Source organism: Macaca mulatta, chromosome 19 (genome assembly GCF_049350105.2).
Source record: "Macaca mulatta isolate MMU2019108-1 chromosome 19, T2T-MMU8v2.0, whole genome shotgun sequence".
Classification (NCBI taxonomy): Eukaryota; Metazoa; Chordata; class Mammalia; order Primates; family Cercopithecidae; genus Macaca; species Macaca mulatta.
The window spans coordinates 70354842-70462932 of record NC_133424.1 but is presented as its reverse complement, the minus strand read 5'-3'; the positions used below and the strand labels follow the sequence as shown (position 1 = coordinate 70462932).

Sequence of the window (108091 nt, the reverse complement as noted above, 5' to 3'; positions counted from 1 at the left end):
GTATGGGCAGGTTGCTTGAGGTTCCAGACGTACCCACCTCTACCTTGACCACATAAACCTCATCACCAAGAGGAAGTTCAGGGAAGCTGCATTTTGTGGTCTTGTCCTCCCAGTCACAGGGTGGTAGTGCTAGGCTGTTCCCAGCCTCCCACAGCAGAGCTGGACGCTGTGGAAATGGCTGGATTCCTCTGTGTTCTTTCCCATTATCCCTGGGCTCTGAGTCCCCTTTGCACCATCTGACATCTGATGCCTTCCCAACCACTGCTGAGTTTCTGCCTGGAGCTGGGCCTCAAGGTCCTGGCACACAGAAGATGCGTATCAGTATTATCAACTAATAGTTGATAAATTGTGTTTCTCAACAAATTTGCTAGTGGTCTGGTTTACTGCCTTAGTAATATCTAGTTCCTAATATGCCTATGCATTTTAATGTCTGCACAGTCTGTGATGATGTCACTTCTCTCATGCCTGATGTGTCCTCTCTTTCTCTCTCTTGCTAGTGGTTTATCAATTTTTAAAACCTTTTCTTCTTTATTTGTTTTTGAGACAGAGTTTTGCTCTTGTTGCCCAGGCTGGAGTGCAACGGCGCGATTTTGGCTCACTGCAACCTCCACCTCCTGGGTTCAAGTGATTCTCGTGCCTCAGCCTCCTGAGTAGCTGGGCTTACAGGCACCCACGACCACACCCAGCTAATTTTTGTGTTTTTAGTAGAGATGGGGTTTCACCTTGCTGGTTTGCCAGGCTGGTCTCCAACTCCTGAGCTCAGGTGATCCACCCGCCTCAGCCTCCCAAAGTGCTGGGATACAGGTGTGAGCCACCACGCCCAGCCCCAGCTTAGTTTTTAAAAAGTTGATTTTGGGCCGGGCGCGGTGGCTCAAGCCTGTAATCCCAGCACTTTGGGAGGCCGAGATGGGCGGATCACGAGGTCAGGAGATCGAGACCATCCTGGCTGACACGGTGAAACCCCGTCTCTACTTTAAAAATACAAAAAACTAGCCGGGCAAGGTGGCGGGCGCCTGTAGTCCCAGCTACTCGGGAGGCTGAGGCCGGAGAATGGTGTGAACCCGGGAGGCGGAGCTTGCAGTGAGCTGAGATCCGGCCACTGCACTCCAGCCTGGGCGGCAGAGCGAGACTCTGTCTCAAAAAAAAAAAAAAAAAAAAAAAAAAAAGTTGATTTTAACTATTCTAATAGGTGTGTAGACATATCTAATAGTGGTTTTCCTTTCATTTCCTTAATGGCTGATGATGTTAAGCATTTTTTCCCCATGTGTTTAGTTGCCATCTATATAGCGTCTTTGATGAAATGTCTGTTTATGTATTTTGTGCACTTCACAAAATTGGGTTGTTTTCTTTTTTCTTTTCTTTTCTTTTTTTTGAGATGGAGTCCTGCTGTGTCGCCCAGGCTGGGGTGCAGTGGCATGATCTCAGCTCACTGGAGCTTCCACCGCCCAGGTCAAGCAATTCAACCCCTCAGCCTCCCAAGTAGCTGGGATTACAGGCATGTGCCACCACACCGGCTGGTTTTTGTATTTTTAGTGGAGAGGGGGTTTCACCATGTTGGCCAGACTGGTCGTCAACTTCTGACTTCAGGTGATCCACCTGCCTCGGCCTCCCAAAGTGTTGGGATTACAGGCATGAGCTACCGTGCCCGGCCTGTTTGTTTTCTTACTATTGAGTTTTGTTTGTTTGCTTTTGGTTTTGTTTTTTTTTCCTCCCAGACTCTCGCTCTGTTGCCCAGGCTGGAGTGCAGTGGCGTGATGTCGGCTCACTGCAACCTCTGCCTGACAGGTTCAAGCAATTCTCCTGCCTCAGCCTCTGGAGTAGCTGGCACCCACCAGCATGCCCGGATAATTTCTTTTTATTTTTAGTAGAGATGGGGTTTCATCATGCTGGCCAGTCTGGTCTCGAACTCCTGACCTTGTGATCCACCCACCTCAGCCTCCCAAAGTACTAGCATGAGCCACGGTGCCTGCTCATTTTTTGTATCTTTAGTAGAGATAGGATTTCGCCATGCTGGTCTCAGACTCCTGAGCTCAAGTGATCCGTCCACCTCAGCCTCCCAAAGTGCTAGGATTACAGGTGTGAGCCACCGCACCTGGCCTCCAGCCATATTTTTCTTTCTTTTTCTTTTTTTTTGAGTCGGAGTCTCGCTGTGTCTCCCAGGCTGGAGTGCAGTGGTGTGATCTTGGCTCACTGCAAGCTCTGCTTCCCGCGTTCATGCCATTCTCCCGCCTCAGCCCCCCAAGTAGCTGGGATTACAGGTGCCTGCCACCACGCCTGGCTAGTTTTTTTTTTGTATTTTTAGTAGAGATGGGGTTTCACTGGGTTAGCCAGGTGATCCGCGCACCTCAGCCTCCCAAAGTGCTAGGATTACAGGTGTGAGCAATCACGCCCAGCCGCCTCCATGTATATTTTAAAGATAAAATATTTGTGCAATCTCTATCATTTAATTCCCAAAGTTCCCGCTTTCCCTATGGCATCATTTCCCTTCTACCGAGAGTTTCCTTTGGCATTTCTTTTCAGGCAGGCCTGCTGGCAAGAAATATATGTCTTAGGTTTGCTTCATTTGAGGATGTTTGTATTTTGCCTTTGTTCTTTAAGTATGTTTGCACTGGATATAGAATTCTGGGTTGAGTGGTTTTTTTTTTTTTGTTTGTTTGTTTTTGAAATGGAGTTTTGCTCTTATTGCCCAGACTGGAGTGCAATGGTGTGATCTCGGCTCACTGAAACCTCTGCCTCTTAGGTTCAAGCAATTCTCCTGCCTCAGCCTCCTGAGTAGCTGGGATTACAGGCATGTGCCACCACGCCCAGCTAATGTTTTGTATTTTTAGTAGACATGGGGTTTCACCATGTTGGCCAGACACTTTGGGACCAGGAACTCAGGTGATCCATCCGCCTCGGCCTCCCAAAGTGCTGGGATTACAGGTGTGAGCCACTATGCCCAGCCTTTTTTTTTTTTTTTTTTTTTTGAGACGGAGTCTCGTTCTGTTGCTGAGGCTAGAGTGCAGTCACGCGATCTTGGCTCACTGCAACATCTGCCTCTGGGGTTGAAGCAATTCTCCTGCCTCAGCCTCCTCAGTAGCTGGGATTACAGGTACAGACCGCCACACCCAGCTAATTTTTTGTATTTTTAGTAGAGATGGGGTGTCACCACGCTGGTCAGGCTGGTCTTGAACTCCTGACCTCGTGATCCACCTGCCTTGGCCTCCCAAAGTGCTGGGATTACAGGCATGAGCCACCGTGCCCAGCCAAGTTTTTGTATTTTTAGTAGAGAAGGGGTTACACACCGTGTTAACCAGGATGATCTCAATCTCCTGACCTCGTGATCTGCCTGTCTTGGCCTTCCAAAGTGGTGGGATTACATGTGTGATCCACCGCGCCCGGCCCAGGCTGGCTAATTTTCATATTTTTTGTAGAGACGGTTTCACTATGTTGCACAGGCTTGCCTTGCACTCCAGAATGTAAGTGATTGGCCCATCTCACCCTCCCAAAGTGCTGGGATTACAGGTGTGAGCCACTGCACCTGTCTCCTTCAAATATTTTTTCTATCATCATAAAGAATGTGTTAGCCGGGCGCGGTGGCTCAAGCCTGTAATCCCAGCACTTTGGGAGGCTGAGACGGGCGGATCACGAGGTCAGGAGATCGAGACCATCCTGGCTAACATGGTGAAACCCCGTCTCTACTAAAAAATACAAAAAACTAGCCAGGCGAGGTGGCGGGCGCCTGTAGTCCCAGCTACTCGGGAGGCTGAGGCAGGAGAATGGCGTAAACCCGGGAGGCGGAGCTTGCAGTGAGCTGAGATCCGGCCACTGTACTCCAGCCTGGGCGACAGAGCGAGACTCCGTCTCAAAAAAAAAAAAAAAAGAATGTGTTAGCACTTCCAAGTACACTTAAGATTTTGTCAGTTTCTTACTGTGATTCTGTTCTACAAGGCTCATATTATGTGCCCGGTTTTGAACTATTACATCTTCCTAATAGATTGTTTCTTTTATAAAAATATAGTGACCAGCCAGGCGTGGTGGCTCACGCCTGTAATCCTAGCACTTTGGGAGGCCAAGGCGGGCGGATCATGAGGTCAGGAGATCGAGACCATCCTGGCTAACACAGTGAAACCCCGTCTCCACTAAAAATTAGCCAGGCGTGGCGGTGGATGCCTGTAGTCGCAGCTAGTCAGGAGGCTGAGGCAGGAGAATGGCGTGAACCCGGGAGGCGGAGGTTGCAGTGAGCCAAGATTGCACCACTGCACTCCAGCGTGGGTGACCAAGCGAGACTCCACCTCAAAAGAAAACCCAAAAAACATAGTGACCCTATGATTCTTAAAACACTTTTGTACGTTAATGTCTGTTTTGTGCGATTAATGCAGCTCCTTCAGCTTTCTTCAGTTTCATGCCTACTTTGTATATCCTTTTCTATCCCTTTGCCCTCAACTTCCCGTATCCTTGTTTTAGGTGTATCTTTTCTAAAGAACATATGGCTGGTCCAAAAAGAAATTCAATCTGTTAGAATTTGTCTTTACACTTGGTTTGTTGAGTTCAGTCATGTTTATTGAAATTGCTGACATATTTGGATGTGTTGTCAAATCCCAGTGCTTCCAGTTCCTGGCAGTGTGACTTTGGTTAATCAGTTACATTCTCTAAGCCACTTCCTCCTCTGTAAAACAGGGATGGTTGTGTGAGGATGGAGATGTATATAAATTATTTGGTAGACTGGGCAGCACACACAGGCTCTCAGTAGATTCCCTCTTTTCTCCCTCATCTCCTCCCCTTTTAGACAGACATGGACAGACACGTCTCACGACCAAATGGGTGAAGATGCTCAGAGCATCAAGGGGATAGAGATCCAGTTCTTGTGACAGAGACTGAGCAAGTAGGGGGCAAAGAGAGATGTTGATGACTGCTGCGAGTCAGAGCCGGTGTGCAGGGCCAGGCTTTGGGTCGGTCTCTATACAAGGTGGGTCCTGTTCCTGGTTTACAGATGAGGAGGTCCCAAGAGTAGCTGAAGGGACGAGTCGGCTCTGTAGCCTGAATTCAGGCCCATGCCTTTTCTGTTCCCTCCAGCCTGCTGGAAGCCTGTGCAATCATTTCACTGGGAACGTGCATCTCTGCTCTCTGAGGTTTCCCCTAAGCCTGTCACCCCTCAGTCTCTCAACCTCTGCTACAACCTCTGTGGCCATCTCTGCCTGTGTCTGGGACTCCCTCAGAGGTAATTCCCCAAGGTCTCTGTCTCCCTGAGTCTTACCTTCATGTTATGAGCCTTTCTCATCAGTCTTCGTGGCTCCATTTACTCTTGACATAGAGGGAATGGGCCCCAAATACAGGGAGATACATAGGGAGAGATGGTGACAGTGACTAGCGCACAACACGCCAGGTCAAATGGTTCCCATGAGATGAGACCATCAGAGAAACAGAGGCATGAAGAACGACACCCTAACGGTAATGAACAGAAGCTGCAACATCCAGTGATAGACATGGACCCTAAAAATGGGACAGGGACGCAGCATTGTGAGAGGAGACCAGAGAACACATGGACAGGCAGTGTTCATGCTGGCAAAGACTAAGTCCATGACACCAGGGGACCTGGGGCCCTGTAAAAAGACAATACAGTCACATTTTATTGAGGCCACTGCATGCCAGGCTTATCTGGGTGCTGGCCCCAGGAAAATCAGATTGTTCTTGCTCTCCAGGTTTCAAGCTGCTGGGGAGACATCCATGTAAACATACATAAGGACAATGTGGGGCAGAGAGAGCATGGTGACTGCCTCCTGGGGGCACCAGTCACATTCATGTAAGAGACATCAGTCAGGGCCTACTGAGTCTTGTTTGTTGTAGATACTGAGAGCAAGACATGGCCCCTGCTCTCAGGAGCTCATAGTATCATTGGAAAACACAGTACAAGCTCTGCAAGGAGCAAGTAAGTAAAACAATGTGGTAGGAGTTGTAAGGGAGGTATCTAGGAGGTGCTCTGGAAGCAGAGAGGGCAAGCTGAAGTCGGTTCCCGGAGAGCAGGGAGGCTTCTTTGGGGGACATTTGAAACATTTTAGATGACAAAGGAGAGGAGGGTTCCAGGCACAGGTACAAAGGCACATAGGTGGGAAAATGTATGACTCCTTCGGGAACCACAGTAGTTCTGTGTGGCTGGTGTATGGAAGGTGGAGTCATGGTATGAGATGAGGCCATTTTCACATCACTGCACGCACAGAAAAATGACAATATTCATACATGCATATGAGGATAACTGGAGAGGTTGCTCGGGGCCCAGAGCGGCCTGCATCTTGGCATACTTACACCCTGTTCAGGAAGCTGTGCTATAGAAGGAGATGGGTCGGAGAGCTTTCCACCTTGGAGTGACACAATCAGATTTGAGTAATAGCAAGAGTCCCATGGAGAGTGATACAGGGGCAGAGAATAAGGGCAGGAAGGGGTCAGGAAGGAGACCCTGGCTATAATCCAGGCAAGGGGCAATGAGGGCTCACATAAGGTAGCAGGAGTGGAAAAGGAGGTGCATTAGAGATAAGCTTCAGGTTAAACCAATAGTGCTGGTGACTGGTGGGATGTGGAAGGAAAAGGAAAGAGAGGAACATGTTGGAGAGGTGTCAAGCAGCACCACTGATTACGATAGGAAACCATGAGAGAGGCAGGGTGGAAAAGGCATCTCACAAGTCAGCCTTGGAGTTAGGCACAGAATAGGCTGGAGTGGAAATAGTAGGTGCCAAGGCACAGAGGTGGGCATGGCAGGTGTCCCTTCTGGGCTAAGCAGCAGAAAAGCAGGCAAGAAGAGCCACATGAGAATGAGCTACAGTCTGCCTGCCCAGAGCATCCCGGGATGCTGAGTTCTGAGAGACATGCACCTTCATTTGCCCTGGCCCTGAGAACCAATCCAAATCCTCAGCTCAGCTGCCTTCTCTCTGGGACAGCCCTGAGTGGGAAACAGAGGGTAGCAGTTCAGGGCCCTTCTGGAAGCTTCTCCAGCTGGCCTGAATCACCTTGGCTCATCAGGGTTCCTCAAATGCAGAGTTGTTTCTAGACAGCCCGAGTCTGCCCTCAGGCACCTATCATTTTGGCAGCTCATCAATCACCCACCCTGTTTGTGGCTCTTTAGGAACTCAGGGTTTCTCTTAGATGTTGAGCCTCCAAGAAGGCGCTGTGCTGTGCCCCGAGGGTCGATTTCCGGTCACTGCAGTACCGTGATGTGGATCCGCAAGTGAACCATCAGGGCTGAGCTGCGGCTGAAGGCCTTCCCACAGTCACTGCACTTATAAGGCTTCTCTCCTGTGTGGATCCTCTGGTGCTCGATGAGGGAGGAGCTCTGTGCAAAGGCCTTCGGACACACCTTACACTGATAGGGCTTCTCTCCAGAATGGATTCTCAGATGTCGGATCAGGGCCGAGCAGTCGCTGAAGGCCCTGCCGCACACGTCACACTTGTAGGGCTTCTCCCCGGTATGGACGCGCTGGTGCTGAGTCAGGTGCGTGCTCTGGCTGAAGGCCTTCCCGCACTCGTCACACTCGTAGGGCCGCTCCCCCGTGTGCACCCGCTGGTGCTGGGTGAGGTGAGTGCTGCGGCTGAAGGTTTTACCACATTCCCCACATTCGTAGGGTTTCTCTCCAGTATGAATCCTTTGGTGCTGAGTCAGGTGGGTGACTCGGCTGAAGGCCTTCCCACATTCCTTACACTCATGGGGCTTCACCCCCGTGTGGACAACCTGGTGCTGGGCGAGGTGAGTGCTCCGGCTGAAGGCTTTCCCACACTCGCTGCAGGCGTATGCTGTCTTCCGAGAATGGGTCTTCTGGTGTGCCTCGAGCGCCGAAGCACTCTGGAACATCTTCCTACACTCGCGACACTTGGAGGACCTCTTCCCTGAGTACGTGTATGGAGGCTCTGTCCCATAAGCATCCACCAGATCAACTTTGTCTTCTGAAGGAGCCTTCTCTTGGGAGGTGAGGTTTGGCCACGCATTAGAACTATTCCTCGAGGCACCAGATTCACGGCCACGCTGGTCTGTGGGGGCATCCTTGTAAGGCCCTGAAGTTTTCTTGAAATGGATCTGTTGGGCGATAGACTTTGTCCAGATCTCCCCTGATAGCCCAGACCTTCTCTCTGAGCTGCCCTCAGGTTCACAGGCCTTGTTAAAGGCGGGTCCAAGGGAAACACCTCCCATGAGGGTCTCAGTGACCACATTTGATGGCTCTGACTCTCCCGGGTCACTCTGCTTGCAGCTTGCGTCTGTGGGCTCAGCTCCTGGATCCCATCCTGAAACAATCCGAACCACAGCGTCACTCCTCCTACCACACCAAGCCTCCCTGACTCTGCCGAGGGCCCCGGTCACCCTTTGTAAGGGGAGATGTGGCTCGTTCCTAACATCTGGCCCCAGTTCCAAGGGGAAGTTTCTCATTTGGTGGCTTGGATGACAGAGGGTGCAGGGCTGTCCTCCCATACCATCCAACACTACATCATGGGTTCTCATTTCTCCTCCTCCCACCAAACTCTCTGTCTTTCAAGGCTCCCAAGTTTGGCTCAAGAGTCAGAGGAGAAACCCTGATGTGGAACTGATCTGAAAGACAGAGAGAGAGAGGGTCTGTCCTTGTCAGGACCCTGAGCACATGCACCGCTGCAGGCTCTGATCTCTGTGAGGTTGCAGTTCTGTCCCTCACACTCAACACCTTGCCTGTAGGCCTGGATGTGTCCAAAGGTGCTCAGTGAACTCTGGCTGAATGAGGGAATCAATCCAGATGCCCATGATGGTGAAAATTTCTGCAAGTAGAACCCCAGGGAGAATATGGCTGCTGGGGGTGAGTAGGTGAGGTACCCACCTGGCCTCTCAAGCCCTACGTTATAAAGTACTGTGAAGGCAGAGTGTGGCGGAGGTGCTCTTGGAGATCAGAGTGTGCATGAGGTAGAGGAATGCTCACACTGACCTGCCCTGGATGGGTGCAAAGGACACATAATCTGGCACATCTACTGGATGAATTCCAGGGAGGAGACAGAGACAGGTGGAATACCCACTGCTCAAGTCCACAGTGGGGTTCAGCAGTGCAGAAACTGGACTCAAACCCCAGCTCTACCACCTTAAGCAGTCCTGTCCTCATCTGGGACTCAGTCTCCCCATCTGTAAGCCATGGACGCTGTGCCGCTGGCCTCCCAGGGCCACTAACCATTATCAGGCTCTTGTCATGTGCTGGGCCCCAAGTCCAGTGGGTGACTTCTCTTGTCTCATTTCAGCTTTGACCTGCTCTCAGAAGGAGGTACTGCTGTGATTCTGTTGCAGATGGGGAAACTGAAATCCAGCTGAGGGAAGGTGTTGAGTAACTGGTACAGGATCACAGCTAGTGGCCCAGTTGGGATTTCAGCTCCAGAATCTTCTCCAGGTCCACAGGCAGCCTCTCCTGCTCCCCCAGCCATTTGCTTAGCCCTGCCTCCCACTTTCTTCCTCTACTCCAGAAACGTCACACCACCTGCTTTTACCAGAATGCATCAGTGCAAATCACACTGCCGGGCCTCTGACCCCACCATTCCCTCTGCATTTTGCCCTTTCTCTGAGCTTTGGCCAACCCTGTGGGAAGATGGGGCCACTCCCTCTTTCCTCTCCCTGTCTCTGTGACATCTGCTTGGGCATAGACCAACCTCTGTTCCAGAGAGGCCTGTTTCTCCCGGAGCTGAACAAATTATCCTAACAGTTGCAGTTACCATGTATTTAATCTGTGCCAGGCACCGTTTCAGGTCTGCATGGGTATTGCCTTGTATCTCTCAACACCACTAAGGTGGGCGTTTAATCCCCATTTACCCATGAGTAAACTGAGGCACAAGGGAGTCACATGGCGAGGAAGAGAAGCAGTGGTTGGATCTACTGAGCCTTGATGATTCAGCTGTATCCAGACCCCACATTCCTCCTGCGCACTGCACATTTCCTCCCAGTGTGTGGTACACCCACTTCCTATCTGCTGCCAATAGGCCAGGCCAACCCCATCTCAGACGAGCCACCCCTCCCTGCTCTGGACTGTCCCAAGGCTGGGTCTTCCCTGCATCCCACTGGACTTCCCTGGGTTGGGATGTTTGTGTGGGTCTCTCTGAGTAACAGTGTCCAGCTGAGCCTGGGGCAGGTTTGACTCACCCAAATCCTGGAGGCCAGCACAGGGTGGGCACAGAGAAGGTGCACAGGGACATCTGGTATTTCCGTCTCCCCCAACAGCCACCCCAGGCACCCGGCCCTTCGTCTGGTTTCCTCTGAGAAACAGCCAGTTGCTCACTGACAGGCCCTGGGATTTGGTTGGCCAAATACAAACATAAGATCCCAACCAGGCCAGTGGGAGCTCAGACCAGGAACCTCTTACTGTTATTACCCTGGGGTTTCTACATTGGTAAGATGTAAGCCTGGGGTTCCTGGCTATCTTTGTCCCCTTTGGAAAGAGAACCTAAAATAAGAAGGAAGCTAACACAGAAAAAACCAACCGAGAAACAGAACAAGAGAAGAAGAGAGTTCTGATGCTGTCAACAGATTTTCTGGATATAGCCGTATCTGCTGCCTTCTTACCCTTCTTTGCTTCAGCCCATTTCAGGTCGTTTTTGGTCACCTGCAACCAAAACACACCTGTCTACAACAGTGTGTGAGAGTTAGGGTAAAGTACAAATGTGAGAATGAGTGCATGAGTAACCCCAAACCAGAGCCCTGTGCTCCCATGTTCCTGTCCAGCGTGTACCCCCAGTGTGCCATGAATCTGCCCACAGCGCCCCTTTACCTCTCTTGTCCAGCACCTGAGTCAGATCCTCCACCAGCACAGCGGCTTCCTCTCCACTCTTGGGACTCTGGGCTCCCACCCAGGCTTGGATCTCTGGGGGCAGCGCACCCAGGAACTGCTCCAGCACCAGCAGCTCCAGTATCTGCTCCTTGGAGCGCGCCTCGGGCTGCAGCCACTGACAGCACAGCTCTCGGAGGTGGGCCAGGGCCTCGTGTGGACCAGATGCCTCCTCATAGCGGAAGTGCCGGAAGCGCAGGCGTGCAGCCTCAGGGTAAGCAATGTGGTCGTGGCTGGATTCTAGGCCCTGGGAGAGGCTGGCTTCCTCTCCCTCCTCCACCTTCACTTGAAGGAAGCTGTCCTCTTCCCATGGCACTGGGCTCAGGGAGTGCTTGGGGATGGCCATTGGGTAGCAGTGCTCAGCGAGACACAGGATGCTGGAGCCTTGGAACTGGGCCTGCAGGAACGACAGAGCTTCAGCATCACATGGAACCTGGGCCCTGCCTCATGCCTACAGATCAGGGAAAACACAGGCTTGGGGCCTGTGAGATGCGAAAGACTCTCACAAAGACATAGACAATCATAATTAGGGAGCTGAGCACCGTTCTAAGCTACTACGGCTTGCATGTAGATTCATTTAAAACTCACAACACGCTCAGCAGGTGAGACTTTCTAGCTATTTTATGGATGTAAAAACAGACACACAGGAGGAAAAGATTTGCCCAAAGTCCCTCAGCTAGTGAAGGGTTAACAGAGAGCTAAGCTACAAACCCAGGCAAACCTATAGCCAGCCTGTTTAAGGCGTGCTCCTCCCCCACAGAGCCAAGTCTTTCTCCCTCTGTCTCACATTCCCCAGGTAGCCACATGGTCATTCTCTCACTTTATTTGCTAATTATTTTGTAGTGTTTTAGATTGATACATAATTGACTTTCAGCCTTTCCTCTTTTCTAATGCACACATTTAAGGCTATACATTTCTCTCTAAACACAGCTTTAGCTATACACCACAAGTTTGATATATCTTCATTACCATTTAGTTAAAAATATTTTCTTTTTTTTTTTTTTTTTTTTTCTTTTGAGACGGAGTCTCGCTCTGCCGCCCGGGCTGGAGTGCAGTGGCCGGATCTCAGCTCACTGCAAGCTCCGCCTCCCGGGTTCCGGCCATTCTCCTGCCTCAGCCTCCCGAGTAGCTGGGACTACAGGCGCCGCCACCTCGCCCAGCTAGTTTTTTGTATTTTTTAATAGAGACGGGGTTTCACCGTGTTAGCCAGGATGGTCTCGATCTCCTGACCTCGTGATCCGCCCGTCTCGGCCTCCCAAAGTGCTGGGATTACAGGCTTGAGCCACCGCGCCCGGCCTAGTTAAAAATATTTTCTAATTTCTGTTCAATTTCTACCTTACCCATTAATTATTTATTTATTTTTTGAGATGGAGTCTTGCTCTGTTGCCCAGGCTGGAGTGCAGTGGCGTGATCTTGGCTCACAGAAAGCTCTGCCTCCTGTGTTTATGCCATTCTCCTGCCTCAGCCTCCCTAGTAGCTGGGACTACAGGTGCCTGCCACCGCACCCGGTTAATTTTTTGTATTTTTAGTAGAGATGGGGTTTCACTCTGGTCTCGATCTCCTGACCTCGTGATCCGCCTGCCTTGGCCTCCCTAAGTGCTGGGATGGGATTACAGGCGTGAGCCACTGCACCTGGCCCATTAATTATTTTTTAAAATTTATTTTATTGAGATGGAGTCTCCCTCTGTCGCCCAGGCTGGAGTGCAGTGGCACTATCTCGACTCACTGCAACTCTGCCTCCCGGGTTCAAGCAATCCTCCTGCCTCAGCCTCCCAAGTAGCTGGAACTACAGGTGTGAGCCACCACATGAGGCTAATTTTTGTATTTTTAGTGGAGATAGGGTTTCGCCATGTTGGCCAGGCTGTTCTTGAACTCCTCACCTCAAGTGATCTGCCTGCCTCAGCCCCCCAGAGTGCTGGGATTACAAGCGTGAGTCACCGCGCCCGGTCCCATTGGTCATTTAAAACTCTCCTGCTTCATTGCCAAACAACTGGGGGTTTTCTAGTTGTCTTTTTATTATTGATGTCTAGATTAAGTCTGCTGTGGTCAGAAAACATGCTACGATGGTTTCAATCATTTAAAATTTGCTGAAACTTGGTTTGGGACCCAGTGTATGGTTAATTTTGGTTAATGTTCCATGAATACTTGAAAATAATGCAAAGCCTTCTTAGCTATGACACCAAAAGCATAAGTAACAAAAGAAAAAATAAACTGGACTTCATCAAAATTAAAAGCTTTTGTGATTTGAAGGACCACATCAAGAAAGTGAAAAAGCAGCCCACAGAGTGGGAGAAAATATTTGCAAAACATGTATCTGATAAGCGACCTGTATCTAGAACAACTCCATAGTAAAAAGATGAATAATACTGGGCTGAGCGCGGTGGCTCAAGCCTGTAATCCCAGCACTTTGGGAGGCCGAGACGGGCGGATCACGAGGTCAGGAGATCGAGACCATCCTGGCTAACACGGTGAAACCCCGTCTCTACTAAAAAATACAAAAAACTAGCCGGGCGCGGTGGCGGGCGCCTGTAGTCCCAACTACTCGGGAGGCTGAGGCCGGAGAATGGCGTGAACCCGGGAGGCGGAGCTTGCAGTGAGCTGAGATCCGGCCACTGCACTCCAGCCTGGGCGGCAGAGCGAGACTCCGTCTCAAAAAAAAAAAAAAAAAAAAAAAAAGATGAATAATACCATTTAAAAATGAGCAGAGGATGTGATAGACATTTCTCCAAGGAAGATACACAAATGGGCAATAAATACATGAAAAGATGCTTAACATCACTAACAACCAGGGAATTGCAAATGAAAACCACAATGAGATAGCACTTCACACCTGCTGGGATGCCGAGAAGCAGATAACATGTGTAGGCAAGGATATGGAGAAACTGTAATCCTCATATGCTGCTGCCGGGAATGTAAGATGGGATAACCACTGTGGGAAACACAGTCTGGGAGTTCCTCAAAAGCTTAAACAGAGTTACCCCATGACCTAGCAATTCTACTCCTACGTGTATACTCAAGAGAAATGAGAACACGTCCTCACAAAACGTTATACGCAAATGTTCATAACAGCATTACTCATAACAGCAAAAAAGAAACAATCCAAATGTCCATCACCTGATGAATGGATAAAATGCTGCATATACATACAATGGAACATTATTCACCATAAATAGAAACGAAGTGCTGATTAATGATACACCATGGACGAACCTTGAAAACATGATGCTAAGTAAAAGAAGCCAGACACGGCAGGGTGCGGTTGCTCACACCTGTGATCCCAGCACTTTGGGAGGCCGAGGTGGGTGGATTGCCTGAGGTCAGGAGTTCAAGACCAGCCTGGCCAACACAGTGAAACCCCATCTCTACGAAAAAATACAAAAATCAGCTGGGTGTGGTGGCAGGCACCTATAATCCCAACTACTTGGGAGGCTGAGGCAGGAGAATCGCTTGAACCTGGGAGGCGGAAGTTGCAGTAAGCCGAGAGTGTGCCACTGCACTCCAGCCTGGGTGACAGAGCTAGACTCCGTCTCAAAAAAAAAAAAAAAAAAAAAAAAAGGAAAGCATATTAGTGTTTGCCAGAGGCTGAAAAGAGACACAGATGGGAGTGGTTGCTAATGGGTTCGGGGATTTCTTTTGGGGATGATAAAAATGTTCCAGAGGCCAGGCGCGGTGGCTCATGCCTGTAATCCCAGCACTTTGGGAGACTGAGGCGAGTGGATCATGAGGTCAGGAGTTCAAGACCATCCTGACCAACATGGAGAAACCCCACCTCTACTAAAAATACAAAATCAGCTGGGTGTGGTGGTACACGCCTGTAATCCCAGCTACTTGGGAAGCTGAGGCAGAAGAATCCCTTGAACCTGGGAGGCGGGGGTTGCAGTGAGCCGAGATTGTGCCATTGCACTCCAGCCTGGGCAACAAGAGTGCAACTCCATCTCAAAAAATAAAGCAAAAATAAAACTTAAAACAAAAAAATGTTGGCCAGGCACAGTGGCTCACGCCTGTAATCCCAGCACTTTGGGAGGCCAAGCCAGGCCGATCACGAGGTCAAGAGATCGAGACCATCCTGGCCAACATGGTGAAATCCCGTCTCTACTAAAAATACAAAACAATTAGCTGGGCATGGTGGCGCATGCCTATAGTCCCAGCTACTTGGGAGGCTGAGGCAGGTGGATCACAAGGTCAGAAATTCAAGACCAGCCTGGCCAGCATGACGAAACCCCATCTCTACTAAAAATACAAAAACTAGCCAGGTGTGGCGGCGGGCACCTGTAATCCCAGCTACTTAGGAGGCTGAGGCAGGACAATTGCTTGAACCCGGGAGGTGGAGGCTGTAGTGAGCAGAGATTGTGCCACTGCACTCCAGCCTGGCCGACAGAGTGAGACTCTGTCTCAAAAAAAAAAAAGTGCATTTGATAATTGTTGGGTGTTCTCTCCCTTATTTAAGTCAGGCTTCTACACAAGAGACACCTTATCAGTAAGTCTCTGTGCTTCCACACTGCTTTATTTGCTCTTCACCACCTGATGTATGATACACTTATGTGATTACTTGTTTATTATTTACTTGCCCCTGTTGGAGTGTCAGCACATCAAGGGCAGGGGTTTTCATTTAGGTCATTGCTTTATCCCCGGTGTCTACAGAATTGCTGGGGACATACATCAATAGTAAGTTTTGTTCAACACACCTCTATTAGGTGCCTACTCTGTGCCCAGCACTGTATTAGGAATGCAAATACGGGGAAGACACAGGTCCTGGGCTCAACGACCTCAATGGAAGGACAGTGACACACATGATACAATAATCATTATGATGGATATGGGCATAGTATGCTACAGGAATAAAAGAAAATGGGAACAGACAGACAATGGGAACCTATTGGCTATCAGGCCACACTAGCCTTTTATATCTGTTATCCTGTTCAAGCCTTAGCACTGCCCTGTACGTCAGTATTACCACTCCCACTTTCAAAGTTGGAGAAACTCAGCTGCTAGAGTCATCTGGTCAGTAGGCACAAAGCTAGGATTTGAGCTCAGGCAACTGTGAGCATTGAATGCTGGTCAGGGCCAGCAAAAAACTACTTTCTTGTTTTGTTTTTTTTTTTTTTTTGAGACGGAGTCTCGCTGTGTCGCCCAGGCTGGAGTGCAGTGGTGCGATATCTGCTCACTGCAAGCTCCACCTCCAGGGTTCACTCCATTCTCTTGCCTCAGTCTCCAGAGTAGCTGAGACTACAGGCACCCACCACCACGCCCGGCTAATTTTTGTATTTTTAGTAGAGACGGGGTTTCATCGTGTTACCCAGGATGGTCTCGATCTCCTGACCTCGTGATCTGCCCACCGTGGCCTCCCAAAGGGCTGGGAGTACAGGCGTGAGCCACTGCGCCTGGCCAAAAAACTACTTTCATGTACTATTGGTGAGGGCGATCAATTAGAATATCTTTGGCAAACAATTTGGCAGTATGTTGTAAGAGTTTTAAAATGGCCAGGCTCTCCGTCTCAATATTAATTCTACTTCTCAGAATCTAGCCCCATTTCTAGATGGGGGTGCTACCGACATTCAGAGGGGGATAATACTTTCTGTTTGAAATTTTTTAAATTTTATTATTATTATTATTATTTTTGTAGAGACAAGGCCTCACTATGTTGCCCAGGCTGGTCTCGAACTCCTGGGCTCCAGGGATCCTCAAGTGATCCTCACCTCAACCTCCCAAAGTGTTGGGATTACAGCGTGAGCCACCATGCCTTGCCAAAAAGTTCATGTTCTTAATGATATGAGAAAATGCTTATGCGATAGTGTTAAGTAAAAGAGTCAGAATGGGCCAGGCACAGTGGCTTATGCCTGTAATCCCAGCACTTTGGAAGGCTGAGGCAGGTGGATCACGAAGTCAGGAGTTCGAGACCAGCCTGGCTAACATGGAGAAACCCTGTTTCTACCAAAAATACCAAAATTGGCTGGGCATGGTGGCGGATGCCTATAATCTCAGCTACTCAGGAGGCTGAGACAGGAGAATCGCTTGAACCTGGGAGGTAGAGGTTGCAGTGAATCGAGATTGTGCCATTGTACTCCAGCCTGGGCGACAGAGCAAGACTTCATCTCAAAAAAAAAGAGTCAGAATGAAAAACTGCATAGAGAATTGAGACCTGTCTTTGCTATACCACTCCCACCTCCCCCAAAAAAGGCATTAAAAACACTGGAAAGTATTAAGTTGTCCTATATGTGGTAGGTTCCTCCCAGGTTGTGGGGCTATGAAGTCACCCTCATTTTTTTACTTTAAAAAAAAGTGTGTGTGTATGTGTGTGTATACATATATATATATATAAAATTATATAATTCACATACCATAAAATTTCCCCTTTTAGTGGTTTTAACATATTCACAAAGTTGTGCAGCTATCACCAAAATCTAATTCCAGACAATTTTCATCATCATGAAACTTATTAGAAGTCACTCCCCATTTCCCTTCCTCCCAGCCCCTGCCAACTACTAATATACTTCTGTGGTTATTGATTTGTCTATTCTTGGCATTTAATATCAATAGGATCATAAAATATATTATATTTTGTGTCTCGCTTCTTTCACTGAGTATGTATGTATTTTAGGTTCTTTTTTTGTTTTGAGACAGAGTTTCACTCTGTTGCCCAGGCTACAGTGCAGTGGCACAGTCTCGGCTCACTTTGAGCTCTGCCTCCCGGGTTCACACCATTCTCCTGCCTCAGCCTCTGGAGTAGCTGGGACTACAGGCGCCTGCCACCATGACCAGCTGTATTTTAGGTTCATTAAAAAACATTTTAATGGGCTAGGTGCGGTGGCTCACACCTATAATCTCAGCATTTTGGAAGACCAAGGGGGGCGGATTACTTGAAGCCAGGAGTTCAAGACCAGCCTGGCCAACACAGCAAAACCCCATTTCTACTAAAAATGCAAAAATAGTCGGGCATTGTGGCAGGTGCCTGTAGTCCCAGTTACTCGGGAGGCTAAGGCATGAGAATTGCTTGAACCTGGGAGGTGGAGGTTGCAGTGAGCTGAGATCATGCCACTTCACTCCAGTCTGGGTGACAGAGTAAGACTGTCTCAAAAAAAAAAAAAAAAAAAAAAAAAAGAAGAAGAAGAAGAAAAGAAAAAGAAAAAGAAAGTGTTAATGAACCTGAAAATGTTCATTAAAATTACTGTCATCCCCCCTCTGCCAATGATTCCCTACATTCATGGGTAACCATGCTCCGCCTTTCCTAGTCATTCCATTTGCTTAATGCCTGTGTATGGTGCACCTGCTATAGTGCAAGTCCTGTGTACTGTGGCTCCAGGACAGCCCAGCCTCTCTGAGGAAACAGTACAGAGCTAGCGAAGAGTTACCCAGGGTACTCTGGGAAGAGGACTTAGACTAGTACCAGGTATCTGGGATGACACCTGAAGAAAGTGGCAGCTAAGATGAGGCATGTTATCAGTACTTCATTCCTTTCCATAACTAAATAATATTTCATTGTATACGTATACTACATTTTGTTAATCCATTCATCAATTGATGGACATTTGGTTGTTTCTACTTTTTGGCTATTATGAAAATTGCTGCTATCAATAGTAGCGTACAAGTTTTTGTATTGGCAAATGTTTTCAATTCTCCTAGGTATACACCTAGGAGTGGAATTCCTGGATACAATAACTCTATGCTTAACTTTTTTTTTTGGTTTTTTGTTTGAGATGGAGTCTTGCTCTGTTGCCCAGGCTGCAGTGCAATAGTGTGATCTCGGCTCACTGCAAGCTCTGCCTCCCGGGTTCACGCCATTCTCCTGCCTCAGCCTCCCGAGTAGCTGGGACTACAGGCGGCTGCCACCATGCCCAACTATTTTTTTTTGTATTTTTAGTAGAGATGGGGTTTCACCGTGTTAGCCAGGATGGTCTCAATCTCCTGACCTCATGTACCGCCCGCCTCAGCCTCCCAAAGTGCTGGGATTACAGGCATGAGCCACTGCGCCTGGCCGAGTCCAGCCTATGCTTAACTTTTTAAGAAACTGCCAGGCTGTTTTGCAAATTGGCTGTACCATTTTGCATTCCCACCAGCTGTGGATGAAGGTTCCAATTTCTCTACATCCTTACCAAGGTATTATATACTATGGCAGTTCCCCTTATCTGCAGGGGATGTGTTCCAAGACCCTCCAGTGGATGCCTGAAACCATGGATAGTACTCTGGCTCCAGGACAGCCCAGCCTCTCTGAGGAAACAGTACAGAGCTAGCGAAGAGTTACCCAGGGCACTCTGGGAAGAGGACTTAGACTTATATTTTTTCTTATACATATATACCCATGATAAAGTTCATAAGTTAGCCATAGTAAGAAATTAACAATGACTCATAAAATAGAACAATTATAACAATATACTGTAATAAAAGCTATATGAATGTGGTCTTTCTCTCTCAAAATATTGTACTATACTCACCAAAACTGAACACAAGGGGTGACTACTGTATTACTTTTCTCGACATTCTCTACTTCCCACAGTGAACTTGTTTTCTCTTATAGTCAGGAAGAATACCCTAAATTAAGTGTAACCTCTCCTAGGAGACCTCAACACTTTGCTTTGGCCACACACTACTCCTTACTCAAAGACTTAGCCTCTCTGTCTCCCATCCACGACTCCCACAGTTTTAAGTATTTGCAGTTCTTCTGTTTCCTTTCCTTCAATGTCAGCCAGGACACTCAGTGTGCTTGGAGTCTCTGCTCAAGGAAGTCACCCTGGACAGAGATGCAGGAGGCCTGAGAAAGAGCAAAGGCCTTGGGCACAGGAAGAAGAGAACGTTACTGTAAAACAAGACCCCAATCCTTAAACCTTTTGGTGACAGCTGGTGACCTCTGGCAACCTCTGGCAAAGCTGTGTTTAAGCCCCTTCACTGCACTGTAAAGTTCTCTTGGGTCTCTCAGAGCCTTCCTAAACCCCTTGTTGCCCCTGCTGTTCTTGAGTTCTGAAATCCCTCTCTGACTGATTCCTCTGGGCTCTCTAGGCCTCATCTCAGCTGCCACTTTCTTCAGGTGTCATCCCAGATACCTGGTACTAGTCTAAGTCCTCTTCCCAGAGTGCCCTGGGTAACTCTTCGCTAGCTCTGTACTGTTTCCTCAGAGAGGCTGGACTGTCCTGGAGCCACAGTACACAGGACTTGCCCTATAGCAGGTTCACAATAAACAGGCATTAAGCAAATGGAATGACCAGGAAAGGCTAAGCATGGTCACCCACGAATGCAGGGAATCATCTGGGGAAGGGGAGGGGAAGGAGGAGCATGGGTGTCAGGGATGACAATACATGCAGCAACAGCTTCCAAATTCTCTTTTGCACCCCTGGAACACCTGTTCTGGAGAAATCCCTCATGACAGTCTCTGAAATACATGTATGTGAAACTTCCTCAGCCTCATCAGCCAACCTCAACTCCTATCAGGCTGAGGTTCCCCATCCACAGCTGCTTTACCAACCAAGGAGGGTGGTTCTTTTCATTTCTCACACATGGCTTATACCCAGCCTGATAATGGTACCTACCTCAGAGGGTTGCTATGAGATTATGTGAGGCGATTTATTACAAGTGTCCAGCACAGGCCTGGTGCACAGTAAACATGCAGTAGATGTATGGATTCCATAGGCCCCTGCTACACATAAGCACACACTGGGCGACATATCCGTAAGCCCAGCTGAATGACCAATAGTCGCCCAATTTCAGCTGCAGACATGGCAAAGCATAAATCCTCTCTCATATGCTTGGTAAACTGTTTGTGGATAGCCCAAGTTTTAGTCTCCCTGATAAAAATCTCAGTCAATCATATATTAACACATATTATCTCAGGTACGGTCTGTCAGCCATAGCCTTCAAAATACCCAGACACAGGAAATATCGCAATGTCACCTATAATCAGTCAAATAAACACAGGCCTGGCCAGGCATGGTGGCTCAGCCTGTAATCCCAGCGCTTTGGGAGGCCTAGGTGGGTGGATCACCTGAGGTCAGGAGTTCCAGAGCAGCCTGACCAAGATGGTGAAACCCCGTCTCTACCAAAAATACAAAAATTAGCCAAGTGTGGTGGCGGGCGCCTGTAATCCCAGCTACTCCGGAGGCTGAGGCAGGATAATCTCTTGAACCCGGGAGGCGGACGTTGCAGTGAGCCGAGATTGCACCGCTGCACTCCAGCCTGCGCGACAGAGCGAGACTCTGTCTCAAAAACAAACACAAACACAGGCCCTCGCAGCATTTCCATCACACAGTATTATTCTGATCACAGTCATTCATAATCTTAGTCCCTATCTCAAGGACACATAAAGAATATCAGTCACACTTGAAATCACACCGTCACACACTCACCCTCTCACTTACAGTATCTCACAACCCATCTACAAAGTCTCAAAGGGCAACCATCTCTGTCAGTCACACACTCCGTGGTTAGTGTTACACTCAACCTATCACACACTCCAACCCGTCAGATACACACACAGGAGGTGTCAGACACAGAACTGCCTATCAGACACAATAACGGGTCCGTCCCACACCCTCCCAGGCCACTGGTTCTACATTTTATCTGTTGCCTGTCCGCCTGCTCCACACTTCGCCCGCCCCACACCGGTCAATCAGTCCATCCGACACTCTCTCCGTCGGTCCGACACTCTCTCCGTCGGTACGTCCGGCACTCAGTGTGTCAGTCCGCACCACATCCAGTCCGTGAGTGCGTCTACACTGGGTCCGTCGGTCCGTGCACACCCGGTCCGTCCTCACCGGGTCCGTCAGTCCGTCACATCCTCTGCGCGTGTGTCCGGCACTCGCAGTCCGTCTATTCACGGCCCCTAGTCAGCCTCTCACTCTATCCGCTGGGAGGTACCCCGCATCTTGCTCTGGCCACCCCAGACGTTCGCGGCTTCTGGACCTGCTGTACTCCCCTTTGACCTGGACCAGGGCGGAGAACACCCCCGAAACCCACCTCACCAGCACAGCCGGCGGACCCTTCCGGAGGTGCCCGCAGAGACAAGCCAGCTTGCGCGCCCGCCACCCCGGACCACAGCTCCCAGCACGCCCCACGGGCCCACGCCCGCCAGGACTACAATTCCCGGCGTCCTCCGGAAGCTCAAGCGTACCCAGGCGCGGCGCCTGCTGGGAATTATAGTTGTCATTGGTCAGCACGCGGGCCACGGGATCCCAGCCCCGCCTTTGTGGGACTGAGGTGGCGCTGAGTGGGAGAGCAGCAGGGGATGCGCGAAAGGCGGGACGTGGAGGTGAGAGAAGTGTGAAGGCTGAGGGTGACAGTACCTGTGCGAGGCTGAGGGTGAGGGTGGCTGTGTGAGGGCTGAGTGTGAAGGTGCCTGTGTGAGGCTGAGGGTGGCTGTCTGAGGGTGAGGATGGCTGTATGAGGTCTGAAGGTGCCTGTGTGGGGCTGAGGGTGCCTGTGTGAGGGCTGAGGCTGAGGGTGCCTGTGTGAGGCTGAGAGTGCCTGTGTGGGGCTGAGGGTGCCTGTGTGAGGGCTGAGGCTGAGGGTGCCTGTGTGAGGCTGAGAGTGCCTGTGTGAGGGCTGAGGGTGGCTGTGTGAGGGCTGAGGGTGGCTGTGTGAGGGCTGAGGGTGAGGGTGCCTGTGTGAGGGCTGAGGGTGAGGGTGCCTGTGTCAGGGTGAGACTGAGGGTGGCTGTGTGAGGGCTGAGGGTGGTTGTGTGAGAGCTAAGGGTGAGGGTGCCTGTGTGAGGGTGAGGGTGAGGGCAGCTGTGTGAGGGCTGAGTGTGAAGGTGCCTGTGTGAGGCTGAGGGTGGCTGTCTGAGGGTGAGGATGGCTGTATGAGGTCTGAAGGTGCCTGTGCAAGGGCTGAGGGTGCCTGTGTGAGGCTGAGGGTGACTGCGTGAGGCTGAGAATGCCTGTGTGAGGGCTGAGGGTGGCTGTGTGAGGGCTGAGGGTGAGGGTGCCTGTGTGAGGCTGAGGGTGGCTGTGTGAGGGCTGAGGCTGAGGGTGCCTGTGTGAGGCTGAGAGTGCCTGTGTGAGGGCTGAGGGTGTCTGTGTGAGGGCTGAGGGTGTCTGTGTGAGGGCTGAGGGTGGTTGTGTGAGGATGAGGGTGCCTGTGTGAGGGCTGAGGGTGGTTGTGTGAGAGTGAGGGTGCCTGTGTGAGGGCTGAGGGTGGCTGTGTGAGGTTGAGGGTGCCTGTGTGAGGGCTGAGGGTGCCTATGTGAAGGCTGAGGGTGCCTGTGTGAGGGCTGAGGGTGAGGGTGACTGTGTGAAGGTTGAGGGTGAGGATGCCTTTGTGAGGGCTGAGGGTTAGGGTGGCTATGTGAGGGCTGAGGGTGAGGGTGCCTGTGTGAGTGTGAGGGAGCCATGCCACTTGCACACCCTCCTTCTGCTCCTGACTCCCAGGAAGGGCAAGGGGGTCACTGGCCTTGGGGTTCCACAGAAAGAGGATTCCTGATTTGATGCTTAAGACCTGTGCCTCAGACGCCTGCCTCTATAACAGAAAGCCGTCCACACAGACACCCCACCTCATCTGGGTACCTCCTCTGGACCTAGACTGGGTCTTCATAGGCAGCCACAGCCACCTGTGCTGCTGCCCCCACATTGCCTCTGGCTTTGGGCTTCTCAAGGACTTCCTGTGTGATGCTGAGTTCCTTAACATGGGGACGATGTGTTGGAATGTGGCAGTGTTCAGGCCCTGGTAGCCAAATAAGGGGACCCACTTCCACCAAATGACAGCAGCAGCTCCCCTTTCCTGAGCACCTCCTGCAGGTCAGGCCAGCCAGCAAACACCTTTGGTGGTACTCTCAACCAATCAAAGGGGAGGTATTATCATTACTGTCTTTTACAGGTTGGGAAACTGGGGCACAGAGAAGTTAAACCAAAGGTTGTTTGGTAAAGTGACTGGCAGGCGGAGATGTGAAACTTTGTGCTTTCAAAATTACATATACATGTTTTACAGAAGTACAAGTGCTCAGCTTAGTGAATTTGGTAAATGCACAGCCCTGTGTAACTAGCATTCAAATTAAACTCTAGAATGTTCTGTGAGGATGGAAAAGTTCTGGAGTTGTGCTGTCTAATATGGCACCATCAGCCCCATGTAGCTCCTGAGTACTAGAAACATAGCTAGTCTGACTGGGAAATGGAACTTGTAATTTTATTTGAATTTAATCATACCTACCATATTGGACGGTGCAGGGCTAGGACATTTCAGCACCTTAGACAGCTCCCCTGTAGTAAGTAGCCCTTCCGGAAAAGGTGTCCCAGCCTAATTTTTTTTTAATTTTAATTTTTTTTTTTTTTTTAATTTTGAGACGGAGTTTCCCTCTGTCGTCCAGGCTGGGGTGGAATGGTTCTATCTCGGCTTATTAGAGGCTCTGTCACCCGGATTCAAGCGCTTCTCCTGCCTCAGCCTCCAGAGTAGCTTGGGATTATAGGCACCTGCCACCATGCCGGGATAATTTTTGTGTTTTTAGTAAAGACACAGTTTCGCCATGTTGGCCAGGCTGGTCTCGAATTCCTGAGCTCAGGTGATCTACTCTCTTCGGCCCCCCAAAGTGCTAGGATTACAGGCATGAGCCACCATGCCCAGCCCAGCCTCTTCTTGAACTTCATGCAAAATTATGTGCCCTGTTATAGTCTGAGGCCTCAGCTCCATGCTATCAGGTTTCAAGGACAGCAGCCACAGGATACCTATATGAGGACTATGTGAGAACAAAGTGAGATGTCAAGTGGGTGAGTGCTCTAAAGAGAGAAAAATTGATCATTCCAGCTGTACTGAATTCAGGTCCTAACAGAGACTCCCAGGAAGGAAGGGCAGATGTGGGGTCTTTTGTTCCTTCCCACAGAGGCAAGAGTACTGAACAGACTCTTTGGGCCCTGATTTGCCCAGTACCTACACCTTCCTCCCCATCTTATTCCTAAGCTGAGAATGGCAAGTATGATGGTAGTCAGATCTAGGATCAAATCTTCACCACTCTCTGCTGTGATTCTGTACTGCTCACATCCCTTGGGGTCTGTTTCCTATGTATAAAATGAAAAGCTTGTGAAAAGCTTTTTGCTCATTGATTAATTTAAGGAATGAATTACACTTAATGAAGTTTTGGATTTTATTAATAAAATGTATGGACATGTGTTTTTCTCTTGTTAGATAGGTACCTTTGTAACATCTTTGGTTTTCCTTCTGAGCCTACAAAGCTGACAACATTTGCTGCTTGGTTTTTTGTTTGGTTTTTGAGAGAGTTTCGCTCTTGTTGCCCAGGCTGGCGTGCAATGGTGCAATCTCGGCTCACCACAGTATCTACCTCCTGGGATCAAGTGATTCACCTGCCTCAGCCTCCTGAGTAGCTGGGATTACAGGCATGCACCACCACGCCCAGCTAGTTTTGTGTTTTTAGTAGAGACAGGGTTTCACCATGTTGGCCAGGCTGGTCTCATACTCCTGACCTCAGGTGATCCACCTGCCTTGGCCTCCCAAAGTGCTGGGATTACAGGCATGAGCCACTGCACCCAGCCTGCTGCTTGTGTTTTACAGAAGAGTTTGCCAACCATACTCTGATGGCCTGGGCAGTGATGGAGGGTTTAAAGTGAGGGGTGGCCTCACCAGTCAGGGGTAAAAGACCCTCTCTACCCAATGCTGAGTGGAGAGTGATGAAGGGGGCAATGGGAAGCAGGAGAACTGTGAGGAGGTAGTGGCTTAGAGCAGGCTGAGGAAGGCAGGGCAGTGGAATGAAGGAAGCAGAAGCAGGGTGTGTTTTAGAGGGATATCTGGTTTCTGAAAATATCTAGCCCTATACCTGCCCCCTATACCACTGTGACTGCCACCCCACCATCTACCTCACCTGGCACCTCAGGCTCCACCTCACCCACTGCTCTGTCTCCACATTGCTTGGCCTCAGCAGCTACAGGGTAGGGGGCACCTGAGGTCTCAGTCCTGGGCAGAGGTCCCAGGTTGCTAGTGACTCTTGCAGAGACAGGTTTGTTTCCAGGGCCACTGCCACCTTCTCTTTGATCCTACACACCAGTGCAGCTCTAGGCTCCTGGCTTTGACTTCAGGGGCCCAGGCCTGGGATTCTGGAAATGAAGCACGGCTAATGAGCACAGGCAGCAAGGAGAGGGTGTGGTCATGGCCATACACACAGGCGCTCCTGGGACAGAGAGATACACCCAGGCCAGGCTCTTCACAAGCCTAGGTCCCACCCATGGCATCCCCTTCCCAAATTAAAAATATACATCCACACAAACACCTGTACATGAATGTTCACAGCAGTAGCATTTATAGTATCAGAAGAGTTGGCAACAACCCCAACGTCTAGAATGAGTAAACAAACTGTGGTATATCCGTACAATGGAGTATTTTTTTTTTTTTGAGACGGAGTCTTGCTCTGTCACCCAGGCTGGAGTGCAGTGGCACAATCTCAGCTCACTGCAACCTCTGCCTCCTGGGTTCACGCCATTCTCCTGCCTCAGCCTCCTGAGTAGCTGGGACTGTAGGCACTCGCCACTACGCCCGGCTAATTTTTTGTATTCTTTTTTTTTTTTTTTGAGACGGAGTCTCGCTCTGTCGCCCAGGCTGGAGTGCAGTGGCGCGATCTCGGCTCACTGCAAGCTCCGCCTCCCGGGTTCACGCCATTCTCCTGCCTCAGCCTCCCGAGTAGCTGGGACTACAGGCACCCACAACCGCGCCCGGCTAATTTTTTTTTGTATTTTTAGTAGAGACGGGGTTTCACCGTGGTCTCGATCTCCTGACCTTGTGATCCGCCCGCCTCGGCCTCCCAAAGTGCTGGGATTACAGGCGTGAGCCACCGCGCCTGGCCTATTTTTTTGTATTCTTTAGTAGAGACAGGGTTTCACTGTGTTAGGCAGGATGGTCTCGATCTCCTGACCTCATAATCCGCCCACCTCGGCCTCCTAAGGTGCTGGGATTACAGGCGTGAGCCACCGCGCCCGGCCTACAATGGAGTATTATTCAGCCATAAAGAAGAATGAAAAACTGATACATGCTACAACATGGATGAACTCTGAAAACATGTTCAGTGGTAAAATGCCAGACACAGGAAACCACATATTGTATAACTTCATTTATATGAAGTATCCAGAAGAGGCAAATCTAGACACATAACGTGGATTAGTGGTTGCCAGAGGCTGGAGGAAGAGCAAATAGGCAGTGATGATAACAAGTATAAGGGATACTCACAAACCTGAGGTCATACCTGCACAGACAGGTGGCATCAACACATGCAGGACTGTCACGGTTGCTTCTGGACTGAACGAAGGATGAATGCAGAAATGAGACAAAGACAAAAGGATCTGTTTGAAAGAAGGGGTCAGGGGGCTCCTTGATTCTAGGGAACAAGGGCCCTGAGCTTTTACAGCCCTTCATATTTATTAGGTAGAGTGAATAGGGAGGAAGGGGTAACTGTCAGTCAGCTATTTAACACAGGCCCACATGATTGCTTTCTTTGTTCAACAGGTTCTAGATGTTCCTGTAGATAACCTCAAGGAGCATGGGACCTGGGACATGACTGCCCCCAGCATTCCTTCTGGTGGCAGACACAGTTTGTCAGTTTGCCAGCATCTTGCTTTCATGAGAACAGTTTGCTGTGTGCTCATAGAGCCTCCAGTAGTATATTGAGTTGGTCACGACCCTCATTCCTTCGGCCTCCAACATCTCCCCCTTTTTGTTTTTGCATTAATTGAATAAAGGTAATTTCAGGCTGTGCAGCTTTCAATTGCTGGTTGGTGGTTCACCTGATCCTATAGACTATAAGCAAAAAAACAGAGACATAACAACATTATTCTTCTAAAAGAGACATTGAGGTTGTGTTTAAGTAGGTCCAGGGGTTGAGGCTATCTAAGTCCTGCTGGAATTCTGTTTAAGCTTCTAAAAGAGGGCTGTTATTTTTAAGTTTGCTTATTCAAGTTAAGAATTTTACTCTGTAAGTTACTGATATCAAAAGTAATATTGGATGTAAAAGCTCCCTGCAAATGAGCTTTTACAAGGTTCCATGGATATTTACTTTGGTTCTATTCCAAATTGATCACACAAATATGAATATGATTGAAATGACAGTGCAATTGCTTCTGCAATTGCAAACTTTGTACCTGCTTTCCCAGCCACAGAACAGTAGTCTTTAACACTGCTACCTTTGTTTGTAATTCGGTATTAATTTTATTTTGAAGCATCCATGCCTGGTTGGCTGTACGTGTCCAATTTTCTACATATTGGGCTGTTTGAATAGAACTATGTAGTGCTACTGAGGACACCACAACCGAGGTTATTAGTGTGACTGAGATTACACTAAAAATTACTATGTTTAAGGCTTTATGTGCACAATGAGTGAGCTGAGTAAGGAGTTTTACAAAATGTAAAGCAGGGGTGGCAGCCCAAGGTTTGGACAAATTGACAGGGATCCATAACCCAGGGATACGACCCAGAATTATTAGAGTGGGGATGTTGTGTGTTTGTATTGTGCTATGATTGAGGCAGTGATACAGTTGACAAGAGTCACAAGTCAATTGGGTGATGTTTACTTGGAGTTGCTCCTTCTTAGATGCTAGAAAAACATAGGAATTAAAAATACAAACCAGCCAGGCGTGGTGGCTCACGCCTGTAATCCCAGCACTTTGGGAGGCCAAGGCAGGTGGATCACCAGGTCAGGAGTTCAAGAGCAGCCTGGCCAAGATGGTGAAATTCCATTTCTACTAAAAATACAAAAAACAAAAAATAGCCTGGTGTGGTGGGCGCCTATAATCCCAGCTACTCGGGAGGCTGAGGCAGAGAACTGCTTGAACCCGGGAGGCAGAGGTTGCAGTGACCTGAGATCGCACCACTGCACTCCAGCCTGGGTGACACAGCAAGACTCCATCTCAAATAACCACAACAACAACAAAAAAACCCCACAAACCATAAATTGGTAATATTTTTTACAAAGGTGATATTAAAACTGTGTTGAGTAATATTACTATTATTGGATAATGTTCTAACCCAGATGCTGTTATTCATAAATGGGAGTGTTGCCTTCCATATTGATTCCTGAATTGGGCCTCTTTTTCCTAGATGACGCCACTAAGGTAAGGCTGGGCTAAAGCCTGTCCTGTGCCAAGCAAGTTGTGCAGTCAACTGGGGGATTGAATCCCAGTGTGATGTGGCGAAGAGGTGTTGAAGGTCCGCCACCAGTGCCAGTGAAGTTTGTGCCAAGAGATCTGATTTTCATCTTTCCCATCTAAATGGCCAAGGGAACCCCAGTCAATGTTTCCCATTCACACAGAGTTGTCTGGCCAAGGGGCCAAGACACTGGGTCCAAGGAGGGGGGTGAGAAATATCAAAGGGAGCCCATTACGTATAATCAATACAATTTGAGTGATGGGGCCAGAAGTGATTGGTGAACACACCAGTAACATTAATGGAGCTGAGGCCTAATGAATACATAATTTTTCCGTGGTGATTTAACCATGCCTAAGATTGGACTGCAAGACAGCTGCAGTTGAGTGACATATCCGTGGTGATACATAAAGGGAGTCCTTCCAATGGGGTGGTGTAATTGATGCTATTGTTCTGTGTCAGGGGGAGTTAGGGGTCCTGGTGCCCATGCTCCCTGATCATGATATATTTCAGGAGGAGTTTCACTCCAGAGTACCAATCGCACTGCTGGTGGGTTAGGAACATATGCCCAATATGTTTTTGCCTCTACACAGGGGAAACATACCGCACAGGACACTACAGCTAGCATGGCCAAGAACATGGAGTCAGGGGTTTTTGCCTGACCCTGGCGCTCCAGCAGTTTCTCAGCTTCCTGTGTGGTTTTCTTGATCTGTCCCCATGTTATGGGGTTGGCTGTCATTGTGACTCCGGTCGGCCCTCGTTCTGTCTTCGCATTCAGATTCCGCTGGCTCATGGCTCGTACTGGAGGGAACAGGCCCATGGTTGAATACCATGGATCCCTCTGGTCTCCCATTCCATGGTCACACACACCTGGAGGGCACCCACACGGTTTGTCCATCTCCTGTAAAACACAAGCATACCCTCGTCCCCACGTCAGCAAATCCACCGGACCTTTCCATTGTCCCTCTTCCAGGGATTTCCATAACACTTTTGGATAAACTTGCCTCTTTTCCTCTAGCACTTGCCAGTGTCGTTCTGCTGGAGTCTTGCCCTCCATACCAGGAGTCAAACAATTTAAAGTAAACAAGGCAGCCGGGCGCGGTGGCTCATGCCTGTAATCCCAGCACTTTGGGAGGCCAAGGCGGGTGGATCACAAGGTCAGGAGATCAAGACCACGGTGAAACCCTGCTGCTACTAAAAATACAAAAATTAGCCGGGCGCGGTGGCGGGTACCTGTAGTCCCAGCTACTCCGGAGGCTGAGGCAGGAGAATGCCGTAAACCCGGGAGGAGGAGCTTGCAGTGAGCTGAGATCCGGCCACTGCACTCCAGCCTGGGCAACAGAGCAAGACTCCGTCTCAAAAAAAAAAAAAAAAAAACCAAAAAAAAACAATAGTAGTAAACAAGGCTAAATGTAATTTTGTTTGAGGTGGTAATTGGTCTCCTATTCTCCCTTTTTGTTTTTTCAGCATACGTTGTAGTGTTTGGTGTGCCCGCTCAATAATGCCTTGCCCTCAGGAATTGTATGGAATTCCTGTTTTATGATTGATTGCCCACAATTGTAAAAAATTTGGAAAGCATGACTAACATAAGCAGGTCCACTGTCAGTTTTAAATTGTTTAGGGACCTGTATATGGGCGAATGATGACAGACAATATCGTCAGACATGACCAGCTGTTTCCCCAGTTTGGCATGTGGCATGTAATATATGGGAGTAAGCGTCTATAGTTACATGAACATAGCGGAGTTTGCCAAAGGCTGCTCTCTCTCTATATGTAGCATTCATCTGCCAGATTTCATCTGGAGCCAAGCCTCATGGGTTGCATCCTTCCACGGGTGCAACACCAGGGATATGCTGGCAAGTGGGGCAGGCTTGTACAACAGCTCGAACCTGGCTGCGAGGCAGATGACACATAACGAGTAAGGGCAGAGGTGTTTTGATGCAGTAAAGCATGGGAAGCTTGGGCTTATTGAAATACAGAACTGATGAATTTATCTGCTCTATCATTACCTAGAGATAGTGGCCCAGGAAATTGCGCGTGAGATCAGATACAAGAAATATGAAAAGGGGCAGCATGAGAGCAAACAGCTTTTTGGAGTCTCAGAAATAGGTTAAGCAGTTCTGGTTTTAAGGTGCTCTTGATAGTGGCAGTTTTAATGCAACTAGCTACATTTACAACATAGGCTGAATTACAGACAATAGGAAATAAAGGTTGAGCTTTAAAACTTGAATAACTGCCATTAATTTGGAGTGCTGAACTGAAACTCTAGGGGTCTTTATTATTTGAGTATGTTTAAGTCCATAAATGGCTGTGCAGGTTTTGGAAGAGCCATCGGTAAAATAGGTCTGTCCACCTGAAATGGGTTTGTGATGAGTAATCACAGGGGGAATAAAAGGGTGAATTTTATAAAATTGCAAAATTTTGTCTGATGGATAATGGTTATCTATTATTTCTACAAAATCAGGGAAAGTGATCTGCCACGCAGTCGATACCTCCAGGCCTCAGCCTATTGTTGGGAATCCAAGGTAACAATAATTTTATCAGGATCATATCCTGTAAGCATTTTTGATCTATGCCTGCCTATTGTTATAAATTGTGTGACTAAAGAAAGATAAACTTGCAAAGATTTTACTGTTTGGATTAAAAAAACCATTCTATTACCATTATAATTTTGTCTATGAATTGACCTAAAAGTCCTGCTGGAGAATGGGGGGTAGCAAGAAAAAACAAAAGCAAAGTCTTTTGTGGTTGTAGCCGGGAGGCATGTCGTTGCTGAAACATCTGTTCTACAAGCTGTAATTCAGCTTCTGCCTCCTTAGTAGTTGCTGAGGGGAATCTAATGAAGAATCTCCTTGGAGGGTTTGATAAAGATGAGTGAGTTGATAAGGAGCAATACCTAGCATTGGGCACAGCCAATTAATATCCCCTAATAACTGTTGAAAGTTATTCAGAGTTTGTAATTTGTTCTTACAAAGAGCTACTTTCTAAGGCTAAATACTTTTTTCAGTAACAATAGTACCTAAGTACTGGTATGGGGAGGTTGTTTGCACCTTTTCAGGAGCTATTTTGAGATTCCATTGAGTTAAAGCCCATTTTATTTCTCTGAATAACTGGTATAATACTTGATCTGTAGGAGCGACCAAAAAAACATTATCCATATAATGAATGACGTAGGTGGTGGGAAACATATTCTGAGGCTCCTTCAATGCTTTTCCTACAAAATGCTGACATAACATAGGACTGTTGAGCATGCCCTGGGGTAATAAAACTTTTCATTGATCATGAGAGACAGGCTCTCTCTGATTAACAGAAGGCACAGAGAAGGCGAATTGAGGCTTGTCCTTCTTGTGTAATGGTATAGTAAAAAAACAGTCTTTAAGATCTATTACTACAAGAGACTAATCTTTTGGAATGGCTGCTGGGGATGGCAGACCTTGCCGTAATGCACCCACTGGTTTAATTTGTGCATTAACTCTCAAATTATGCAGCAGTTGCCATTTTCCTGACTTTTTTGGGGTCACAAATACTGGTAAATTCCAAGCACTAACTGATTCTTTTGTACAGCCTGCATCCAACTGCTTTCTTACCAGCTGATGGAGTTGAGTCAGTTTCTCCTGTGATAGGGGCCATTGATCCACCCACACAGGTTTATCAGTCAGCCACTCTAGCGGCAAGGCAGTGGGTGGAAGAGAAGTATCAATGACCCCTATCAGAAATTCTGATGCCCTAGCCCTGTCCTATCCGTTTGCCCAGTTACCGATATTGGATTGGGGTTTCCCTGTAGGAACTTTCCCAAGCCTTTCCCACTCTGATATCACATTTCCTTCAATATTTTAAATCCTACATTATCAAACTTTTCATTTGTGAGTCTCATATCCCATGCTGTAAGTAAATCTCAGCCCCAGAGATTTGCAACATAAGGTTGAAAAGTACATGGCTGTCCATCTGGACCTAGACAAAGTAAAATTTCAGCACTCTGTTGAACACTTTGAGCTGTTCCTACTCCCACTAAGGATGTAGAGGTTAATTGCAGGGGCCAAGATGGGGGTCAACTGTTTTTGGATATTACTGAAACATCTGCTCCCGTGTCCACACGTCCATAGCACTTCTTTCCTTTAATTTGCACTGCACAGGTGGGTCAATTAGAAGCTATGGGTTGGGATAGGTAAATTTCATGTGTAGTTGTACTCCCAAATTCTTGATTTCCTGTTTTCTCCTTTTGTGAAGAAGGGTGTAATTTGCAGAGAATAATAATAATAAGCCATAGATAGCTGAGCAATATATTCCCCAGGTTTAAAAACCCAAAGATGGGCCGGGCGCGGTGGCTCAAGCCTGTAATCCCAGCACTTTGGGAGGCTGAGATGGGCGGATCACGAGGTCAGGAGATCGAGACCATCCTGGCTAACACGGTGAAACCCCGTCTCTACTAAAAAAAAATACAAAAAACTAGCCAGGTGACGTGGCGGGCGCCTGTAGTCCCAGCTACTCGGGAGGCTGAGGCAGGAGAATGGCGTAAACCCGGGAGGTGTAGCTTGCAGTGAGCTGAGATCCGGCCACTGCACTCCAGCCTGGGCGACAGAGCCAGAGTCGGTCTCAAAAAAAAAACAAAAAAAACAAAAAAAACAAAAAAAAAAACCCAAAGATGTTGTGACATTACAATTACTTGAATTTCTCTTTCATAATCAGAGTCAACAATCCCAGGGACCACAGTAATGCCCTGTAAGTTAAGATGGCTTTGGCCTAAAATTAATCCTTTATATCCTGTTGGCAAAGGTCCCCAAATGTTGGTGGGAATTTTGGTGGGTTTCTCTCCTCCAACTAACGTGACCCTTTCTCTGACTGGGCCATCTAATCCTGCACTCCCGGGTGTTCCAGAGGAGAGGGAGTCAATGTTCCTCCAGGAACCCACCCCTGTAGCCGGGTTGTGGCCTGGATGGGGAATGCCCTCATTGTTTGAGGGGCTGGGCCCAGGCCCCATTTTCATTTCCTGACAGCGGGGTGCCATTCTGATGAAATTTTTAGCAATATTGATTAGCCCAATGATTTCCTTTATTATGGCAAGGGCAGAGTCCCGGTGTTTGTGTGTGTGTGTGTGTTTGGGGAGGGGGCAGGTACTGCATTATAAGATCCCTTCCGCCTAGAGGTCTGATGGCATTCTTTTTTGAAATGTCCAATTTTTCCACAGTTATAACATTTTCCCACTTTAGGGCTCAACCCTTGGCCCTTTTCAGATTTGTTCACTACTAAATTAGCCATTGCTTGAGCTAACATTGTTGAACGATGGAGTTCAGTTCCCACACCTCACAGGCTTTGAGAAAATTTCCCAAGCTCTTTGTACATCTCACAGGTGCTAATGCACATTTACAATCTGCATTTGCATTTTCTTTTTTTTTTTTTTTTTTTTTTTTTTTTTGAGACGGAGTCTCGCTCTGTAGCCCAGGCTGGAGTGCGGTGGCCGGATCTCAGCTCACTGCAAGCTCCGCCTCCCGGGTTCACGCCATTCTCCGGCCTCAGCCTCCCGAGTAGCTGGGACTACAGGCGCCCGCCACCTCGCCCGGCTAGTTTTTTGTATTTCTTAGTAGAGACGGGGTTTCACCGTGTTAGCCAGGATGGTCTCGATCTCCTGACCTCGTGATCCACCCGTCTCAGCCTCCCAAAGTGCTGGGATTACAGGCTTGAGCCACCGCGCCCGGCAGCATTTGCATTTTCATTTTATTTTTTATTTTATTTTATTTTATTTATTTTTTTTTTTGAGACGGAGTCTCGCTCTGTCACCCGAGCCGGAGTACAGTGGCCGGATCTCAGCTCACTGCAAGCTCCGCCTCCCGGGTTTACGCCATTCTCCTGCCTCAGCCTCCCAAGTAGCTGGGACTACAGGCGCCCGCCACCTCGCCCGGCTAGTTTTTTGTATTTTTTAGTAGAGATGGGGTTTCACCGTGTTAGCCAGGATGGTCTCGATCTCCTGACCTCGTGATCCGCCCGTCTCGGCCTCCCAAAGTGCTGGGATTACAGGCTTGAGCCACCGCGCCCGGCCAGCATTTGCATTTTCAAAAGCTAGGGTCAAAGTAAGCATTTTCGCAGCAGCAGTATGAGAAATTTGACGCTGCACTGCCTGTTGTAACCATGCAATAAACTGTGCATAGAGCTCTTGTGATTTTTGCATGATATGCGGAAAAGATTATACTGGGGCCCCTTTCTCAGGAATGGTGGCCCAGGCATGCTTAGCAGCCAAGGCACACTGATGGTAAGCGGCATCTGGAAGTGCAATTGTTGCACCAGGTCTGAATAAGAGTCACTACCCAACAGCATTTCCTCTGTAATGTTCCCATGTCCAGCGGCAAGATTCTGTCTAGCCTGGTCTGCACACATTTCTTGCCAATTTAAATTCCATGTCAGATAGGCACTAGCGGACAAACAAGTGCAAGCTAAATGCTTTATATCCAAGGGTGGGAAGCACACAGCGCTGAATACAGATTCTAACAATCCTAAAGTAAATGGGCTCTGTATTCCATTAGTAACCACACTAGCTTTTAATTAGTTCAATAATTTAAATTTTACTGGAGTGTGTTCATGAATAAACTGCTATGGATTATTTGGATCAGGCCTTAAGGTGATAGGAAAAGCGCAAGGTCCTAGTGGCTCGCCAGCTATGGCTGCAGCACACAGAATTTTTTGTATTGGGATCTCTATTTCTGCTACTGGGGGCAGTACAGGCCAGTTCTCATCCTCCCTCTCCTGTTTATCATTTTCAATAGGCGCTGTTGGTGAGACAAAAGATTCTTTCCATTTTTGAGATTCAGAACCTAGCTCCTGCTGTCCAGCAGAATAAGAAGGGGACAATGGCAGGAGAACAGTACAGACCAAACCCCAAGCAGAGAAAACAGAAGGATCCACTTTAAGAGCTTTCTGATAAGCTCGTTTCAATCCTTCTCCTACTTGGTCTCAATTTTCCACAGCCAGGGTACCTGTCTGCAGAAACCATGGGTTATGTGTAATAACCTCCTGTAAAAGCTTAATGTTTGAGAACTAACCTGAGCACCAGATTAAGTAAAACTTTAAGCAGCTGCACATAATGTTGCTCCTCAAAAGACAAATTCTGCCCCATGTTACCCTGATTCAGAAACTCCTCAGGGAACTGACCTTATAATCTCCACCTGCAGACTCTTCCTTCCAGGGGTTCCTAGTTCCTCTAATCAGTTTCACTTTCTCTGCTCTGGCAGACCTTCCTCGTTCAGGTCCCTGGTCGGGCACTACTTGTCAGGGTTGCCTCTGGACCAAATGGAGGACGAAGGCAGAAATGAAGACAAAGACAAAAGGATCTGTTTGAAAGAAGGGGTCAGGGGGCTCCTTGATTCTAGGGAACAAGGGCCCTGAGCTTTTACAGCCCTTCATATTTATTAGGTAGAGTGAATAGGGAGGAAGGGGTAACTGTCGGTCAGCTATTTGATTTAACACAGGCCCACATAATTGCTTTCTTTGTTCAACAGGTTCCAGATGTTCCTGTAGATAACCTCAAGGAGCACGGGATGTGGGGCATGACTGCCCCCCAGCATTCTTTCTGGGGGCAGACGCATTTGTCAGTTTGCCCACATCCTGCTTTCATGAGAACGGTCTGCGGTTTGCTCATAGAGCCTCCAGTGGACCCTCATTCCTTCGGCCTGCAGCACAGGACCCTCCCCTCCGAGGGGCGCATAAGCGGTGACACCTGGCCAGACACGGGAGGTAGCGCCCTCACGCACCGCGCGCGCCTCTGCCCGCACCCACCGGGGGTCGCGTTTCCCTCACGGGTCCCACCCGCCCACTCGTTCACTCCCACCGCCAGCATTCTCAGGCCAGGGCGCCTGTCCATCCCTCACAATCACCCTCGCCGCTCCTCCACACACCACTCACCACTGAGGCAGCCTCCTCAGAGAAGGCCCCGCGATAGTCCGCACGCCCGGCCTTGTCTTACACACGGCCGCCAGCACTTCCGTTACGCACTTCCGTCCAGTGGCCAGCGGCCGCCCAGGACTTCACCTCCCAGAAGGCCCTTCGCTTTCCTGCCTGGAAACGGGCATGCACGGGATACAAGGCCTTTTGGGAAATGGAGTTCCCAGCGCTGCGGGGCCGGAAGGGGAGCGCGGGAGCTGCAGATGGTCAGAACCTGTCGGTGCTGCGCAGGCAGCGCACCTAAAGGGAAGTATATTGACATCCATGGTTTTATATGTTCTTTGAAATATACAGCATATGTACTTTTTTCTTGCTCTACGCGCACACATGTACACGCATAGATATAAAAGTATATCGTTTGGAGATATTTTCCCCCCCGAACCTTGTATATCCTTAAGCAGATGTCCCTTAAGAACAGGTACGGCCGGGCGCGGTGGCTCACGCCTGTAATCCCAGCACTTTGGGAGGCCGAGGCGGGCGGATCACAAGGTCAGGAGATCGAGACCACGGTGAAACCCCGTCTCTACTAAAAATACAAAAAATTAGCCGGGCGCGGTTGTGGGCGCCTGTAGTCCCAGCTACTTGGGAGGCTGAGGCAGGAGAATGGCGTGAACCCGGGAGGCGGAGCTTGCAGTGAGCCGAGATCGCGCCACTGCACTCCAGCCTGGGCTGGGCGACACAGCGAGACTCCGTCTCAAAAAAAAAAAAAAAAAAAAGAACAGGTACGTTTGGCCGGGCGAGGTGGCTCAAGCCTGTAATCCCAGCACTTTGGGAGGCCGAGACGGGCGGATCACGAGGTCAGGAGATCGAGACCATCCTGGCTAACACAGTGAAACCCCGTCTCTACTAAAAATACAAAAACTTAGCCGGGCGAGGTGGCGGGCGCCTGTAGTCCCAGCTACTCGGGAGGCTGAGGCAGGAGAATGGCGTAAACCCGGGAGGCGGAGCTTGCAGTGAGCTGAGATCCGGCCACTGCACTCCAGCCTGGGTGACAGAGCGAGACTCTGTCTCAAAAAAAAAAAAAAAAAACAAAAAAAAAAAAACAAAAAAAAAACCAAAAAAAAACAGGTACGTTCTTCCACTCACCCAAATAATGACATTGAAGCCTGTACCCAATCCCCAGTCCGCATGCTAAATTCTCCAGTTGTCTCAATGTCTTATGTAGTTTTCATCTTTTATTCAAGCACAAACTAAACACGCATTACACTCTACTGTCTGTATCATTTCAAGTTGCTTTCAATCTAGAATGGATCCTGTTGTTTCTTTATAATGATCTTGGCAGTTTTCATGTATCCAAGCGAGTTTTCCAAAATGCCCTCCAATTTAGGCTTGTCCGTATAGAGTATAAAACAATCATCATCTAATTTTACACACTTGTTTTATTCCACTGACCCTGCACATTTCTCCACTGAACAATTTTTGAAAACTTTTTGAAACATGGCATTACACCGTATGAATGCCATTTATTTATCCCCTACCTCCAGGCATTTAGCTAGAAATTGAGCAACAGGTGTATGCAGTCCCCGTACATTCGTATGTTCAGGAGACTCCCTAATAATAGGCAGGCCCTGCATGATGCAAATCACCTTAATCGAGGGAGGTGCCCCGGTACAGTGTGGGACATGATAATTCCATCTACACACAAAAGGCCTGTATGACCTAGTGGAGGAGGTTCCCAATGTGCAAACTGACTCGGGTTACCCCTCCCTATTCCTACCACGGTCAGATCATCACAAGGGTCTTTAAACATTCTATCAGCTACTTCTGGGCACGGTGGTTCACGCCTGTAATCCCAGCACTTTGGGAAGCCGAGGCGGGCGGATCACGAGGTCATGAGATCGAGACCATCCTGGCTAACACGGTGAAACCCCGTCTCTACTAAAAATACAAAAAATTAGCCGGGCATGGTGGTGGGCGCCTGTAGTACCAGCTACTTGGGAGGCTGAGGCAGAAGAATGGCGTGAACCCTGGAGGTGGAGCTGGCAGTGAGCCAAGATCATGCCAATGCACTCCAGCCTGGGTGACGGAGTGAGACTCCGTCTCAAAAAAATAAATAAATAAAAATAAAAACAAATAAAAAAATTTTTTTTTTTTTGCGACAGAGTGAGACTCTGTCATAAAAAAAAAAAAAAATTCTATCAGTTATCGGCCTGGTGCGGTGGCTCACGCCTGTCATCCCAACCCTTTGGGAGGCCACAGTGGGAGAACCACTTAAGCTCAGCAATTCAAGACCAGCCTGGGCAACATAGTGAGTCCCTGTTGCTATAAATGAAATAAAAAAAATTAAATAAAATTTTAAAAAACCGTATTTACATCTAAATAGCTATACATGACTAGTGGCTACCATGTTGTACAGTGCATTCTGGAAGATGTCCATGTTGATTTCCTTACAAGAGACCTACGGGAGACTGCTTTTTCAGACTGGATGGAGATTTCTTTCCAGTTACCCATTGCAGAAACAACCTGAATACCTTGGAGGACATGCAAATAACACTGGAAATGGACTTGGCTGTTGCCTACAACTTGTATGTAGGGGGCTCTCATAATTGGGGCTCACTGATACAGGAAATTTTAAAAAGTAACTTGGAAATGTATGTGTGCGCTACAGCCACCTTCCAGGGACCTTTATCTTACATCTTTGGTATTGTCGAGTTAAAGCTGTTTTACACTCAACTGTTTCTGTCAACTGAACACACAAACACACATAATCGAGTATATATAGAACAAGTATGAATATGACCAAGACACACAGTCTCTGCTCATGTGAAGATTGTGTGGGGGACGCAGACAGTAAACAATGAAAGAAATTATCAAACTTACTTTAATTTGAAAGAGTTAAGATTTTTGTTTAAATTTATTTTTTGGGCCGGGCGCGGTGGCTCAAGCCTGTAATCCCAGCACTTTGGGAGGCCGAGACGGGCGGATCACGAGGTCAGGAGATCGAGACCATCCTGGCTAACACAATGAAACCCCGTCTCTACTAAAAATACAAAAAAATTAGCCGGGCGAGGTGGCGGGCGCCTGTAGTCCCAGCTACTCGGGAGGCTGAGGCAGGAGAATGGCGTAAACCCGGGAGGCGGAGTTTGCAGTGAGCCGAGATAGTGCCACTGCACTCCAGCCTGGGCGACAGAGCGAGACTCCGTCTCAAAAAAAAAAAAAAAAAAAAAAAAAAAAAAAAAAAAATTTATTTTTTGAACTGGTAATAATTTTACATGTTTCAAAAATTCCAAAAATATAGAAGGATAAAGAATGAAAATTATTCCTCATCACTCTCCTCCCAATTCTCCTGGCCAACCACTATGCTTGACAGTTTTACCCTTTCAGAGATTGTGTGTACATATAAACAAATGTTTCTTATTTATTTATGAATGAGACGGAGTTTCGCTCTTGTTGCCCAAGCTGGAGTGCAATGGCACAATATTGGCTCACTGCAACCTCCACCTCCCAGGTTCAAGCGATTCTCCTGCCTCAGCCTACTGAGTAGCTGGGATTACAAGTGTGCACCACCACACCTGGCTTTTGTATTTTTAGTAGAGATGGGGTTTCACCATGTTGGTCAGGCTGGTCTTGAACTCCTGACCTCAGGTGATCCACCTGCCTCAGCCTCCCAAAGTGCTGGGATTACAGGCATGAGCCACCCCGCCCAGCCTGTTTCTTCTTTAAATAAATGGAAACATACTCTACAGTTTGACATCTTGCTTTTATCTACTTAACTATCTTGGAGCTCTTTCTCACATTAGCATAGTTTGAGGATCCCTAATTCAAAAATCTGAAATCTGAAACACTTCTGGTCCCGAGCAGTTTGGGTAAGGGATACTCAACTTGTATATAAAGAGTTTTCATTTTTAAGGCTATGATCTCCATTCCACCGTAAATGACTTAGCCAGTTCCCCATGGTGGACACAGAGGGTTGGTTCCAAATTCTGACTTTTAAAATTAATAGCATAATGAAAACCATGTACAAACAGTCTGCACACATACAAATGCATGTGTAGGATTCATTACCAGCAGGTTTGCTTAGACAAAGGGTTTATGTATTTGTAATTTACATAGTGGCTGATAAACTGCCCTCCACAGAAGTTGTATCAATTCACATTCCCACTGGAAATGTATAAGAACCCCTCCAATGCCCCCTCTGAGAAAACTCCAGGCTGGTAAAATACTGGGTGGAGAGCACATTATTACAATCCTCCTGAAAGTTAATTTAAAAAGCTACATGAAATTCATAGAGAAAATAATCAAAATATAGTAAGCATATGTTACAAGAGAACTAGAAGGGATTCCAAATTTCTAAACACAAGATAACTATACACATATATATTCCTCTGTGTGTATGTAAAATTTAGTGTACACTATATGTATGTGTAGACACACGTATATTTTAAGAAAAATTGCAACGAAAATTAGTAAAATCCTAATGGTAAGGACCATCTATGGATGGCTAAAGTATAAGGAATTTTACACAAGTTTTCATATATATATTTTTTTACTTTTATGCATTTTCCAAGTTTTGCTACAAAGAACTCACATTACTTTTACAAACAGAAAAAAACATGTCTTTTCCCTAGTTAACAGTAATTTCCACAGAGGAGTTTCTTCTCTGTTTCAAAATATCTACAAGGAAATCAGTAGGAATATCATGTTTAGAAAATGTGAACTTAAATGAGAAACAGAAAATATGCAAAGATCTGAAACACTTCTGGTCCCAAGCATTTCGATAAGGAATATTCAAGCTGTATATAAAGAGTCTTCATTTTTAAGAATATGATCACTATTCCACCATAAATGACTTAGCCAGTTCCCCATGGTGGACAAGGAGGTTGTTTCTAAATTTTTACTTTTAAAATCAATAGCATAATGAAAACCATGTAGCCTGCACACATATAAATATATATGTAGGATTCATTCCCAGCAGGTTTGGTGAGACAAAGGGTTTATGTATTTGTAATTTAGAGACTGATAAACTGCCCTCCACAGAAGATGTATAAGAACTCTCCCACACCCGCTTTGAGAACTCAAGGCTCGCTGAGTTCCGGTTGATTGCTTAATCCCAGCTTACCACTCAGTGAGGCTGCTATAACCTCAGCCAACCCCATGCCCTCTCAGAGAAGTATCAACTGTGACCCCTTCAGGACTGGCCGTTTTGGGGGCCAAGGTGGAGGGAATGAGGCAATCACAGGCCTGACTTCCACAGCTGTCTAGAACCATGCTGTCACTGTTGGTCCCACTGCTTCAGAGGGGAGGGGCTTTCCTGTCTGGATTCCCAAGCCTGTGCCCCAAACTGCTGGTGGAGCAGAAAGGAGGAATGATCACGAATAGGGTTTTGGTACCAGACTGTTTGGTTCACGTTCTGGCTGGGCTGCTTGGTAGCACGTTGCTTCTCCTCTTAGGGCCGTCCTGCACTGTTGGTGGTGGTGGGGATGAAATGAAGTAAGCAAATCTGAAATGTTTACATGGCAAAATCAACAGGACCTCTAACTCCACGGAGTGGGGAAGGGGAGAGGTCAAGAAGACTGATGACTGATTTTCTGGCTTCCATGAAGGGTTGGCGAGTGGGAACAGCCTCCAGGAAAGGGATCAGGGAAGCAGAGACTAGTCTGGGTGGAAAATGAGTTTTGTTTGGGGTAGGCTGGGTCTGGGGAGCTTTCGGCACACCTCGGGGAGCTGCCCAGCAGCACACAGCAGTTGTCTGGGTCTGAAGCCCAAATCTCAGAAGCACCAGACTGATTTGGGAGTGAGCAGCACAAAGCTAGGGATGTGGATGACACCTGGGGAGGGCGTTGAGCACCAGGTGGACCCTGGGACAAGACCCCAGGGACCCCAACGTTTAGGAGGGGTGACGGGAGGTTGAGAAGTCCCTGAGGAGTTGGAAGGAACCCCACAATGCAAGGAGATGGAGCTTCGCAAAGAGGTTAGCAGGCTTCACAGTCCTGGGGATGAAGAGAGACGACACCAGAGGTGGTGCCCTGGACAGTGGTTGCAGTGGGTTCTGTGAAGCAGTAGGGGCGGACAGCGGGTCTGAGGTGTGAGCTGCCACCAAGGGAATGGGGAGCACAAGCAATTCTCCCAAGAGCTTGAAGGAGAAAAGCAGCAGATACGGCTAGCTGCCTCCATCATCCACTTCCCAAGACTTCTCTCCTACCTGTCTCCACCACAGAGGTTAGCAAGGTAAATACGAGGTTTCTAAGCCCCGCTGTTATTAGGGGTGGCCCCCTGACCCATCCGTGGCCAGTGAGACTTAGGGGGCCATGTGCTGCAGGCTTCTGGGAATGTTTTTCCTTTAAACATCATCAGAGATAAGTGTTGGCCTGCCCATTCCCTTCTTTCAGTCTTCACTGTGGATGCAAGGGCTGGAGCCATAGTAGTCTCCCCGTGATCACGATGGAAAGGTTGAGAGAACTGCAGAAAACATTGGCTATTACACAGCTGAGCCATTGAAAAGACAGCCTTTGAACAAAGCCTAATCTGTTTAAGCCATGGTCAGCTGGGTGCTGACATCAAATTCTAACTCCACGACTTCCTAGCTTGGGCTGGTTACTTTTATTCTAGTTACTACTAACTTTTGTCCTGTGCCTAATTTTGACTATCTGTAAAATGGTACTAACTCACAGAACAATTATTGTGGCAGTGTCTGAGGACGCAGCATTTAGCTATGCGAATGGAAGGTTATCTAAGGAGATAGAAGTGGCGCAGGTCAAGGTAGGAGGCCAGAGTTGCTGTGAAAAGTGAGCGCTGACACGGGCAATGTTTTGAGGACAACCCCAAAAAGGTAAGTGCAGAGAAACGAACCTGGGCCATCCACAGTGTCCTGCTGAACCTCTAAAGATGAACCACAAAGCTGGCTCTGGCATCCTGGAAGCTAGCTCTGCTTTGATTGAATAGCTGAGTTGTCACACTCCCAGCATCCAAAAAGCAAGAATGGACATGGGAAGTTCTGATGCTAATGAGTTCCAATGCTCAAACATTCCAACACGGTTATTCAAATTGCTGTTTGGCAGGGTGCAGTGGCTCACATCTGTAATCCTAGCACTCTGGATGGCCAAGGTGGGAGGATCGCTTGAGCCCAGGAGTTTGAAACTGGCCTAGGCAATGTAGGAAAACCCCATCTCTACAAACAAGAAATTTGCTGTGTGGTGGTGCACGCCTGTAGTACCAGCTACAGGGGCGGCTGAGGCAGGAGAATCGCTTGAACCTGGGAGGTTGCAGTGAACCGCATGACACAGCAAGTCTCTATTTAAAAAAAAAAAAGAAAAATTCCAACCAAATGCACTGTGTGGATCTTGTTTAGATTATGATCACCGTGGCCGGGCGCGGTGGCTCAAGCCTGTAATCCCAGCACTTTGGGAGGCCGAGACGGGTGGATCACGAGGTCAGGAGATCGAGACCATCCTGGCTAACACGGTGAAACCCCATCTCTACTAAAAAAAATACAAAAAAAAAAAAAACTAGCCGGGCGAGGTGGCGGGCACCTGTAGTCCCAGCTACTCAGGAGGCTGAGGCAGGAGAATGGCGTAAACCCGGGAGGTGGAGCTTGCAGTGAGCTGAGATCCGGCCACTGCACCCCAGCCTGGGCGACAGAGCAAGACTCCGTCTCAAAAAAAAAAAAAAAAAAAAGATTATGATTACCGTGAAACAAATAGAAAACAAAACAAAATTTATGAGGCAACCCAGAACATTTGAACACTAGATATTTGATATATGTTTAATGTGATAATGACAATATAGTTCTAGTTGAGATTTAACAAAATTAATTTTTCCTGTTTCATCACAGAAAGTCAGTGAAAGTAGGCCAGGCGTGGTGGCTCACGCCTGTAATCCCAGCATTTTGGGAGACTGAGGCGGGCACATCACTTGAGGTCACAAGTTTGAGACCAGCATGGCCAACATGGTAAAACTCCATCTCTACTAAAAATACAACAATTAGCCAGGCGTGGTAGTGCACACCTGTAATCCCAGCTACTCGAGGGCTGAAGCAAAAGAACTGCTTGAACCCGGGAGGTGGAGGTTGCAGTGAGCCAAGATTGTGCCACTGCACTCTAGACTGGGCGACAAAGCAACACTCCATCTCAAAAAGAAAAAGAGGGCCAAGTGCGGTGGTTCACACCTGTAATCCCAGCACTTTGGGAGGCCAAAGTGGGCAGATCATGAGGTCAGGAGATCAAGACCATCCTGGCTAACACGGTGAAACCCCGCCTCTACTAAGAATACAAAAAATTAGCCAGGCGTGGTAGTGGGCGCCTGTAGTCCAACTACTCAGGAGGCTGAGGCAAGAGAATGCCGTGAACCCGCGAGGTAGAGGCTGCAGTGAGCCAAGATCGCGCCACTGCACTCAAGCCTGGGCAACAGAGTGAGACTCCATCTCAAAAAAAAAAAAAAAAAGAAATTAAGTGAAATTCTTTTTTATTTACTGCAATGCCCAGTGGAGAAGAATATGAACACCCTCAGGGCTACTGCCCTGCTTTGAACTCAGGCTCGGCAGTTTTACCCGCCATGGCTTTCACACTATCAGGGCACAGCAAAAATGCAAAATGACAGCTTAGTATGATTGTGAAATGGTTTTGTCCCAGTGGAGGAACATCGTTATATATATATCCAGGGCAGGAGAGTGTGGGGGAGGTAGGTGGGTGTACCAGCAAAAACATACTACTCATGTTTGAAAATGTCCACAATAAATCCTTAAAGGTTATTCAGAAAAATAAGTGGCTGGGCACAGTGGCTCATGCCTATAATCCCAACACTTTGGGACGCTAAGGTTCGAGACCAACCTCGGCAACACAGTGAGACCCTGTCTCTGCAAAAAATAAAAAAAAAAATTAGGAATGGTGGCGCATGCCTGTGGTCTCAGCTACTTGGGAGGCTGGGGTGGGAGGATCACTTGAGCCCAGGAGGTCAAGGTTGCAAGTGACCAGTGATTATACCACTGACTCCAGCCTGGGCAAAAGAGTGAGACCCTGTCTCAAAAAAAAAAATACTAATAATAACAATAATGGATTATCTTCCTTATTTCACATCAGTTATGAATGCTGCAAAACAGTAAAGGATGTACTAAAAATACATCATGTATAAACTAGCTAATGACACCATTTGTTAAAATCAAGCTTATATGATTTCTAGTCCAGCCCTGATCAATCAATTTGAAGTTTTTTGGTTTTTTTTTGAGACAGAGTCTTGCTCTGTCACCCAGGCTGGAGTGCAGTGGTGCGATCTCGGCTCACTGAAACCTCTGCCTCCTGGGTTCAAGCGAGTCTTGTGCCTCAGCCTCCCCCAGGTAGCTAGAATTACAGGCACGCGCCACCACACTTGGCTAACCTTTGTATTTTTAGTAGAGATAGGGTTTCACCACGGGTCCAAGCTAGTCTCAAACTCCTGACCTCAAGTGATCTGCCCTCCTCAGCCTCCCAGAGTGCTGGGATTACAAGCGTGAGCCACCACACCCAGCTTGAAGTTTTAAAAATGTCAGCTGCATTTCTGGGCTGGGTTTATACCCAGGTGGCTTCTCTACCTTGGCACTACTGACATTTGGAGCTAGAGAATCCTTTGTTGAGGAGCCGTCCCGGGCACAATAGGATGTTGAGCAGCATCCCTGGCTTCTACCCACTACATGACAGTGGCACCCTTCCTCCAGGCACAGCAACCAAAAATGTCTCTAGATGTCACCAAATGTGCCCTGGAGGCAAGAGCACCACCAGTTAAGAACCTCTGGCTCAGCTGGGCGTGGTAGCTCATGCCTGTAATCCCAGCACTTTGGGAGGCCGAGGTGGGCGGATCATGAGGTCAGGAGTTTGAGACCAGCCTGGCCAACATGGTGAAACCCCATCTCTACTAAAAATACAAAAATTAGCTGGCTATGGTGGCGGATGCCTGTAATCCCAGCTACTCAGGGGACTAAGGCGGGAGAATTGCTTTAACCTGGGAGGCGGAGGTTGTGGTGAGTCAAGATTGCGCCACTGCACTCCAGCCTGGGTGACAGAGCAAGACTCCATCTCAAAGAAAAAAACAAAAAAAAAGAACCTCTGGCTCAGAGCAACACCAGATGTTTTTCAAGAGGAGCTGTGACACTCCCCTGCAGGGAATGCTGTGAAATTTCATGGGGGCTAGTCATGTAAGTGGGTTGGGGGTGTGGCTGAAATGTGGGCAGGAGCCATGCATGCTGCAAAGATGGTGAGGAACAGAACTGCCCCCAGTGGACCACATCAACAGATGTGGAATAAGCAGTTTTCAGGGTATGAACTGAGAACCTAACTTGACTTCACACATAAGCACAAGCTAATTGCTGCATGTCTGGAATTTACCCAGAATTTCCCAGAAATGCAATAATAGCACATTGTGTTGTTAAAAACGTTTCCAGGAGTTGGTTACTACTTTGGAAGGTCACGTTCCACGTGGAAAGGCCCCTCACAGTATTGCCATGGTCAACATCATACCCTCTACCAGTCCACAAGCAACAGGCTATTGTCCTAGGTCTCCTGGCAAAATTGGGCCCACAGTGACAAGGAGAAATAGTGCACCAAGTCAGTACACGTTACTCTACAATTTACTCTACCATAAATTACTTTCGTTTTAATGATCCTTTACAAAATGGGGTTGCATACTGATTTCTTGACATTACACAGGTGGGTAGGTTATATTACCTGTGAACTCACTGTGCTGTAATGGAAGGAATGTCACAAAAGATGTCGCCAAAGAGGGCACTGAGTTTGACAGATTTGGACCAACCAACCTTGGGTGCTTGGGAAGTGTCATTTCCTCAGAAAGTCAGAAGTCACCAATGACATTTCTACCCCCAGCCCCTCTTTTCATGAGTACGCTATGTGGACTTACCACATTTTTGTACCTGTGGTTAAAAGTCATCAGCAAAGTTTCTCTCCTATGTGGATTCTCTGATGTCAAATAACATGGAAGCGCCCACAGCAGGCTCTTCCACTCCAATAACGTGCACGGGGTTTTTCTCTTGCATGATTTTTTGGATGTCGAACAAAGCCAGGGCTCTGCTTTCCGGCTGCCCTGCCTTTGCTCCGCCTGCAGAGCTCTTTCTGGAGTTCGAGTGTTCATGCTGAACTAGGCGTGAGTTCCTGCTCGAGGACTGTTCACGCCGCCGGTTTCGCCCATGAGGCTGCTCCTCTCTGGTGTGAGTTATCTGGTGCCGGATGAGGTGAGAGCTCTGAATGAAACACTTCCCACACTGATTACATTTGAAGGGCCTGTCGCTCTGGTGAGTCCTCTCATCTTGACTCAAAGGTGGGTCACAGCCCAGGGCTTCTGTCCATTCATGCTTCGTGAGAGCTGGCGTCTGCTCAAAGATCAGCCTCTGGCGGCACTCAAAAGGCTTCTCCCCTGCGTGCTTCCGCTGGTGCTGGGCCAGGGAAGAGCTGTGCCTGAAGCCCTTCCCGCAGTGGTTACACTCGTAGGGCCTCTCCTCGGTGTGAGTTCTCAGGTGCAGGAAAAGGCAAGTGGTCCGAGAGAAGGATTTCCCGCACACGCTGCAGGTGTACGGCTTCTCCCCAGTGTGTGTTCTCTTGTGCCGACCCAGGGAGGAGTTCTGGTTGAAGGCCCGCCCACAGTCCTGACACTCATAGGGCTTCTCCCCAGTGTGAATCCTCCGGTGGACGGTAAGGTGTGTACTATGGCAGAAAGACTTCCCACATTCGGCGCACTTGTAGGGCTTGTCTCCAGTGTGGATACGCTCGTGCTGAACGAGGGAGGAGTTCTGGCTGAAGGCTTTCCCGCACTCCTTGCACATATAAGGTCTTTCTCCCGTATGAATCCTCTTGTGCACAGTGAGGTGTGCGTTATGGTTAAACGACTTCCCACAGTCGGTACATTTGTAGGGTTTGTCCTGCGCCTGGTTTTTTGTGAGCTCCGTAACTGGAATGGCCTGACTGGAAGCTCTGTGACAGTCACTGTTTTCACCGGGCTGTTTTCCTGGGGAGCCTGTCTGCTGATTGACTAAGCTGGAGTTGTGTTCTGAGTCTGTAACCTGTGAGTCGTCAGTATAGAAATACTCTCCTCTAGAGATCTCTGGGAATGGATGTGGGCTTGAACTCAGGATGCAGTTTTCCCCGAGTCTGAGAGTTTTGTAGCCTTGATCTTGAACTGGTGCTTCCTTGAGGCCAAATTCCAACTGCTTCAAGTTACTCTGCTCCTTGAGTGCCAGACCCTGGCTCTGACACTCCCCGTCTTTCCCTAACGTGGTGGGATAAGGAGCACCTGTCGGGAATCCTTCCCTTCCTGTGACACGGGATGGCTCCTCTTCAGGAAGGCCCTCTTCCTTGCGTGATGCTTGGCTTTCAGATGGAGGCTCCCAGCCTGAAAGAAAACCCAGAGATCTCTGAGCTGTTGGGAGAAAACAAAGGAAGGGGGACAGGCCTCCAACACCGTAGGCCTGATATTGAACTGGGGTCCTAACCAGCTGCCCTGGCAAGTCCCCGATTCTCTTCTTATTTTAACATCAAATACGGCTTTGCTCATTCAACAAACATTTATTGGGCACCTGCTGTGGGTCATGCACTGGCAATGAAGTGAAGGTATGAGTTCCCTGTTCGCTGCTGTAACTTAAAACACACTTATTATCTCATAGTTCTGGGATGCAGAAGTCCTACAATCAAGGTGTTGGCAGGGCTGGTTTCTCCACGGGAGGTTCTGGGGAAAATCCTTGCATCTTCCCATTCCTAGAGGCCGTCTGCATTCCTGGCCCTTTCCGTCACCTCTGGAGCCGAGTACAGCATCTTCAGATCTCTCTCACTCACCTCTGCTTCTGTTGTCACATCTCCTTTTCTGATTCTGACCCTCTTGCTCACCCAGTATCCGAGATAACCAGTTCGGGGGATTAGGACAGGGACTCTGTTATAAGCCAGGCTCCCCTGCTTTCCCCAAGCCCTCTCAAGCCCTCTCATCTGCTCTCGTCCTGACCAAGATACACGTCATGTGTTCATTCATTCCGGGTCCACCTCACCACACTAGAATGTTCACAGCCAGTGCCTAGAAATGACGAGTAGTAGAAGCTCAAAAATATCTGTCTCAGTGAATGCTGAAGGAACGTTTCAAGGGAATGAATGAACGAGAGCTCGACAACAGGAGAGATGCTGGAGCAGCTGAAGCTGGCCAGGTGCCAGGCTTCCTGCTCAGTCACCTCTGGCCCCCAAATATCACTCTCTGGCTAGGTCCGGTGGCTCATGCCTGTAATCCTAGCACTTTGGGAGGCTGAGGCGGGAGGATCACTTGAGGTCAGGAGTTCAAAACCAGCCTGGCCAACCCTGTCTCTACTAAAAATACAAAAATTATTTGGGCATGGTGGTGCACACCTGTAGTCCCAGCCACTCAGGAACCTAAGGCACGAGAATCGCTTGAACCCAGGAGGCGAAGTTTGCAGTGAGCCAAGACCACACCACTGCACTCCCGCCTGGGCGACCAAGCGAGACTCTGTCTCAAAAAAAAAAAAAAAAAAAAAAAAAAAATTGACTCTCTACAGAGCACCCAGAGGTTTCTTCTAAAATATAAGTCACTTCACACAAAAATTTATACACTATGTTCACAGCAGCACTGTTAATTAACAGGCAAAAATGGAAACAACCCAAATGCCCCTCAACAAATGGATAAGCAAAACATGGTCTATCCACACAATGGGACATTATTCAGCCACAAAAAAGAACAAAGTAGTGACATATGCTACAACGTGGATAAGCTGGAAAACATTATGCTGAGTGAAAGAAGCCAGATACAAAGGTCACGAATTAGAAGATTCCATTCATATGGAATGTCTAGAACAGGAAAATCCGCAGAGACAGAAGGTAGGTTACTGGTTGGCAGGGGATGGGAAAGACAGAGAGTGACTTCTAATGGGTGACTTTTGGGTGACTGCTATGGACTGAATGTCAATAGCAAAATTCCTGTGTTGAAACCCTAATCCCCAATGTGAGGGTATTTGGAGATGAGGCCTTTGGGGGGTGATTAGGTCATGAGGGTGGGGCCTTTAAGAATGAGATTAGTGACCTTATAAGAAGAAATACCACAGGGCTTGCTTCCTCTCTCTGCCATATGAGGGCACAGAGAGAAGGCGGCCTTCTGCAATCGAGGAAGGGGCCCTTACTAGGGCCTGAATCAGCTGGCACTGTGCTCTTAGAATTCCAGCCTACGGAACTGTGAGAAATAAATGTCTGCTGTATAGGACACCCAGGCAGTGGTATTTTGTCATGGTACCCCAAGCTAAGATGGTGATGACATGTTCTGGAATTAGATAGTATAGATGCACACAATCTGAGAATATACTCAAAACCACTGAATGGTACACTTTAATAGGTGAACTTACGGTATGTGAATTGTATCTCGATAAAGCTATTATGCAAAACCAAACAGACCCACCCTCTTCCCCACTGCAAGCCAGTCCTGGTCACTCCTCTATTCACTCTGCAGTCACTTCTGAGGGTGGATATGACCCTGTGCCCTTCTCCACCATGCCCTGGCTGGCCTTACCTCCTGACTCTTGCCCCAAGCCCACTCTGCTCCACATGGTTCCTCACATCCCTCCAATGCATCCCCCATACTCCCTCCTGGGGCCCTTGGCACCTGCTGCTCCCTCTGCCAAGAACCCTCATCCCCAGACATCTGCCCACCTTGCTCCCTGTGCCCCAGCTTGAGTCACTTTCTCAGAGCGGCCTCCCTGCCAGTCCTGGGGCATGAGTGCCCCACCTCGCCCTCCCCAGGTGCCTTTTCCTTTACAGCCTCATCACGGCCTGGCACTGGCATCCATCTCTCAGACTTCCATCTCCCAGATGCTGAGTGAGGGCTCAGCCTTTCCTGTCATTCTTTGCTGCATCCACAGCACAAACAGCAGCACATGGCAGGTCCTCAGGAATATCCACGGCACAGGCTCGTGAGCCAGGAGACTGGCTGAGAGACAACATGGACGAAACACGGAGACTGAACACAACACTGTGACCCTGGCCAAGACTAACGCTGCCTGCTGGGAGAGTGCGGAAGAGCATCCGGAGGAGGCAGACTTGAGAACACTAGTGGGGTGAACTGGCCTGGCCAGGAACAGCAAAGAGCGCTGAGATTGAGACAGGCTCCAACTCCAGCCTGACTCCCGGCTGCCCAGAACGACTCACTGAGCCTGGCACTTGGGAAGCCACGGAGTCTCTGGAGAGAGGGTGAGCAGCTGATGAAGAGAGGAAATGGGAGAAGAGCTGGGACTGCAGTCAGCCAGGAGGTGACCTGCAGCAGGGGAAGCTGAGCAACCACAAGAGGGAACCAGTAAGGAATGATGCCAGATGAGTGACAGGGGCCAAGGAGGGGCTTGAGATCGCTCAGCCATCCCTGAGCCCACAAACCCCTGTGAGTGCACTGGGAGTGGGAGCTGCCTGGACAGGGATTCTTTACCATTATTTTATTTTTGAGGCAAGGTCTTGCTCTGTTGCCCAGACTGAAGTGCAGCGGCATGATCTCAGCTCACTGCAACCTCTACCTCCTGGGCTCAGCCTCCTGAACACCTGAGACCACAGGCATGCAACACCACACCCAGCTAATTTTTTCGCATTTTTTGTAGAGATGTGGTTTTGCCAGGTTGCCCAGGCTGGTCTTGAACTCTTGGACTCAAGCGAACCACCTGCCTTGGCCTCCCAAAATTCTGGCATTACAGGCGTAAGCCACCATGCCCGGCCTCTTTTCCTTTATTTTTTTAATGCTCTGTTGCTCAGCCTGGAGTGCAGTGGTGCCATCGTAGCTCACTGTAGCCTTGAACTCCTGGGCTTAAGTGATCCTCCCCACTCAGCCTCATAAGTAGTTACGTCTACAGGCACACACCACCATGCCAGATAACTTTAAAATTTTTTTGTAGAGACGGGGTCTTCTTCTATTGACTAGGCTTCTCTTCCTTAAAAATAATTTAAAAATTTACACTCTCTTTAATCATGTGGTATGCTGAATAATGGCCCCTCAAAGATGTCCCCATCCCAATCCCTGGAACCTTATGTGGCAAAAGGAATATTGTAGCTGTGATTAAGAATCTTGAAATGGGCCAGGCGCGGTGGCTCATGCCTGTAGTCCCAGCACTTTGGGAGGCCCAAGTAGGTGGATTGCTTGAGCCCAGGAGTTCGAGCCCAGCCTGGGCAACATGGTAAAACCCCATCTCTACTTAGAATACAAAAATTACCAGGACATGGTGGTGCACACCTGTAATCCCAGCTACTCGGGAGGGTGAGGTGGGAAGATCACTTGAACTACGGAGGTCAAGGCTGCAGTGAACCATGATTACGCCACTGCACTCCAGCCTAGGTGACAGAGGGAGACCCTGTCTTAAAAACAAAACAAAACACAAAACACAAAGAATCTGGACATGCAAGAATGAAATAGAGAAGATGAAGAGCAGGTTCACACATTAGAAACGATCCCACAGAAAGCACAAGCTGAGAAGGATGGTGAGAGAGGGAATGACCTGGAACCTAGAAAGGAAGATGAAGCTGAGAGGGAGGAAGGGGTGGGATTCTCAGCACTGGAGCAGAGGTGATGACCTCTGAGCTTAGAAGATGGGGAGCTCAGGTGAGAAGGCTATGGAGCACTGTGCAGAAAAGATTTAACAGGGCAGGCCTGAGACCAGCATTCTTAGGAGAAGCCTGTTCACAAGGTTAGCCCTTGGCTGCAACTGAGAATTTGGATTTGGGGATGGTTCCCACCACCCTAACTGATGAGAGTGCACACACTATGTGGTTTATTCTAAACACTGGCTTTCTCCTGGTAGCCTGGAACCTTGGTCTGTGCTAGGCAGAGAGTGTCTATGTGACAGCCTCAGTCAAAACTCCTAGCACTGAGTCTCTGACGAGATTCCCTGGTAGAGTTCATGTCTCATGAGGTGTCACACCCGAGTGCTGGGGAGCCTGGCACATCCTGAGTGACTCCACAGTGAGGGGACCCTGGAGGCTCATGCCTGGCTTCCTCTGACTTATCCCCATGCGCCTTTCCCCTTTGTTGGTCTCACTATACTGAGAGCTGTCAGCGTGACTTGATGCTGAGTCCTGTGTACTCCTAGTGAATGGGGTGGTCTTCAGGACCACCAACCACCACTCTTTCCATGAAGTGCGTCTCCAGTGACCTGCCGGGCTGCTCCCATTAGCTGCTCCCACAGAGGGGGTTCTCACCTGGATGGCAGCCCTGGATGGTTCCTCTCTCAGCCACCCATAGCTCGGTCCCTTGCTCCAGCTGGGAGATGACTTCAGGCTTCGGAAGCTCAGGACCTGGAAATGGGGAAAAACACAGGAGGCGAGGGGCTGCTCGGGACAGAAACAAGCCCGGGCTCCAGACCAGACTCCCGACTGAGAGGACATGTGGGCGCCTCACAACACGGCGAAGTCGGTGAAGCTCTGCATTGTGATGGAAAAGGGCAGACCTCCCTCTTCATGCACTTCCCACAGGGAGTGAGGACCCAAGGTCAGGTCCTCACACCAGAGGCCCCAGGACTTATAACCCGGGGAGAATCAGCTGTCGCACTTCGCGAAGCCGGTCTTACCTATGGAGAGCAGGTGCCCAAAAGTCTCCAGCATCACGTCACGGTAGAGGATCCTCTGGGTAGGGTCCAGCTGCCCCCATTCCTCCTGGGTAAAGTCCACAGCCACATCCCGGAAGGTCACTGGTTCCTGAAACATCACACACATTCTCAATCAGCTGGACTATCTCCATCAGTGCTTTCTGGCAGAGGAAGAATGGAAAAGGAGAAAACAGGCAGGCCCGTGTCACGAGAGACTGCACGTTATGAATGATGGGAGTCAGGTTTCACTGGGCACCTATTAGGCCACTACACATAGGTGTGGGCTGTACAATGAGGACATGTGAGAGGACACACCAAATCAACGCCAAGCAGAGCTGACCTACATCGTCAAGACAGATGAGGGTACCAGCAGAATGTGGCCTAAACCACCAATTTGCAGGTTTTAAGTAAAACAGATACTGTTTTAGGATAGTGTGTTACACAGCAGCTAACTAATACACTCACTAACACTTAGATACAAAGTGAAATTGGCTGGGCGTGGTGGCACATGCGTAATCCCGGCTACTTGGGAAGGTGAGGCAGGAGAATCACTTGAGTCCAGGAGGCAGAGCTTGCAGTGAGCCAAGATTGCACCACTGCACTCTAGCTGAGGCGACAGAGCGAGACTCCACCTCAAAAAAAAAACATCCAAAGGGAGGTTCACCATCCTTCCTGAAAAGAGAAGGACATGAGGCTGGGGTCAGAAATTCACCTGCTTTCAGGGCAAAGCAGGCTCACATGACAGAAGTGGGCCAGTTTCAGAACCCACACTCACCTGTGAGTGGTGGGACTGGAGGTGAGAGGCAGCATGGACCTTGTCTGAAGGAGCAGCCGGGACTCAGAACTGACTGAGTATGGGAAAATACAGGCCCCTTTGTCAGAACTGCTCATCTCTAAAGAGAAGCTGAAAATTAGGTCAGATTTTTATGTGAAAAATTATTTTTCTTTTTGAGGTAGAGTCTCGCTCTGTCACGCAGGCTGGAGTGCAGTGGTGCCACACCTCCGCTTACTGCAACCTCTGCCTCCCGGGTTCAAGTGATTCTCCTGCCCCAGCCTCCCTAATAGCTGGGACTACAGGAGCGCATCACCACGCCCAGCTAATTTTTGTGTTTTTAGTAAAGATGAGGTTTTACCATGTTGGCCAGGGTGGTCTCAAACCCCTAGCCTCAAGTGATCCATCTGCCTCAGCCTCCCAAAGTGCTGGGATTACAGGCGTGAGCTGCTGCACGTGGCCTTTATGTGAAGAATTCTGACTTTTATAAGTTGATGCAACATTACCTAAAATGTGTCCCATAAACAAAGCCCTTCTGCAGCCATGCTTGAAAGCCAGATATTTCTGGATCAGAGTCTTGGCTCAGTCACTTCGTCCTCAAGAAGCATCTTTGCTTCCCAGTTTCCATATCAACAAAGCATCACCCCTTGGGGGCTGTATAATGATTAAGTGGTTTACAAACACTTCCTACGGGACATCTGGATAGCCACATGGAAAAGAGTAAAGATAGTCCCTGTCTCAGCATATTTTCTGTTGCTGTAACCAATTATCACAGACTGGATAATTTATTTTTTTTTGTTTTTTTTTTTTCCTCGAGATGGAGTCTTACTCTGTCAATCGGGCTGGAGTGCAGTGGCACAATCTTGGCTCACTGCAACCTCTGCCTCCTGGATTCAGTTCATTCTCCTGGCTCAGCCTCCTGAGTAGCTGGGACTACAGGCACATACCACCAAATCCAGCTAATTTTTGTACTTTTTAGTAGAGACAGGGTTTCTCCGTGTTGGTTGGCCAGGCTGGTCTCGAACTCATGACCTCAAGTGATCCTCCCACCTTCTCCTCCTAAAGACGAGGTAATTTATAAAGAAAGTTTTGTTCTCTCTCTCTTTCAATAACTTAGATAAAGGAAGTTGATTTCTGGGCTGGGCGTGGTGGCTCACGCCTGTAATCCCAGCACTTTGGGAGGCCAAGGCAGGCAGATCACGAGGTCAGGAAATCAAGACCATCCTGGCTAATACGATGAAACCCTGTTTCTACTAAAAATACAAAAAATTAGCCAGGTGTGGTGGCGGGCGCCTGTAGTACCAGCTACATGGGAGGCTGAGGCAGGAGAATGGCGTGAACCCAGGAGGTAGAGCGTGCAGTGAGCCAAGATCACATCACTGCACACCAGTCTGGGCGACTGAGTGAGACTCTGACTCAAAAAAAAAAAAAAAAAAGTTTACTTCTTACAGTTCTGAAGGCTAGGAAGTCTAATATCATGGTACTGGCATCTAGTGAGGGCCTTCTTGTTGTGTCATAAGATGGCGGAGGGCATCACATGGTGAGAGGGTAAGACTGTGCCAGCTCAGGTCTCTCTCTCCTTCTAAAGCCACTAGTCCCATCAAGGGAGTCCCATCCTGATAACCTTTTCTAATCCTAAATTTCTCCCAAAGGTCACCACCTTCAAATACTATCAACACATGAAATTTGGGGGACACATTCAAACCAACACAGACTTCTACCTTATACTATATATAAAAATTAACTCAAAACAAATCAGGCTGGCTGGGCAGAGCGGCTCATGACTATAATCCCAGCACTTTGTGAGGCTGAGCCAGGCAGATCACTTGAGTCCAGGAGATCAAGACCGGCCTGGGCAACATGGTAAAACCCTGCCTCTACAAAAAAAAAAAAAAAAAAAAAAAGAATAGAAAAAAATTAGCCAGGCTGCCTGTAGTCCCAGCTACTTGGGAGGCTGATGTAGGAGGAGTGCTTGAGTCTGGGAGGTAGAGGTTGCAGCCAGCCAAGATCATGCCACTGCACTCCAGCCTAAGCAACCAGAGTGACATCCTGTCCCAAACAAACAAAAAGAGAAATAAAATAAAATAAAATAAAATAAAATAAAATAAAATAAAAACAAAGCCATAAATGTAAGAGGTTGGGCACGGGGGCTCACGCCTGTAATCCCAGCACTTTGGTAGGCTAAGGCGGGCGGATTGCTGGAGCTCAGGAGTTCGCGACTAGCCTGGGTAACATGGTGAAACCCCATCTCTACTAAAATATGAAAAAGTAGCTGGGCGTGGCAGCGTGCACCTGTAGTCCCAGCTACTCAGGAGGCTGAGGCAGGAGAATTGCTTGAACCCAGGAGGCAGAGGTTGCAGTGAGCCGAGATCGTGCCATTGCACTCCAGCCTGGGCGACACAGCGAGACTCTGTCTCAAAAATAAATAAATAAATAAAAATAAAATAAAATAAAAAGTAAGAGCTAAAACTATAAAACTCTTAGAGGAAAACAGAGATAAATCTTTGTTACCTTGGATTTGGCAAGGGATTCTCAGATATGGAACAAAATGCATAAGCAACAAAATGTAATCAAAACAAAAACTTTTGTAGTTCAAAGGACATTAGCAAGAAAGTGAAAAGACAACTCACAGAATGGGAGATAATAATTGGAAATCACATTTCTGATAAGAGACTTGTATCTAGAGTATGTAATGAACACATACAACTCCGTAATAAAAAGAAAACCCAGTTAAAACAGGCAAAGAATCTGTATAGTTATTTGAAGAATATATAAAAGAAGATACACAAATGGCAAATAAGTACATGAAAAGATGGTCAACATCATTAGTCATCAGGGAAATGAAAAATCAAAACCACAAACCATCAGTGTTGCTGCTAGGTTAAAAAACAAAACAAAACAAAACCACACACACCAAATACTTCAATTTTTTTATTTTTTGAGACAGGGCCTCACTCTGTTGACCAGGCTGCAGTGCAGTAGGTGCAATCTTGGTTCACTGCGACCTCCATCTCCCAGGTTCACGTGATTCTCCCACCTCAGCTTCCCAAGTAACTGGGATTACAGGCATGTGCCACCAAACCCAGGTAATTTTTGTACTTTTAGTAGAGATGGGGTTGCACCATGTTGGCCAGGTTGGTCTTGAACTCCTAACCTGAAGTGATCCATCTGCTGCGGCCTCTCAAAGTGCTGGGATTACAGGCATGAGCCACTGCACCAGGCCTCAAATACTTCAATTTTAAAAGGACATTTCCTTTTAAGAAAAACGTGAGGCCGGGCGCGGTGGCTCAAGCCTGTAATCCCAGCACTTTGGGAGGCCGAGACGGGCGGATCGCGAGGTCAGGAGATCGAGACCATCCTGGCTAACACGGTGAAACCCTGTCTCTACTGAAAAATACGAAAAACTAGCCGGGCGAGGTGGCGGCGCCTGTAGTCCCAGCTACTCGGGAGGCTGAGGCAGGAGAATGGCGTGAACCCGGGAGGCGGAGCTTGCAGTGAGCTGAGATCCAGTCACTGCACTCCAGCCTGGGCGGCAGAGCGAGACTCCGTCTCAAAAAAAAAAGAAAAACGTGAATAGATTAAAAAACACGAAAGAAATGTTAGCACAGGTAGCAGGTGGCTCTGACAGGAAACATACAGAAAGATGCCTTTGGTTGGGAACTGAGGTCTCTGCTCCCGTCTCTGTGTCTTCACTTTCCTCCACTCAGAATGTCCACCAATTTGGCCGGGCGCGGTGGCTCAAGCCTGTAATCCCAGCACTTTGGGAGGCCGAGGCGGGCGGATCACGAGGTCAGGAGATCGAGACTATCCTGGCTAACATGGTGAAACCCCGTCTCTACTAAAAAAAATACAAAAAACTAGCCGGGCGTGGTAGCGGGCACCTGTAGTCCCAGCTACTCGGGAGGCTGAGGCGGGAGAAAGGCGGGAACCCGGCAGGCGGAGCTTGCAGTGAGCCGAGATCGCGCCACTGCACTCCAGCCTGGGCGACAGAGCGAGACTCCGTCTCAAAAAAAAAAACAAACAAACAAGAATGTCCACCAATTTTGATACGTGCTTCCCATGCCTCCTGCCCCCACCTCCCATCATCACCCATTCTGCAAGAGTCACTGGTGACAGCCTAGACACCAGGTCCACTGAGTACTGGTCTGTCCAAGCCATGAGAGTTCTCCGTAGTATCATACAAGTCCTTCATGCCTCCTCTTGGCCTCCTTCTTGGAATTCTAGCAGAAGCCCACTCCTTGCTGTCTCATGATGTTCTTTCTGCCCCACATCAGATCCCTCTTGTCTTGCACTTCTGGAGCCTGAAGGGGTGGGGCTGTGCTCAGATGTGTCTCCTTTACACATTCTTCTGCTGCCCAGGCCACCCCAGTATCAGCCAACACCTGGCCACTGGGCCCTAACCACTCCTCTCTTTTCCCCACTGCCTCAGTTGAGCTGTCAGTATCTCCCTTTCCACCAGCCCCTAATGCATGAGTGGGTTTTTTTCAACCCTATGCCAGTCCTGCTTAAAACACGTGAGTGGCTCCTTCTCATCACTGGATACTGGATGGCTCCTCTCAGCCTAGTATGGTAGACTGAGATATATAATGGCCTCCAAGGATATCCAGGTCCTAGTTCCTAGAACCTGTGAATATTACTATATATGGTAAAAGGAACTGTGCAGATGTGATTAGGATTTTCAAACAGAAAAATTATCCTGGATTATCCAGGTGGGCCCTAATTGCAATCACAAGTGTCTTTTTGAGAGGTAGACAGAGGGAGCTGTGACTATAGAAGACATAAAGCAATATGATCACTGAAGCAATATGCTACACTGCTGGCTTTGAAGACGGGCAAAGGGCCATGAGGCAAGGAATAGAAGGTCTGTAGCTCTCACAGAGCCTTGGTAGGGAGGGTAACTCTGCTCATACTTTGATTCCAGCCCAGAAAACCAATTTCAGACTTCTGACCTCCAGAACCATAAGGACAAATGTTGTTCTGAGCCACAAAATTTCTAGTGAATTGTTACAGCAGATACAGATAACCAGATAAAACACTGGACCTTGGAGCTCTCCATTCTGGTCCTTGTCTCCTGTGATGGACAATCTCCAAGATGCTCCCCCACCACCTCTGCCAATGACCTCCAGCCCTGGTGTGGTCCCCTCCAACACTGAACAAGGTTGACTTTGTAACCAGTAAGACACTGTGGAAGTGACAGGAGTGTGAATTCTGAATTCAGGTCATGGAAGGTGTTACAGTTTCTACCTTGCCCTCTCCTGGATCGCTTGTTCTGTGGGAAGCCAGATGCCATGTTGAAAGGATCCCCAGGCCGGGCGCGGTGGCTCAAGCCTGTAATCCCAGCACTTTGGGAGGCCGAGATGGGCGGATCACGAGGTCAGGAGATCGAGACCATCCTGGCTAACACGGTGAAACCCCGTCTCTACTAAGAAATACAAAAAATAGCCGGGCGAGGTGGCAGCGCCTGTAGTCCCAGCTACTCGGGAGGCTGAGGCCGGAGAATGGCGTGAACCCGGGAGGCGGAGCTTGCAGTGAGCTGAGATCCGGCCACTGCACTCCAGCCTGGGCTACAGAGCGAGACTCCGTCTCAAAAAAAAAAAAAAAAAAAAAAAAAGAAAGGATCCCCAGCAGTTCCAAAGAGAGGCCTACATGGAGAACGACTGAGGTCTCCCATCAACAGACATGTGAGTGAGCCATCTTGGAGGTGGATCCTCCAGCCTCAATTAAGTCTCAGGTGACCACAGCTATGCTGACATCTTCACTGTAATTTCATGGGCCTGGACCAGAACCACCAGCTAGGTCATTCCAGTACTCCTAATTGTCGGAACCTGTGAGATCTTTATTGTTGTTCCAGGTCACAAAGTTTTGAGTTACACAGCAACAGGTGACTAATACACTTTCTCTCAAGCCTTTCTTACTGCTCATTCCGTGTCCCCCATCCACAGCAAGAACAAACTAAAATGTGGTAGCATTTCATGCAAATTTGAAGTAACACACATCTGAAAACCTGCAACCTAAGATTATCAAGTCTCACTTTGTGTACCAAATCTGAAATAATGCAAATCCCCATGAACAAACCAACGACAAAAAAAAAAAAAAAAAAAAAAAAGTACATAATTTCAAAGTTGCAGAGCTTGAGGAAGTATAATTATTGTTGTTTCCTGCCAGGCGAGGCAGCACTTTATGGAGAACACAGGCAGCAGCCACTTTGTCTAGAAAGTGGAGCTCTCCTGGCCAGATGGCCCTGCAAGCACTGGCCGCCCTGCACTGCAGCTCTCCCACAGTCTCGCAGGGGACGACCCTGGTAGTCACTCTCATCAAACTCAGTGCGTGGTGACCCATCGTTGCCCCCAAGAGGTCTTGCCCAAGCCCCAGGGCAGGGGCTCCGCGGTGCTGGGGTCCCGGTGGGTGTCGGCTGACTCCACGCGTTAAAGCATCTCTATTCGATGATTCGTGCCACCTGGGCACCCGGCCAACGCTACAGTTACTGTTATCCGTCAACACGAGGACAGACCTTCCTGGAACGGGTAAGGGTGTCGAGGGGCGGAGCCGAACGCGGGAGCTGGGCCTGCCGGATTCTCTCGGGAATGACCGACCCCAGCCCTGGGGAGGACACGGCCGCGTGGAGCATGCGCATTCGGGGGCCTGGCGCCTGGTTGGAACCCCGGTCCCCCCTCTGACCCGCCAGGCTGGTCACCACGCCCCGACCCGCGCCTCAGTTTCCCCACGTGTCAAGGGCTTAACAGCGGTGCCGCCCTCATCGCGCCGCGAGGTGAAAGGGTCAGTCTCAGCGGCAGACGCTTGCCCAGAGCCCGCGGCCGTCGTTATTGTTGTTATTGTTACCTGAAGCCGGGTCGCCGGCGGCCCCACAGACATCACCCCCGCTGCCCCTTCGTCCTCAGGGTCCATGATGGATCGCCCAGTGAAGGACAGCGCCTGAGGTGATCCCCAGACCAGAGAGGCACTCCAGCCAAAGGGGACCACCCGACTCGGCGAACGCCGGACAATGGCGGCCGCACCGGCGACGCGGCGACTACAACTCCCAGTAGGTTGTGCGGCGAGCCACAGCTCTCGACCAATGGGGGCCTCTGCCGGCCTGGCCTTCGACCAATGGAAGCATTATGGCCGATGGCCAATGGGAGCCTCCACCCGCTGGCGTCTGGCCAATGGGAGCGCTCAGTTGGGGCTGGTGGGGGCGGTGTTGCTCCGGGCTGCGATACCCGCTAGGGTGCGGGCAACCAGAGGCCTCAGTCATGGGTAGGGAGCACGGGCGGACCCCGAGGGATGGCGGATTGTGGGGCTGGGGATCGTTCGCTGGGGGCCGTGCACGTCTCCGCGGGCCGGGCCTGCTCTTCCCGGGAGCTTGCGCGGGAGGAGGCCCGTGGCTGTTCCGCTTTACCCTCTGCTCCGCGGTGCCTAAAACGCACACGCATCAGTCAGGACGACTTAGGGGTTTGTTCATAAAAAAGATTTTGGGGGTAGCGGCTGGAAGTGGGGAGTCTCGGAGCGCGGGTCCTGTTACAGGAAAGGGATCCGATTCAGACCCCAAGGGAGAGGGTTCTGGGATCTCGCGCAAGAAAGAATTCAGGGCGAGTCCGCAGTGCAAAGTAAAATCAAGTGTGTTAAAAAAGTAAAGTTGTGAAAGAAGAGCTACTCCATAGACAGTAGGACGTTCCTGAAAGTAAGAGGAGGAATGCATGCACCCTAGGCACAATGCTTGCGTATATATAGGCTAAAAATAGATTCTGGGGAGATGTGCTCTGCTACAAGGGTTTGTGAAAAAGAATTAATTTCTTAATTACTGTATTTTTCAAGAATCTATATTATTTTTAAAGCAAAATTAGGAATGCCTTTATTCTCTAGATACCAAGATTTTTGGACACTCCCAAGTCTGGGTCTGTTTTAGTAAACATTATTAATTTGTTCCCTTAACCGTAAACATCTAGAGGTTAGGAATACCTACTTTTCTGGGAATGCAGCCCAGCCTCATTTTCCTAGTCCTCACTCAAAATGGAGTCGCTCTGGGTCGAATGCCTTTGACAGTCCTATTGCTTCTCCTTGTGGATGTTCACTTTGTGATGTGTCTTTTCTGTGGGTCTGTTGTAGTCCATTAAAATGTTTATTAAAAGTCGGGCGCAGTGGCTAACCCCTATAATCCCAGCACTTTGGGAGGCTGAGGCGGGCGGATCACGAGGTCAGGAGTTCGAGACCAGCCTGGCCAATATGGTCAAACCCCGTCTCTACTAAAAATACAAAAATTAGCTGGGCGTGGTGGCAGACACCTGTAGTCCCAGTTTCTCAGGGGGCTGAGGCAGGAGAATCGCTTGAACTTGGGAGGTGGAGGTTGCCGTTAGCCGAGGTCCGGCCACTGCACTCCAACCTGGGAAACAGCAAGACTGTCTCAAAAAAAAAAAAAAAAAAAAAAAAAATTAAAAAAGAAAAATGAGAAAGCAGATTTCCATTCAAAAATGTTGCATTCAAACCGCAACAATTTTTAATTTTGTTTAATTTTTACTAAGAGCCAGACACATAGCAGGGAAGAATGGAGTTACTTGTTATTTGCTCACTCCCATGGGGCTGATGGTGTAGTCTGAGGGAATGAAGATCAACCATGACATGGCCCTTCACACAGTGTTGAAGGAGTGAAGAAGTCACCAGTGGGGATGGAGCAGCTGACTCCTGAGGGGCTCGAACTGGCCACACTCTCTCACATCCTTCTGGCCCTGTACCCTCTCTGCTCTTTGCTGGACCTCGCTCCTGAGAAGGAGCAGGTGTTAGGCAAGTTACACAAAATTATGAGAGGACATGGTTTTGGACTTAGCTCCTGCTCTAGGCCTCATGAGACCATACCAAACCAAGACAGAGTCACTTAGGCTAAATGCCACATAATCAGATTGATACTTTAAGCAGGTAGATCCCTCAACAAACCAGATTTCCAGTCTATCTGTGTCAGCATAATAAGGAAGTCCCCTCTGCTTTAATCCCTACAAGAAAAGTAACCTAGTTAGTTAACTAATTAGCCTTTTCTCTATTGTTCTGTTTCCTTGTTCCCACCTTACAAAAACCACTATTCTACCATTGCCCGGTGGGATCCATCATTCTGTTTTGCAGAGTGGAGGCTGCCCAGATTCATGAATCACAAATAAAAGCCAATTTGGTCTTTAACCAAATTTGTTAAAATTTTTTCTTTTGGCTAGGTGCAGTGGATCATGCCTGTAATCCCAGCACTTTGGAAGGCTGAGGTGGGTAGATCACCTGAGGTCAGGAATTTTGAGACTAGCCTGGCCAACATGGTGAAACCCTGTCTCTACTACAAATACAAAAATTAGCCAGGTGTGGTGGCAGGTGCCTGTAAACCCAGCTACTTGGGAGGCTGAGACAGGAGAATCGCTTGAACCCAGGAGGTGGAGGTTGCAGTGAGCCAAGATTGCGCCACTGCACTCCAGCCTGGGCGACAGAGTGAGACTCCATCTCAAAAAATAAAAATAAAAATAAAATTCTGTCTTTTGACAGATGTCTTCACTCACCTGAGCAAGCGGCAGCTGCTGTGGGAACTCGATCAGGCAGCCTTCCAGGAGACCAAATCTGTCTTCTATTGGGAGTCCCAAAAAGCTGCCAGCAGCACCCCCTTCTCTGCAGGCAAAGAAGATACTAGGAGGATCTATTGCCTTACCCTGAACAGTGGCCACCAGTGTTGGAGAGGTAGGGGCAGGTGTGCAAGGATCTATTATCTTCTCTTTAGGGGAAGCCTGTGTGTTCTTTTTTTGTTGTTTTTTGAGACAGGGTCTCACTCTGTTGTCCAGGCTGGAATGCAGTGGTGCAATCTTCACCCACTGTAACCTCTGCTTCCCAAGCTCAAGTTATCCTCCAACCTCAGCCTCCCGAGTAGCTGGGAGCACAGGTGAGAGCCACCACACCGGGCTTTTTTTTTTTTTTTTTGAGATGGAGTCTCGCTTTGTCGCCCAGGCTGGAGTGCAGTGGTGCAATCTTAGCTCACTGCAAGCTCTGCCTTCCGGGTTCACGCCATTCTCCTGCCTCAGCCTCCGAGTAGCTGGGACTACAGGCGCCCGCCACCACGCCCGGCTAATTTTTTGTATTTTTAGTAGAGACGAGGTTTCACCATGTTAGCCAGGATGGTCTCGATCTCCTGACCTCGTGATCCGCCCGCCTCGGCCTCCCAAAGTGCTGGGATTACAGGCGTGAGCCACTGCGCCCGGCCGGGCTAATTTTTATAGAGACTGGATTTTGCCATGTAGCCCAGGCTGGTCTCGAACTCCAGAGCTCAAAGCAATCTTGTCTGCCTCAGCCTCTGAAAGTGCTGGGATTACAGGAATGAGCCACTGTGCCCAAACCTGTGTGTTCATTTTGGAGCCAGTCACTGGGCTCAGCTTTCCTCCTAGTTCTAATGGTATGGAATCTGTTATTTTGATGTCCTATTATTTCCTCTTTCCTCCTCATCTTTTTTTTTTTTTTTTTTAATTTTTGAGACAAGGTCTTGTCTGTTGCCCAGTCCAGAGAGCATCACGGCTCACTGCAGCTTCAACCTCTTGGGCTCAAAGGATTCTCCCACCTCAGCCTCATGCCACCATGCCCGGCTCATTTTTGTATTTTTTTTTTTTTTTTTGTAGAGATATGGTTTTGCAATGCTGCCTAGGATGGTCTTGAGCTTCTGATCTTAAGCAGTCCACCCATCTTGACCTTCCAAAGTGCTGGAATTACAAAAACGCACCCAGTCTATTTTTTTTTTTCTAGTTCTTGTTTATCTCCTTGATTATAAGGTAGGAGTTTGTCTATTGCAGTAGTTCTTAAAGTGTGGGTCAGGGAGCCCTAGATGTTCCTGAGATCCTTTCAAGGTATTAGTGGGTTCAAAACTAAGTTCATAATAATAATAAGATGTTGGCATTTTCTTTTGTTGCCAGAGGGCTCAGGAGGGTCACTGGATGCCAGTGGCAGTTGGTGTCCAGGTTCTTGAAGCCATCGCAGGAAAGAATTCAGGGATAAATCAGAATAAGCAGAAAAGCCAGAAGCTTTCATTGCAAAGTGAAAGGAAACACGGGAGACAAGTGTGAGGGAGTGGTTCCTGGCTCCTGAGTCACACCCAACGTTGTCTGCATTTCTCCTTTTATGGGTGTTTAATTATGGGTGGAATAGTCACTGGTATCTGGAAAAGGAGGGGATTTCAGGCACCGTGCTCCCCCCACCCCCACCCCAGTTACCACCCCCTTTCTCCCGTATTTGGGTTTGCCTGGAAGAGTCATGGACATGTCACCCTGACCAGTTTTGGCTGTCTTCTCTCCCTTATTTTGGGTTTTGTTATTCTGTGGTTTCTTTGCCTACTGCTTGTTTTAGTTGTCGTGTGGGTTTTTCCATTCTCCTGGACTACGCAGTGCTATTCCTCTCTCACTCTCATTTTCATGGGAATATACAATACAGTTGTCCAGAGGCTGCTGGATGAGTCATATTGTAACAGATGCAATGGGGACATGCAGCTATGGGAACTCAACCGCCTTCAGTGAAGCCAGACATTAAGGAGATTTGAAAAAATATCATACAATGCCATTCTTCTCCCTATTTCTGTTTTGGAAAATGCTGTTTTTCATAAAGTAGGTGATTTTTAAAAATATGTTGTATTAGTCATGTGGGCGCTGGTAACAACGTACTACAAATGGGGTGGCTTAAACAACATAAATTTATTGTTACAGTTGTAGAAGCCAGAAGTCTGAGATCAATGTGTTGGCACAGTTGGTTCCTTCTGAGGGCTACAAGAAAGTATATGTTCCATCCCTTTCCTTAGTTTTTGGTGGTTTGCTGCCAATCTCTGGCATTCCTTGGCTTGTAGATCTCTGACTTTGTCTTCAAATGGCATTTTCCCTGTGTATGTGACAAGCTGTCTGTCTCCAAATTTCTGTTTTTATAAGGACAATAGTCATAATGGACCAGGGCTCACTCTAATGATCTCATTTTAGCTCTTTAAAGATGCTGTCTCCAAGGCCGGGCGCGGTGGCTCAAGCCTGTAATCCCAGCACTTTGGGAGGCCGAGGCGGGCGGATCACGAGGTCAGGAGATCGAGACCATCCTGGCTAACACGGTGAAACCCCGTCTCTACTAAAAAATACAAAAAACTAGCCGGGAGAGGTGGTGGGCGCCTGTAGTCCCAGCTACTCGGGAGGCTGAGGCAGGAGAATGGCATGAACCCGGGAGGCGGAGCTTGCAGTGAGCCGAGATGGCGCCACTGCACTCCGGCCTGGGCAACAGAGCAAGACTCTGTCTCCAAAAAAAAAAAAAAAAATTAACAGCCAATATAGGCCGAGTGCGATGGCTCACGCCTGTAATCCCAGCACTTTGGGAGGCTGAGGTGGGCGGATCAGTTGGAGACCAGCCTGACCAACATGGTGAAACCCCATGTCTACTAAAAATACAAAAATTAGCCGGGCGTGGTGGCGCCCACCTGTCATCCCAGCTACTCAGGAGGCTGAGGCAGGAGAATTGCTTGAACCCGGGAGGTGGAGGTTACAGTGAGCCGAGATCGCGCCACTGCACTCCAGCCTGGGCGACAGAGTGAGACTCCTCAAAAAAAAAAAAAAAAGCCAATACCTGGGGTTCATGTCACAGCTATGCAAATGCCATTCCCTGAAGGGTCAATCAACACATCTGACTGCATCTCCTCCTCCTCTATTTAAATTTCATGAGCTTTTTGCCCCTCCAGCAGGAATTACTACATCAATGTCAAGTGAACACTACTTTCTAAAGTTACCTTCACATAGGAACTATAACCCTCTAGCAGGATTTGTATAGTATGAGCACAATTTACCTTGTAGCTTTCAATTACAATTTTTTTTTAAAGTTATGGGTGAATAAACATTCATTTTCTTACCCTATTCCTTTCCTAGATTGAAAACTCTTTTCTCTAGAGAAGGTTCTGCCATGCCATCTGTTCTGTGTTTGTTTTATGACAGGGTCTCATTCTGTCACCCAGGCTGGAGTGCAGTGGCACGATCTCGACTCACTGCAACCTCTGCCTCCTGGGTTCAAGCAATTCTGTCCTGCCTCAGCCTCCTGAGTAGCTGGGATTACAGGCGTGCACCACTGCACCTGGCTAATTTTTGTATCCTTAGTAGAGACAGGGTTTCACCATCTTGGCCAGGCTGGTCCCAAACTCCTAACCTAGAGTGATCCACCTGCCTCGGTCTCCCAAAGTGCTGGGATTACAGGCGTGAACCACCATGCCCAGCCCTGCCATCTTTTTTTTTTTTTTTTTTTTGAGACAGAGTCTCGCTTTGTCGCCCACACTGGAGTGCAGTGGCACAATAGCTCACTGCAACCTCCACCTCCCGGGATCAAGCAATTCTCCTGCTGCAGCCTCCTGAGTAGCTGAGATTACAGGCATGCACCACCACACCTGGCTAATTTTTGTATCTTTAGTAGAGACAGGGTTTCACCATCTTGGCCAGGCTGGGCTCAAACTCGTAACCTAGACTGATCCACCTGCCTGGGTCTCCCAAAGTGCTGGGATGACAGGCATGAGCCACCATGCCCGCCCCTGCCATCTGTTTTTTTTTTTTTTTTTTTTTGAGACAGAGTCTCGCTTTGTCACCCACGCTGGAGTGCAGTGGCACAATCTTAGCTTACTGCAACCTCCACCTCCCAGGTTCAAGCGATTCTCCTGCCTCAGCCTCCCAAGTAGCTGGGAGTACAGGTGTGAGCCACCACGCCTGGCCCTGCCATCTGTTTTGTTTTTGTTTTGAGACAGTCTTGCTTTGTAGCCCACACTGGAGTGCAGTGGCACTATCTTAGGTCACTGCAACCTCCACCTCTTGGGATCAAATGATTCTCCTGCCTCAGCCTCCCGAGTAGCTGGGATTACAGGTGTGAGCCACCACGCCCAGCCCTGACGTGTTTTTCTTTTCTCTTTTTTTGAGACAGAGTCTTGCTTTGTTGCCCAGGCTGGAGTGCAGTGGCACAATCTTAGCTCACTGCAACCTCTACCTCTGGGGTTCAAGCAATTCTCCTGCCTCAGTCTCCTGAGTAGCTGGGATTACAGGCGCCTGCCACTATGCCTGGCTCATTTTTGTATTTTTTATTAGAGATGAGGTTTCACCATATTGGCCAGGCTGGTCTCGAACTCCTGAGTTCAGGTGATCTGCCTGCCTCAGCCTCCCAAAGAGCTGGGATTAAAGGCATGAGCCACCACGCCTAGCCTGCCATCTGTTTTTAATCGTGGTGTTCTCAATTTTCCATGATGCATGGGTCTTATTAATTCTGATAATACATGGCATGACCTGAAAATTTCCTTGCAGCCCTGGGGAAGTTTCCCTTTTTCTTTTTCTTACTTATTTGTTCAATGTGGAAAGTAAAAGTTCCTCTTCAAAGTTTCTCTTCTTGTTAAAGAATAAATCATAAATGTTGAAAAGTAAGTTTCTTTTATAAACTAACTTCCTTGAAGCCTCCTTGCTTTGTGCTGTTAAGTCTTTGTTAAGCCCTATCCTATGTAGCTGTTAAACATGCTCACAGGCACGTAGTATGTTCTATGTCCTCGTACCTTAACCAAGATATTTGTCCTGGATGTGCCCACAGGCACATTCCAGCTCACAGCCTATGCTCCTTCTGTATCTGGCATAAGCAACTTCCCCTTTTCCTTTGTCTTTCCATTACTTTTGCCTATTTTGAAAAGTTTTAAACGTTAGCCAATCTAGTGTTAGTTTAGACTGTGCAGTCTGGCTGCAGCCAATGGAGACATGACACAGTAGCAGGGACAAACTACGTAAGGAATAAAAATTGCTTCCCTACTTTGATCAGGTGTGCTCTTGCCATTGTTCCATCTGTGATGAGTACCCTTTCTGCAGAAAGTAAAAACGGCCTTGCTGAGAGAATTAAATTTATGTTCGAGTGCTATTTCTTTGCAGCACCAGGGAACGAGCCTTCTGTTTCTTAATAAACATTTTACATATAACATTGAACAATCTTGCTTGTAAAGTCAAAGAGTCTGTTCTTGTTCTCATTGTTCTATTTTATCAAAATATCTGCATTATTTTTTATTTGTAACTCTTTTTTTTTGTTTGTTTTTGTTTTTTTTTGAGATGGTGTCTCGCTCTGTCGCCCAGGCTGGAGTGCAGTGGTGTGATCTCGGCTCACTGCAAGCTCTGCCTCTCAGGTTCACGCCATTCTCCTGCCTCAGCCTCCCGAGTAGCAGGGACTACAGGCGCACGCTACCACACCCAGCTAATTTTTTGTATTTTTAGGAGAGACAGGGTTTCCCTGTGTTAGCCAGGATGGTCTCGATCTCCTGACCTCGTGATCTGCCCGCCTCGGCCTCCCAAAGTGCTAGGATTACAGGCGTGAGCCACTGCACCCAGCCGATCTTGGCTCACTGCAACCTCCACCTCCCGGGTTCAAGTGATTCTCCTGCCTCAGCCTCCCAAGTAGCTGGGATTACAGGCGCCCACCACCACGCCCAGCTAATTTTTGTATTTTAAGTAGAGATGGGGTTTCACCATGTTGATCAGGCTGGTCTCGAACTCCTGACCTCACGATTCACCCACCTCGGCCTCCCAAAGTGCTGGCATTCCAGGCATGAGCCACTGCACCCAGCCTTGTAACCCTTTCTTGACTCACTTTTAGATTAACAAGATTCTTTAAATATTTGATTCTGCCTGGCGCAGTGGCTCACGCCTGTAAACCCACCACTTCGGGAGGCCGAGGTGGGCGGATTACTTGAGGTCAGGAGTTTGAGACCAGCCTGGTCAACATGGTGAAACTCTGTCTCTACTGAAAATACAAAAAATAGCTGGGCGTGGTGGTGGGCGCCTGTAATCCCAGCTACTTGGGAGGTTGAGGCAGGAGAATTGCTTGAACCTGGGAAGTGGAGGTTGCAGTGAGCCGAGATCGTTCCACTGCACTACAGCCTGGGCAACAGAGCAAGACTCTGTCTCAAAAAACAAAGAATATTTGGTTCCTCTGAATATCTATCTTTTCTGCTTTGTCTTAGATACCTTCTTTCATGATGGAGACTTTATCTTTTGCTCCTTGCCTGCCACCTATATTGAATAGGCTATGAGAAAGCAGACAGGAAGCTCCACAGACAGGCGGGGCTGCTTTAAGAGTACGCTTTGCTTGAGGGTGAAGAGGGCAAGAACCAGCTATCAGGTAAAAAGTTCTGAAATGCCAGAATAAAGCAGCCCTTGCTACAGAGCAAAATACATCAGACTGACCGGGCGCAGTGGCTCACGCCTGTAATCCCAGCACTTTGGGAGGCCAAGACGGGCGGATCACGAGGTCAGGAGATCGAGACCATCCTGGCGAACACGGTGAAACCCCGTCTCTACTAAAAAATACAGAAAACTAGCCGGGCGAGGTGGCGGGCGCCTGTAGTCCCAGTTACTCGGGAGGCTGAGGCAGGAGAATGGCGTAAACCCGGGAGGCAGAGCTTGCAGTGAGCTGAGATCCGGCCACTGCACTCCAGCCTGGGCGACCGAGCGAGACTCCGTCTGAAAAAAAAAAACAAAAAAAACACATCAGATTCAGTTGTCCCCTGAACTAATCTTTTAGCATGTGACTCCTTCCCTACTTAACTTTTTGCTAACCCACAGCCAGATAGTTAATGCCAGGCGGGAAAAAAAAGAAATGGGGAAAGAGTCTGAGTTTCATGGACAGACCTTTCATTAACCCACTTTCTGGTCTATTAATCTATGGCTCTGCTGGGGGCTGCCACATCTGCTGCCACAGCTTCTCCTCACCTGACCCTGTCCAGCTTTCCTCATTCTGTATGTTTGGCTATTGGCTATACTTCCATCTGCTTTTTTTTGTTTTTTGAGACAGAGTCTCGCTCTGTCGCCCAGGCTGGAGTGCCGTGGAGTGATTTTGGCTCACTGCAAGCTCTGCCTCCTGGGTTCACACCATTCTCCTGCCTCAGCCTCCTGAGTATCTGGGACTACGGGCGCCCACCACTAATTTTTTGTATTTTTAGTAGAGACGAGGTTTCACCGTGTTAGCCAGGATGGTCTTGATCTGACCTCGTGATCCACCCGCCTCAGCCTCCCAAAGTGTTGGGATTACAGGCGTGAGCCACCGCACCCTGCACTTTCTTTTGTTGTTTTGTTTTTGAGACGGAGTCTTGCTTTTCGCTTTTTTGCCCAGGCTGGAGTTCAATGGCGCAGTCTTGGCTCACAGCAAACTCCACCTCCTGGGTTCAAGTGATTTTCCTGCCTCAGCCTCCCGAGTAGCTGGGATTACAGGCACATGTCATGACAGCTGGCTAATTTTTGGTATTTTTAGTAGAGATGGGGTTTCACCATGTTGGCCAGGCTGGTCTCAAACTCCTAACCTCAAGGGATCCGCCTGCCTCGGCCTCCCAAAGTGCTGGGATTACAGGCATGAGCCACCGTGCCCGCCCTCCCATTGGCTCTTATCCTGCTTAAATGTGCAGTAATAGCATGCACCGTGGCTCATGCCTGTAATCCCAGGACTTTGGGAGGCCGAGGCTGGGGATCACTTGAGCCCAGGAGTTCAAGACCAGCCTGGGCAACATGGTGAGACCTTGTCTCTAAAAAAAATAAATTTAGCCAGGCTTCATGGCACATGCCTGTGGTCCCAGCTACTTAGGCCAGGACAGGAGGAACATTTGAGCCAGGTTGAGGCTGCAGTGATCCCTGACTGCGCCACTGCACTCCAGCCTGGGCGACAGAGCAACAGCCTGTGTCAAAAAATAAATATAAATGTGGCCAGGCATGGTGTCTCACACCTGTAATCCTAGCACTTTGGGAGGCCGACGCGGGTGGATCACGAGGTCAGGAGATCGAGACCATCCTGGCTAACATGGGGAAACTCCGTCTCTACTAAAAATACAAAAAATTAGCCGGGCGTGGTGGCGGGCACCTGTAGTCCCAGCTACTCAGGAGGCTGAGGCAGGAGAATGGCGTGAACCCAAGAGGCAGAGCTTATAGTGAGCAGAGATTGTGCCACTGCACTCCAGCCTGGGGGACACAGTGAGATTCCGTCTCAAAAAAATGAATGAATGAATGCAGACATGGCCTCTTCCACTTTCCCCACAAATGTCAATTTATGCTTTTTTCTTTTAGGGAACATGTTGCTGAGTGACCAATTTAAATTATGTGCTTGTAACCTTCTGTGAACATACTATTTGGCTCCTGTTTTCACACCACCTGATAAGTATTTTCCATATTAATATGCTGCCAGTTCTGATTACAATCCAACCAACTGAGCAACAAAGTTTAAACATAACCAAATCCCTGAAATATTCAGAGTCCAATATTTTGTTGTTTTGTTTTAGAGATATGGTGTTGCTCTGGTGCCTAGGCTGGAATGCAGTGGTGTGATCTCAGCTCACTGCAGGTGCGACCCCCCACCATCCTCAGGCTCAAGTAATACTCCTGCCTCAGCCTCCAGAGTGCTGGGACTACAGGTGTGCAGCACCACGCCCAGCTAATTGTATTTCTTTTGTAGAGATGGGGTCTCAACATGCTGCCCAGATTGGTCCCAATCCACTGGGCTCAAGTGATCTGCCTGGCTTGGTCTCCCAAAGTGCTGGGATTATAGGCATGAGCCATTTCGGCCAGCTCAGAGTCCTTTTTTTTTTTTTTTTTTTTTTTTTGAGACAGTCTCGCCCTGTTGCCCAAGCAAGAGTGCAGTGGCATGATCTCAGCTAACTGCAACCTCTGCCTCCCAGGTTCAAGCGATTCTCATGCCTCAGCCTCCCGAATAGCTGGGATTACACACGTGTGCCACCACACCCGGCTAATTTTTGTATTTTTAGTAGAGATGGGGTTTTGCCATGTTGGCTAGGCTAGTCTTGAATGCCTGTCCTCAAGTTATCTGCCTACCTCAGCCTCCCAAACTGCTGGGATTACAGGCATGAACCACCATGCCTCACCAGAGTCCTTTTTTTTTTTTTTCTTGAGAGGAAGTTTCGCTCTTGTTGCCCAGGCTGGAGCACAATGGCTCAATCTTGGTTGACGGCAACCTCTGCCTCCTGGGTTAAGATTCTCCTGCCTCAGCCTCCCGAGTAGCTGGGATTACAGGTGTCCACCACCATACCCTGCTAATTTTTGCATATTTAGTGGAGACGGGGTTTCTCCATGTTGGTGAGGCTAGTCTCGAACTCCTGACATCAGGTGATCCACCTGCCGTTGCCTCCCAAAATTCTGTGATTACAGGCATGAGTCATTGCGCCTGGCCTGTATTTTTTTGTTTTAAGACAGAGTTTCGCTATGTCGCCCAGGCTGGAGTGCACTAGTGTGATCTTGGCTCACTGCAAGCTCCGCCTCCTGGGTTCACGCCATTCTCCTGCCTCAGCCTCCCAAGTACCTGGGACTACAGGTGCCCACCACCATGCCCAGCTAATTTTTTTTTGTATTTTTAGTAGAGACAGGGTTTCACCATATTAGCCAGGATGGTCTGAATCTCCTGACCTCGTGATCCACCCACCTTGCCTAACTAAGTGCTGGGATTACAGGCATGAGCCACCGCACCTGGCCCCTGGCCTGTATTTTTAATAGAGACAGTTTTGCCATGTTTGCCAGACTGGTCTCAAACTCCTGACTTCAGGTGATCCACCCACCTCAGCCTCCCAAAGCACTGGGATTACAGTCATGAGCCACTGTGCCCACCCACCTGTGTGATTTTAGAAACTGCAGACTCCTGGATTCTACTACCAGAGATTTTTATTCAGTTGGCTAGAGTGAGCATCATAATACAATTTTAGTGCACACTCCAGGCAATTCTGATGCACATGGTCATGAAGCCCCACTCTGAGAGTCATGTTTTAGCCACTTGATTTCTAGTAAAGAGGGTATGGCAGGGAAATTTCCTATCTTGGTTATTATTTATTTAGAGAGTATCTCACTCTCTCATAAGGCAGCAGTGTGATGGCATGATCACAGCTCAATGCAACCTCCGCCTCCCAAGCTCAAGTGATCCTCCCACCTCAGTCTCCTGAGTAGCTAGGACTACAGGTATGCACCACCATGCTAGACTAATTTTTGTATTTTTTGTAAAGACAGGATTTTGTCATGTTACCCAGGCTGGTCTCAAACTCCTGGGCTCAAGCAATCCACCTGCCTTGGCCTCCCAAAGTGCTGGGATTACAGGTGTTGGCAACTGCATCTGGCTCCATCTTGGTTATTCAGAGAGTTTCTTGCCCATGAGCTTTCTCATGTTGAATAAGGGAAGTATCCTAACTGGAAACTTTTCCACATTAACATTCATAGGGCTTCTCTCCAGTATGAACCCTCCAATGCCTGGTAAGTTGACACCGCTGGCTAAAGGCTTGCTCGCAGTGGTCACATTCATAGGGTTTCTCTCCAGTGTGCGTCCTCTCATGTTTACTAAGGGTTGAGCGATCACTGAAGGCTTTCCCACAATGCATTCATAGGGCTTTCCTCCAGGATGCATTCTCTGATGTTTAATGAGTCACTACTGCTGGCTGAAGGCCTTAATACACATCACACTGATAGCTCTTCCCACTGACAGGTGTCCTCTGGTGCATGATGAGGGGAGACCTCTGGCTGAAAGTTTTCCCACAATGACTGCACTCCTAAGGTTTCTCTCCAGTATGTGTCCGCCGATGCACTACAAGCTGAGATCGCTGCCGGAAGGATTTCCCACAGTCACTACATTCATAGGGTTTCTCTCCAGAATGAATTCTCTGATGGGAAAGAAGGTTAGAGCTCCCTGTAAAGGCTTTCCCACACTGACTGCACTCAAAAGGTTTCTCACCAGTGTGAGTTCTCTGATGCATCAAAAGGTAGGAGCTCCTCGCAAAGGCTTTATCGCACTGATTGCATTTGTACGGCTTCTCCCCAGTGTGAATTTGCAGATGCCTGATGAGCTGAGTGCTTCGATTGAAGGCTTTTCCACACTGGTTACATTCATAGGGCTTTTCTCCAGTGTGAGTTCTTTTATGTGCAACTAATTGATAGCTTTGGCTGAAGGACTTTCCACAATGAGTGCACTTGTACGGTTTCTCCCCAGTATGAATTCTCTGATGGATGACGAGGTTAGAGTTCCACCTGAAGGATTTCCCACATTCGATACACAGATACGGTTTTTCTCCAGTGTGAATTCGCTGATGCGTAATAAGTTTAGAACTCTGGGAGAAGGATTTCCCACACAGGTTGCACTCATAGGGTTTCTCTCCAGTGTGTGTCCTCTGATGTACAACAAGATCATACTTCTGGCTGAAAGATTTCCCACACTGAGTACATTTGAAGGGCTTTTCTCCAGTGTGGGTTCTTGTATGTGTAACTAACTCATAGCTTTGGCTGAAGGACTTTCCACAGTGAGTGCACTCGTACGGTTTCTCTCCAGTATGAATTCTCTGATGTACAATGAGGTTAGAGTTCCACCTGAAGGATTTTCCACATTCAACACACTGATACGGTTTTTCTCCAGTGTGAATTCGCTGATGCATAATAAGTTTGGATCTCTGGGTGAAGGATTTCCCACATAGGTCGCACTCATAGGGCTTCTCTCCAGTGTGTGTCCTCTGATGTATGACAAGGTCATAGCTCTGACTAAAAGATTTCCCACAATGAGTACATTCGAAGGGCTTTTCTCCAGTTTGTGTTCTCTGGTATATGTGCTTACAACAACAGCTGAAAGAGTTTCCACACTGATTACACACAAATGACTTCTCTGCAGTCTGAATGATGTTACAGTCAGAAAAAGATGAGGCCACAGGGAAGGCAGCACAGCCATCCTCACCTCTGAAGGGGGTCCCTCCAGGGTCACTTCTTTCTGTTTGTACAAGGCACAGATTCTCAGAACAGGCTTCTCTGCATTCATCACACTCATACTGACTTTTTCCAAAATGCGCTGGCTTCTGTTCATTCAGAGACACACTGTGACTGAAGAGATTTCCATAATCCTTACAGTCATCACTTTTCTTCACTGAAAAAGTTTTACCATGAAAACAAAGGGAGGAACCATAGTTGAGAGAGTCACGACCAACAATATGTTCATAAGGGTTTTTCTTTCCTGTTTCAATGTTTCCAAGTTTACTCAAGTAAATGCTCTGACGCAAGGCTCTAGCATGCTGATGATTCTCACAGTGCTTCCCACCTGCTCCATTTTTCTCATGATTAATGAAAGTTGAATTTTGTTTAAACTCTTTAACCTGTGAGTTAGGCTTAGTGAAACCTGTACGTGCAGGTAATGTCATAGGTAGAAGGCTTAAAGTAGAAGGTACAGAATAACTTCCCCCAAGTTCAGGCTCACAGTGTTCTCTTTGAGGAAACAGTCTCTCTGAGGTGAGTACCATGAACCTCAAGGAGTTGTCCTGGTGTTCCCTTAACTGGTTGCTCTGATTGTGCACTTTTCCTAATGACACCAAACAGGGTGGCTCCTCCTGTACACATTGTTTCACTTCCACGTGGTGGGACAGTTCTTCCCTAGCCCGATCTTTTTCAGAATTCAACCTATTCTCCTCAAGGGTAGTCTTCCAGTCTGAAAGAAATCCAAAATGCCTGAGTTACTGGAGAAGCATCAGAGGGGGAGGGGGATGAAGGAGACAACTGTGTAATAGAGGTGTCTCTGGTTTGTTTCCAAGCTACAAACTGTAATCTGTATGCACGCTGTGAAAAGCACAGATGGATCAGCAAACATGGTATCAGTGGTAAAGTGCAAAATACACACAAACATAATAAAGAAGTGACTAAGTAACACTGGTCCCCAAATAGAGGGCAAAAGAATAAGCAGGGAGGGGCCAGGTGCTATGGCTCATGCCTGTAATCCCATAACTTTGGGAGGCTGAGGCAGGTGGATCACTTGAGGTCTGGAGTTAGAGACCAGCTTGGTCAACATGGTAAAACTCTGTCTCTAATAAAAATAAAAAAATTAGCCAGGTTTGGTGGTGGGCACCTGTAGTCTAAGCTTCTCAGGAGGCTGAGGCAGGAGAATTGCTTGAGCCTGGGAGGTGGAGGTTGCAGTGAACCAAGATTGGACCACTGCATTCCAGTCTGGGTGAGAGAGTGAGACCCTGTCTCAAAAAAAAAAAAAAAAAAGAAGAAGAAGAAAAGAAAAGAAAAAAAGAGAATAAGCAGGGAGGTGAAGATAAAAAGAGAAATCCACAGAATAAACTGGGTCTGCAGGATATAAAGCCATTAACCATTGCAAAAAATATGTATGTTCTAAGCCCCTGGACCCTGTGAATGTGAACTTTTGGGAAAAAGAACTGTTCAGATGTGATTAGAATTTTATTATTATTATTTACTTATTTAGTTTTCTAGAGTCAGGATCTTGCTGTGTTGAACAGACCAGATAGCGGCACAATCATGGCTCACTGCAGCCTCAAACTCCTGGGCTCCTGTGATCCTCCCCCATTGGCCTCCCAAAGTGCTGGGAATACAGCCAAGCCAACGTACCCTTCTGTGATTAATATTTTTATTTTATTTTATTTTATTTATTTTTGAGACAGAGGCTGGCTCTGTTGCCCAGGCTGGAGCAAAGTGGCACAATCTTGGCTAACTGCAATCTCCACCTCCCAGGTTCAAGTGATCCTCCTGCCTCAGCCTCCTGAGTAGCTGGGATTACAGGTGCCTGCCACCACACCGTGCTAAAAATTTTTAAATGGGGATTTTTTTCTGGATTATCCAGAGGGGCTCTAAATGTAATCACAAGTGTTCCCATAAGAGAAAGGCAGAGGGAGATTTGAAACACAGAGGAGAAGGTGATGAGAAGACACAGCAGAAGGTATCTGAAGACTGGAAAAGAATGCTGCAACCAACAGGAGAAGGAAAAGACAGAAATGCGTTTTCCATTTGGAGCATCCAGAGGGAGCACAGCCATATCAACACCTTGATTTCGATCCAGTGACATTGATTTTGGACTTGTAGCCTCTGTAACTTTTAGAGAATAAATTTGCATTGTTTTAAGCCAGCAGGTTGGTGGTAATTTTTTACAGCAGCCACAGGAAACAAACACAGACTCCTAACTGGTGCTTAGTCCTAGAATATGTTTCTGCTCCACTTCTGGATCTCATAATTGCATCTCAAACATCAATACTGACTTCATATTCTTAATGCACCAATTCTACCATTTCTTCACGCTGCAAACAGAAAAAGTTATTTAAGCATTCCAGAATTGACCCAATAGACTCTCCAGAAAAGACTGCATGGTCTCCGACGCAGCATGGGCAGCATGACTGGCTGCACCTGGGCTTCACTGTTTGCCACTTCAGACAGGTCCTTAGCCTCTTAGAGGTTCACTTTCCTTGCTGTAGCCAGAAGAAAGAATGTTTATCCTACAAGATTTATTTTGAGGCATCAATGAATCACTATGTGAGCCTCACACAGTGTCTGGCACCGACATTACAAAACATGGTTGATCTTGCCATCCTTGTTATTGTGGTGGTGGGGATTCCTCACTGTTGAAGATACGGAGCCTCCAAAAATGAGTGGCAGAGGCTCCCAGCTTAGGATCCTTGTCCAGGTCCTAAAGATCCCTCCTCTGCTTGTCACTCTGTTCATTATGGTTGCATGGCACCACAGTCAACACTACTGAGGCCTACGTCAAGTTCCCATGCATCACTCTCTGAGCACATGAGGACACAAGGATCCTTTGGCAACACATTAACTATACTCTGTGGCCATCCCTTGACTTCTGAGAGGATTTTTCCCTCCTCTCAATCAAAACCTCTCTTCCCTCCTGGGCAAGACCCTTACATGCACCCAGCACCCTCACACCTGGTGCCCTCACACCCAGCACTCTCATTCTTGCATTGTCCTCATCCCAGCTCTGTGGTTCCTCTGGGAAGTCACTGTGGAATCCCTCATGGGAGGATGTTTTGAAAAGAAACGATAGCCCAATGAAGGGTATTTGAGGATGAGAAGCAGGCAAGAAGTCATTGGGTGGCTGAGTTGTGTCCGGGTTTTGCCTGGCCATGGAAAATCAGGTGAAGGACATTAAATATCTTGCAGTGGCTTCTCCATTAGGAGCATGAAATGAGGAAAGAGGCTGTCTTCACAGGCCAGTCAAGAGGGATGTCTATGCCATACAGAAAGACTGACAGTAAACAGAATCCAGAATGACATGATTGAGGTATGGTATGCAGGGCATGGCCCAGGGAGGAGGGTAGATAAGTAAGTGTGGGCCTTCAGAGGAAGAAATAACAGAGGCTGCAGGCGAGAGAGTTACAAGGAAGGAGGAGCAGGAAGACATGAGACAAATTCAGATAAACTCAACATCTCCAGCCTGGGGGAAACGTGAGAGGGTGCTGTGAAGATATACAAGATGCACGTTGCTTAGTGAAAGCAGTCAGTCAGAAAAGGTTATATAGTGAATGACCCCAACTATGACATTCTGGAAAAGGCAAAACTATGGTGACAGGATAAAGATCCATGGTTGCCAGTGAGGCAGGAGAATAGGGTCTGGGGGCAGGGAGCCTAAGGCTGATTCATGCTGACTTCATGAATTGAATCAAAAGTAAAACCCTAAATTTCCACGCCCACGTAACAAAGGGTCGGAGGCTACTCCCTTTGCAACTCCTCCCAACTTTCTGTGTTGCAGATGAAAAATGGAAAGGACCTCTGATTGGTTCCCTCCAGCAACCCATCAGATGTCTGCACAGAGCGTAACTTTGTAACTTTACTTCAGCCTCTGCTTGGCCACCTTCCACAACCAATCAGACTGGTCATGGGCCACTACTTCATACGATATAAACCAAGTAACCAATGGGAAGTATCTAGAGAGCATTTAAACCCCAGAAAATTCTGTGGCTATTGCTTTTGAGCCTTGCTTGAGCCTGCAGGTGTATTTTTGTTTCAATACATCTATGCTTTTGTTGCTTCTTTTGTTGCTTTGTGTGTTTTGTCCAATTCTTTGTTAAAAATGCCAAGAACCAGCTGGGTGCGGTGGCTCACGCCTGTAATCCCAGCACTTTGGGAGGCCGAAGCGGGAGGATCATGAGGTCAGGAGATCGAGACCATCCTGGCTAATACGGTGAAACCCTGTCTCTACTACAAATACAAAAAATTAGCCGGGCTTGGTGGCGGGCACCTGTAGTCCCAGCTACTTGGGAGGCTGAGGCAGGAGAATGGCGTGAACCTGGGAGGCAGAGCTTGCAGTGAGCTGAGATCGTGCCATTGAACTTCAGCTTGGGCAACAGAGTGAGACTCTGTCTCAAAAAAAAAAAAAAAAGTAAAAGAACAAAATGCCAAGAACCTAGACACCCTCCACTGGTAACATATTTTGGTGAGCCAGCCAGAGGGAAGCTCGAAGTTTGGGGTTTCTTTTTCTTCTCTTTTTCTTTTCCCTTTTCCATGTAGGGGAACCCTTTTCTCTCTCTTTTTCTCTTTCCAACTTATGGACCCTTGGTGGACAGCACCTAAGCATGAAAGCAACTGTAAGTTTCTGGCCAGCGCCACTCTCTGGTGAAACGGAGATTTCCGTGTTGAAGAGCCTGACCGCCACCACCCAGTTCGGGTGAAGGACCTTAGTCCTTTTCCTTTTTCTCTTTTTCAGTCTTTCAGCTGCCTTTTCCTAGTAGTTCCTTGGTAACTGAGGGAGGCTGGCCAGGGTCACCCTCCAGTGTTGCCTGAAGGCCAAGGCGTATATGGGGATGGCTGCCATGCCCAGAAGGGGAAAAGACTCTTTTCTATCTTTTCCGGTTATAGTCCCTGATCCCCATCTGTGATGCAAGTGGCAGTGGCAGCTCGTCCAGGGTGAACTCACGCATGTTTCCAGTGACTTAAACCCTCTTTTCTTATGTAAAATTCTCCTTAGAGTTAGCCTGAAAGGGCAAAAGATAATGTATCTCATGCATTTGACTTACCTTCTCTTACTCGATTTATTTGACTGCCTTAAGACCTTTGGGGTCCACAAGCTTCAGTAGACATTCTACATCTCAGACTTCCACTGAGGGGATCCCATAGCTTCATGGTCATTGCTTCAGCATCAATTTGCTTGCCCTGAACCCCATAGAAATTCTCAACCCTGGCCAGGTGCAGTGGCTCACTCCTGTAATCCCTGCAATTTGGGAGGCCAAGGCGGGTGGATCACCTGAGGTCAGGAGTTCGAGACCAGCCTGGCCAACATGGTGAAACCCCGTCTCTACTAAAAATACAAAAAAAATTAGCTGGGCATGGTGGCACACTCCTGTAATCCCAGCTATTCAGGAGGCTGAGGCAGGAGAATTGCTTGAACCCGGGAGGCTGAAGTTGCAGTGACTCAAGATCATGCCACTGCACTCCAGCCAGCCTGGGCAACAAGAGCAAAACTCCATCTCAAAAAAACAAAACAAGAAATTCTCAATCCCAGTCTTTTACATACCCCTGGATCTTTCCTTCATGGAGAATACCCCAGCAACCTTGGTACTATTAACTCTGCAATGTTTGGGAACCTCCTTAGTCCTGTGAGGAATGCAGGAAGATACATCACATTGAAATTGGTGGGATACTAAAAGTCTGGAATTACACCCAGAAACCAAAGGAAAGCTCACAGTAGACCATCACCCCTGGAGGGAAAACATATAAAGCAGCACTGGTGCCCACCTAAAGACAGAGATGTCTGACACTCTAAGATTGGACCCCAAAGAGAGATCCCCTGGGGGATCCAACTCCAGACCTCAACCTCTCCAAAGGGGACACCCTAGGCTGAGGTTCTGAGGAATAGTACTACACCCTCCTTAGGATTTTCTCTCTTACAGACAGTAATAGGAAGCACTCCATCTATTCCATCTGACTCCCTGCTTGGCTGCATCCTTAACAACTGGAATAAATTTGACCTGGATAATCTAAGGAGGAAACACTTGATATTCTTGCAATACTGTTTGGCCCCAACATTGTTTGGAATCTGGTGTTTGCTGTTGAATGGGAAAGTGAGATGGAATTGCATGTATCCAGGCGTTTGTGCGGCTGTGTTTTTTTTTTGTTTTTTTTTTTTTGAGACGGAGTCTCACTCTGTCGCCCAGGCTGGAGTGCAGTGGCCGGATCTCAGCTCACTGCAAGCTCCGCCTCCCGGGCTTACACCATTCTCCTGCCTCAGCCTCCTGAGTAGCTGGGACTACAGGCGCCCGCCACCTCGCCCGGCTAGTTTGTTTTTGTATTTTTTAGTAGAGACGGGGTTTCACCATGTTAGCCAGGATGGTCTCGATCTCCTGACCTCGTGATCCACCCGTTTCGGCCTCCCAAAGTGCTGGGATTACAGGCTTGAGCCACTGTGCCTGGCCGGGTTCTATAGAATACGAAAATTAGCTGGGCGTGGTAGTACGTGCCTATAGTCCCAGCTACTCGGGAGGCTGAGGCAGGAAAATCGCTTGAACCCGGGGGGCAGAAGTTGCATTGAGCTGAGATCACACCACTGTACTCTAGCCTGGTGACAGAGTGAGACTCTGTCTGAAAAAAAAGAAAAAAAAAAAACATGCCTCAAGATAGGTTTGTTGATTGTAACAGACGTACAATACAAATGCAAGCTATTAACAGCAGGAGAAACTGCATGTGTGTGTGTAGGACAGCAGACATGGGAACTCTGTACTTTCTCCTCAACTTACCTACAAACCTAAAACTGCTCTAAAAAATAAAGTCTATTAGCCTGGTCAACATGGTGAAACCCTACCTCCATTAAAAATACAAAAATTAATGGCCGGGCACAGTGGCTCACGCCTGTAATCCCAGCACTTTGGGAGGCTGAGGTGGGTAGATCACCCAAGGTTGGGAGATCAAGACCAGCCTGACCTACATGGAGAAACCCCGTCTCTAATAAAAATACAAAATCAGGGCTGGGCATGGTGGCTCACACCTGTAATCCCAGCACTTTGGGAGGTCGAGGCGGGCAGATCACGAGGTCAGGAGATCGAGATCATCCTGGCTAACATGGTGAAACCCTGTCTCTACTAAAAGTACAAAAAATTAGCCAGGCGTGGTGGCGGGCGCCTATAGTCCCAGGTACTCGGGAGGTTGAGGCAGGAAAATGCCATGAACCCGGGAGGTGGAGCTTGCAGTGAGCCAAGATTGCGCCACTGCACTCCAGCCTGGGTGACAGAGCGAGACTCCGTTTAAAAAAAAAACAAGCAAAAACAACAACAACAACAAAAAAAAAACAAAATTAGCCAGGCGTGGTGGTGCATGCCTCTAATCCCAGCTACTTGGGAGGCTGAGGCAGGAGAATCACTTGAACCTGGGAGGTGGAGGTTGTAGTGAGCCAAGATTGTGCCATTGCACTCCAGCCTGGGCAACAAAAGCGAAACTCTGTCTTAAAAAACAAAAACAAAAAAATTAGCCAGGTGTGGCGGTGTGCACCTGTAGTCCAAGCTACTAGGGAGGCTGATACATGAGAATTGCTTGAGCCAGGGAAGTGGGGGCTATAGTGAGCCAAGATAGCGCCACTGCACTTCAGCCTGGGCAACAGAGTGAAACCCTATCTCAAAAAATAATAATAAAATACATTAATTAAAAACAAAACAAATCAAGTAAAGAGGCCTAAATGGTTGGGATGATGAACTGTTCTGGAACTGATTATGGTGAGGGTTCCACATGGCTTGTGCAGGAAGCCATGAACTGCACACTTCGAATGGGTGAAGTCCTTTGAATGGGGGAACTGCTGCAGAGAGCACCCAGGGAAGCTCCCTCCAAACAAGCCTCCCTCCTTGGCCCCTGGGGCCCTGCAGAGAGCTCTCTGTCCAAGTTTGTTAACTGTGAGTTGCTCACCACAAGGTCTGCTCTTACCTCGGGGGGCCACCTGCTCTGCCCTGCACAGGTCCTCTTCTTGCTCCAGCTGAGAGATCACATCAGATTTGGAAAGGAAAAGCCCTGGTCAAAGAGGGAAAAAGGACTTGCTCCTCTGCTTGGAAACCAAGAACCATGTCCTGGGTCCAAACTTCAGCCCCTAGTGCCATCCCGAGGAAACTCCCCACTGCTGGGACTACAAGTCCTGTTCCAGAGCTAGAGTGAGGGGCAACCCCTGGGACCTGCACCTGAAAGGGACCTGCTTCCAGTATCTTCCAGCCCATTCTGGAACACACTTCAGAACTTGGTACAGCTTTGAGTCCTGGGGGTAGAACCTCCTTCCATGGGCACAGCCCCTTACCCAGGGAGACAATATGCTCCCAGGTCTCCAGTGTCACCTCTCGGTACAGTGTCCTCTGGGCCAGGTCCAGCTGTTCCCACTCCTCCTGTGTGAATGCCATAGCCACGTCCTCGAAGCACACAGATGCCTGAAACAGGGCATTTGTTACTGCTCAGAGACCCCAGGTCCTCATGCCCTCATGGAGGTACCTGCTAAGGCCTAAATGTTGATGTCCCCCACTAAAATTCATACACTGGAACCTAATACCCAGTGAGATAGTGTTAAGAGGTGGGGTCTTTACAAGGCCATTAATGTCCTCATAAAAGAGGTTTGAGGGGCGCCTGTGTTCACCTCCTACCATATGAGGACACATAAAAGGTGCCATCTATGAGACAGCAGGCCCCAACCAGACCAACTCTGTTGACAGACTGATCTTGGACTTACCAGCTTCCAGAACTGTGAGCAGTAAATTCTGTTGTTTGTAAATTACTCATTCTAAGGTATCTTATTATAGCAACCCAAATGGACCGGGACAGCTCCATGTATGTGGTCTGTACCGTTCCTTTTCTGGGCATCTCACCTCTTGCCAGTCACAGCAGTGGTCCTGATTTCTGGACTGGAAATGACAGGAACTCCACTAGGAGATCCTCACCCACTGCCTCTCTACAAAATCACAGATTCGAAATGAGGTAAGAAAGACGCTCTAAATCAGGGGTGGGAAAACTACAGCCTGTAGGACAAATCAGGGCTGTGGTGTGTTTTCAACAGGCTAATGCTATAGAATGAACTGTTCCCCAAATTCACATGTTGAACCCTAACCCCCAAAGTGACTGTTTAAGAAGGTGATTGGCCAGGCACGGTAGCTCACTCCTATAATCCCAGCACTTTGGGAGGCCGAGGCGGGCAGAACACGAGGTCAGGAGTTCGAGACCAGCCTGGCCAACATGGTGAAACCCCATCTCTACAAAAAATTAGCTGGGTGTGGTGGTGGGCACCTGTAATCCCAGCTACTTGGGAGGCTGAGGCAGGAGAATTGCTTGAACCCAGAAGGTGGAGTTGCAGTGAGCCGAGACTGAGCCACTGCACTGCAGCCTGTGCAACAGAACAAGACTCTGTCTCAAAAAACAAACAAACAAACAAACAAAAACCAAAAGAAGGTGATTAAGTGAGGTCATAAGGGTGGGACCCTAATCCAATAGGACTGGAGTCCTTATAAGAAAAGGAAGAGGCTGGGCATGGTGGCTCATGCCTGTGATCCCAGCACTTTGGGAGGCTGAGGCTGAAGCATCTCTTGAGTCCAGGAGTTTGAGACCAGCCTGAGCAACATGGCAAAACCCTGTCCTCACTAAATATATAATAAATTCGCCAAGCATGCTAATGCATGCCTGTAGTCCCAGCTATTGGAGGGGCTGAGGTGGGAGGATCGCTTGAGCCCAGGAGTTCAAGGCTGCTGTGAGCCAACATTGTGCTGCTGCCCTCCAGCCTGGGCAATAGGAGATACTACATCAAAAAATAAAATAAGAAGAGGAAAAGACGGCCGGGCGCGGTGGCTCAAGCCTGTAATCCCAGCACTTTGGGAGGCCGAGACGGGCGGATCACGAGGTCAGGAGATCGAGACCATCCTGGCTAACACGGTGAAACCCCGTCTCTACTAAAAAATACAGAAAACTAGCCGGGCGAGGTGGCGGCGCCTGTAGTCCCAACTACTCGGGAGGCTGAGGCAGGAGAATGGCGTGAACCTGGGAGGCGGAGCTTGCAGTGAGCTGAGATCCGGCCACTGCACTCCAGCCTGGGCAGCAGAGCGAGACTCCGTCTCAAAAAAAATAAATAAAATAAGAAGAGGAAAAGACACCAGAGCACATGTGTGCTCTCTTTCTCTCTCCTCACTACATAAGGACATAGGGGGACAATGGCTGTCTGCAAGCCAGGAAGAGAGGGCCCTCACCATTTACAGAGGACCCTGTAGGTAGGTAACTACAGTGCTTTAAGGGGACACTCCCCCAGCCAGGGGTGTCCATGAGGGTTGAGGGCCCAGTGTGGCTGTCGGGGTGTAGGGCTCAGCCTCATCCATCCTCAAGGGCCTGAGGAGCAACCACAAGCAAAATGTCGGAAGCACAGACCTGGCCTGGTGGAACAGGCATGGGAGACTTGTGCTGGGTCTAGTCCAGGGAGCTCTAGGCTCATCCATGCTGGTGACGGGTGCCGCACTTTACTGCAGGGAACTGGAGCGTTTCACTGGAGCACTGGCCAGCACTGGAGCACTCCTGTGTGACAGCCTGCAGGGGCAGGTGCTATTCCTGGACCCATTTTACATCTGTGGAGACCAAGGCACTGAGAGCAAAGACCCCCACTCACCTGGGGCGGAACCAGCTTAGAACGTGCTTCCATTTCCTCCCTGCACCTGAAGAGGCTGCTGTGTGGAAGGCAGAGGTCCTCAAGAGACAAGTCTGGAGTGGAAAACAAGCAGAGATTCAGCCCCTCGGCTCCCACACACCTCCAGAGCCCACACCCACCCTAGAGAACGACGGGCTGGCCAGCGACAAGCGGGGCTTCCCAGGTGCGGGAATGGGCCTCACGCCTGGGTACAGACCTGGGCTACCTCAGGCTCAGGGGACGTGCCCAGTCACATGCTGGGTGTCTCAGCTGTGAGCCCAGACACGCAGCAGCCCCCTCAACAGTCAAGGGCAAGGAGGGGCATTTTTCCTATCATTTCATGACTAAGGAAGGGAGATGGAGGCCAGGTGTCTAAGTAATTGCGCATTTAGCATATCACAATGTATCATAAGCTGTTTTCAGAAATGATGACGATGGGGGCATGGGGACAAGGAGGATGTGACACTCCCCAGCAGGGCGGCGCAGGGAACTTCCCTCGGCTCTGGGAGGGGGTGTTGTCCAGGGATGCCCTCCCTTGGTCTCAGCTGGAAGTGCCAGGATGCTGCCTACTGCCAGGGCACGCCTGTCACCCTCTCTCCTGAACTCAGTCACCAAACCCTTCCTACCTTCTGCTTGTCTAACCCCCTTGCAGCAGTCACATCACTGTCCTACTGAGAGTTTGGCAAAAAGCCTCCTGAGTGGCACCAAACCCTTCCACACCTCTGACTCCCATCACCACATCGGCACTGAAGCACACCCTCTGCAGGCTCCAACAGGTTACTCGAGACCACTGAACATTCCAGAAACGCATCCGGTATCTCTGCCTTTGCTCATATGACTACGCTCGCTCGACCTGATGGTGCCTTTCGTTTGTACAATGCTTTCTAGTTCATGAAGAACCTTGAACTCTGACCCCAAAGGCCAGCGTGGTGGCTTATGCCAGGAATCCCAACACTTTGGAAGGCTGAAGCAGGCAGACTGCTTGAGTCCAAGAGCTTAAGACCAGCCTAGGCAACAAAATGAGACCTCCTCTCTATAAAAACATTAGCCAGGCCGGGCGCGGTGGCTCACGCCTGTAATCCCAGCACTTTGGGAGGCCGAGGCAGGCGGATTACAAGGTCAGGAGATGGAGACCATCCTGGCGAACACGGTGAAACCCCGTTTCTACTAAAAATACAAAAAATTAGCCAGGCATGGTGGCGGGTGCCTGTAGTCCCAGCTACTTGGGAGGCTAAGGCAGGAGAATGGTGTGAACCCAGGAGGCGGAGGTTGCAGTGAGCCAAGATCACGCCACTGCACTCTAGCCTGGGCGATAGAGCCAGACTTTGTCTCAAAAAAAAAAAAAAAAAAAACACGTTAGCCAGCCGGGCACAGTGGTTCACATCTGTAATCCCAGCACTTTGGGAGGCTGAGGTGGGCAGATACAAGGTCAGGAGTTCAAGGCCAGCCTGGCCAAGATGGTGAAACCCTATCTCTACTAAAAATACAAAAATTAGCTGGGCATGGTGGCCTATGCCTGTAATCCCATCTACTCGGAAGGCTGAGTTGTAGTGAGCCGAGACTGCGCCACTCCACTCCAGCCTGGGCGACAGAGTGAGACATTGTCTCAAAAAAAAAAAAACAAAACAAAAACACAAAACGTTAGCTGGGCATGGTCTGCGGTCCCAGCTACTGGTGGGGGTAGGGGCTGAGATGAGAGGATTGCAGGAGGCCTAGAGGTCAAGGTTGTAGTGAGCTGAGATCACACCACTGGACTCCAGCCTGGGCAACAGAGCAAGACCCTGTCTCAAAAAAAAAAAAAAAAAAAAAAGGCGAAACAACTCCCATTTGGGCTAGAAGAGCAGATAAAGGCAGCCATTGCAGATGCTGAACACTTATCATTCTTCCGGTTTGAATGCTGGCATTTTTCTTGCTCCATATTCTCAGAAAAAAAATTTCCCTGGAATATCAAGTATCCAGCCATGCATTGCGGAAATCTCGCTTTCTCTGTGCCATATTTTTTTTTTGGCAGTTTTCACCTTTCCTTTCAAAAGCTTGGGAAACTTCTTCCACCAGCATCATCTCCTGCAGATGTTGGGGTGCTGGTCCCTGCTCTGGCCAGGAACACAGAGCCGAAGCATGGGCCACCTCACAGGAGCCTCAACACTCGCAGTTGCTGGGACGTCACCCCAGTGATGCTCTCATTTCCCAAGCAATCTCTTCAGAGAACTCTCCTGCTCTCACACACTCCTGGTGCCTGAGGCCTCCTTTCCTACGCTGAATTCTGCAGGGATACTCTCCCCTCTAGGCATGACTTCGTGGCAAGTCCTAATCTCTCTTCCGAACAGACACATAACATTCTTCAGGCAAACCAAGCACTCAAGTCCTCCAAGAACAAGTGGAAAGAGAGAGCTAGAAGTGAACAGCAAATTCAGTGCTGAAACAGAAAACAAAGACAATGCAATGCAAAGAACTGCATGTGACCTCAGTGCCAGGGGAGGACAGACAAGGCACCAACACACACAAAAGAAATGGAATGTAGGCGGGGCGCGGTGGCTCACGCCTGTAATCCCAGCACTTTCAGAGGCCGAGGCAGGCGGATCACGAAGTCAGGAGATCAAGACCATTCTAGCTAACATGGCAAAACCCCGTCTCTACTAAAAAATACAAAAAAATTAGCCGGCATGGTGGCGGGCGCCTGTAGTCCCAGGTACTCAGAAGGCTGAGGAAGGAGAATAGCATAAACCCGGGAGGTGGAGCTTGCAGTGAGCTGAGATTACGCCACAGCACTCCAGCCTGGGTGACAGGGCGAGACTCTGTCTCAAAACAACAAAAAGAAAAGAAAAGAAAGGGAATGTGAATGATTAGAATTGCTATTCGATGACAAGTTTGGGGAGGAGGCATTCACACCCTACCAAAAAAGGTTTAAAATATAACATAAGCTATGACAAAAGGTTCAACTTGCAAGACTTAGAATTGGTGTATGTACACATTTATCTGACTCCCAACATTAAACTTAAACAAAGTGGGCCAGGCACAGTGGCTCACGCCTGTAATCCCAACACTTTGGGAGGCCAAGGTGGGAGCATCGTTTGAGCCCAGGAGTTCGAGAATCGCCTGGGCAATACAGGGAGACCCTATCTCTACAAATATATATACATATATATATTTTTTAATTGGCCGGGCATGGTGGTGCATGCGTGTGGTCCCAGGTTCTTGTGAGGCTGAGGCAGGATGATTGCTTGAGCCCCGGAGGTTGAGGTTGCAGTGAGTAGTGATCGTGCCACCACACTCCAGCCTCAGTTACAGAGTGAGACCCTGTCTCAAACAACAAAAAGAAAGGAAAAGAGAAAGAGGAGAAGGAGAAAGAGAAGGAGAAAAAGAAAAAGACGACCCCTACCCCAAAAAGGTAAATGCTAAACCCATCATTCCCTGATGCTGAAATGGTCACACTGCCACATCACACACACATTACAGGGAGTGTGCAGGGCTGGTTTAGCAAGCCTGGGTCGTCCACACCCTGCACTTTTCTTTTCTTTTTTTTTTTTTTTTTTTTGAGAAGGAGTTTCACTCTGTCACCCAGGCTGGAGTGCGGTGGCACGATCTCAGCTCACTTCAACCTCCACCTCCCAGGTTCATGGGATTCTCCTGCCTCAGCTTCCTGAGTAGCTGGGATTACAGGCGCGCATCACAATGCCCAGCTAATGTTTGTATTTTTTAAGTAGAGGTGGGGTTTCAGGATGTTGACCAGGCTGGTCTCAAACTCCTGACCTCAAGTGATCCACCCAGCTCGGCCTCCCAAAGTGCTGGGATTACAGGCGTGAGCTACCACGCCTGGCCGACACCCTGCACATTCTTAAGAAAGGTCTGTGCTGTGCACAGTGGCTCATGCCTGTAATCCCAGCACTTTGGGAGGCCAAGGTGGGCAGATCACGAGGTCAGGAGATCGAGACCATCCTGGCTAACATGAGGAAACCCCATCTCTCCTAAAAACATAATTAGCCGGGCATGGTGGCGGGTGCCTGTAGTCTCAGCGACTTGGGAAGCTGAGGCAGGAGAATGGCATGAACCCAGGAGGCGGAGCTTGTAGTGAGCAGAGATCCAGTCACTGCACTCCAGCCTGGGCGACAGAGTGAGACTCTGTCTCAAAAAAGAAAAAGAAAGGCCTGATCCTTGACTGGCTGCTGGGGGGTAACCTCTGAGCCCTTGGGCTATCCTGCCTGATAAAATGTCTTTGCCTGCCAGGGGCACTGAGCCATGGTGTATTAGGGGGATCTCTGGAGGGCCTGCGTAGCCAAAGTAATTTATATGGGTTCCATGCCTACATAACAGATCCCTCAATGAAAAAAACCTAAGCACCAAGGCTTGGGTGAGCTTCCTGGTCCACATGGTCATTGGAGAATTAAGCACTGTCTACGCAACTTCACTGAGCGCTGAATGAGCTGAACGCTGGTCCTGGTCTCTCCCGGACTCCAGCTTATATGCCTTTGCCCACCGTAATTTTTTTTTTTTTTTTTTGAGACAGAGTCTTGCTCTGTCACCCAGGCTGGAGTGCAGTGGCGTGATCTTGGGTCCCTGCAACCTCAATCTCCTGGGTTCAAGCGATTCTCCTTTCTCAGCCTCCCAAGTGCGTGCCACCACACCTGGCTAGTTTTTGTATTTTTAGTAAAGACGGGGTTTCACCATGTTGGCCAGGCTGGTCTCGAACTCCTGACCTTGGGCGATCCGCCCACCCCGGCCTCCTAAAGTGCTGGGATTATAGGCATGAGCCACCATGCCCGGCCTTGTAATTTTAATCTGTAGCCTTTCAATGTACTAAACTGTAACTGTGAATATAAGAGCTTTTCAGAGTTCTGTGAGTCCTTCTGGTCAACCTGTGAATGGTCTCAAGGACCCGCACACAGTGAACGCCAGGCTTACTTAATAAGAAACAGGCCTTCAGGAATTTCGAGAAAGGTGGGCCATTTCTTCACAGCAGTCGTCCTCAACTGGGGGCAGTTTTGCCTTCAGGGAACATTTGGCCACGTTTGAAGACAGTTTCGGGAGTTTGGTGGGAGTGGAGTGGGGAGGAGGTGCAGAAGGGGACAGCTACTGGCTGCCGTCTGGTGGGCAGAGGGTAGGAAGGTGTAAAACATTCTACAGCTCACGGGGCAGCCCTAGAGGATGATCTGGCCCCAAATGCTGACTGTGCTGAGCTGAGAAACTGCTTTACAGGGAGGAAGAACCTTGTGGGCAAGGCTGTGTCAGGCACAGGACTCTTCAGCCTGAGGCCAACCTCACACACCAGCAGATGGGAAGAAAACCTGCAGCGTAGAGCGCCCAGCCCTGTTTAGTTTCACCACCTTCTCTTCCTGAACACGAAGAAAAACTCAGAGGCCAGTCAGTCAGGACACAGTAACAGCAAATGCTGAACACTCTGCCTCCCCTGCACAAGGAGAAGAAACTCACCCTGACACCACCAAACCTGCGTCCTGTGTCCCCTCCCTGTTCTCCCTGTCCCTTTGCATGCTGATCAGGGCTTTGCAATTTTTTTTTTTTTTGAGACGGAGTCTTGCTCTGTCACCCAGGCTGGAGTGCAGTGGCCGGATCTCAGCTCACTGCAAGCTCCGCCTCCCGGGTTCACGCCATTCTCCTGCCTCAGCCTCCCGAGTAGCTGGGACTACAGGCGCCTGCCACCTCGCCCGGCTAAGTTTTTTTTGTATTTTTAGTAGAGACGGGTTTTCACTGTGTTAGCCAGGATGGTCTCGATCTCCTGACCTCGTGATCCGCCCATCTCGGCCTCCCAAAGTGCTGGGATTACAGGCTTGAGCCACCTCGCCCGGCAATTTTTTTTTTTTTTAACCGTGACTGTAGTGAGTTGAATGATGGCCACATCCTAATCCCTACAACCTGTGAATACGTGACCCTACATGGAAAGAAGAGACCCACATTGAAGATCTTTAGATAGGGAGACTGTTGGGGGTAAGCCTGGTGTCACCACAATGATCGCTACAGTGAGGGAGGTGGGAGGACCAGAGACAGAGGAGAAGTGACAACAATGGGAGGCTCCTGAGCCAGAAACCCACACCCCCTCTGTACTGAGCACATCGCAGACCCTCAGAGTTTAATGTTTGAGTATTTACGACTTTTCCAAATTTCACCCTCACATCAGCCCTATAATGGCCACTCTTGCTTTCACACATGCCTGCCTTTCTGCATGTGTATGTTTAGGTTAAATATTCAAAAGCAGAATTGCCAGGCAGCTCCCAGAATGCTGCACACAGGTACACATGCAAAGGGAAGAACTGCTCCTTGAGCTATCCTAACGCAATAAGAGAGGAAAAGCAGCAGTGTCACCATCAACAATGATGAACTCTGGGCTCGCTCCAAGTTCCAGGCTCCAGGCCAGGGATGTAAGTGGGACCCAGACCCAGCAAGGGCACAACCCCAGCCTGTGTGGCCTTTTCCCAGGTAGCAGGGAGGCCACATGAGCAAACAGGCAAGAATAATGAAGTGCAGTCAGCATTGGATTAAGGAAAGACTATAGTGCTATGGCCACAGGATGAGGTTAAGGGAGGGGAGGCACTCCAATGCACAGGCAGAGGCTGAGGCAGACTGGAAACCTCACCCCAGAGATTGGGAAGACCCTGGCACATCCCATGACCTGAGCATAGAGAAAGGCAAGGGCCACAGCTAGAGAAAGTCCCATACAAGTTTAGAATTCTATCTCAGAGAGAGAGAAGGCATTGCTGGGCTTATGTAGATGTTGGCAGGCTGGAGAATATCCACTGCGGGGAGTAAAGGTGCAATAAGGAGAAGTGGCTATCACCAAAGGCCTGGACTCAAGGGACAGCAAAATGGAGAGAAGTGGGCAGATTCATTCTCTACATTGGAAGTATAATCAGTTATGCAATAGAATTGGGAGCGAAGGCTCAATAATGACATCTCTTTTTCTAGATTCAAGAACTTGGGAAAGTTTCCATCTTTTCCCAGAGTGAACAAGGAGGGGGAGGAATCAAGACATGTTAAGGCTGGACACAATTTCCAAGTGGGAATGTTACACAGGCAGTTACGTTTGCCAGCCTGAAGCCCAGAGAAGAAATTGGGTCACCACAATAAAGATATTTAAGTCCACGAGACTCAGCAGCACTTAAACTAAACAGGAACAATCGAGTTACAGAGAGGGAACAGGACCCAGGACCAAGGGAACTCAATGATTTACAGATCTAATAAAGGAGGGGCCTTGTGTACAAAGAAGAAAATCTGGGCCTTTTAATTTTCTATGGGCTGAATATATTACAGACAGAAGTGTGTAGATAAATCTATAAATTATCTACTTTGACACCATACTTAAAATAATTTATTATACTCTATTTTGTCTGCCTGATCAAATTCTAAGATAAGTGTTTTAGTTTCTCATATAGTCCTTCTCATATTTCCTTTAAGTACACAATTTTTGTTTTTATCTATGCTATGGTGTCTGGCCCATAAACATTCAAGATTAATGTATCGGCCGGGCGCGGTGGCTCAAGCCTGTAATCCCAGCACTTTGGGAGGCTGAGACGGGCGGATCACAAGGTCAGGAGATCGAGACCACAGTGAAACCCCGTCTCTACTAAAAATACAAAAAATTAGCCGGGCGCAGTGGCGGGCGCCTGTAGTCCTAGCTACTCAGGAGGCTGAGGCAGGAGAATGGTGTGAACCCAGGAGGCGGAGCTTGCAGTGAGCCGAGGTCACGCCACTGCACTCCAGCCTGGGCAACAGCGTGAGACTCCGTCTCAAAAAAAAAAAAAAAAAAAGATTAATGTATCTTCTTCCTATAGCCTTTTATCACTAAAGAGATGATAAGGCCAGGCCTTAATCCTGTAATCATGCCTGTAATCCCAGGACTTTTGGAGGCTGATGTGGTTTGGTTGTGTCCCCACCTAAATCTTTTTATATTGTAGCTCCCATAATTCCCACGTGTCATGTTATAGGAGGGACCCAGGTAACTGAGTCATGGGGGCAGGTCTTTTCCTTGCTGTTCTTGTGACAGTCTCACAAGATCTGATGCTTCTATAAAGAAGAGTTCCCCTGCACACACCCTCTTGCCTGCTGCCACGTAAGGTGTGACTTTGCTTCTCCTTTGCCTTCTGCCATGATTGTGAGACCTCCCCAGCTATGTGAAACTGTGAGTCAATTAAACCTCTTTCCTTTATAAATTACCCAGTCTTGGGTATGTCTTTTTTTTTTTTTTTTTTTTTTTGAGATGGAGTCTCGCTCTGTTGCTCAGGCTGGAGTGCAGTGATGCGATCTCAACTCACATCAAGCCTGCAAGCTCTGCCTCCTGGGTTCACGCCATTCTCCTGCCTCAGCCTCCCAAGTAGCTGGGACTACAGGTGCCTGCCACCACGCCCGGCTAATTTTTTGTATTTTTTTTTTTAATAGAGACAGGGTTTCACCATGTTAGCCAGGATGGTCTCAATCTCCTGACCTTGTGATCCACCCACCTCTGCCTCCCAAAGTGCTGGGATTACAGGCATGAGCCACCACGCCTGGCCCGGGTATGTCTTTATTAGCAGCATGAGAACAGACTATTACAGAGGTCAAAGCAGGAAGACTGCTTGAGCCTAGGAGTTGGAGACTAGCTTGGACAACAAAGTGAGACCGAATCTCTACAAAAAAATAAAAAACTTAGCTGGGTGTAGTGGCATACACTTGTAGTCCCAACTACTGAGAAGGTTGAGGTGGGAGGCTCACTTGAGCCGGGAGCTCAAGGCTGCAGTGAGCTGTGATAGCATCACTGCAGTCAAGCCTGGGTGACAGAGTGAGACCCTGTTTCAAAAAAAAAAAAAAAAAAGAAAAAAAAGATAAAAGTGTCCTAATGCTGTTGAACGAAAGGTCTACCTTATCTGATATTATCTTGCCACCCATTTCCTTATTTGTTTTCACTGATGGATCTATTCTCATCCTACCACCTATTTGTCAAAGCCTGGATCATCTGACTCTTCTAAGTAGCACGTATCTTTAACTTTTTATTTTCAATTCAAAGTGTCTACTAAAACAAGAGTTCTACCTATCACGTTTACTGTGAAAACTAGTCGTATTTCTGCCATTACATATTATGTTTTCTATTACTTTTCAAGTTCAAGACCAGCCTGGACAACATGGTGAAACCCTGTCTATACTAAAACAATAAAAAAATTAGCTGGGTGTGGTGGCGCACATCTGTGGTCCCAGTAACTTGGGAGGCTGAGGCACAAGAATCGCTTGAACCCATGAGGCGGAGGCTGCAGCGAGCTGAGGTCATGCCACGATTCCAGCCTGGGTGACAGAGCGAGATCCTGTCTCTAAAAAAAAAACAAAAAAAAAAAAACCAGGACTATTTTTTCAACTTGACAAAATATTTAAGCTTCTTTAATGAAAATAACGATCTATGAGAAAAAGAGGTGACAGTCACAAACAGTTCACAATAAAATAAACTGCACGGCTGAAAAATACAAAAAGCTGCTCTGTATTAAAGACATATAATCCCAGCACTTTGTGAGGCCAAGGCAGGAGGCTCTCTTGAGGTCAGAAGTTCGAGACAAGTCTGGGCAACATGTGAGACTCCGTCTATAAAAAAAAAATAATAATGAAGACATGAATCAAAACATGCTGGGGCCTATGATCTCAGCCTCCTTCCCTAGAAAATGCCCCAGGCCTTCCTACCTTTCAGAATCCACTGACCACTCAGGCTGTACTTCCTACATGACAGGCACTGTACCCTGTTCTCTGCCTGAATTCATGCATTTGATCTTCCTTGTAACCCCACAAAGACAATTATCAGTATTTACCCTGTTTTCTGAAAGAGGAAACCAAGGCAGAAAGAACTTGAGTAAAACTTAACTGAGGCCTTGTGGCTGGGGAGTGAGAAGTGGGGAGCTCCACAGCTCATGACCCTAAGCACACTACCACTCAGGCTCCCAGCCTCCCCATCTGGTATACCCCGGCCCAGCCCAGCCCAGCCCAATGCCCCTGTTCTTTTTCTTAGCATCCTTGGCTTGAGGTCCATCTCTTGGCCTCTCTGACCTGTTTGTTCTGTGTAATCTGCCCATGCCCTTGACTGCCCTCTCTGCCCAACCCTGCTAGTTTCTGAGTCCTGGGTGGTATAGGAGTTCAGGAACACCAGTATCTGCTCAGTCACCATCCCCTTACAGCTGCAAGCTCATGCTCTCACTCCCTACTTCAGCCCCCTTCCACCACTGTCCTCTCTTTGCAGACAAATCAGCCTTTTAATTCACTCCAAGGGATGACTCTGGACTCTTTCAACTTCCTGGCACACAAACTCCTGCAAGCCTGCACTCATTAGTAGCTCCCTTCAAATTCTGAGGTCAGATGTCTTCTCTCTGGTCAAGATGAATCCATAGCCCAGTGCCCCACCCCCATGACGCTTCTCCTCTCAGCTGAGGCCTGAACAGAGTGACCAACACTTTGTTTTCCCCTCCTTATCTTGCCCATTCCTGCTCTGCTCTCTCATTCCTGAACACACACACAAACACAAATGTAGACCACACCCAAGAGGTCTGCCCAATATCCTGTGTGATACTATCCTGTCCTGATGCTCCTGGCCTTCCCTGGGGAATCTCTCACTGCCTGTGTCCATCTCTGCTCTCTAACCCTGTCCTTCCTTGTCTGGAGGCATCCAAGGGCAAGGGCTGAGAACACTCACTTTGCAACCTGCTTTCAGAGTACTGCCTCCATTACCTGCTGCTGTAGGACTCTGAACGGGCCTCTTTAACCTCTCCAGGCCTCAGTTTCCTCATCTGTAGACATCTGGAAAGACAGCAAGCCCTGCCTTGTGAGGATGCTGAAAGAACTGAGTTGCATTTACAGAGCTTAACATTGTGCTGACCTGCAAAAGGGGCACAACAGATGTATTCATAGTGATTATACTTGGACATAAAATTCTCCTTCTTTCCTCATACTAGACCTGTGTGGGGGCTGAACTGGCAGAAGTCCCTCCGGCTGCAGGGCTAGGGAAGGAGTTGCTTTCTCTTTCCTTTTCCAGTTTTCTCCTTCCCTGCTTGTGGGGTGATGTTTCCAATCTGCTCCAGGTTACATGTCCAGCCCAAACGTCCTGGACTTCCTGCCGCTGCCATTCCCTCCTCCACATTCAGTCATGTCACCCACATGCTCCTCAACTCCCATGCAGAGACTGACCAGGAATTCCACAACTTGCCTGCACTGTGACTTCTATCCTGGCTCCACGCTGGAAACAGAAACACAGTCTTCCTCCACTCCTTCCTGTCTTTTGGCATCCCTCCTTAAACGGAGTCATTTCCACAATCAGATGTTTCCCTACTCCCTTAGACTCTGAAATCCAACCCCATGCCTTCCTCATTAGCACTGCCTTGTATGGTCCCCATCAAATATCACCCAACACAAATGCAACCCCGATCCCTCACTTACAGGCGTTACATACACATCCCATCCTGTTCACCTCTGTAGTCTCTCATTGGGGTGCACCAGCAGCGCTTAACCACTGCAGGCCCCCAACACCCCAGTTACCCCTGCCCTGCCAGGACTGGCCTTAATCTTCTCTTCACTTGAAAAATACACACGTTCTCTTCAAGGTTCAAGCTTCACGTACCATTGGAAGAAAATGTGTCCACGTCTGGAGCTGGGATGACCTCTGGGGTCCAATAGGCGCCACCTGGTGCCGCTGTACCAGGAGGCTCTTGGCTGCCACTTGTGGATAAGCCGCAGAAGATGAGCTAAGGGAGGCAAAAGGAGCCGGGAGAGGCCCACTGGGTCGGCAGCCCCAGAGCTCCATACTCCGGCCTGAATCTCCAGCCCCTGCAGCCCTCGACCCAGGCCCCTTCTGTCGGGAGGGCCCACCCAGTCCTACCCCCTGCCCGGACCTGCGAGGGGGCCCGGCCTTATCAGTTCCCTCCCAGCTCTGTAGCAAGAGAGCCTCCCAACAAGCTCAGACCCAGCCGGGCGCTGCGGCAGGGGAAATCTGACTGGACTGGCCTTCCCTGTCCCTGAGGCCGGAGAGATCCCGATCCCATCAGGCCCCTGCCCTTGCCCGGCCTCGCCGCATGAGGGACTCCCGCAGGCCCTGCTCGTTTCTCCGGCACGCCCAGGTCACTTGGGGCGGCTCTGGCCTGGTCCTGCGCTCCGGCCGCACCTGGCTAACAGTGAAACCTCCGCGCCAACCTTGAGGGGGCCAGACTCACCTGCACGCACCGGGCAATGGCGCTGCTTCCGGTGGCCGGCGGACGTGCCTGCGCTCCGCGCAACGAACAACTCCCAGAATTCCGCGCCGCGGCCGTTGCTCCCACAGGTGTATTCATTGCCGGCGGGAACTTGCGGTCCCGCGGCGGCGAGACGAGCTTTTTCCTGTGTTCGCGACTAGCATTGTGGCTTAGGGAGTTGCTTCCCGCGGCTCTGCTCCTTGGCGCGCCTGTGCCCTCCACCTTGAACGGGCCACGCTGGTTCTCATCCAGCAACCGAAGCCGAGACTGTGGAGGCGGCGCCCGGCGTCCAGGGCGGGACTAGCGCCTGATGGGACTCGGCGCTGTCATCTCCTCAGGGGCCTTCCCTTCGCCTTGGCCTGCTGGGGTGAGAGACGAAGACTGCGACATGAGAACGGTCCGAGGCCGTTAACCGGGAGCCCAGGGGCAAGGGAGCCCGCCACCGTCTGCGCCTGTGGCAGGGACTCGGGGACAGCCTGGGCGTGGGGTCGCGTCCTAGTGACAGAACAAGCCCCGGGTGTGCCCACTTGGAGCATTCCGTGTGGAAGCTGGAAGCGCGCTAACTGGAGGCGGCGATTCGTCCTAGGTGATTGCTCAGTCGAGCCTATTTGGCTTTCTGTGGTAGCTCCTAAGTGGGACAGGGAAAAAAAACAGGGAGGCTGGCAGTTAGTGACCAAGTTCTGTTTCGTACCTATTGCTGCAGAAGTTGTGGGTCAGAGTTCTGTTATTATAAATGGTCTCATGTTCAGTCTCAGTGCGTTGTGGGCCTCAGTGTCTGAGACCCACCACCTGCTGTCCTGGCTCTTCAATGAGGGAGACCACAGGAAACTTTCCTACGAATGCCAGATAGGCGGGAACCACTGTGGCTCAGGCATCCTCAGCTCCTGGACTGTGTTTTTGTGTCTGGGGTGCATCTGTGACTAACCTTCCTTGGCTTGACTGTCTTGTGCCTGACCTTGTCAATAGCTTTACCCAACAGTCGTTACCTTTTTACTTGCTTATTTTCATACCTGGCTAGCACGACCCCGCAATTTTTAGATTCTTCCGGGAAATCTAGAATCTGACTCCCTAAGGGGGGATCTTGATGGATTCTAAGCTAATCGGAATGGACTCAAGCCTCTTGCTGTGTGAATTAGGCAAGGGTATTCTGGCCAAGGAGAAATAAGGCTGCTAGGGGTTTCCTGGGAAGGTTCCCTCAGTCTTTTTTTTTTTGTGTGAGACGGAGTCTCCCTCTGTCCCCCAGGCTGGAGTGCAGTGGTGCGATCTCAGCTCACTGCAGGCTCCGCTTTCCGGGTTCACACCTTTCTCCTGCCTCAGCCTCCTGAGTAGCTGGGACTACAGGCGCCCGCCACCACGCCCGGTTAATTTTTTGTATTTTTAGTAGAGACGGGGTTTCATCCCGTTAGCCAGGATGATCTCGATCTCCTGACCTTGTGATCCGCTGAGGCAGGAGAATGGCATGAACCTGGGAGGCGGAGCTTGCAGTGAGCTGAGATCACACCACTGCATTCCAGCCCAGGCTACAAAGGGAGACTCTGTCTCAAAAAAAAAAAAAAAAAAAAAAAGAAAGAAAGAAAATTTCAAACATACAAAAGTAGAGAGAATAGTGTAATGAAACCCCATGTTTCACCCATGCATCAATCACCCTCAACTAGTTTCATTGACTGTCAGCATTCTGCCTTTTACTCTATCCCTACCTGCTCCCAGTTCCCAGGGTTATTTTGAAGCAAATCCTAGACACATCATTTCATCCATAAATACTTAAGAATTTAAGAATGTATGTCTAGGGCCAGGCGCTGTGGCTCACGCCTCTAATCCCAACACTTTGGGAGGCTGGGGCGGGTGGGTCACGAGGTCAGGAGATCAAGATCATCCTGTCTAACAGAAACCCTGTCTCCATTAAAAATACAAAAATTAGCCGGGCGTGGTGGCGGGCATCTGTAGTCCCAGCTACTCGGGAGGCTAAGGGAGGAGAATGGTGTGAACCTGGGAGGTGGAGCTTGCAGTGAGCCAAGACACTCCAGCCTGGGTGACAGAGTGAGACTCTGTCTCAAAAAAAAAAAAAAAAAAAAAAAAGAATATCTCTAAAAGACAATGCTTTTTTCTAGAGTGGGCAAATCCAAAGACACAAAGTGTTGTCAGGGCCTAGGGAAGATTGAGGAGAAATTCCAGTCAATGGGAATTTGAGAAACTGGCTTCTTTCTGGGGTAATGAAAATGTTCTAAAATTTATTGTAGTGATGGTTGTAAAACTGTGAGTATATTAAACCATGTACATTTTAAGTGGGTGAATGGTATGTGAATTACATCTCAAGCTGTTTAAAAATCAACACCAAGACCTATTAGAAAAAAAAAGATATAATGGGAAAAAAGAATGACTTTTTTTTTTTTTTTTTAGACAAAGTCTCACTGTGTTGCCCAGGCTGGAGTGCAGTTGCCAGGCACGATCTTGGCTCACTTCAACCTCTGCCTCCCGGGTTCAGGCAATTCTTCTGCCTCAGCCTCCTGAGTAGCTGGGATTACAGGCACGCACCACCATGCTTGGTTAATTTTTGTATTTTTAGTAGAGACGGGATTTCGCCATATTGGTCAGGCTGGTCTTGAACTCCTGACCTTGTGATCCGCCCACCTTGGCCTCCCAAAGTGCTGGGATTACAGGCATGAGCCACCACACCCGGCAAAAGAATGATTTTTTAAAATAACTACACAATCATTAATTCACCTATAATGTTAGGAATAGTTTCTTAATATTATAAAATATTCAGTGTTTAAGTTACCCCATTTGTGTCTTTTTTTATATTTTACTTATTCAAATTAGGATATGAACAAAGTTCATACCTTGCCATTTGGTTAATATGTACTGACGTCTCATGTGGATGTCTTCCACATGTGATTTTTCATTTTATTTCCATTTATTTGTGTTTTGTTTTGTTTTGTTTTGTTTTGTTTTGAGACGGAGTCTTGCCCTATCACCCAGGCTGGAGTGCAATGGCGCAATCTCGGTTCACTGCAACCTCCGCCTCCCTGGTCAAGCGATTCCCCTACCCCAGCCTCCCAAGTAGCTGGGATTACAGGCTTGGGCCACTGCACCCAGCCTCAGGAGGCTGGAGCAGGAGAATCGCTTGACCAGGGAGGCGGAGGTTGCAGTGAGCCAAGATCGCACCTGGACTCCAGTCTGGGTGATAGGGTGAGACTCCATCTCAAAACAAAAGTATGAACTTTGTTCATATCCTAATTCAAATAAGTAAAATATAAAAAAGACACAAATGGGGTAATTTAAACACTGAATATGGATTCAGCCATATGTGGATTTTTAACATATTGAATGTGTTTTAATTCATTTCAGTGAATAACTTAATTCTCCACTTGACCCAACCTTGGTCAAGAGGAGCTCCTTCAAGCTTGCTCCTATGTCCTTGTGACATGACCCCAGTACTCTTTGATAGCTTCTTTGCTTTCTGGTATGGGCATTCTGCAAATGTCCTGCTTCAGCCCTGGAATCTGTTATTTCCCTGAGGAGCCTGGTTCTTTTTAGTGGGAAATGTGTTTCAGAGACCACAATCTGTGTACTAGAATGACTCATTATTACTAGCGTAGCCATTATAGACTTCTTCAATGTAAAATTACTTTTTAAGAAAAAATGTATTTTGGATTTATCCTGATATTTCTAATGAGATTTAGGATTACAGTGATTTAATTTTTTTTTCTTTTTTTTTGAGACGGAGTTTCACTCTTGTTGCCCAGGCTGGAGTGCAATGGTGCGATCTCGGCTCACTGCAACCTCTGCCTCCCAGGTTCAAGCGATTCCCCTGCCTCAGCCTCCTAAGTAACTAGGACTACAAGCCCGCGTCACCACGCCCAGCTAATTTTTTGTATTTTAGTAGAGTTGGAGTTTCACCATTTTGGCCAGGATGGTCTCAATCTCCTGACCTCATTATCCTCCTGCCTTGGCCTCCCAAAGTGTCTGGATTACAGGTGTGAGCCACCACGCAGGGCTGCAAACATACTTTAATATGGCAAAACAATCACATACATCATGCATTTTTCACTTTGTAGCATGTTTATGTCTTGCAGAATCTGCCGTGGTCTCACGTGGAAAAATGTTTAATAAGAACTTCAATATTACATTTCTGTCTACTGTTTCCATGTCTGTATCAATAATGCAGTCGTTTGAGGAACAACTTTCTCCACATCAGTGTTTATATTATTCATTTTTAGGCTTGGTGCTTAAGCTTAGTGATTGCCTTTTGTAGGATTGTGTCGTAAGAGCAAAGAATGACCATATATTGTTACATTAAAAATGTTACCTTTGGCCGGGCACGGTGGCTTAGGCCTGTAATTCCAGCAATTTGAGAGGCTGAGGCAGGTGAATCACCTGAGGTCAGGAGTTCAAGACCAGCCTGGCCAACATGGCAAAACCCTGTCTCTACTAAAAATACAAAAACTAGCCAGGTGTGGTGGCGGGCACCTGTAATCCCAGCTACTCAGGAGGCTGAAACAGGAGAATGGCTTGAGCTTAGGAGGTGGAGGTTGCAGTGAGCTGAGATGGTGCCACTGCACTCCTCCAGCCTGCCTCTGTACTCCTCCAGCCTGCCTCTGTCTCAAAAAAAAAAAAAAAAAAGTTACTTTTACCTTGATGTCCAAATAAAGGGGAAGAAAATTTTTTTTTTTTTTTTTTTTTTTGAGACGGAGTCTCGCGCTGTCACCCAGGCTGGAGTGCAGTGGCCGGATCTCAGCTCACTGCAAGCTCCGCCTCCCGGGTTCACGCCATTCTCCTGCCTCAGCCTCCCGAGTAGCTGGGACTACAGGCGTCCGCCACCTCGCCTGGCTAGTTTTTTGTATTTTTATTTTTAGTAGAGACGGGGTTTCACCATGTTAACCAGGATGGTCTCGATCTCCTGACCTCGTGATCCGCCCGTCTCGGCCTCCCAAAGTGCTGGGATTACAGGCTTGAGCCACCGCGCCCGGCCCACATTGACTACATTTATAGGCTTCTCTCCAGAATGAGTTCTTTGCTGTTCAGTAAGGTGAGAATTCTTGCCGCAGGATTTTCCACACTGGTGACATTCATGAGGTTTCTCTCTAGTGTGAAATCTCTGATGCCAAATAAGTAATCAGCTACAGCTGATTTGTCACACTCAGGACACTCCTAGTTTCTCTGCGGTATGATTTATCTGATGAGCAACAAGTGAGAACTGTAATTGAAGCATTTCCAACACTGATTACAGTCATGAAGCTTCTCTCCAGTATGAGTTATTTTATGTGCAACAAACCCAGAGCTGTATAGAAAGATTTGCTACCTTGACTACATTCATAAGGCTTCTCTCCATTACACTTTCCTTGATGCAAATTAAAATCAAGGATGTCACTGAAAGATTTCTCACATTGATTACAATGGAATTGTTTTTCTTCAGTGTGAGTTTTCTATTGCCCAATTAGATAAGATCTCCTGCTGAAAGCTCTCTGATGTTCCTGATGTTCCCAGAGTCTCCAGTATGAGTTATGCAATGTCTAACAAGGTGGGAGCACCAGGCTGAAAAACTTTCCACATTGATTACATTAATAAATTTTCTATCTAATAAGTTGTGATGTGCAAGTAGGTGACAGTTCCATCAAAACGATTTACCATGTTGAATACATCCATGGGGTTTCTGTCCAGGAGGAGTCCTCCCCCTTTGAGAAAGACAAGAGCTGTAAAAGAAGTTTTTCTCACATTTATTATAATCATATGAATTATTTTATCTTTTTTTTTTTTTTTTTGAGGCGGCGGAGTCCCGCTGTGTCGCCCAGCCTGCAGTGCAGTGGCACGATCACAGCTCACTGCAAGCTCTGCCTCCAGGGTTCATGCCATTCTCCCACCTCAGCCTCCAGAGTAGATGGGAAAACAGACGCCTGCCACCACGCCTGGCTAATTTTGTTTTTTGGTTTTTTTTTGTTTTTTTTTTGACGCGGAGTCTTGCTCTGTGCCCCAGGCTGGAGTGCAGTGGCGCGATCTCGGCTCACTGCAAGCTCCGCTCCCCCGGGTTCACGCCATTCTCCTGCCTCAGCCTCCCGAGTAGCTGGGACTACAGGCGCCCGCCACCTCGCCCGGCTAATTTTCTTGTATTTTTAGTAGAGACGGGGTTTCACCGTGTTAGCCAGGATGGTCTCGATCTCCTGACCTCATGATCCGCCCGTCTCGGCCTCCCAAAGTGCTGGGATTACAGGCTTGAGCCACCGCGCCCGGCCAATTTTGTTTTTGTATTTTTAGTAGAGACGGATTTTCACCCTGTTAGCCAGGATAGTCTTAATCTCCTGACCTCGTGATCCTCCCACCTCAGCCTCCCAAAGTGCTTAGATTACAGGCGTGAGCCACCGCACCCGGCCAAATTATTTTATCTTTTAAGACTCTCTGGTATACAGTTAGGGATATACTGGGGGTTGTTTTTTGTTTTTTCATTTTGGCCAATAGATCTAGTGTTGTTAAAGTTGTCTGTATTTACTATAGTTATAAAATTTTCCTCCTGTATGACTTTTCTTGTGAATATTAAAGGGTAAAACATGGCAGAAATAAAGATTATTGTTGGCATGCTTGTACAGTTTATCTTTTGTTTGCTTTCTTATTAGTTGATTAAGGTGAAACTCTGACAGAAAGTTGGTGCACACTCATTTCTGCACAATTTTTCACTTCCATACTTTTTTTTTTTTTTTTTTTTTTGAGACGGAGTCTCATTCTGTTGCCCAGGCTGGAGTGCAGTGGTGTGATCTCAGCTCACTGCAACCTCTGCCTCCCAGGTTCAAGCGATTCTCATGCCGCAGCCTCCGGAGTAGCTGGGATTACGGGCGTGTGCTACCACGCCCAGCTAATTTTTGTACTTTTAGTAGAGACAGGGTTTCACTATGTTGATCAGGCTGGTCTCGAACCTCTGACCTCGTGATCCGCCCGCCTCGGCCTCCCAAAGTGCTGGGATTACAGGCATGAGTCACCGTGCCTGGCCATAATTTTTCTAATGATTATTGAAATAAACTTTTCTTTTTTTTTTTTTTTTTTTTTTTTTTGAGACGGAGTCTCGCGCTGTGTCACCCAGGCTGGAGTGCAGTGGCGCGATCTCGGCTCACTGCAAGCTCCGCCTCCCGGGTTCACGCCATTCTCCTGCCTCAGCCTCCGAGTAGCTGGGACTACAGGCGCCCGCCACCACGCCCGGCTAGTTTTTTGTATTTGTAGTAGAGACGGGGTTTCACCATGTTAGCCAGGATGGTCTCGATCTCCTGACCTCGTGATCCACCCGCCTCGGCCTCCCAAAGTGCTGGGATTACAGGCTTGAGCCACCGCGCCCGGCTTGAAATAAACTTTTCAAACTTTTATTCTGTGAGCCAGGTTTATGGAAATATAATATGATTATCTGGAGTGGAAAAAAGTTGGAACTCAGGAAATAACAGAAACTTCAAACAGAAGATGACATAGACTCCCATCCTGAAATCAAATCTATGTTTTGATTTTTGAATGATTCTATTTCATTTTTGCCCAAGTGCATGCTCACTATTACATGTCTAGAAAAACTTCATACATTGTGGCTGAGCTCGGTGGCTCACGCCTGTAATCCCAGCATTTTGGGAGGCTGAAGTGGCCAGATCGCAAGGTCAGGAGTTCAAGACCAGCCTGACCAACGTAGTAAAACCCTGTCTCTACTAAAAATAAAAGAATTAGCCAGGCATGGTGGTGGATGCCTGTAATCCCAGCTACTCGGGAGGCTGAGGCAGGAGAATTACTTGAATCCGAGAGGCAGAGGTTGCAGTGAGCCAAGATCATGCCATTGCACTCCAGCCTGGGCGACGGGACAAGACTGTCTCAAAAAGAAAGAAAAAAGAAAAACTTCATACATTGAACCTTACATTCATATTTTCTCTTAACTAATTATAGCAGACATAGCTTTCAATTTGCTACAGCCTACTTCTTCCCCCCTCATTTGCACCTCTTCCAGTGTAAAATCCTAGCATTCACCTCCCACACCCTTCTCTATCTCCAAACACTCATAAACAATACTGTAGTAAACACCCCTGAACACCCAGGATTAGTGCCTTCATTTCTATAGGTCAGAGCCTCTCCAGTGGGACTGCACAAGTTGAAGGATAAGTGTATTTTTAATTCTCTTAGGTATTGCCAAATTGCTTTCCAAAGTGAGAATAATGATCCCTATTCTTTCCAGCATTGGGTATTATCCTTTGTATTTTGCCAGTATTTTGGGTAAAAGTAACATTTCATTTAATTTGTATTCCCTAGCTACTTGTGCTTTCAGGATCTTTACATATTCTTACTAGTTATTTGGGTTTTGTTTTCTGTGTTTTGTCTAATTAATATATTTTTTTCTTTTTTAGCACTTTATAGGAGCTCGTGATAGTTTATAAATGTTAATGTCGTCTGTCATTTGTGTAACAAATACTTTTCTCAATACACAATTTATTACCTTTTTAAAATCTGTGGTATCTATTTTAGCATACAGAAA

At 48.4% G+C, this 108091-nt stretch overlaps 4 protein-coding genes and 5 long non-coding RNA genes across 54 annotated transcripts; 5 read left to right on the top strand and 4 right to left on the bottom strand.

The window, feature by feature from the left end:
- Positions 1-4520: 4520 nt before the first annotated feature.
- On the bottom strand, positions 4521-21907 carry ZSCAN22 (zinc finger and SCAN domain containing 22). 5 transcript variants are annotated; one of them, XM_028840063.2, is made up of 3 exons: positions 21734-21907; positions 10731-11184; positions 4521-8247 (listed from the first exon to the last, which is right to left on the bottom strand). In XM_028840063.2, the coding sequence occupies exons 2-3, from the start codon at positions 11131-11133 to the stop codon at positions 7169-7171; spliced, it is 1482 nt and encodes a 493-aa protein (XP_028695896.1). In that variant the 5' UTR covers positions 11134-11184; positions 21734-21907; the 3' UTR covers positions 4521-7168. The 5 variants fall into 5 exon arrangements, with proteins under 5 accessions (XP_028695896.1, XP_014980501.1, XP_028695897.2 ...); XM_015125015.3 differs by having other exon boundaries at positions 21729-21862; XM_028840064.2 differs by having other exon boundaries at positions 10747-11184; positions 21729-21841.
- A 42-nt stretch (positions 21908-21949) lies between these two features.
- LOC144337130 (uncharacterized) lies at positions 21950-37071 on the top strand. The gene is made up of 3 exons (XR_013409800.1): positions 21950-22020; positions 31300-31360; positions 36323-37071. It is a non-coding gene; the product is annotated as an uncharacterized LOC144337130 (long non-coding RNA).
- On the bottom strand, positions 27040-36800 carry LOC106994875 (uncharacterized). Of its 3 annotated transcripts, none has more exons than XM_077980248.1 (4): positions 36726-36800; positions 35976-36154; positions 29440-29736; positions 27040-27494 (listed from the first exon to the last, which is right to left on the bottom strand). In XM_077980248.1, exons 3-4 carry the CDS (start codon positions 29731-29733, stop codon positions 27459-27461), a joined length of 330 nt encoding a protein of 109 aa, XP_077836374.1. In that variant the 5' UTR covers positions 29734-29736; positions 35976-36154; positions 36726-36800; the 3' UTR covers positions 27040-27458. The 3 variants fall into 3 exon arrangements, with proteins under 3 accessions (XP_077836374.1, XP_077836372.1, XP_077836373.1); XM_077980246.1 differs by having other exon boundaries at positions 35976-36104; XM_077980247.1 differs by lacking the exon at positions 35976-36154.
- ZNF8 (zinc finger protein 8) lies at positions 36726-62059 on the bottom strand. Of its 5 annotated transcripts, none has more exons than XM_077980192.1 (5): positions 61892-62059; positions 54262-54388; positions 53894-53989; positions 47586-49070; positions 36726-37004 (listed from the first exon to the last, which is right to left on the bottom strand). In XM_077980192.1, exons 1-4 carry the CDS (start codon positions 61955-61957, stop codon positions 47632-47634), a joined length of 1728 nt encoding a protein of 575 aa, XP_077836318.1. In that variant the 5' UTR covers positions 61958-62059; the 3' UTR covers positions 36726-37004; positions 47586-47631. The 5 variants fall into 5 exon arrangements, with proteins under 5 accessions (XP_077836318.1, XP_014980516.2, XP_014980515.2 ...); XM_015125030.3 differs by lacking the exon at positions 36726-37004 and adding an exon at positions 41232-43163; XM_015125029.3 differs by lacking the exon at positions 36726-37004 and having other exon boundaries at positions 47298-49070.
- Positions 39943-44018, top strand: LOC144337145 (uncharacterized). The gene is made up of 2 exons (XR_013409818.1): positions 39943-40212; positions 40773-44018. It is a non-coding gene; the product is annotated as an uncharacterized LOC144337145 (long non-coding RNA).
- Positions 58703-60636, top strand: LOC144337146 (uncharacterized). The gene is made up of 2 exons (XR_013409819.1): positions 58703-60368; positions 60503-60636. It is a non-coding gene; the product is annotated as an uncharacterized LOC144337146 (long non-coding RNA).
- Positions 62060-67989: 5930 nt separating the features above from the next.
- Positions 67990-99624, bottom strand: ZNF544 (zinc finger protein 544). Of its 35 annotated transcripts, none has more exons than XM_077980082.1 (9): positions 99441-99624; positions 99003-99100; positions 98592-98675; positions 98117-98185; positions 96597-96985; positions 87416-87507; positions 85082-85208; positions 84721-84804; positions 74707-77506 (listed from the first exon to the last, which is right to left on the bottom strand). In XM_077980082.1, the coding sequence occupies exons 6-9, from the start codon at positions 87446-87448 to the stop codon at positions 75597-75599; spliced, it is 2154 nt and encodes a 717-aa protein (XP_077836208.1). In that variant the 5' UTR covers positions 87449-87507; positions 96597-96985; positions 98117-98185; positions 98592-98675; positions 99003-99100; positions 99441-99624; the 3' UTR covers positions 74707-75596. The 35 variants fall into 35 exon arrangements, 33 of the variants coding, with proteins under 33 accessions (XP_077836232.1, XP_077836208.1, XP_077836209.1 ...); XM_077980083.1 differs by having other exon boundaries at positions 99592-99624; XR_013409757.1 differs by lacking the exons at positions 74707-77506; positions 96597-96985 and adding an exon at positions 67990-68025 and having other exon boundaries at positions 84311-84804; positions 99592-99624.
- Positions 81285-84262, top strand: LOC144337151 (uncharacterized). Its single transcript, XR_013409823.1, has 2 exons — positions 81285-81855; positions 84109-84262. It is a non-coding gene; the product is annotated as an uncharacterized LOC144337151 (long non-coding RNA).
- Positions 99625-99685: 61 nt separating the features above from the next.
- On the top strand, positions 99686-106186 carry LOC114674046 (uncharacterized). Of its 2 annotated transcripts, none has more exons than XR_013409797.1 (3): positions 99686-100195; positions 103328-103910; positions 105815-106186. It is a non-coding gene; the product is annotated as an uncharacterized LOC114674046 (long non-coding RNA). The 2 variants fall into 2 exon arrangements; XR_013409796.1 differs by having other exon boundaries at positions 99722-100195; positions 103328-103402; positions 105372-106186.
- The last annotated feature ends 1905 nt before the right edge of the window (positions 106187-108091 follow it).

Excerpts from the sequence above, each read along its gene's own strand:
- ZNF544 (XM_077980082.1), bottom strand. The coding sequence starts at position 87,448 with ATGGAAGCACGTTCTAAGCTGGTTCCGCCCCAG. Across the intron at positions 85,209-87,415 it reads CTAAGCTGGTTCCGCCCCAG|GCATCTGTGTGCTTCGAGGA; the intron begins GTGAGTGGGGGT and ends GCCCTGTTTCAG. Across the intron at positions 77,507-84,720 it reads AGAGCAGGTGGCCCCCCGAG|ACTGGAAGACTACCCTTGAG; the intron begins GTAAGAGCAGAC and ends GATTTCTTTCAG.
- ZNF8 (XM_077980192.1), bottom strand. The coding sequence starts at position 61,957 with ATGGACCCTGAGGACGAAGGGGCAGCGGGGGTGATGTCTGTGGGGCCG. Across the intron at positions 53,990-54,261 it reads TGGGCACCTGCTCTCCATAG|GTCCTGAGCTTCCGAAGCCT; the intron begins GTAAGACCGGCT and ends CCCCATTTCCAG. Across the intron at positions 49,071-53,893 it reads CATCCAGGGCTGCCATCCAG|GCTGGGAGCCTCCATCTGAA; the intron begins GTGAGAACCCCC and ends GTTTTCTTTCAG.
- ZSCAN22 (XM_028840063.2), bottom strand. The coding sequence starts at position 11,133 with ATGGCCATCCCCAAGCACTCCCTGAGCCCAGTGCCATGGGAAGAGGAC. Across the intron at positions 8,248-10,730 it reads TCAGGTGCTGGACAAGAGAG|GATGGGATCCAGGAGCTGAG; the intron begins GTAAAGGGGCGC and ends GGATTGTTTCAG.
- LOC106994875 (XM_077980248.1), bottom strand. The coding sequence starts at position 29,733 with ATGGACAAACCGTGTGGGTGCCCTCCAGGTGTGTGTGACCATGGAATG. Across the intron at positions 27,495-29,439 it reads TAGCTGTAGTGTCCTGTGCG|TCTATAGGATCAGGTGAACC; the intron begins GTATGTTTCCCC and ends TTTTGCTTATAG.